Below are 111,218 nucleotides of genomic sequence, written 5' to 3'. Positions count from 1 at the left end.
GCTGCAAGAGGTGTGGACATAAGGACTCCCCCTTCCTGACTTTGTCCCTGTGTCCTGCCTGACCTGGGGAGTCCCCAGCACTCTAGTACCCTTAGGTAACACTATCCAGAATTCCCCCACCGAAGCAGTCCTTCCTTTGGCAGACACTTTTCTCCTCTGCCACCAGGTAGCCCCAGTGAGACAGAAGATGGGTGCTGTTGTGCCGATTTTACAGACAAGTAAACTGAGGTCTGGAGAGGAGCGATGACTTGTCCAAGTCCCCATGGAGAACCTATTTTTTAAAAAGATTTGATTTATTTATTTATGTATGAAAGAGAGAGAGAGCATGAGCAGGGGCAAGGGGAAAAGGGAGAGGAAGAAGCAGACTCTCCCTGCTGAGCAGGGAGCCCGATACAGGACTGGATCTCAGGACCCTGGGATCATGACCTGAGCCGAAGGCAGACGCTTCACTGATGGAGCCAGCCAGGCTCCCCTCCCCCACCCCTTTGTAGAATCTAGACAAAGAGAAGAGAGCAAAGGCTGAATCAAGTGTATAGACGCTCACATGGGTCAGTTCTCACCTTCCTCTGCTCCAGACCCTTCCCATGGCTCTCTATTGCCCTTCCATCTCAATCCATACCTCTCTGAGGGCCTTGTGTAGCCTGACCCTTTTGAGATCTGAGCCTCCCCGGCCCACTCCTCTTGACTCACTCTGTTCCAGGCTCATCCCCCTCCTTACTTTTCCTTGAACCAGCCAAGTTCACTCCCACCCCGTGCTCTTGCCCAAATATTCTTCTCCTGCCCACTCTTTGCGTTTCAGGTCACGGCTGGAGCATGACTCCTCCAGGAAGCCATCCCTGACTAGCTGGGTAAATATTCACAGAGCACCCTTCTCTCATGGGTACAATTTCACATTTCCTTGTCATGATTGTTTGATCGGGATCTGCCTTGCCCACCAGGCCCTCGAAGGCAGGACCTGCCTTTGCTCACAGCTGTGCCCTCAGAGTCTGGCAGGTGCTCAATACATGCTTGGAAGTAAATAGAGAGCTTCCTCCTCCTGCCCTTCAGCCACAGTGATCTGTGTTCAGCTCTTCATATACCTGATCCTCTTGAGTCTGAGGCTTTGAACATTTTGTTCGTTCTGCTTGGCGTATCCTTCCCTCCAGTCCTCCTGGCTAAATGTTCTTCATTCTTCAGTTTAAGCTTCATTGCCACCTCTTTCAACCCATCTTTTCTCAACCTCTCCTTGCCCAGTGCCGGATCAGAAGCCTCTTCTGGGCTCCCTTGGCACCCTGATCTCTCCCCATTGCGACACAGATCACACTGTGCTGTCTCCACCAGGTGTAAGTGTCTCCACCATGAGCCTGTCAGCACCTGTTTGCCCATTGCTGTGTCTGCAGTACAGGGCCTGGCACACAGTAGGTGCTTAATAAATGCTTGCTGAACAAGATGCTAGAATCCTCCCAGACCACATGATCTGCCTGGGGTAGTGGGGAGGACAGCCAGATCTGAGAACCAGGCTCCCACACAGAAAGTTCAAGACAAAATGTAGAAAATACGGATTCATGTTTGCATCTCACTGTCGACACTGAGGTTCGGAGAAGCATTGTGATTTTTTCGACACAACACAGTAGGTTGTCCTTAAATCCAGCTTCCCCGAGGGCTGAGCCCCTCCCCACACGCCAGCATATACACGCACCACACACGTGTGCGCACTCACAGGAACACAATCTCCTGCCTTCCAGAGCCACTTGGGGTCTCCCCCTAAGACAGGCGCAAACCTGTCTATTTGTTCTTTCTTGAAGATGGAAAATCATGAGTCACTGAGAGTGGGGGCAGGAGGAGCTGAGGGATGGGGGGGATGGGGGGGCAACAGTCCTGCTGGGTCACCTGGGAACAGCTCCAAACCCTCTGGGCCATAGGGCCCATCTGCTCCAGATGTATCCCAGAGCTGCTAGGGGACCAGGCTGGGAGTGTTAGACCAGGCTTGTTGATTAAGTAAGAAGTCAGTGGCCCCAGGAGGTCCATGGACCAAGGTGGTAGAAAATGAAAACCTAGATCCAGAGAGGAAAGGAACTCACCTGACGTCATCCAGCCTAGCCTCAAACCCTAGACTCTAGATCTGGCCTAGAGTCAGGTGGCTCCCCCTCCTATCCAAGGAGGGCCTGGGGCTCCAAGATCCTGCTCCTCAGTCCTCCAGTGCCTCAGCTTTCGAGCCCTGAGACTCCCACCTCTGGTCTCTCTAAGGCCCCTGTTTCCCCTCTCCGTGTTTCTTTTCTGTCTCTGTCTTATTCCCCTGCCTACCCTGCTTGCTTTACATGGAAAAGGAGGAGCAGCCCTCCCCCCTTACTCCCCCCTTCTCCGTTCCATCCCTTCTGATGTAGAAAAAAACATCCTGAGCTCAGGCTCCCCAAGAGGCTGCCACTCCTCCCCAAGTGACAGGGGGCCAGACAGACCACAGAGAAGGCTCTTCCCCAGTGCTGTGGACAGCCCGCACTGGTCCTCTCATACATCCTCCCCAAGGTGCCCTCAGATACTCAGGGTGGCCACAAACCCCACAAACATCCCAGGACATTCCAAGATCTGGAGGACCCTCAGACACCCAGCTGGGTCAGAGTGAAGTAATGCCCTGTCACACACCCATGGGCACCACAAGGAGAAACACATAGTCACGTATATACACTGGTGTACACACACCCAAACACAGCCCGTCACCCAGAGACACAGATGGCTGCGGACACTCACACAACAGGTCGGAGCACACACGGGTCACAGCTGCTCAGGCTCGTACACACACTCAGAGGCGATAGCATCTTAGCACGCCCAATCACAGGCCCATAAGCAATCATGACACCGCCACCCTCCAGCTCCACCCCACATAAACACAGCTTTTTTCCTCCAAAGAACCGGCTTCAAGCCAAGCACCAGAGACCCCCGCCCCAGGAGAAGCAAGGACCCTCCCCCACTCCCGCCAGGCCCCGCGCGCCCCTCCCCCATGCCTCGGGAGTGCCCTGCCCCCGCCCACCTACCGCCTGTAGGAGGAGGTGGGCCAGGAGCGCCGAGACTTCTCGAGCCCCGGCCGCGGGCTCCGGTCCCGCTCACAGCAGCCCGCGGACTTATCCGGGTCCGAGTAGAAGCGCTGCTGGATGCGGATGGGGCGCCGGGGCTGACGCCACAAGTGCTTCGGGGGTCTGGCTGTGCCTTGGCGGCTGCGAGCGCGACTCAACTCGCTGGATGCCTCCGCCCCTTCTTGGACCCCTGGGGTCTCCATGCGCCAGAAGAAGGGAGCAGGGAGAGCACGGAGCAAAGAGAGCAGGGCGCGGGGGCCGTCCCTGGGAACCAGGAGTGTCTGCGCCGGGGTCCGGCCAGGGCCGGGGGTGGAGGCGACAGCAAGGAGCTGTCCGCGCCGGAGGTGCTGAGGCGGGAGAAGGTAGAGACAGGGGCTCAAGGTGGGGCTGACACCGAGGAGCTGTCCGTGCCCGGATGGTGCTGAAGGGTAGCAAGGGAAGAAGAACTTGGGGTGGGGGTTGGAAACTGGGGCTGGGGACACCCCCAGAGCAGAGAATGGTTTGCTGTCCCCTCTAGTGCTGAATGAAGGAGGGTCAAGACATGAGCTTGGAGTGGAGAAGACAAATTGTCCTCCCTGTTGCTGCCAAATGGAGAGCAGGGAGATAGGGGCTCTGGAGACCCCCAGCGCTAAGGCTCTGTCCCTTCTCCTGGTGCTGAAAGGGAAGAAGGTAGTAGATTCAGGGGCTCCGGGAGGATGAGACGCGAGGAGCTAGCTGCAGGAAGCGCAGAGAGACAGGGTTTCGGGAGCACCTCCACACCAGAGCGTCGTCTGCCCAGGAGGTGCTGAAAGCTGAGCAGCGGCAGGTCCTCAACCCTCCCCAGTGACCGTAGCAAGGAGTCTGGAAGAAGAGCCAAGGGCTCTGGTCTTCAGAGGTAGGCACGGATGGTATTTCTCTGCAAGCTGAGGAAGGTAGGCTTAGCGGTTCAGCCCCAGATGGGGTCTCTTTGGAGCCCTAAAACCCCCACTCACACAGGGCAGGGATCCAGGAAGGGCAGAGAAATGGGGAGGGCTGTAACAGGGCCCTCCCATCCCTAGGGTGGGCACACAGAAGCTGCGTCGAGTCGGGGCTGCCAACAGTGGGGGTGGGTAGAGAGGGGCACCCTTTTATAGCCAGACCAATGCCCAGACCCTCAGTGAAAATGGTGGGATCTCATTCGTCCCACTATGCCTTGGGCCCCACCTCACAGCCACGATTCCTGCCCTCATATCTCAGGCCTGCCCCTCCCTTCCCCAGTTCCAGAAACTCAAGGCCCTGCCCACCAGACATCCTAATCTCAGGGGTAATTTCCTGGTAAGTGGCAAAGGGAGGGTGAGAACATTTTCTTTTTCTTTCTTTCTTTTTTTTTTAAAGATTTTATTTATTTATTTGACAGAGAGAGAGACAGCCAGTGAGAGAGGGAACACAAGCAGGGGGAGTGGGAGAGGAAGAAGCAGGCTCCCAGCGGAGGAGCCTGATGTGGGACTCGATCCCAGAATGTCGGGATCACGCCCTGAGCCGAAGGCAGACGCTTAACGACTGTGCCACACAGGCGCCCCTGAGAACATTTTCTATTATGGTTAACAGAAGTAGACATGCACAGGAGCAGGGCTGGGTGTGTGGGTGCGGGCTCTGGGCTGGGGCAGGGAGGCATTTGGGGCCATTTGGTGCAGTAGGTTTGGGGGCAGGAAGAGCCACGATCTCAGAAGGATATTTCAAGGCTATTTCTTGTGGAGACTGTCAATCCTCTAGTTGTGTCCCCAGGTTAGAGAAATGGGAAATGTTTGGGTCAGACAGACTGAGCTCAAGCCCCAGTACTGCCACATCTTGCTGGGTGATGGAAAACAAATGACTCTTCTCTGTTCTTTACTTTCATGGTTCAGTCACTGCTCTTCCTCTTAGCCCACTGCCCTCCAAAGATGACAGTGGGGGACAACTTTGTCCACTGGTAGGGAACAAGGGTTGGCTGTCACTTTCCCTTCTAAGCCTGTTTTCTATTCTGAAAAATGGGGATAATGATGGTGTCCCCGCATCTTGGCATTGTTGGAAGGATGAAAAGGGATGTCACAGCTAAAGGGTCAAAGACCAGGAGCTGTCCACACCAGTTCCCCCTCTCTTTTACCCCCTGCTGGTGTCCACCAATGCCTGGTGTGTCTACGTCATAAATAACTTCTAAATCTGCCTACTTCTCTCCAGCGCATGGCTCCACCTTGATCCATCCATGTACCACCATCTCCTGCCCAGAACCGCCCAAGCCTTGACAATTCTACTCACAGTAGTCACAGAGAATTTTTTTAAATGCCGATCTGATCACTCACTCTCTTGAAAACCTACCCATGGTCTCCCATTGCACCCCATGAGGTCTTGTGTGGTCCGGCCCCTGCCCAAATCCCCAGGCTCCCTTCCAGTCACACTGGTCTGGTTCAGCTCCTATAAACCTGATCTTCTTGAGTCCCAGGCTTTGTACAGTCTGTTCCTTCTAATTCACATAGGCTTCCCTGAGCTTCTGTGGCTGGCTCTTCTTCATCCTTCATGCTAACCTTAGCTGCCACCTCTTCCAAGTAGTCCTTTCTTCACCTCATACCCCCCAATGCTGGGCCAGAAGCCTCCTCTGGGTTCCCATGGCACCCTGATCTCTCCATTTGATATGAGTCTCTCTCCATCATCAGCCTGTGAGCACCTGCTGGCCCATGGCTGTGTCTCCAGTACAGGGTCTGGCACACAGTAGGTGCTTAATAAATGTTTTCTGAACAAGTTAGAGAAAGATTCAGCTAGATGAGGCACTCTCTCTCTCCTGAGCCTGGTCCCCTTGATCCCCATCTGCCTCCTCACCTTCCTGGGTCTGGATTGTGGCTTTGCCCTGTCCCTCGAGCCCCGATGGTGAACACCACACAGGCGCTGGGCTCAACCTCTCCAGGGTTTCCAAGGCGGCTTGACAGCGGTGGCAGCAGTGGGGTCCCTGAAAATCTTCTCTGGACGACACCACTGCCAAGTGGGCTCATGGGGATCAAGCAAGAATCCACTGATTCCCGGACCCGCTGGGGAGAGACAGTGGTGAGACATAAGCAGGTTCCCAGGCAGGGAGCCTCTCTGGGACCTGGGGGACCATGAGGAGTCTCCAAGATGCCCTCACCCAGATTCCTGGTCTGGACCAGAGAGCTGCACCTGAGTCTTTCTTTCTTCTTTCCTTCCTTCCTTCCTTCCTTCCTTCCTTCCTTCCTTCCTTCCTTCTTTCTTTCTTTCTTTCTTTCTTTCTTTCTTTCTTTCTTTCTTTCTTTCTTTCTTTCTTTCTTTCTTCTCCTTCCTTCCTTCCTTCCTTCCTTCCTTCCTTCCTTCCTTCCTTCTTTCCTTCCTTCTTTCCTTCCCTCCTTCCTTCCTTCCTTCCTTCCTTCCTTCCTTCCTTCCTTCCTTTCTTAGATTTTGTTTATTTGAGAGAGAGAGCACAAGCAGGGGTGGGGCAGAAGAATAACGAGAAGCAGACTTGCCGCTCAGCAGGGAGACCAACATGGGGCTCGATCCCAGGACCCTTGAGATCATGACCTGAGCTGAAGGCAGACACTTCACCGACTGAGCCACCCAGGCACCCCTGAGTCCTACTTTCTCCCTGAGTGAATTTACCTCTTTGAGCCCCAGCTTCCTCATCTATGAAATGGGAATGTGGATCTCAAACTTGCAGATATGAATAGTGCCTTCCCCACAGGAGGTATTGCAGAAGTATTTATTAATCAATTAGTACATAGGATATTCATTATTTATAACATTATATGATATATACTGCTATTTATTACAATAATATGCCCTCTAATGGTATTGTGTCATATTATATTTTCATTAAAATATAAAAATAAAATATGCAGTAAGTAAGCAAGTAAATAACAGTACCAACAGCTAACCTTTCTTGCACACTCATGCCGCATAGGTGCTGTTCTAAGGATCCCTCATAGATTAGGTCACAAGAGCACAATTATCCTCAAATTAAATAAAAAATTTTTTAAAGATTTTATTTTTAAAAGTAATGTCTACACCCAACGTGAGGCCAGAACTCACAACCCCAAGATCAAGAGTCACATGCTCTACCGACTGAGCCAGCAAGAGACTCACAATTATCCACATTTTATAAACAAGGAAACTGAGGCTCAGAGGTTAAGAAATTGCCCAAGTTTGCCGTTGGTAAATAAATCCTGAATTCTGAGCTTCAGTGCCTCATTTCTTGAAGGAAGAACTGAGCAGAAGAAATTAAATAAGATGGTGTTGGCGATCATGCCCTGAGTAAACACTTGAGACATTTGAAAATCAGACAGAATCAGGATGACTTGATGAGTCAGCAACGTGACCTCTCCAGCCCAACAGAACTGGGCTCACACCATGCCATGTGGTGTAGGAAAAGCATGCCTCAGTTTTCCCATCTGTGAAATGGGATGAAAATGGTACCAATTACTTGGGGTTGTTAATAATAAAAGGACAGACCCACATATTTCAGTTACAGGCTGCGAGCTGTCAGTGGTGCTGACCCCAGGACTCAGAATTCATAGCTTTGGGAGGGGGTGGTGTGTGCTGGGGGGGGGGGAGTCAAAGGAGCAAATGAGATGTGGGAGAGGTGGACCTCAGAGGGGCAGCCCCACCTTCTCTTACTCTGCCTCTGAGCCTCACAAATTAATCTATCCCAGCAATCAGACCAAACATTCAGATGTGAAAACCGAGGTCCAAGAAAATATGGCTAATTCGGGCCAGAGCTAGGACAAGGGGGTTCAGGGAAGAAAGTATGAGGAACAAGCATCAGTTGAGCCCCCACAGAACATATTTCTACAGAGCATTTCTTCACAGAAGAAGAGGAAATGACCAGCTGAGAGTCACACGGCTGGGGGCTGCTCAGTTCCCCCCAACCCCACTTAGCTCTTTGCATGGATCTGATCCTTCTAGAACCCAGAATACTTAACCGGTCCCCCCACACCCAACCGCATAGGAGCATAACCCCTTTCCAGGAGTAGCTGAGTTCTAATGCAGAAATCTAAGTGTTCAACACTAGGCCTCCCCTGGGAGGGTTCCTGGCAGCTGGGAGGATGTGCAAGAAAGCAGAAGGTGGTGTGTGTGTATGCAACGGGCCCCTCCCAGAACAGGAGGCCCACTGAGCTCTCACCTGCCCTCTGTCTTCTTGGGGAAGGTGAGTTCCAAATGGGGAAACCACTTGCCCACATTCATACTCACTCATTTATTCATTCCACAAATACAAAGAGATAGTTCTAGCACATAGTGCTAGAAAGAAAATTAAACTGCGTGAGAGCCTGGAGAGGAATGGGAGAGCCACTGATATTGTTGTCCAGGCAGAATTAGGGGCCTTTTTGAAGAGATAACTTTGAACCGTGACCTCAAAGAGAAGAAGGAGCTGGCCAGAAGAGAGCTAGAGAAAGCATACCAGGCAGAGGGAACAGCACGGGCAAAGGCCCTGACGTGGGACTGAGCTGGTGGGTTTGAGGAACAGCAGAAGGGTTGGACTGGAGTGTGGGGGACGAGTGGGTGGGGACTTGATACAGGGCCTCAGAGGTGGGGTGAGGAGTTGGGAGTTGATTATGGGAATGGACTGAGAACTTTTGAGGGATGTGATTTGTTTTATAATTTGAAGAAGCCTCCTGTGTCTGTCTCAGGGCAAGGGGCTGTTGGGGGCCGGGTGAAGGCTGGGGCAGCATTTGGGTAGACCATGGTGGGGCCCATGGGTGGATTTGGGATATGTTTTGGAGGCTGAGAGATGGGCCATAGCCGTGGATGTTCAAGGGGATTCAAGGATAAGTCATGCTTATGATGGGTGACTAGTTGTTTACCAGATAACTAGTAGCCTCATAGTTACCGGGGGGGGGGGGCACCTGGATGGGGAAGATTTGGCAGGGAAAAGTACCAAGATAATTAGGGCTCGGGGGCACCTGCGTGGCTCAGTCGGTTAAGTGTCTGCCTTCAGCGCAGGTCATGATCCTGGGGTTTTGGGATGGAACCCCGCATCGGTGCCCTGCTCAGCGGGGAGTCTGCTTCTTCCTCTCCCTCTGCCCCCTCCCTGTTTGTGCTCTCTCTCTCTCTCTCTCTCTCTAACAAATAAATAAATAGAATCTTTCTTAAAAATTAAGGTTTCATTTAAATATCATGTGACCCCTAGCGTAGCCAGTGGAGGCAGCTGGATGTTTGGGTCTGGGCTCGTGGGCGGCCAGGCTGGTTTTAGGGTGAAACAGACAAGACAGGCCCTGTGGGGAGCAGTTGACCCACCCTCCCCCATCTGGACCAGGGCTAGGGTAAGGATGGGGCACTCTCAGAGCTGCAGGCAGGAGAGGGGAGCGTCCTCCCGGCCTCTCAGCTGCATCATTAATCAATCTGCCACTCCAGACTAATTGCTTTCCCTGTTGAGAGGTTGGACTAGGGACAGAAAGCCCAGGGTGGGGGTGGAGGTGGGGGCGGGGGCAGGAGGGGAGGAGGGGGAAGGGCTTAGAGGGAGGTTGAGAAACTGCCTTTTGATTTGTCCATCTTGCCTGTCCCCAATATCTGTGCAAGCCCTGGCTGTCACCCCAAGTCCTGCCTCTAAGTTGACCCTAAATCTGTCCCTCGCCTGCTCCTAACTGTCCTGTGGCTCCCCTCCAGAACAAAATCCACACCCCTCGCGGCAGCCCCTGAGACCCTACATACAAGCCCCCATCCCCACCCACAGCTGCCTCTCACCTTCCTCCCTCTCCCCCAGCTCAATCGGCCCCAGCCCCACCTATTCCTGCCTCCGGGCCTTTACAGAGCTGCTCCCTTTGCAGGGGAAGCCCTTCCCCAGCCCCCCCCAAACCCCATCTAACACCCCCCCCCCCCCCGCCACGGGCTGGCTGCTTGTTTTCATCTACTCTTCAGCTTACATGTCACCTCCTCAGAGAAGCCCTTCCTGCCCAGCCTGGGCGGTCTCATTCCCAGTCACCCATCCCCAGATTTTATCCTTTTCCTTGGTTGAACATCTGTCTCCCCAGCCTATGAGCCTCCATGTCCCCCATGCCCAAACACAGTGGCCATTCCACGTGCAAGTAGAATGACTGATGCTGTAAATTGAGTGTTTGGGGGGAGCTCTAAGGGGTCCCCACTTTACAGAGGAAGAAGGTGTGGCTCAGAGAGGTTGCTGGCTGCCGGGGTTTACTGGGGCTGTCTGACCAGGGCCTCCCAACACACCATGTTAAGAAGGAAGAACAGGGAGGCGCCTGGGTGGCCCAGTCAGTTAAGCGTCTGCCTTTGGCTTGGGTCGTGATCTCAGGAGTCCTGGGATAGAGGCCCATGTCTGGCTGTCTGCTCAGTGGGGAGTCTGCTTCTCCCCATGGAGTCAAAACCTTGCATCCAGACCCCAAAGTGTCCCTGCTGCTCCCTCCTCCTCCATGGGTCCCCTGCTCCTAAAAGCAGTGGCTGCCGCCCTGGGCTGGACAGCGGGATTGCGTCCCAGACTCCTAGGAACCTCTCTGGGCCTCAGTTTCCCTGTCTGTAAGGTAGGTCCCCAGGCAGCTCTGGGTGTTTCCAGTAGGGAAGGTCCTGTGAGCCCCCTCCCCATGGGCTGGACAGCCCAGCCCGCCCCCCTACCCCACTCACCTCGCTAAGCAGGAAGGAGAGTGCCGTCCCACTGCGCCTCATGCTGCAAGCGTCTCTGAGCCCAGGAGACAGATGTGAGACCCTCAGGCCCTGAGAGCCAGGTTTCCCCTGTGAGACTCCGCCTAGACAGGGAGCTCATCCCACACTGAGCATCCAGGAGCCCACAGGTGCTCAATCAAGGTAGCCCGGGCCATACTGCAGGCAGCAGGGTGGGACACCCCCAGAGCTCTGCAGGGGCCTCCCCGCAGGGGCAGCAGACCCTGGCGCCCGCGCACCCTCCCCCAGCCTTCTGCCCCCTCCGTGCCAGGGTCCGCAGCCTTGGAGCATCAGGACTTTCAGGAAGAAATCCCGAGGCCCCAGGCCCCATGGGGGAGCCATTCAGTTCCCAGCCCAGCTCCAGTGGATTCCGGGACCCCAGTCCACGTCTGAGAACCACCCCCCCACAAACTCACACAAGCTCTGCTAGGCTCAGGCAGGCCTGGCACTCCCGGCCACTGCTGAGTCCTGTCTGAGTCCTGTGACCTCCCTGGGAGTGGAGGAGGGGAGGACTGGACCTTCCCAACTGGGTGGCACAGGGTCCCCCTCCCCCCCGCAGAGCCCCTTAACTCCTGAGTGCCAGGCTCAGACAGGACACACCCACATAGCACCCCTAGTTCGAGTCAGGAGGTGGCAGGCCGAGTGATGGGGGGGTGTGGGAGGGGGTCCCCCACATGGGTGTGAGCAAGCGGCCAGGAGTGTGACCGAGTGTGTGTGTGAACAGTGGGTGGGTGGGTGGGTTAGGCTCACGGTGGGCAGGTGTTAAGTTTAATGGTTGTAAGAGAGGGAAAGAGATGGAAACATGAAGAGCCAAAGAGAAAAAGGGAGAAAGAAAGGGAGAGACACAGAGAGACATGAAAAGAGAGAGAGGGAGGGACAGAGAGAGAGACGAAGGGAGGTGCAGCCTTGAGGTAAGAATGGAAAGATTTTCCCAGCTCAGGGTCTGGAACACACGTGCTTCATAGGACAGCCCATGAGGTGTGACCTCCGGAGTTCACGGGTGGCCCTCTGGGGTGGGTCACCGAGCTGTGCCACCCTAGACAAATAGATGACTCTCTCTGATCAATGCACTCGTCACCAACAGCGGGGACTGGAAGTACGGGGGTTTGGGGGCTTGTCTTGCGCCTGGAGGAAAGGGGCCGGCTGCCACCTCCTGAGCCACTGCAAGTTAATGTCTCACCAGCCTGGCTGCCTGCCCGGGAGGCCCCGCCGTCCCTCTGCCCCCAAAAATCATTAGAGCATGACCCTCCCACCCCCACCCTGTCAGGCTTCATCCTCATATGCTGTGTGACCTTGACCCCCCCACCTCTGTCCCCACCCACTTCACAGAAGGGTAAACCCAGCCTTGAAGCAGCAGCTCCAGGCTGGAGTCCTGGCCAAGGCACAGCCTGGAGCCTCCACGTCCCACTCCGCTAGAGAAGCCTGGAAGGTTCCAGGGGACAGGGTGGGTGGGAAGCAGGAAGAACCCATTAACCCAGCAAAGGCCCCTAGGCAGAGGCCTGCCCCTCCCTGCACTACTTTCCCTCCTATACAATGGGAGGGTAGAAGGTGGGTGGCCCAGGGCTCAGACCCTAAGGAAACAGGACAGAGACAATAAGGTGGGGGAGCCATTTTGACTCCCTGATCTCTGTGTGCTTCTCGTGCTTTCCCTGCCTCCTGGAACGACTTCTCCCCCTATTGATTTGCCCTCCTGAAGACTTGAAGGAAGATCTCCTAGATCATGGAATTGCTGGCTGGAAACTCCCCTGTGATGTCCGGGCTAAAACCCACACTCCTTCCCATAGCCAGTGCAGCTCCCCCTACTCTCCTCTCCCTCACCCTACTGATTCCACTCATTTCTTTGTTGTCTCCCAAAGAGCTCAAGTTTTTTCCTGCCACAGGGCCTTTGCATGTGCTGTGCCTGCTTCCTGGGACACCCTCCCAGCTTTCTCCAGGGTGGCTCCTTCCCACCTTTCAGGTCTTGGTTCAAATATCACCTTCCAAGAGAGACCTCCCTGCCCTCTCAGAAAACCTGGACACGTGCGCCCTTGGGATTCGGCCACAGCCCCAATCTGTGACTCCATGACCCTCTGTGCCATCTGAAATGATGTCATTTGATCCCCTGACTATTGTCCACCCCCACATTTGAGACTGTGGGCCCCATGAGGGTGGAGAAATGGTCCCCACTATGACCCCAGCACAGAGTAGGCACCCAGAAATGTTTGTCACAGGAGTCCATGACTTGGGAGGCCACAGAGGAACAGTAAGGGCTTTATTCTGACAAGCCTGGCCTCTCCTCAGGTGCTCCTGCCCCATCCAAGCCCCCTTCTCACTCAGCCCTGCGGAGATCACTCTGGTGGGAGATGGGCAACAGATGACCTTTGGTTCGCAGCTCCCTGGAGGACGAACACACACACGAGATGACATTCAGGCCTCAGCAGGGTTTACAGCAGCGACTGGGAAGGCAATCCCTCCAGCCCACCCCCCACCTCACCATGGACACGTCATCCAGCTTCTAGAACTCAGACACACCCTGGTGGCGGCACTTCACAGCTGTCAGCACAGACCAGATGAGCAGAACGGACACCAGCAGACACACCGCCACGACCACGCCAGGGTTCCTGTGCACCTCGAGGGCCCCCGTGTCACCTGGCGCTGAGGGGAGGAGGCCTGAGTCAGGCCTGGACCCCACCCCTCCCAATGCTGAAACACCCACCAGGGCCCAGAGCTTTTTGAGTCCCTTCCCAGGAAGCTGTGCTCGTGTCCCCCTCCTGCTGCTGCTTCGACTTCTTCAAAGCACAGTTTTGTCCTTTTCCTTCTGAATAGTATCCATCTGTAAGGAATTCATCCAGTTCTCTGTGTGTTTGCTGCCCCCATTGGCCACTCTCGGGGGTTCTTGCAAAGTGAGAAAAATCTAATCTAGAATTCTGGTCCCAAATGCAGCAGCGCTCTGAGGATGCCTGCAAAAGAGGACACTTGGCGACGATGGTTTACATCCTGTGACTTTAAGCAGGTCATTACCCTTTGTGTTTACACTGTTCTTTGAACATTTTTGGAGACGATGTATTATTTGGAATCGCAGATTTTTCTAAACTCCCTAACAATGCTTGGCTTCTCCTGAGCCCCTGGGGCCCTGTGTGGTCACGCTCTGCAACTACCCTACCCTCACTGCCCCCCACTAGTATTCCACTCACCCGGTTCCAGCCACCTCACTCTCCCTCAGATATACCAGGCACAGTCTTACCCCAGGACCTTTTGGTCGGCTGTGCCTGGACTGCTCTCCCGCTAGATACCTGTGTGACTCCCTCCATCACCTCCTTCAAACTGAGACATTTGCTGAACATTCTTTAAAAATTTCAATCCTAGGAATGTCTGGGTGGCTCAGTCAGTTAAACATCTGTCTTTGGCTCAGGTCATGATCCCAGGGTCCTGGGATCGAGTCCTGCATCGGGCTCCTTGCTCAGCAGGGAACCTGATTCTCGCTCTGCCTGTTGCTCCCCCTGCTTGTGCTGTCTCTCTGACAAATAAATAAAATCTTAAAAAAAATTTTTTTTCAAGCCTAGCATGCAGCTCTTGATCTCGGGGTTGTGAGTTCAAGCCCCACGTGCGGGTAAATAAAAGTTTAAAAAAATGTTTTTAATTCAATCCACTTGTATTGACATTCTGACCCCTTATCCTGTTTATTTTGTTCTTTTATAAACAAATATATAATTTACTTATAATCTGTCTCCCAACAAAGCTGTCTCTCACAGGACCTGAGGATACACACTAGGCGCTTAATAAATGTGTATAGACTGAAGAAGGTCTGAAGGGCTTTAGGTGAGACCAGGTAGAGTGGGGAGCAGCCCTTCTCCACATATTCTCAGGTCTGTGTCTCTCCCTGGTGGCCAATCCCAGAACTGCAGCCTGGTACCCCCAACCATTCCCCCAGCCCCAAAACCTCTCAGTACTCACCAGGATGGGTGGTCACAGAGGTCCCATCAGTGGTGGCTGAGGGCATGGAGGAGGGTTCTGTTCTGGAGCTGGGAGAAGTGGAGCTCCAATGCAGGGTTGAGGTGGAGGAATTTGGGGGGCTGGAATGGGAGGTAGGGGGAAGCTCTGAACCGGGGGAGCCAGAACTGGGGTGAGGAGGTTGTGAGAAGGTGGGCTGCAACTCTGGATTTGTGGAACTAGAGCTGGGCGGGGCGGTGGTGGCTGTCTCTGAATTTGAAGAGTTGTAGGGGGTCATGGAGTTTTCCGCTGAACTATGGGCTCTGGCCAGTTGAGTCTGTTAAAAAAGAAACAGGTCCAAAATGGAGTCACTTGTGCTAAGCCCCACATCAGCAAACCAAGGCTTAATACCTGATCTAATTACATTTGCCACCTCTCCCACAGAAGTGTGACCTCTACCCCGTCAATCTGGAATGACCTGGTCAGCGCTTGGGAGATGATCTGCCTGATAGACTCCCCCCCTCCGCTTTCCCCCCAAGGAAGGTGAACTTGCCTGTAACAATCCACCCTTTGCCAGAAACTTCCTTTCTCTTCCCCCTTCTGCCCATAAAAGGCTTCCATTTCATATAGCTCCTCAGAGCTCTTTTCTATCTGTTAAGATGGGCTACTGCCCAATTCATGAATCATTAAATAAAGTCATTTTTTTTAAGATTTTATTTATTTATTTGACAGAGAGAGATAGCCAGCGAAAGAGGGAACACAAGCAGGGGGAGTGGGAGAGGAAGAAGCAGGCTCCCAGCGGAGGAGCCCGACGTGGGGCTCGATCCCAGAACGCCGGGATCACGCCCTGAGCCGAAGGCAGACGCTTAACGACTGCGCCACCCAGGCGCCCTAAATAAAGTCATTTAGATCTTCAAATTTACTCCATTGAATTTTGTATTTTAACAAGCATGTCTCTAAACTCATGGCTCTGGGGTGGATGGTAGAGCCTGTCTCTGCACTCGGAGGGCTGAAGTGGTTGGTGGATGTTTCCACTGAACTGGGGGAGCTGTAGCTTGGAAGCTGGCTTCTCCATCCCACTCGCCAAGAGCACCAAAAAAATAACGCTATTGACCTTGAGGGGAGGGGATGGCTAGGAACGGAGGGTGTGCAGGGCCCAGCCCCAGCCCCCGCCCCTCTCTGGATGTTGATTTCTTTATTATCCCAGATAGTAAACACCTGCCTCTCACGAGACTTGGAGGATTTAGTGCACCACGTGAGCGCCCAGTGGGAAATCGAGGTGCCCTTGTCTGAAGTCCCACAGCCAGAGTTCCAGGCCAGGTCAGACCCTCCCAGCCCGCATTCTTGCTTTAGGCTTCTAGAGGCCCTCTGAACCCAGGCAGCATGCAGGGGAGCTCTTTCTCTTCCTCCTCCCTCCCTCCCTCCCTCCCTCCCTCCCTTCCTTCCTTCCTTCCTTCCTTCCCTCCTTTTTTTTTAATTAAGTAAACTCTACTCCCCATGTGGGGCTTGAACGCATGACCCTGAGATCAAGAGTCGCATGCTCCACCAACTGAGCCAGCCAGGCCCCCCTGGGGAACTCCTTTAAACCTTCTGGGATTCGGTTTGTCTGTAAAATGGACATCACGGCAAGTCTGAGCTTCTGAGCGCTCACACAGGTCTGGCACCTCGTGGGTACTCAGTGACACTCGGCTACATAGATCCACTCCGAGCTCCCAGGGAGAATCAGCCCTGAATCTTCACCAGGTACCTGGAAGTTCCCCAAGGCTACACTTAGAACTTAAATGAGGGCCTGGCTCCGAGGCCTGGGCTCTGGGAAGAATCAGTGGATAGTTCTCTGGGAATCTACGCTGCTTTGTTCCAGCCACTCCCTGGCTCCTACCCAATCCCAGGCACTCAGCCCAGGAGCTCAGGGTGGGTAAATGTTTTGTGGGCCACCTCCCACAGTTACTTCCCAGTTCTGGGCTCCTAGGCACCCTAGTGGTTTGCCAGTTCATTCATCAACCGCTCCCTGCCCCACCCCATCCACTCTGCCCTGGGAGAATCTGTATTCTCTCTTCCTCTCTTGCCTAACCCCAGGCAGCGAAAATGGCGGAAGTAACATCCCGTGCTGGCCCCAGGAGGAGGCTGGGTCTACCCACAGGCACCCCCCCACACACACACCCAGTTCTCTGTCCAGTCTCCCAGGCTCTGTGGGGATGACCCAGAAGTCTAGAAGAGGCACTGTGCCCTGGCCTGATGTCATTCCCATCTTACAGATGGGGAACTGAGGCTCAGAAGGGCAGGGAGTCTGGCCCCAGGTGACTGGGAAGGTGGGAAGAGGGCCCCTTAAGGACCTCCAAGGAGTCAAGGACGAAGAGGCCAGCCTCCCCAAACTGCTCCCTATCACTGAGGAATTTCTGCTGAAATCAGAAGACGACTCAGGGCCACAGTGGACCCCCAGCCAAACCAGGACCCCAGGGAGCCAAACTTTTAAAGCGAACTGAGGAATAGCAGCGGGCCTTGAAAGAAGGGGGGGGGGGACACAAGTTCTCCTGAGTGCCCGGCACAGGGTAGGCAGGTGCTTGTGAGCCACGGGAGACTCGACCAGAAGGTGAAGTGCGGCTCTTTCCATGCACTGTACCAGGAGTCTGCTTTGCCCAGAGATTCCTAGACCAGGAGGCTGGCAAGAGCCAAGTCCACTGGTTCAAACCTGGGCCTGGCACAGCTGGGAGACTTGTCTTGCCTGAGCCCGTTTCCCGAGCTCTGCAATGAGGGTAAATGCGGCGTCTTCGGAACGGAGCTCTTGCCTGCAGAGCTCTGGTCCCGTGCGCAGTGGCCTCCACTCATGACAGTCCGGGTTTGGGGCTGGGGCGTGGGGTCCAAGAGAGCAATGACTTGGTGGGAGACGGAGGGCCGGGGGAGGAGGGTCCATGTTCAACTCTTCTGCACCCTGGGAACCGGCTTACAGGGCAGCAGATGGAAATTGTCAGGTGCCAAGAATGTCTCCTGGGAGCCATAAATAGCATAAGTGGCCAGGAAGTGAGGCCTCGTGTCTCCCCCCCACCCCCCACCCCCCGAGCATGGCGCTGGGGTCCTCACTCCTCCTGTGGCGGCTGGCTACAAGACACCGAGGTTTGCAGTAGAACCTTGGCCTGGGTATGGAGGCCCCACTAGCCTCTGGCTGGCTCAGCTCCCGCTGGGATGGTGGGACTGGCAGTCTTGGGGCTGGGGCTGGGGGCTGCAGGCATGGTGGCGCCCCACCTTGCTTCTGAGAGGAACGGCCCTTCTTGTTTGGGGGGAGGCGGGAGGAGGGCAGGACGACCAGTGCGGCCTGAGGGAGGAGTCCAGAAGCCAGGTGTGTAGCTGGGCCATGGGGCCATGTGTCCCTGAGCCAGCTTCCTGGAAGCCGGGCCTCCTCCTTACCTGTTCTTACCTGCGCAGATGACAGTGAAGAGAAATTCCCCGACAATAGCATGAGCACCAGCAGCAGAAGTGGCCGTGGCAGCTGGGAGCCTGTCATTCCGGGGCAGGGGCGGCCAAAGGCGGGCTCCGCACAGGTGTGTGGCCAGGTGCCTGCTGTCCACACCTGCATGCCCAGGCGCACCCTGCTGGCGGCCTGCGGGACTGCGCACAGGCGGGGCCTCCAGACTCAGGGTCTCTGGGGGCTGCCACTTACTGTTCACCGGGGTGTCACTCCTGCCGCCCTCTCCACCTGGATCCCCCCACCTCTCCTAAAAACCGCACCTGGACCGTGACCCTGAAGCCCTCAAACTCTCCCTCTCCCCTCAAGACATTCCTGCCCCCCTGCAGTTCCCCTTCCCCTCCACTCTGTGGTCCCCTCCACAGCTGCCCCAAACCCATGCCACCACCCTCCTCTGCCCCTCCTCTGCCCAGGCTGCCCCCTCTGGGCTGGCCCCCTCCCTCCCTCCCTCCCTCTCTGCCCTGTTCCTGCCCCTGCAGGCTGGGTATAGCTCTATTGGGCTCTCTCTCACCCAAAGCCAGGGGTGAGAGACAAAGGTGGGGTACACTTCCCAAATCAGGAAGTGGCTGGAACTCCCTAGCATTTCCTGAACGAGGCACCCATGCATGCGCCCGTAGAATTTTCTAGGGCCAACAAACTCAGGGTGGCCATTTTAGGCCAGGTCCCCAGACACTGGCTTCTGGAATGTGCTGGGGACAGCTTCCATCCGGAACTGCCTGGACCCCACCCCATTAGCCGTGGATAAATACAGCAACATATGTGGGGCTACACGGTTGGCCTTGACCTCCAGAAAAGGCTCCCCATCCCAGCCACAGACCCCATGTACCAAGTGCATGGGTGGAGGCTTTAGGGCCCCTCCCATCCAGAATGTTCCAGAGCCTCCCAATTCCCTCCCCCCTCCCCCAACCATGCCCAAGACACCCCCATGAGCACAGGTGCACCAAGACCCAGGCTGTGGAGGGCTTTATTCGTTAGACCCAGAGAGCCACACTGCCCCTCCCCTGGTGTCCCCCCACCACCGGTGAGCCAACAGTCCTAGACCCCTGGCCACTGCATGTGCTGCGGGTTGTCCCACGCGGCTGGTCCCAAGAGCGCTTCCGTAGTGAGGGAGGCCCGGGTGTGATGGCCGCGCCAGGTGGCCTGAAGCATCCTGGCGGCCATCTGCTGCTGCTTCAGCCGACGGCGCACAGTGAAGCCCCTCCAGGCCGACTGGATGGCCGTGGCGGCCTTATTCTGGCGACGGGACTGCTGGGGGCTCCGGGAGGCCGTCAGGGTGCCGCAGCCCCACGGCATGCCAGCCTGGACTCTGGAGCCCCGGCCCATGCCGTGCACCACCCGAGTGGGCAGGGTGTGGCCACACATGTGGCACGTGCGGGGGCTGGACCCCACGAGCATCACCACACTGGGCGGGCTCCCCAGCCTGGGGCTCAGGGACTGGCAGAGGGGGCAGATGTGTGGCTGGCAGGACTGGAAGCAGCGGTGGTCCGACGCGGACTTGGTCCTGCTGTCCGTCTTGGTCCACATGCCTGGGAGCATCAGTGGCTGGGTTTGGTTCCGGCGAGTGCAGAAGCCTCGCCACGTGGCCTGGATGGTGGTGGCAGCTTGAGAGAGCCGGGCCAAGTCCCGCCGCACGCGGTAGCCGCGCCAGGCAGCCTGGATGATGACGGCCCACTGATGCCACACCCTGATGGTCCGGCGCACCAGGTAGCCGCGGGCACATGCCTGGATGGTGACCACAGCCCGGATGATGACCTTCTCCACAGCCTGCATGGACGCCACCAGCTCCCCCGACTGTCTGGGATCCACCGCTGCCTCTCTGCCCACAGTGTCCCATGGCACAGAAGCCCTGGCCAGGTCCCAGGCGCCACCAGGGGCCGCAGCGCCGTTCGTGGACCTGACCGCTCCACTGAGGACGGCAGAGTCCCATGCTGGGCCACCAGCTATGCCAGCGTCCACGGGGCCCTGGAGTACAGCGGGAGTCAGGGAGGCCCTGTGACTGTCCACAGGAGCCACGGCGCTATGGAAATCCCGGGACCCCTGCATCGACTCCGGAGTAAAAAGGGGCCTCCGGGAACCATCCGGGGAAGACTCATAGCCCAGAGACACCCTCCGAAACCCCGAGGGCAGCCTAGGGGTGCCCATGTTGTGCGTCACCTCAGCGGCGTGGATGATGGGTGTCACAGCCCGTGGTGCGCTCTTGGAATGTTCGGGACTCCCCTGGGAGGACCTGGAGGTGTGTTCCTGCACTTCATGCAAGGGCACGACCCTGGCTACATTACTGTCTAACATGTCTGAGACAAGACAACCATGCATGGACCTATAGGATTTTCTAGAGCCAAGAAATTTGTGGCTGCTTTGAGTCAGGTCCCCAGACACTGGCTTCTCGTGGGCCCTGGGGACTGCGTCTACCTGGAACCCACCAGATGCCACCCCACCAGCCGTGGGCGGATACAGCACATGCGAGGCCTTGTGGGTGGTCCCTGACCTCTGGGAAATGTTTGGGGTCCCCATCCCAGGTATAGACCCTGGGTGCACACCAAATTCCATAGTACTGGTGTGAGCCAGCTTGGGTGACCCCGAGACTACGGGAGAAGCCCCCATCTTGTGGGCATGGCCCTGGGGCACCATGTGAGTCACCGAGGGGGTCTGGGGCACCATGTGAGTCACCGAGGGGCTCTGGGGCACCATGTGAGCCACTGATGCCCGTCGAGCCAAGGGGGCCCCAACAGCCTTGACAGACTCCATGTGCACACTGGGAACCCTGCTAGCAGTCACAAAGTGGGAATTGGGGGTCCCCCAACTAGTTGCCGACCTCTGCTGCAGGGTTGGGGTGCTGCCACCAGCCACGGAGTGCTTGGCAAAATTCAGGGACTGGGGCGGGGCAGGAGCCATGCCACCAGTCAGTGACTTGGTCTGGCTGGGAACCAGCTCCTCCAACAATGGCCTTTGACCGTCGGGAAGGAACTCGTGGCTGTGGCTAGTGTCGGCTGACAGGGGACTATGGGACATCCATTGGGTTGCGTCAAGGACCACGGACTCCGCACTGGATACGGACACCTGGGACACAGCCTTGTTCAGGTCCTCTGGTTTCGTCATGGCCTGGTCATCTGTGGTCTCAAATGGCATCATCTCAAGACCGTGGCTCAACTGGGCGGCTCTTTGCAGAACCGTGGGCTGTGGGTGTACCCGCCTGGTTGTGCCGCTAGCTTCCAAGGCCTGGGGATGCAGTGGAGCCAGGCCAGTGGCATGGGATGCCTGGAAGGGGGCTGTAGACCGTTCCCCAGCCAGGGCTCCATGGTAAGGACGGGGAGTGATCCCGACCAGCAGGGACCCCTGGGGAAGGCTCTGGGCCACATTTCCAACTGTGGACAGCAGGCCAGCTCCATTATCCGTGGACCCTAGGATCAGGCCCTGGTTCAGTCCACCAGCATCTATGGCTGGAACTACACTAGAGGCCACAGACCCAGGAGAGACCCTTGGGTCCATCCCACTCTCCACTGAACCTGGGATCAGGCTTGGAGCAGTGAAACTAACTGACGGTCTTAGGAAACTTTGTCTCTTCCCACCAGCCCCAGATGTTGCCATCAGACTGGGGGGCGCCCCACTAGCCACAGAACCTGGAGGAAAGTTCTGGGCCACAGCACTGGCCACAGGATCTGGAGGAAGACCCTGGCCCACGCCGCTGATCACAGATCCTGGGGGAAGGCTATGGCCGATACCATAGATCACAGACCCTGCAGGAAGGGTCGGAGCCACACCATCAACCACGTAACTGGGCGGAAGGTGGGGAGGCACACAACTGATCACGGACCCTGGAGGCAGGCTCTGGCCCACGCCCCTGATCACAGACCCTGGGGGAAGGCTGGGGGCCACACCACTGGCCACGGTACCAGGGGCCATAGCTGTGGTCATCCTACTGGCTACAGAACTTGGCACCAGGCCACTAGCTGCGTCCATCATGGGCTCTGGGCTGAAAGCATTTGCTTGTTTGTAATCGGGTGCCACAATTGTGGACACAGAAGGATGCTGGTGGTTCAAAGATACTGGGAGATCAACATCGACCTGAGACATGTCGGGGCCTGCACTGGCCTGAGAAAACTTGAATGGACTCATACCCAGTCTGTTGGGCCCTGAAGTCTGAGAGAAACCAGGGCCCACCTCTGAGGCTTGCTCATGAATCAAAGGGGCACCTGCCACAGGGACCGGGGATGTAATGGGAGCCACGCCACTGGCCACCTGAAACTGGTTTGGGCCCATACCAGTCGCCATACTTCTCTGGCACATGCTCCCTGTCATGCCTGGAGATACAGGCCCTGGAGACATACTCAGGAACATACCAGCAGCCAGGGTCCCCCGAGACATATTCGGGAACATGCCAGCAGCCATAGCGCCCGGGGGGATGCTTGTAGCCATGCCCCGGAACAGAACCCCAGGATATATACTAGTTCCCTGGTCTAGACAAGAGTCCTCTCCACTAGCCCCAGATGCCTGGCAGAGATTCGGGGCTGAGAGAGTGACAGCAGAACGTTCAGGGATGTTTGGGTGCCCCCCACTGACACCGAGTGGCTGATGAAACGCCAGGGACACCTCGCTAAACTCAGAGACCTGGGGGTTTGAGGCCACCCCACCAACCATTACAGAATCTTGATGGGGGGCCATCCCAGTGGCTACAGGTGACTGGCTCAGATCTCGGCCCGTGCTGCCAATGGCAGCAGAATATGGGGTACTCAAGGGGACTTCGGTCACAAATGATGGATGACGCCAACTAGGGCCCACTGCATTCACCCTTGATGGTAGATTTGAACCCACCTTAGGGGCCCAACCTGCCTGGCTGGCTGCACAACTGGTACCACCAATTACAGATGCCTCGAAGAGGCTGAGGGGCCCCCGATTGGCCACAAATGGCTGGGCTAGGCTGGGGGCCACCCCACCGGTCATAGATGCCTGGGCTAGGTTGGAGACCATCACACAAGCCACTGATGGCTGGGTGAGGCTGGGGGCCACCACACAGGCCACTGATGGCTGGGCGAGGCTAGGGGCCACCACACAGGCCACTGGTGCTTGGGCTAGGCAGGGGGCCACGCCACCCGTCACTGATGGTTGCTCTCTGGTGGGAGCCATCCCATCAGTCATAGATGGCTTAGCTAAGGTGAGGGCCACCGCATCGGTCACAGATGGCTTAGCTAGGCTGGGGGTTACCCCACTCATCATAGACAGCTTAGTTATAGATGGCTTAGCTAGGCTGGTGGCCACCCCACCAGTCAGAGATGCCTGTTTTAGGTTTGGGGCCACCCCACTGGTCATAGATGCCTGAGCTAGGATGGGGGCCACCCCACCGGTCACAGATGGCCGGGCTAGGTTGGGGGCCACTCCACCGGACATAGATGCCTGGGCTAGGCTGGGGGCCACCCCACCGGTCACAGATGTCTGGGCTAGGCTGGGGGCCACCCCACCAGTCACAGATGCCTGGGCTGGGCTGGGGGCCACCCCACCGGTCACAGATGCCTGGGCTAGGCTGGGGGCCACCCCACCAGCCACAGATGGCCGGGCTAGGTTGGGGGCCACGCCACGGGTCACAGATGGCCGGGCTAGGTTGGGGGCCACCCCACCGGTCACAGATGGCCAGGCTAGGTTGGGGGCCACCCCACTGGTCACAGATGGCCGGGCTAGGTTGGGGGCCACCCCACCGGTCACAGATGGCCGGGCTAGGTTGGGGGCCACCCCACCGGTCATAGATGGCCGGGTTAGGTTGGGGGCCACCCCACCGGTCATAGATGCCTGAGCTAGGCTGGGGGCCACCCCACCGGTCACAGATGGCCGGGCTAGGTTGGGGGCCACCCCACCGGTCACAGATGTCTGGGCTAGGCTGGGGGCCACCCCACCGGTCACAGATGGCTGGGCTAGGTTGGGGGCCACCCCACCGGTCATAGATGCCTGGGCTAGGCTGGGGGCCACCCCACCGGTCACAGATGGCTGGGCTAGGTTGGGGGCCACCCCACCGGTCATAGATGCCTGGGCTAGGCTGGGGGCCACCCCACCGGTCACAGATGGCCGGGCTAGGTTGGGGGCCACCCCACCGGTCACTGATGGCCCGGCTAGGTTGGGAGCCACCCCACCGGTCACAGATGCCTGGGCTAGGCTGGGGGCCACCCCACCGGTCACAGATGGCCGGGCTAGGTTGGGGGCCACCCCACCGGTCACAGATGGCCGGGCTAGGTTGGGGGCCACCCCACCGGTCACAGATGGCCGGGCTAGGTTGGGGGCCACCCCACCGGTCACAGATGGCCGGGCTAGGTTGGGGGCCACCCCACCGGTCATAGATGCCTGAGCTAGGCTGGGGGCCACCCCACCGGTCACAGATGGCCGGGCTAGGTTGGGGGCCACCCCACCGGTCACAGATGGCCGGACTAGGTTGGGGGCCACCCCACCGGTCACAGATGGCCAGGCTAGGTTGGGGGCCACCCCACCGGTCACAGATGGCCGGGCTAGGTTGGGGGCCACCCCACCAGTCACAGATGGCCGGGCTAGGTTGGGGGCCACCCCACCGGTCACAGATGGCCGGGCTAGGTTGGGGGCCACCCCACCGGTCACAGATGGCCGGGCTAGGTTGGGGGCCACCCCACCGGTCATAGATGCCTGAGCTAGGCTGGGGGCCACCCCACCGGTCACAGATGGCCGGGCTAGGCTGGGGGTCACCCCACCGGTCACAGATGGCCGGGCTAGGTTGGGGGCCACCCCACCGGTCACAGATGGCCGGGCTAGGTTGGGGGCCACCCCACCGGTCATAGATGCCTGAGCTAGGCTGGGGGCCACCCCACCGGTCACAGATGGCTGGGCTAGGCTGGGGGCCACCCCACCGGTCACAGATGGCCCAGCTAGGTTGGGAGCCACCCCACCGGTCACAGATGCCTGGGCTAGGCTGGGGGCCACCCCACCGGTCACAGATGGCTGGGCTAGGCTGGGGGCTAACACACGAGTCACAGATGGCCGGGCTAGACTGGAGGTCACCCCACTAGTCTGAGATTTCTGGTCTAGGCTGAGGTTCACTGTACAAGGCATAGATGGCTCAGTTAGGCTGGGGATGACCTTACTAGCCATCGATAATTCAGATGGGCTGGGGGTGACCTTACTGACCATAAATGGCTGGCCTGGGTTTAGGGCCACCTTACCGACTACCGATGGCTGGGATAGGCTTGAAGTCAGCCTAGCAGCCGGGGATGGCTGTCGATAGATGGTAGGAACCACATTATCCAAAGACAGACTTCTGGTCAGTCCTGTCCTGTAGGATATCTGGGATAACTTTTCCTTCGGACCCATGGAGCTCTGGCCTGAGGACATATCCTTCTCATCCTGGTCATCTGAGCCCCAGCGGACACTCAAGGTCACGTGGCCGGACACTGAGCTGTGGTGCAGAATGGGGACCAGCTCTGAGCCTGCGGACGGCTGGTGGTACAGGTTTGGAGTCGTATGTCCCCAACCTACTCTCTTGGTTTCTTCCCTGTCTCTAGGCCTCCGGGGCCTCCCCACAGCCTCTCCGGAGAGGAGGGTATCTAGATGGCTGTCCCCATCCAAGCTGGCCTCCCAGGACTCCTCCTCCACCAGGTCGACAGCAGTCAGACTGGCCACAGACATGGTGGAGAGGCTGAGCGAACTGCAGCTAGGCAGTGAGCTCTGGGAGTTACTCACATTCGGGCCATAGTCCGTGGAGTCTTGGGAGAGGCTTCCAGCCATGTCATTGTCTGAACCCTGTGGCAAACTGGCCGCCAGTTCATGGAGGATATGGCCCGTCACTTGCTCCGGTGGGCAGCGCGCACTGGAAAGGGTGCCCTGGGTTCGGTTCCTCTCCTGCCTGGGGACGGCTGCACGGGAAAGGGTGCGCGCGAACCTGCTGCCTGGGGAGGCTAGGAACATGCTGGGATCCGCCTGCGTCTTGAGTGCCCAGCGGTGACCAGGAGCCATGGAGCCGGGCAGGAGACCTAGGGTTATGTCACTGGCCTTGGGGGTCTGGGGTTGGGTTAGGGACACTCTGCTCACATTGGCAGCCCTCAGCAGACCTGGGGTCGTCTTACTGATCCTCTCCCTAGTGCCCATGGAGGCCCGTTTGTGATTTGGGGACTGAGTTTTCTGCACGGTCTCCTCACGGACCACGGATGGCTGTCGCGGAGCTTTGGTAGCTGAGGGTCGGTGCATGCTGGAGGGCACCTTGTTGACCCCGGAGGACTGACACCAACAAGCAGGTCCCCCATAGGCAGCGGCACACTGGTGGGGGTGCGAAGCTCTCCCACCACCCGTGGTGCGGGGACGCGTCCCTGAGGCCACCCGGCCCTCCCCTGACAACACCCACGGCCGTGGGGCCACCCTGCTGACCGCATGTGGCTTATGGGAGCTCGGGGCTGTGCCACCAGCCACCACCGATTGCTGGCTGGTGCTCGGGCCCACACCATTGGCAATGAGTGGCTGCCACAGACTGGGGGGCAGCTGCTGGTGGGGCGGCTTGGGCAAACTGGGGCCTGTGTCACTCTCCATGGGGCTGAGATCCAGTGCCAGTTCACTGGCCCCTGGGGGAAGGCATACGTTTTCCTCACTGACCTCAGGGCTCAGAAACAGGTCTGAGGATGAGGCCCTGCTGGACTCCGTCTCCCATGATAAAGTGGGGTCCAGGGCAGCGATCAGGGGATACTGATGAATGGCGGTGATCACTCTACGAGCTAGGGAGGCACCCACAGAGACCACCGGTGAGCAGGGTGACCCCCTGAGCATGGCCCCATCCCCCATCTCTTCCAAGAACCCGGCAGGCCAGCCTGTGAAGAAGCCCTCCCAGGCCCCGTCCTGGGGAACCCTGACCTTGCTGGACTGTGGTCTCAAGGGCCCTAGGGCGGGCCCCCACGCGACCGATGGGCTCCCCCTGTAGTCCACCTCCACCGGGGCCGGGATCACAGTCATCTTGCTTCCTGCTGTTTTCGAGGTGGCCTTGGGGAGGACAACACCAGTCCTCAGGGCCGCCTGAGACAAAGACTGGCTCAGGACAGCGCCCAGCTCCCCCTGACACAGGGCTTGGCTCAGAGCGGCCCACTCTTCCTCCGTCAGGGCCTTGCTGAGCACGTCTGCCAGTTTACCCTGCTTGGCCTTGGTGAGTTCCGCCCGCAGCTCACCGGGGGACAGGGTGCGGGACAGCGCGAGGCCCAGCTCACCCCAGGATAGCACTTTCATCAGCGCCGTGCCCAGCATGCCCTGGGGCAGGGCCTTGGCCATCGTGGGGCCCAGCACTTTCTTGGACAGGGCCTGGTTCAGGGCTGCCCTCACTTGCCCCTGGGAGAGGGCTTTCGCCAATAGGGCACGGAGGTCCTCCTGGGAGCCCAGTTCGGCAGCCAGCTCAGCACATAGGGAGGCGAGCTGGGAGGCGGCCAGCTCTTCCGGGCAGGGTGTGGTAGGGCTGGTCATGGGTGACTGGGCCCGGGTAGCCCCGCTATCACCCCAGGACTCAATGTGACATGCGGGGTGTCCGGCAGATGCCAGCAGAGGCACCAGCATGCTCTGGGTCTCGGAGGCCCCCTGGCGTGGGCCCTGGGTGGCTTTGCTCTGTGCATAGCTGTGGGGCTGGATCTGGGTCAGTCTGTCCTCTGGCTTGGTTCGGGACAGAGTGCCAAGGGCACCAGCATGCTGGCAGGACTGGGTGGAGGCCTTGAACCCGGCCAGGAGTGGGTGTGACTGGGTCTTGTTGCTGAGCTCTGTAGTTTGGTGGGCCGTGTAGAGGCACTTGGCTGTTTCTGTGACCAGCTGGGCCTGGGACTGCACCTTGGTCAGCCCGGTGGGCAGATGTGCTTGAGATTGGACCTTTATCACTCCTGTGGCCAGATGTGCCTGGGACTGTGCCTTGGTCACACATGTGCCCAGATGTGCAAAGGACGGAGCCTTGGCCAGCTTGGCAGGTGGATGTCCCTGAGACAGGGCCTTGGACAGACATGGGCCCAGATGGGCCTGAGCCTGAGTTGTGGTCAGCCTGGCGGGTGAATGTGCCTGGGGCAGGGTCTTGGACAGACAGGTGCCCAGATGTGCCTGGGGCAAAGCCGCAGTCAGCTCGGCAAGCAGCTGTCCCTGGGACGAGGCTGTGGTCGAATAGGTGGCCAGCCGTTCCTGGGGCAAGGCCTTGGCCGGACATGTGGCCAGCTGTGCCCGGGGCAGGACCACGGCTGTTTCTACGGGCACATACACCTGGGACTGAACCTTGACATCTGCCCTCAGGTGTGTCTGTAATGAGGACTTGTTCCTGTCCTCGGCTACTTTCACCCAGGGTGAAGCCCGGGGCATTTCAATGGCCACGCTAGTACTGGACACTGTTTCCATCTTTACCTGCTTCTGGGAGAAGGCCTTCATTTTTTCGGCTTCCGAAGGAGGCCTGGCTGGAGCCTTGGGGGCCCCAGCAACCAGATGTGGTGGGGGAAAGTATTTGACCTTTCCATCAGCCAGGTACGACTGAGAGGAGATCCTGACCGTTCCTGCTGTCTGCTTTGCGTTCACCACAGCCTTGGCCTTCGGTCCGTTCAGACACGTGTGGGATGAGGCGTTGGGAATGCCGGCTGCCGTGGCTGCTGGAGATGAAGACTTCAGATTTCCAGCTGCTGAAGGTGGCAGGCATAGGGTCCTGAGGATGGCGGCCATTGAGCGAAATTGGGCTGGGGTTTTGGTGACCATGGCTGCCAGACGCGTCTGGGGAGGGGTCTTGGTCACTGAGGCCCCTGGGAGCGTCTGAGATGGGGTCTTGGCCATGGCCGTGGCCGGACACGTCTGCAGCGGGGTCTTGGTCATCGGGGCTGCCGGGCGCATCTGGGTTGGAGGCTTGGCCATGGCGGGCACTGGGCATGTCTGGGGTGGAGCCTTGGTCATCGGGGCCACAGGCCGTGTCTGGGCTGGGGGCTTGATCATCGAGGCCAAAAGGCATATCTGCGGTGAGATCTTGGCCATCATGGCTGCCGGCCGTGTCTGGGGTGACGTGATGGTCATTGAGGCTGTTGGTCGCATCTGGTTTGGGGTCTTGGACATCGGGGCTGCTGGGCACGGCTGGGGTGGGGTCTTGTTCACCATGGCCGCCAGGCATGACTGAAGTGGGGTCTTGGTCATGGTGGCTGGTTGGGATGTCTGCGGTGACGTCCTGGCCATCGCGGCCACCGGGCACGTCAGCGGTAGGCTCTTGGCCATCGGGGCTACCTGGTATGTCTGGGGTGGGGCCTTGGTTATTGTTACCGTGGGCGCCGAGCACGGCTGGGGTGGGGTCTTGTTCATCATGGCCGCCAGGCATGACTGGAATGGGGTCTTGGTCATCGCAACTGCAGGGTACGTCTGGGGTGGGGTCTTGGTCATCCGGGCCGCTGGGCATACCTGGGGTGGGGTCTTGGCTATTGTTACCGTGGGTACGAGGCATGGCTGGGGTGGGGTCTTAGACATCGCGGCCACCGGATACATCTGGGGTGGGGGCTTGTTTATCACAAGCGTTGGGCCTGTCTGGGGTGGGGCTTTGAGGACCTCCGTTTCCACGTGGGCCTGGGTCTGGGTCTTGAGCGATCCGTGAACCGCCTGGGCGTACCTCCCACATGGCGGCGGCCCTGGGGCTCCTGCCTTGCTGGCTCTGGCAGTTACTTGCTTGGTCTTCACCGTGTCCCCTTCTACGTGGACAAGGCAGGCATTGCGGATGGTTCCCGTCAGCGGGCACGGGTGGCACTTTGCATCTAGACTCGCCGGACATGGATGTCTGATGGCAACGGTCTGGTGTGGCAGGAAGGTGACGCTGGGGCCCCCAGGGGCGCAAGGAGCCTGCGTGCCAGGGTGTGGGGCACTCTGGGTCTGCAGCAGGGCCAGCTGGTGGGTGCAGGCGGCCAGGCTGTCAGAGGAAGGGAACTGGGTCTCCTTGCTCACCATGACAGGCTGGGCCAGAGGGGGCTTGCCCTCTCCTGGATGCTGGAACCGCACCTGCTGGGGGGCGTGGTAAGGGATGTCGCCCTCCTCCACGCTCACTTTTTTTTCCACTGACTTGCCAGACCGGAGGAGACGCCGGGTGTTGAAGCGCCGCCAGGCCTCCTGGATGGCCTTGGCTGCCATCATCTGGGAGATCAGCTTTTGCCGCAGCCGGTAGCCCCTCCAGTTGGCCTGGATGAGGGTGGCCGCGCGGGACAGCATCATGTCCATCTCATCCACCAGGACGTTCTTGAAGGCCTGGCTCTCGACCACAGCCCGCAGGCGTGGGATATGACGAGGCACCATCTTGTCCTTGTCATGCTGTTGCAGAAGGGTCTCCCTGGACGCAGGTGGCTTGTGCTGAGGCTGTGGACAAAGTGTCCCTGCTTTGTCTTGGAGATTGGAGACGGACTGGGGCTGGTAGAGGCTCTGCCCACCGGGTGACAACTGTAGCTGTGTTGCTTCCTGCATTGTCTTGGTTCCTGGGCGGGTCAGCTCTGCCTGTGGAGGGGGGCAGAGAGGCGGACAGGGAGTGGGATCACACAGACGAGAGGTCTCCTGGCTGGAGCAAGCACTCCAGGACCCACAGCTGCTCGTTCCTGACACCTTGCTACCTTCCTCGTCTCCTTTGCAGGCCCCCTCTCTCCCAGCCACCTGCCCAGGCAGCCTTTGGTACCCATGTCTCCCTCATGATCCTGTGGCCACTTCAACACTGGCAACAGTGCACGTTCTCAGCTGAATGCCCGACCAACTTCTTGCTTTTTGAATTTCCTGTCTATCTGGAGCATACTGTGAATTTAGCACTGATCACACTGTTTTGGAAATTTCCTGTTTGTCTCTGTGTGTGTGTGTGTGTGTGTGTGTGTGTGTGTGTGTGTGTGTTGTTATTTGCCTCTCCCCATTTACTGTGAATTCCTAGAGGGCAGGAACCCTCAGGTCTGAGTCATTTCTGTGTCCCTATCTCAGTCATAGGGCCTGGTGCCAGGCTGTGAACAGGTGAGTGCTGGGTGGGTGGCTAACTTCATAAACGAGTGGCTGAGTGGATTGGAAGTTGGGTAGATAGATGGATGCATGACAACATACTGAATGGATAAATCTGGATCAATGAATGGTGGATGGGTTGGAAAGATGGATAAAGGGTTGTGTGGAAGAATAAATAGGTAAGTGAAGTTAATGAATGAATTGATGAACAGATCAATAAATAAGGAGATGGACACATGGATGGATGGATGGATGGATGGATGGATGGATGGATGGATGATGGATGGATGATGGATGGATGGATGGATGGATGGATGGATGGATGGATGATGGATGGATGATGGATGAATGGATGATGGATGGATGATGGATGGATGATGGATGGATGGATGGATGGATGATGGATGGATGGATGGATGGATGATGGATGGATGATGGATGGATGAGTGGGTAAATGGATGAATGAGTGGATGGATGAATAGGTGGGAGGGGGAAAGGAGGGAGGAATGGATGGATAGCCAGACGAGTGAGTAGAGGATGGGTGAGATCTGAGTAGATAAAGGAGTGTGTGAATGGAGAGAGCTGAAGGAATGGGTGAAGAGATCAGTGAATAAGAGGTGGACTGATGAGTGGCTGGCTGGCTGGCTGGACTAGATAGATCATGAATAGATCACTGGCAGATGGATGGATAGAAGAATGAGGGGGTGACTGGGGCTTCCAGAAGCACCTTGGTTCAGAGGGAATTGGGATACTGCCAAGCAGCCCTGATATGTCACCTGGAGCATAACACGCTTGTTGGGCAGAAGCCCACCGCCCTCCCTTTCTGGCTGAAATAGCCGATTCCTTTCCCCACCGTCTTCATACCTTGGAGGGCCATAGAGTTGGAGGAGGGGCAGGAGGAGAAGGTGCAGTCTCAGAGGCCAGCTTGCAAGAGGAAGCAGCCTTCATTCAGCCCTTCATCCCATGCAACGTGCAGCAACACTGCCCTGGGCTGCCTCTGTCCTCAAGACCAATGTGAGAAAAGATGTTAAAAAAGAAACAAAAACAAAAACAAAAATCCCTAACATCTCAAAACAAAAACCAAAAACTTTTAAGTCCACAAAGACGAATGTACACAGAAGCTTATGCTAGTGTTCTTTTGTATGTAAAAGCAAAACAACTAGAAATAACCAAAAAGGTGATTGCTAAGGGGTCAGTTACAACCGTGTAAAGGAGGACGTTCAAGGATGTTCATCACAGTATTGTCTGCGAAGAGTAAAAACTGAAAACAACTCAAATGCTTATCAACAGGAGGCGGCGTAAATTAAACAGAACGTTCATACAGCGGTATGCCCTCCAGCCATTTAGCGATGGTGTCCAGCCCCACAAAAATGGCTAAAACTGAAAAGGTGGATACATCATGACCAATTGGGGACAATGGTCAGCGCCTTGAAGGCAACTTGTCAATTCCACCCTGACATTTACATTCAAGAGGTGCGCGTGCTCATACTCACCCCAAAGCAGAAACCATCCAAATGCCTATGGACGGAAGACTTAAATTCAACCATATCAGCAACTGACATGACAACAGACGAAAAACTTCAAGACAAAGATGATCAAAAGAGATTTGTTTTCAAAGACCCATGTGCTGCCTCCTTTCACAATAAGCATTCTAGCTTCGCCTGTGTGACGGCCTGAATGTCCTGCTCCTGCCCAATCTTCACCCCAACCCCAAAATTGGCTAGGCCCATTCAGAACAAGCATCAGTGTGAACTGAATCATAACAGCAAATGGGCCTGAGGCTCGTTCTCCTGGAGGTGGGCACTGTCATTGTTCCCATTTCACAGAGGAGGAAGCTGAGGCCCAGAGAAGCCAACATACCATATTTCTTACTTTAAGTTATTTCTGATTTGCCTCCCCCGTTGAACCATGAGCTGCCCATGGGTAGGGATGTCTTTCTCTTTTGTTTGCTGTTGGATCCCCAATGCCTAGAACAGTACACACAATAGGAGCTCAAAAAATGTACATGGATAGGTGGATGGATGGGAGGAGGGATGGATGGATGGATGGATGGATGGATGGATGGATGGATGGATGGAAGGATGGATGGATGAAGGAGTACCACCCAAGCTTCAGAACTGAGAGAGAACAGCTTCAGGATCTGAACTGGCCTACCCCAGAGTCTGCGATTTCACCAACCACATGGTTCAGCTCTTTCAACGACCTCAACCAGAATGAGCGAACGAACAGACAACAGAGTGAGAGTAATGTGATTACAAGGGACAGGAAAAAGGAATAGGGGCCCCCAGACATGTAAGCCGAGCGGCTGGCTTGGTAATTTTGAGTAAACCCCCCTACGTCTCAGTTTCCTTGTCACATAAGCTAAGACCACTTTCCCAGCCTCCCAAAGGAAACATGATAGGCTCTCCAGACTGGGACCCCAGGCAGACAAACGCACCATCAGGTTTTGGGGGGCCCCAAACACCTTGCTCTGAGAGGTTGAGAAGCTGACCCACTTCTTGAAGTGGCCTGGAGGGCCCAAGGGGCTCTGAGGATGCTGGGGGCCAGGACAGAACAACCCAGTCTCCGTGTACCCCCCACCAAACCCTCCACCAGCTCCACTCACCTGCCCCTGAAGCTGAACCCACCAGCCCGAATGGCCAGCCTTGGGGCCCTGGTGCCACAATGGCTTTGTGACTCACAGCCAAGTTCCAGCCAATCCCCATCAGCTCCTGGGGGAAGGAGGTTCTAGAAGGCCGACCCAGTGCGGCGGGCAGGACCTAGATCAGGGCTGAGGGTCATGATGGTTGGTACCTGTTACCTGCCTGTCCTGAACAGAAAATTAGGGCTCTGGGCAGAGAGGGGGCCCCAAATTCTTCCCCTACATGTGTCTCGAGGCAGACTCAGTCTCACATACCTTCGGCATTTGTTGATCACCTCACTTTGTGTTTGCTTTTGTTTTTTTAAAGATTTTACTTTTGGGGCGCCTGGGTGGCTCAGTCGTTGGGCGTCTGAATTCGGCTCAGGACGCGATCCCAGAGTCCTGGGATCGAGCCCCACATCAGGCTCCTCCGCTGGAAGCCTGCTTCTTCCTCTGCCACTCCCCCTGCTTGTGTTCCCTCTCTCGCTGGCTGTCTCTCTCTCTGTCAAATAAATAAATAAAATCTTAAAAAAAAAAAAGATTTTACTTTTAAGTCATCTCTACACCCAACGTGGTGCTCGAACTTACAACCCGGAGATCCAGAGTCACGTGTTCTACCGACTGCACCCGCCGGGTGCCTCTGAACACCTAACTTTGTAGTGGGACCTGATCCGGGCCTGGGGATACACACAGCTCAAATAATTTGGGGCTGTGAAATGGCTAGGAAGGAATCAAAGAGGGGGTGGATGGGCTGGGTCCCACAGGAGGAGAAGGAGTTGTTGTAGGAGAGCTGGGGGAAGGGCATCCCAGGTGAGGGACACAGCACGGGCAAAGCCCCAAGGTGAGAAGAAGCTGGGCATGATTAGGGAATGTGGAGGCTGATGTGGTTGGAGGCTAGGGAGAAGAAGGCCAGGAGGCCGAGTGCTCAATAGGTGGGACCTCGGAGAGGAGTATGAGAGTTTGGGTTTTATCAAGAAGGTCCCGGGGAGCCATGAGAGGGTCTAGAGCGAAGGAGGTACAGCTCATGTACTCTGATTCACACCCTAAAAGGCCATGCGGGTATCTGTGTCTGGCTCTGAGGATGGGGGCTCCTTAGGGTGGAGCTGGGCCCAAGGTCCCTTGGGATCCCCGTATGAGCCTGGCAAAAGTGGGTATTGACTCTGAGCCACAGTCCTGAAGGGGAAAGTGAGGCCACCGTCCCCCAACCTCCCGGGGCTGGGCTGATGCCTGGTGTGAATCACCGCTGGCCAGCCTGGGGCTGACACACATCTTGGCCTCAGCTCAGCAGGGTCCTGCCAAAGCCACACAGCCCGGCCTGGCAGCCTCGGCCTCGCTTCCCTGGGGAGCCACTGGGAGGCACCAGAGCAAGAGGCAAGCCGGGACACCCAGCCTCACTTGCCAGAGGGCCCCTCCTCTTCTCCATGCTATGGGTGTAGCTTTGGGCAAAACCAGGGACAGGACAGTCGGACAGGACTTATGTCCTTGGTTTCAGCCATGACCAGGACAGCTCCCATCCACGCCCTCCGTGAGCTCAATACAAATCCAGAGCAGACAGGGCAATAATGGTGGAAGCACAGAGCACTCTGGGAACCCAGTAAGGCCCTAGTCCAGCCTGGGGGTTGCGGGGACCAGGAGGACAACCGCACCTGAGTTTGAGTGAAGGTCAGCTGGGTAGCTGAGGGAAGAAATGTTATCAGCCATGCAAAGGCCCTGAGGCCAAAAGGGAAGGCAATAGAGTTTGGGTAGGGAGGGGCCTGGAGCGACATTGACCTTTCCAAGGCCAGATGCACTCGGGACTTTTTTCCATAAAGGTTTCAAAGTAGGGAGTCGGATATGTGGTTTCCAAAAAGCCCCCATGGCACATGCTAGTGAAGACAGGGCCTCCACTTAGACCCAAGGCTCCTGGGAGGCAAGCAAGAGTCCAGGGTTCCAGCCCCTGCTCTGCAATTTAGCAGGAATGGGATACAATAAGATACATTTGGTCTTGTCCCTGGGTCCTGGCATTCAGCTCCTAAAACTCCTGGAATCTGAGAGTGATTAGGTTTTTTTTTTTTTTAGGTTTATTTATTTGAGAGAGAGAATCTCAAGCAACTTCCAAGCTGAGTGCAGAGCCCAATGTGGGGTTCGATCTCACAACCCAGAGATCATGACCTGAGCTGAAACCCAGCTGGACGCCTAACCGACTGAGCCACCCAGGCGCCCCGATAAGTATCGTTTGTATGCTAATAAGATGAGTGGTGGCTGGGGACCAGCAGATAGTAGCTTCAGGATGGGGTCTAGTCCCCAGAAAGACTGAGGCATTAGAGGGTTGGAGGTTTCAGGAGCACCTCCCAGAGCTCGTAGAAGAGGAGAGGGGTCAGAGATTAAACTAATCACCAAAGGCCAATGACGTGACCAAGCCCGCCCGATGGAATGAAACCAGTGGGGGTCGGAGAGCTTCTTAGTTGGTGAAAACGTGGATGGACTGGGAGGGTGGTGCACGCACGCAGCGCGTGGAAGTTTCACGCCCCTCCTACTGTACCTCACCCTTGCACCTCCGCCCCCTGCTGTTCCTGAGTTGTAGCCTTTATAATAAACCAGTAATATGGGCGCCTGGGTGGCTCAGTCGGTTAAGCGTCAGCCTTCGGCTCAGGTCATGGTCCCGGGGTCGCGGGATCGAGTCCTGCATCAGGCTCTCTGCTCAGCCGGCAGTCTGCTTCACCCTCTCCCTCTGCTCCTCCCCACCACTCGTGCTCTCCCTCTCTCTGCCCCCTCCCCGTCTCAAATAAATAAAATCTTAAAAGTAAATAAATAAACAAGTAATAATAAATAAAGCACTTTCCTAGGCTCTGTGAGCTGTTCTAGCAAATTACGAAAGTGGGGTGGGGTTTGGGGAAACCCTTGGTTTAGGGCTTGCTGTTCAGAAGTCCAGATGGCAACTGGAGACTTCCAAACGGCATTTAAGTAGGGATGGTGTTGTGGGACGGAGCCCCTCGCCTGTAGGGTCTGTGCTAACTCCAGGTAGTGTCAGAACTGAATTGTAGGACACCTGGGTGGTGTCTAGAAAATTGGACTGGTTGGCATGGGGAAACCGCCCCCCCCAACACATCTGGTATCAGCATTATGAGTAAAACAGTTCAGGGGGCATTGTGCAGACCTCCCAACCTCCTGGGCCTTTCTCTATAGATTAGGGGTGCACAGGGAACACTTGAGTATCATTATTATTCATCCACCAAACTGATACGGGAGATGTTACCTGGACATGAATGTACCCATTTCACAGCACGGAAGGTAGAGGGGGCAGGGGGAGAGGACTCGGTTGAGGTTACACAGTGGCAAATTGGCACCCAAGCGGAGACTCAGTCTCCCGAAGAGTGAAGCTCTGCCCCCAAAACGTGGTTCCTGGTCTCCTGTGTGTCAAGACACCCCCACCTCAGCTTCAGCCTCTCACTGCTGGGCCCCCTCCTGAAGCGTCTGCCTGAGGGCTGTGCAAGGTGAGGGCATGTGGTTAAAAACCAAACCCCAAAGCAGCTCTTACAGCATTGAAAAGTAGGCAGCCAGGGTGATGAGAAGGAAGAGGAAACAAGTGGTGAGGCCCCACACTTTCAATGGCAGAGGGACTGTGGACGCGTGCTGTTCCTTCTTTGCACCTCTGTCCCCACCCCCCTCTGTAAAACAGGCACAATTCACCCGCCTTTCCTAGCAAGGCTGGGTGTACGTATGGCCGGTGCTCAACACATTCGCACCACCTTGACTTGCCCTGTGTCCTTGACCACCAATGCCTAGGTCCCTCCAGGCCCCAAGTGAGGCAGGAAGCCCAAGGCCCGGGTCTTTTGCCCACACAACAGCAAGGGTCAGAGCAGGGGATGAAGGCAGCGCGGCCATCAAGGCTCTGGAGGAAGAAGCCTAAGGTCCGAAGTCCCTGCAAGCTCCTAAAAAGTTCAGGCTGTGTGACCTCAGATCACGCAACCTCTCTGAACAGAACATTAGTTTCCTCAATATGGGAGACTAGGATGTTGGGAAGGGGGAGGTCTTCAGGGAGTACTTGGAAAATCCTGCTTCCGAGTCAGTGCCCTAAAAGGAAGGTCCCACAGAACGCAGCTACACCACCAGCCCTGGAGGCAGACTGCCCACATCAGATCCCACCTAGGCCACCTTCCTTCTCAGCATCCCCCGCCCCCCGCCCCAGACAATAATAAAAGCTTCACTGAGCACCAACTGTTAGGCCAAGCACTGCTCTGTAAACAAGCTGTTAATCCTCCAACTTTATGGGGCAAGCTTACAACAGTTCTGCCCATTTTACAAACAGGGTAGCAGAGGCCCAGAGGTTCAAGCTTCTGCCTTTTCCTACCTGCCTGGGACTGGGCTGTCCTCTTTCCATCTTGTAGTCTCTCTTTCCTAAAGGGGGACACCCGTGGGCTCGCTAATTCCAAACGCTGACTGGAGATCCCCAAGTCCCCCATCTAACCGGGACATCAGTCGGCCCCAAGCCCAGGAGCGCCTAGATGGCGCTCGCTCAGCGCCAGATGTGCAAGGCCCCTCCCGTACGCCGGCTCTCCTCCTCTGAGCAGAGGCGGAGGGAGGAGGGGGAAAGAGGCAAGGGAGGGGGGAGGGGAGCGTGCGAGCCAGGCCCTGCCCAGCCCATCAGGCCCCGGCGGGGGAAGAAGGAGGCAGAGAGCCGAGCTGGCGTAACGAGACTTTACTGAAAACAGAAAACCGGGCGAACCAAGGATTACAAACAGGAATGTGGACTCGTAGCAAAACAAAACAACAGAACAAAAAAGGCGGGAGGAGGGATTTTGGAAGGACGGAAGGAGGGGAGCAAGAGCGAGGAAAGGGAAGGGAGTTTTTTTTTTTTTCTTCTTCCCATTTCTTTAAAAAACCAACACAAGAAAACACACACACACACAACCAACGTTTGTTCCCAAGTAGAAACATAAATAGGGCAGAATCGAACACTCTGTTCTTCTCTCTTCCAAAGGCAAAAAAAAAAAAAAAAAAAAAAAAAGTAAAAGAAAGGCAGGGCTTGAGGCTGCGCCCCCTCGGAGCCCCCTTCGGCGGCGGTGTACAGAGGGGCGGCCGGGGCGCGCGGGTTTGTGCAACACTGGGTGGCCGCGCTCGGGAAACAGAGGCAGCGCGAGGGCGGGGGGGTCATGCGCTTGCCCCCCGGGAGCGGGGGGTCCAGCTTGTCGAGTCTGAGGCGCCCTCTCCGAGTCCTGGGCACCCTCGGGGGGGTCCTCACGGACCGCGCCCTCTCGGAATTCTGGCAGCCTCGGGGTTTGGGGGGGGTGTCCCCGGGGCCGCGCCCTCTCCGAGTCCGGGGCGCCCACGCCCCCCCCACGCGAGCCCGCCTCCCGGGGAGGGGGGCCGCGCATGCGCCCCGCGCGCGGGCTCAGTACGCGGACACCTGGTGCTGGGGCAGCAGCTGGCAGCCGCTGTTGACGTGGCTGAGGACCTTCTGCTTGAGCTGCGCCACCTGCTCCCGCAGCAGGCTCGCTGTGGACGCCAGCTCCGTGTTCTGGCTCTTGAGCGTCTTCACTTTCTCCTCGAGGCGCGAGATGCGCTCCAGCTTGCGCTTGCGGCACTTAGAGGCAGCGATGCGGTTGCGCAGCCGCTTGCGCTCCGCCTTAATGCGCTCCTGCGTGTCCATGTCGATGGGCGACAACGGCGGGCTCTCCCCGAAGCTTGGCACGTCGGGCACCGTCTGAGGCTCATCCTTGAGCGCGGTCAGGCGGGGCGGCCCCAGCGCGCCTGGGGGCGGCGGCGGAGGGAAGGGCACAGGCTCGGCGGCGAAGGCGACCGTCGCAGCACCCCCCGAACCCCCGGTGCCGCCCGCGTAGCTGCTCAGGTTCGCGTAGACGGGCGCCTCGGGCGTGGCTGCCGCCGGGGCCAATTCACCAGGAGGCGCGGCGCCCGCAGCCGTGCTCGAGGGTCCCCCGGCGGCCGCGGCAGCGGAGGCCGCGCCCGTGCCCAACTGGTTCTGCTTGTGCAAGTCCTCCAGGGCCTTGACGAAGCCCTCGGCAAACTCCTGCTCCTCGCTGGCCGCCACCTTGGGGTAGAGAAACTGAGTGCTTGTCGGCGTGGTGGTGACCAGCCCGTTGGACTGGATAATTAGGCGCTCGAGCTCGGGAGAGGCGAGCTTGAGCAGCCCCAGGTCGGGAGAGGCGAGCAGGCCGTCGGGGGGCGCCGTGCCTGGGGCGCCGTCGGTGCGCAGGGGGGCCGGGGGCGGCGCGGCCGCGGGCTTGAGCGCCGCCGCCACCTGCTCGCTCAGGCTCAGCGTCAGCGCGTCTTTCTTCATCATGCTGCCAGTCGCCGCCGTCGGGGGCGCCCCGGGGAACAGGCGACCCGGGGACGCGAAGCTACCACCGCCGCCACTGCCACTGACGCCGCCGCCCAGGCCGCTCAGCGCCTCATCGCCGTAGAAGGGTGTTTCCATCCTCCGCCTCCCCCGCCGCGCCGGCCCGGGGGGGGGGGGGAGTGGCCGCGGCCGCCCGGGGGGCCTGCGCCCCCCCGTCCGCTCGGCCCTGTGCCCGCCCCGGCCGAGGCCGCTGCGCCCGGCCCTCCGCTGGCGGCGGCTCCTGCGCCGCGCACTTCGCGCGCCCTCTTATAGCCTCGGCCCAGCGCGATGAGCTCACTGCCCCCGCTCGCTATTGGGCTTGGGTGACGTCGCTCATTTGCATGGTGGGGCGGAGCCAAGCCGCTGACGCCCCCCTGGCTGCCGTTACCCCGGTGACGCGCGGTAAACCGCACAACAGCGCGCTGCCTTGTGGGTTGACGTCATGGGGGAGGGCCGCGCGCCCGGACCCCGTTACCCCGCCCCGGGAGCGCTGTGCACGACCAATGCCCCGAGCGCTGCCTCCCGCCAAGGCACGTCCCGGGTGGCGTGATGAGCCCGGCCACCAGCCGCCTGCCCGTCCCCAAGCCCCGCCCCGTATCCGCGCGTGGGGCTCCCGCTGGGCGGGGGCGGGGGCGGTGTCGGCCTCCGGGGACCAGCGGGGGATGGGGCCCGGATGGATAAATAACTCCCTGGCACCTCCTGCTCCACTACGCCTACAAGTGCCTTCCCTAGCGCACCTCTCTCCGGGCTCTGTACGGGCTGGGCGCAGAAGGCCTTAGGGAGCTGTTTCCCGCGGCTCCCTGGGCGTTTTGGCCAGATCTGCCTCTGTCTCACCCTCACCCCCAAATCTCCGGTGGTGTGTTTGCCCCAGAAAGACGAGGGCGGGGAAAGGAGACCTGCCAGAAGTTGCTGGGAGTGCTTTGATCCTGATACTTTTCACGGAGGAGTCTAAAAGTACGGAGTCCGACTTCCTGACTTTACAGACGGAAAACTGAGGCTTATCAAGGTGTGACCAGGCCAGACCTCTTATTCACCTGGTAGAACCCTGGTCTCCTGCGCCTGGGCAGCCGCCTACATTTTCACTGTGCATCTGCCAGTGCCTGCTGTGGGTCCTGAGGTGAGGGTGGTTGACTACAGGCCCCCACAGTTTCCTCCTTAGCCTCCCTCCCCTTCCCAGTTGTCAAGGCAGGAATCCCAGCTGGTAATTGTTACCTATTTAATACTGTTTTGTTACTGTCAGTGTTCAATGGGCCTCCCTAAAGGCTGGCTGGAGATGGTATATAAGGGAAGAAGAAGGGAACAACCTGTACAACACGCCCTAGGGATTCTTGGGACATCTGGGTCTGGCTGACAGCCCCTTCATGCAACCCCTCCATGGCTCCCACCACACTCAGGATGGAGCCAATTTATCAGCCAGATGGTGGAGGCTAAGGACCCTTCTTCCACTGACCCCCCTCTAACCTTTCACCTTCTCTGAGCCTTGGCCTCTCAGCCCATTGCTGCCTCAAGGCCTTTGCATATGCTATGCCCTCTGTGCATTGCTCCCTTCCCCAGAGCAAATTTGTATCCTCAGAGAGGCCCCTCCCACTCACCTTATTTCCATTTACAGCCTTGGAAGCATTCAGAAAGACAGGTGGACCAAAAGTTCCTGGAGGGCAGGGACCTTGTCTATCCTGAACCTGCTGGGTCTCCAACGTCCTGTACAGCACCTGGCTCAGTGTTAAAGGAGAACGCTGCCTGGCCTGGTCGCTGTGGCAGTTTCTGGCCTCGGTTTGTCTGACTTGCCTGTGGCCATGAATGTTCCCAGTCCCCAACCCCCGGTCTTCTACCTCCCTGCCTCACCTGGCCCTGGCCCTGCCCCTGCCCCTTACTGCACTCTGGAGCAAAAAGGCTATGAAGGAAACTGTCACCATGAACAAGAGGCCTAGCCTGGTAGGCAATGACCCAGGGGTGCATGTGTCTATGTACACACAAATGTCTGTTTGTGCCTGTGTTCACGTATGGATCCCTGTGCCCAGGTGTGTTCACACATGGGGGTGGGTGTCTATGTGCCTGTGTGGGTCGATGCATATAGAGCCGTTCTGCCTGTATATATCTGTGTGCCCGTATGTATATACATCTGTGTATACTGGTGGGTATGTATATGTCCATTTGTGTGTTTCTAGGCACATAGGTCTCTGTGTCCTCCAGACCTGCCCTCTCAGGTCCCAACCTGGGCAAAGGGACCCCTGATGGGAGGGGATGCCGCCCCCAGCCTGTTGCTAGCCTTACCCTGAGACCCCTCACTGGGCCTATGTGATGGGACTAGATTGGAGGAAATGGGGCCATGCTTCTCCCCAAGGCAGGACATGAGTGGGTTGCCTAGGGAGCCTCCACCCTGACCTTGAGCCTTAACCTTGACAAGTGAGTGAATGATCTGGTGAAGTATGGGCAGAACCTGCCTGAGCTGAATGACTGACCAGCAAACAGGCCTTGCGAAATGGAGGCACAAGGATCCCAAGGCCTGTTACCTCTCTGAGTCGGCGTTTCCTCCTCATGAAAATGGAGTGAATAAGCTCACCCCCCTCATGGAGTCTTCTGATTTTTGTTTTATTTAATTTTATTTTTTTACTTAAGTAAACTCTACCCCCATCATGGGGCTAGAACTCAGGACCCTGAGATTCAAAAGTCACATGCTCTACTGGCTAAGCCAGCCAGACGCCCTGACTATTGTGATTTGTATTGGATTATGGAGAAATAGTAAGAACTCATAAATGTTTTCTATAAGTGTTTCACATTATTATTATTATTATTATTATTATTATGCCAAACTTAACTGTGTATGGTTGTTGGTCTGGAGTTCCCCCAGCCTGGAGTGCCCCTCCTTATCTTCCAGGCAAATTCTTACTCTTGCTTCAGAACCCAATGTCTCCAGGCACCTGGGTGGCTCAGTCATTAAGCATCTGCCTTCAGCTCAGGTCATGATGCCAGGGTCCTGGGTTAGGGGTAGTTGCTCAGCGGGAAGCCTGCTTCTCCCTCTTCCACTGGCCCTGCTTGTGTTCCCTCTCATGCTGTGTGTCTCTGTCAAATAAATAAAATCTTAAAAAAAAAAAAAAAAAAACTAAAAAAAAAAAAAAACAAAAAACCAATGTCTCCTCCTCCAAGAAGCCTTCTCTAACTTGAGGCCCAAGGAGTCCCCTAAGTAGACCCTCCCCCCACCATGTGGCTGAGCCTGCCCACCATGTTTGTTGGGCTATGTCTGCCCCAGATGGGGGAGGGGTGGGTCCTTGAGGGTGGGTAGAGAGGACCTCTCTTGGCCCCTAAGTATGGGGAGCTGCCCTGGGTGGACTCAGCCAGCTCCACTTTTCAAGGCCTGGTTCCTTCAGTCTCCACTGCAGAGCACTTGGCTGTTTCCTCTGACCCAACGCCTTTCCCTGTCCTTTTCTTCCTCCTAGCAAGAGAGCCCTCTGGGACACCCCAGTCCTGCTCTTCCATTTGGACCAACCCTATCCCCACCTAGTCAAGCAGGTCAAGGGGAGCCCTAAATCCACCAACCAATCATACACAGTGAACTAGGGATAACTCCCATTCTCTCATTCATTCATTCATTCCCTATACACCGTCTGAGGACCTACTGTGAGCCAAGTGATGGGGACACACGTGAATGACACAGATACCCTCACCCTCCCAGCACAGGATTTGAAGGAGGAAACTGTCAAACACAACTTCAAGGAGAATGGTGTTCCCTCCATGGATTGGGGGGGGGGGGGGCGGTATGTTTTAGAGTTGGGTAATTGGGGCTGTGCACCCCAGGAGATGATACTGAATGAAGAAGGAGCTGGAGATAATTTGAAGGCCAAACATCCCAGACAGTGGAACAGCAAATGCAAAAGCCCTGGGGTAGGCACCCTCTGGCCACTTTGATGGAGAGAGCTGGTGGGGCTGGATTGGGTGAGCCAGGGGAAGCCAGAGGGAGAGAAGGAAAGCAGGCTTCCAAGGGAGCCTGGGTGATGTTTGTCCTATGTAGTGGCAGTGGCCCTGGAAGATGGGGTTGAGGGAGAAGTCTGTAACAGGGCTCAGCCTAGACCCTGATTTTTCCGCCCTTACTCTCCCAGCAGCTCCACGAGTCTCAGGACATTATCTCACTTCGCAGAGCGGTGTCCAGGGAAGGCACGGAATCTGCCCAGGAGTCACACAGTCTAGGCCAAACGAAAACTCAGCCCGTCCCCAGCCCCTACCCTGGGTCCGGAACGGAAGCTGAAGCTAACCCCCCACGGCTCTCCCAGCCGGGGTTCGAATCCCACCGCTCTTGGGCCTCTCTCTAGAGCTTTGAGATTACTCTTCTTGTTTAAAACAACTTACAACTCGGTTTAATGTTTAGTCTTTATTTGAAGACCCAGGGAACTCAAATCTACTTGATAAAACGGAAAGCCCCAAAGACAGAGAAAAAAAGGAGTTAAGCAAGAAGCAGAAAGGGTGAGGCGGAGGGAACCTCTCAAGGGGGAGGTATGCGAGGGATGCGCTCAGGGCCCCGCGGGTCTGGGTAGGGCTTATGGGGAACGTCCTCCGGCGCTTAGGACCCATGGGCTGGTGGGGGTGGGGCTTGCGGGGACAGTCCCCGGGTGGCGGGACTCCGCGAGGGGGCCGGGGGAGGGGCGCCGGCTTGGGGCCGGGGGCGCGTCTGGCCTCGGCGCATTCCTAAGGATCAGGTTACGGGCCAAGGCGGTGGCCCCTCCCCTCCCCTCCTGCCCCGCTTCCGCCCTCGCCGGGAGCAGGAACCACAGTCACCTCCCCGTCCTGTGCAGGTGCTTGGCCGGCCGCGGGGAGGGGACCCACACCCAGTCCTCCGGGCTGGCACTGGCGCTTTCCAGTCTCACGAGACCATTTTACCGACGAGGAAACTGACGCGTCGTCAGCTCCCTTCACTGATGGAACCAGAGTGACAGAGCCTGCTTGAGGACCGGCGGTCCTGTTGACTGCGCCGGAGGCTGCAGTGTCCCCAGCCTCCCGCAGGCCGGAAGCGCCGCTCAGCCCGGTGTTCGCTGATTGACCGGCCAGAGTGAGCCCGGAAGGGCATCCGCGCAAACGAGAAAACAACGTCTCACACCACTTTCCCCCACCCCCAGGATGGGCAAGATTCCTGGGCTCATCCAGCGAACATTTAATGGGCATCTGTTGTATACCCAGGCCCACGTTAGGCCCTTTCCCAGGCAGACTTGGGGAAACCTGAAGGTTTGGAGGTCAGAGGGTGGTGAGTTCGACTTCGCTAAACCAACTTCAGAAGCTGATGTGCCTTGATTTTGTTTTTCTTTTGGCCAACCTCCAGCACCGTCATTCATCCATTCCACCACCCTCTACTGAGCACCTGCTGTGTGCCCTGCCCTGTGCGCTGGGCTAGGGTTTTCCACCATCCCTCATCACCTCCTGAGCTGATACTCCCGTACAAGACAGGAAATACCCACTATAAATGAAGAAGTACGCTTTAGGCTGATGTCACTATTTCTCCTTTAGGTCGACCCCCTTTTCTGTTTTTATTTCAGTAAATATATTTCAAAAGGGAAACTTCATGTCACCACCAAGAATGGAAAACCAGTTTCTCTTGCCATAAATAGAAAGAAACTGAAAAACGATGAAATGAGAGCAAAACCCAGGAATTCCTTCCTCAGGAACGCTCTGGGCTAGGCCCAGAGCGGGAATGCCAAAATATCCAGAAAGCATTAAAGGCAGGGAAGCCCCAAGACAAGCCAAGAAGGGTGCAGGAGGGGCCACAGGGATCCACTTGGTGTTTTTGTCCCTGACAGCCTCAGCACACAGTAGGTGCTCAATAATGTGCCAAGCCTTGGGAGTGAGCACCTACTACTAATGGGGTTTGCCTGCATCCGCCAGCATCCTTCCAGGGCCTTTGACTTTACTGACCCATTTTTGGGGACAAATGACGGTGGTGGTGGCAGGTAGCAGCCTCTTGGGGGTGGGACCCCACAGGGCCTCTCTGGGGAGACTTCAGGTTGGTTCAGGTAAGTAGAAGCTCACACTTCCTCCCCAAGACCTTGGGGCTGTCCCCACCCACAGTCCTGTGGCCCCTTCTGCAATGAGCTGTGGGCCTCTGACGTCCTGCCCAGGCTGCCCAGGGATTGGGGAGGGGGGGAATGTGTGAATCAGTAAGTGTGAATTAAATACGTAAATGAATTAATGAGTGAATGATGTAATGGACGATTTGGCGAAGTAATGAATGGATGAGTGAATTAATGGATGAGAGGATGGATCCATGCTGCCAAGATGGTAAACCCACTCCCCACATTTTTCCTTAATATCCCCCACGCCAGCAGTGCTAAGAGGGACATCGGTCTACATTTTTCAGAGGGACAAACTGAGGCTCTGAGCAAAGAATGGCTCCATGCCCCCCATTTTCAGAGGGCAGACTGGAATACAGCTGGCCCCGCTCACCGTGAGCTGCGGGACAGAGGGCCGAGAAAAGGAGCCGGGGCCCCAGTGGGGGAGCAGATTGAATGGGGGCGAGGCAGGCAGCAGGGAAGCGGTGGCGGCTGGGCCTCTGGAGCGGGAAGGAGCCTGCAGTCCCAGTTGATTAGGAAGGGGCTCCAAGTTAGGAGCAGGTTTGGGCGGGGGGCCTCCCGGCACGCGAGACACATAAACACCCGGCTTGCGTCTCCGGGGCGTGGGGAGGCAGAGACCACCCCCCAACACTCGGAACCTGAGGCCGCCACCGTGAACTCCCTCGCCCGCCCGCTTACCCCCTTCCTTCGCCACCGCCTCTCCTCGGGAGGAAGTGGTGAGGGTGCGGGGGAGGGCCCCCCCATTCTCACTTCCCCTGGGGCAGGGCGGGGCCTGCAGGGTCCCCTCCCCCGCCGCGAGGATGAGGGGGGGGCGACAGGAGTGGGGGCTGGGAGCCCCAAGAACTGGGGCTCGGCCAGGGCGGTGCGCCCCTCGTTGGGTGACCTAAGTTCTCTGGGTTCCGATGGTTCTCATCTGAAAAATGGGGGGAAGAAACTCGACCTTGAAACAATGGATTTCTGGGAGAGAGGACCCCGCCCCAGGCCCGAGGAGACCAAGCCCGACAAGGACACTCCCAGGCCCGGAGGGGTCAGGGCCGGGCCGGAGGGAGAGACGTCGCTGTAAACACGGACTTGGACCGGTGAGGGAGGCGCATTCCAGGCGGAGGGAACCGCGCAGGCAAAGACCTGGAGGCTGGTCTGGACCTCCCGCCTCGCAGGGCGGCTGGGCCTGCCCAGGACCTGCCCCTTGTCTTTACCCCCACCCCCCAGCCTGGCCCCTCCTCCGGCAGGGGGTAGGGGAAGGATCTGGAGGGCCTCCGCGCGGCCGGCAGCAGCCGCAGAGTTAACCCCGCGCTGCGGCCGGACCCAGTGGCGAGGGGGGCGTGTGGCGTCAGCGCCGACGTCAAGGCGAGGCGGGGCCGCGTAGACTCGGAGACTCGGGCGCCCGGCCGGTGACCCACGCCGCGCTGGAAGTCGTGGGTGTGGTGCTGGGCAGGGTCCGCCCTCCAGCTGTCCCGACGCTGCGCAGAGGGGAAACTGAGGCACGGAGAAGCGAGTGGCCTAGCTGAGACTGAAGCTGGGCGTCAGGACTCCAGGTTCCCGTCCCTCAGCCGCAGGCCGCTTATGTCCCACACCGTCGCCCTCTCCCAGTCGTTCGCTTGCGCTGGCCTACACCGTGACAGCCCCAGGGTCACTGGGCTGCAACTGCGACGAACTGGTGTTTTGTGTTGTGTTTTGTTTTCCAGCATGTAGACAAATCCCCACAAGACTGCCCAGTTAAGCGCCGGGCGCCCCAGAGCTGTGCCCTGGCAAGTCGCCCCACCTTCGTGGGCCTCAGTTTCCTCAAACGGACCAGTGAAGGAAAGCTGACATTTAACTGCGGACTCACTGCTCGGCCTTCCGGAAGGAGTGGGGTGCGAGGGGTTTCCCATGCCGAGGGGCGGGGAAGTCAACCCAGAAGGGAGAGGTACGAGTGGGGAGACACTAGCGAGACGGGATTCGAATCCACGGCTGACTCCGGGTCCCCCTTTTATCCTCCCTACTTCCGCCCCCTCTCGTCCCTCTCCCTCCATTTCTAACCTCTCCACTCTCCCCGATCCCCTCGCCTCCCTTCTCCCTCCCTTCCCCCCACTGGCCCAGCTCCGCGCCCCTGCGGGGCCGCTAATTAAATGCAGAGCCGGGGGGGGGCGGGGAGGGAGCGGCTCGCGGTTAACCCCTTCCTGCCGGGCCCTGGAGGGCTTCCCGGAGCTGAGAAGGGGAAGCGCCAAGGCCGGCTCAACTCCTCTCCGCCCCTGACTCGGGCCCTAGGACAAGCCCATTTGATGGACGGGTAGGTCGAGGCCAAGGGGCCAGCCCCGAGGTTCTAGGCAACACCCGATTAATCTCCAGATAGGAGGGCCAGAGCAAAGAAATAGCTGAGAGCAAAGGGAGATCCCGGGAGAAAGGCGGAGGGAGATGGAGGGAGAGAGAGCAGGGCGTGAGGGGGGGAAAGTCTGGTGGAGGAAGAAAGAAACAGCCAGAGACCCAGAGAGCATGAAACAAACTAGTTAAGAGACACCAGCTGGAAAAGGCAAGAGACCTCAGGGAGACAGGGAGAGAGGGAGACTTAAAAGTATTCTCAATGGGATTCTCAGTCCTTGGCTGGGGACTAGAACTAATTAGTCTTTGGTCTCCTTGGATGAAGAAAAAGGTGACCCTATACATATCTACAAGGAACCCAGAGTGACAATCTCCCAGGGCAGCACTGTTGGGACTGGTGGGGACAAGGTGGCCCTGAGAACCATGAGTACCTGTGGTGATAGGGGACTCACAGGCCACCTCAGGAGCTGGAGGCCCCCAGGGCAAGCTACCTGGCACCGACCCCTGGCCCTGGACTGGCTTGCCCACTGTTCACTGACCTCCAGCGGGGCCTTGTTGCCTGAACTGAGGGTCAACCCTGATCAGGGAGCTGTAGGTCACTCCAAGTCCCCACCGCGTCCTTATAGCTCTGGGTCAGGTGGAGAGGACCCAGACACAGCCATTCCCCTGCCTGGCTCCCCCTTCCCTCCACACACCGAGGATGACCACCGCCCTGGTGGGGCTGGGCCAACTGCAGATCTGAGAGGCGCCCAACATTTTTGGGGTGGGAACCACTGGAAAAATAGGTAATCTAATGTCAAGCCGTGGCAGGAGCTATGAAGGAATCTCAGGGGGGTGTGCAGAGGGCCAGTGACACCCGCAAAGGGGGCACCATGAGGGGGCAGCAGGGATGGGTAGATTCCTGAGAGCTGGAATAGCACAAGCCAAGGCCCCAAGGTAGGAACGCATGCTGTGTTGCCCGAGAATCCAGGAGGAGGCTGGAGTGGGGTGAGGAGAGGGGACCTGGGGGGAAGGTAAGAGTAGGAGGATTCCAGGGGCACCTGGGCCACCAGCAGCTGGGGGGGGGGGGTAGTTGGAGTCCTTGCCGGCCCAGGAGGAGCCTGTGAGGACCCTCCCTGCCTCAGTCTCCCCACCAGTGCCCATGTTCCAGAGGACGCAGCAGAGTCTGGGGGGCCTAAGGGCTGCCCAGAGTCACAGGGACCTGTCTTCTGCCTTCTGTGGGTGCCACGCTGGCCTCCCCTCACCCTCTGTGGCTCCCTGCTCTGGTCTGTGTTCCTGTTACCCCCCAGTTCTGCCCCTCCTATGGTCCAGACTCCCAACGCTTGCCCATGAAGTTCCTTCACCTATAGTACCCACCTCATGAGACATTCCCTGGCCCCCTCCCAGACAGAGCCCAGAGCCCCTCCCTCGGCTGGCTCTCCAACCCCACTGGGCCCCTCACTCAGCCCCCTCACCCCAGGTTTGGCTACAAGCTCTGCAAGGAGGGGATGGTTCAGGAGACAGGGCTGAGAGGAAGGGGGGAAGGTGGGCAGCGTGGTCCTTGAGCCTGGGTAAAAATCGCTGCCCCCTCTGCCCCTGCCGCCTTGGAGGAGGCATGACGGTGGCTGCAGTGACGGGGGATGTGCCAGGAGGAGCATCCGGCAGGGCCCGCATTGTCATGGCAACGCTGACTCAGAGGCAGAGGCAGGTAGCAGCATCTAGTACCCGCCAGCCCGCCCCTGTGCTCCTGGCACGCTGCCCAACCCCACACCCTTCAGCCTCCACGCTGGGGACCTCCTCAGAGACTGGAGAAGGGTGGGTGAGAACCCAGGGCAGCTGGATAAATGCCTCCACCCACCCCCACCCTGCTGGAAGGTGGGAGATGCTATTTTATCACACTAACCTGGGTGCCACGTCTCCCTCCTTCCTTCAGGACACCCATCTTCCCCTTGATCTGCTTATAGGTCCATCCATCCATCCACCCACCCACCCACCCACCCACTAATCTGTCCAGCCCTCTGTTTACCCATTCACCCATTATTCATGGAGCACCTACTGTGCGCCTACATTGCTCTCAGCACAGGAGATTTGTCCCTTGCTCCAGCAGTCAGGGTACCAGCGAAGGATCTGGACTGGGGGGATGCATGTGAGGACAAGGCTTCTGTGGCCCCTTGGGTCCAGGCCTTGAAAAGTTGAGGCCCCTTCTCTCCCTCCTGCTCCCAGTCTCTGTCCTCTACTAGTAACTATTTCAGTGTCTGTCTCCGTCTCAGAGCACAGCCCAGACCCTTCCTATCCCCACCCTAGCCCCAAAGCCACTATGTAGCCCCCTTCCTCTCTTCCCCTCACTTGTCTACTCCAGCCACATGAGCCTCTGTTTTTTCTCCAACATACCAGCTCATTCCCACCTCAGGGCCTTTGCACATGCTGTTCTCCCTGTCTGGAAAAACGTTACGGTTTTCACCTCCATTTATCTTATTTCTTGGTTTCCTTATTATCTGTTTCTACCCTCATCTCCAGAATACAAAGACCTCAGAGATGGCCTGTGGCTGCTTTGGTGGCCTGTCTGCCTATAGCTCTGCCTTCATTTCACCCACTGTGAAATGGACAAGTGGGAATGGTGTTCACAATAAGGCCTTACAGACGGGGGGTGGGGGGGCGGGGGGGTGGGGGGAGGAATTAAGCCCTCAGAACTGTGCCTAGTACAGAGTAAGCGCTCAACAAACACACCCTTAGAAATAGTCCAAATGAGCTGATGAAGGATAAACAAAATCCAGTCTGGCTATATAATGGAATATCACTCAGCCCTAAAAAGGATTGCAGCCCCGATACACTCACACCATGGCTGCTAATGGGGACAGGGTTTCTTTGTGGGGTGGTGAAAATGTTCTGGAACTAAGCAGAGGTGTTTCACAACACTGTAAGGGATAAAATGCCACTAAAATGTTCACTTTAAGATGGTTAATTTTGTGTCAGTGGACCTTACCTCAATAATCACTTTAAAAAGAACACTGGGGAAAACCTGAAGACAATCTGAATAAAATGTCCTCTTTAGTTAATAACGATCAGCTCTTACTGCATCTTCGAGATGCCCAGCATGCCCCTGCCCCCAGGCCTTCGCACCTGCTGTTCCATCCACCTGGAAGCTTCAGGTAACTGAGGAGCTGAATCAGACCCCGGGTGGGCTGAGCTGCAGTCTGACTCCATTTGCTCCTGCCTCCTCCGCCCCCACCTCCTCCAATCACAGGAAAGGTCAAGGTGTTTTGGTGGTTAGGGGTGATGCTGAGGACATCTGGGTGCCTTGGAGGGTCAGTCTGCACGGGGAGGGACAAGGACCTATAAGCTAGTGGGGTTTGGCAGCAAGGGGGCAGGAGAGGCAATGGATTCCGTCCAGCTGGGGGCCCTGTTCTGTTTCCAGCTGCCTCATGAACACAAACAGCAAGAGGCACTTTTTATAATTTTTAAGGAAAATTGCTGAGTAATGAAAATCTCCCTGGACAGCATCACTGTGCCCCAGTGACTGAGTTTTCTGGGGTTTTGGAAAAGACAGCCTTTCCAGAAGGTTCTGGGGAAACCGTGTCTGAGTCTCTCCATAGTGCGAGGGAGGGAGGGAGGCCACCTCGCCAGTCATCCACACGCACTTGGGCATTTGGGGACATCCCCCAGCTCTGCTTGCCAGGGACGCTCAACATGTTAGAGGGACACAGTGCAGAAGGGCAGGCCCTGGGGGTGCCTACAGGGACAGTTTTCAAAGGAACAGAGAAGGGAATGAGGGAGGGGAAGATGCAGGAGGACGCACTGAGTATTTTTAGGCGCTGAATGCAGCCCTAAAATATTTCCACGGCCACTCCCGAGGGTGAGCAGGGTGACTATTTCGATGCCTGGTTCCAGTGGAGGTGCGGCGGGCCAGGGTGAGTCACCGCTGGGTGGCTGGACCCAGACTTAGGGCAGGACTGGGGGCCTTCAAGGTGACCACTCACCAGCCAGGGCTAGGCATCCAGGGCTGGCCTCCGGGGCCTGGAGGACAGTGGCCTAGCCACTGAGGACAGGGCAGGCCAAGCATGTGGCACCACCGCCCGGGGGCTCCCAATGAGTGAGCAGCTCAGGCTGAGCTCCAGGCTGATAGAGATGGAGAGATGCCTGGGAGAGGTTTTAGACACTCTACAGGTGATCAATGAAGAATGAAGCAGCACTCTTAGATGTGTGCAGGTATATATGAAGCATTTGCTGTATACTAAGCCTCCAATCCCCCATGTAATCCTCCCAACAACCCTTGTGAAGTGGAGGTCACTACTGTCCCTTCTGACCAGCAAGGAAACTGAGGCACAATGGGGTAAAACTTGCCAGGCACTTTGTGTGTCTCGATCCCTGTCCCTTGGTTGAGGCTACAGTCAGGGGAATAGAATTTAAAGCCGGTGCCGACCTCACCTACCCCTACCCCAAATGACCCCTGTCTCAGCTGAACTAAGAGAAGGTAAATGGATCCTCCAAGTTCAAGGAGGCAACAGAGGGAGAAGCTCTGAGGAGGCTCTGGAGCTGTGTGACCTGGGGCAGGCGGCTCACCCTCTCTGTGCCCGAGTGTAGGAGCTGCCTGGCACACACTAGGCTGTTGCTAGGATCATGTTGGGTCTGATGACTCCTGACGTCATCTCTGCCCTCCCTGAGGAGACCACAGAAGCTCAGGGGCTTTTCACTTGTAGTTCCCTCCACCTGTTCCCTGCTCTCTTCCCATGGACAGTGGCTTCTCGACCTTAGGAGTTGGTCTGAACATGCCCCCCTCAGCGAGGCCTCCCCTTTCACTCTGGAAAGCTCCCATCCCCAGCATCGTGGGCTTCCTGCAGAAAGATGAGCCCATCTGCCCAGACCCTCAAGGTACCCCTGCCTCTTCTCTTGCCACCTCTGCGACCTCTACCCGGGGCTGAGCCCCCAGCCCCACCTCCTCCTGGTCTCCCGGCTTCCACCCTTGTCTCAGTCTATTCCAGAACCTTCTGTGCTTCCCATCCGGCTCCGGGCCCGCACCTGCCCCATTTCCTACCCCCTTGCTCTATTCCTGTCAGCACTCCGTGTAGGGCCCTGGCACTTGCACAGGTTGCTCCCTTCGTCTGAAATGCTCTTCTCCTAGATGGCAGGCTCCCTGGCCTTCCTCAAGCCCTTTCTTTGAATGTCAGTCACCCTCTGGCCTGCCCTGACCACCTCTTTCTCCCACTCTTGCTTTCTCTTTCTCCACATTGATGCATTCGGCTTGTTTGTTGCTAGCTTACCCTGTGTAAGGTAAGGGCCACTGAGTCTCGGCACCTGGGATGGGGTTGTGGCCCCAGTTCCTCCGCCTCCAGGCCAGCCCTCTGCTCCACTGAGGTGGGCGGCTTCTTCCACAGAAGTTGTCTGAGCGGACATCAAGCCATCTCCTATACCCCTCACTGGCCAAGTGGCCCTTTGTCCTCAGAGGGACAATGGAGGACACCAGGGCATGCACGGAGCCACAGGAGATACACACACTGCTGATACAGGGAGAGGCTGGGCCCCGGAGTCCAGACGGATGGGTGGGGAGGATGCCTGTCATCATGCCCAAGTGGTCTCAGTGGGCCCCGCTGCTCTTGGAGCAGCAGGTGAGGCCCTGCAGAGGGATCCGAGGAGACAGATGTACGCAGGAAGGGATGACGCAGGAGAGCAAGACAGATGCCCTCCCACTGCCACCAAGCGGGGGCTGCTCCTGGTTGCCGGCTACATCCATGTCCCCAAAATGGGCTCTTGGCCCCAGGTCAGGCAAGAGGGGCTAGGGTCGTCAAGACTGGCCCTGCAGAACTTGGGCAACCCGGGCAACCCAGGCTAAGTCACACCTCTGCTCAGGGCGGGGAGCTGGAGCAAACCCCAGGGGTAGGAGGTCCCTGGTGTCTGGTTCCTGGGAACCACCTACGTTTAAGACCTCCTGCGTGCCCCGAGTCATGCGCCAGTCAGCTGATGAGGGCTCGGGCCCCAGTCGACAACCATTGGCAGGACGGAAAGATCGAGGCCCAGTGTCTGGGAACTAGACGCGCGCTTTTGGTTTCTTTTCTTGTTGAGGGGGCTGAGGCTCGTTTCTTGAAACCACCCAGGAAGAAGACAGAAAAACGGGGCTGTCCCGACAGCCAGCTCAGAAGGACAGAACCTCCCGGAAGCCCACCGCACCTAAGCGGGCCGGGCTGGCGAGGCGGCTCACGTCACCGGCGGGCGAGGAGGGGACTGGGCCGCCAGCCCGGGCTGCCTGGCTGGAAAGGTCAGGGGCGGCTGGCGTGTCTGGCGACACACGCGGGAAGCCGCGATTACGCACGCAGGCTCACGCAGGCTCCGGGGCCGCCTGAGCTGAACCCCACCGCAGAGACATTGCGGGGGGCGGGGGGGAGCCGCGGGGACCCAAGACCATGAACGGCGAACCGGCGGTAGAACGAAGGTGTTCTCCTGGCAGAGCTGAGTTAGGGAGGAAAAGCCGAACCGCCAGAAGCAGGAAGGGGCGGGGCCTCCAAAAGGCTGGCCCTTCGCCGCCGAGCTGGACACCTGACCCCGGCTTTTATCAAAGCCTCGCCAGACCAGGGCCCCAGAGGCTTTTATGCGCCGCTGAGTCCAGGGCCGTGGGGGAGGGGAGCTGGGAACCCAGCCATCTCCCTCCCCGCCAGTCCCTCCCTTCTCGCTCCTGCCCCTTGTGTGTCCACTCGCGATCCCCCAACTCCCGCCCCCCCCCCAGCAGCCCACATCTGAGAGGGGATTTCTCCAGGCCTGGGGCTTATCAGACGCCCCCAGGTCCCACTCAAACCCCCTGCCCTGTCCCCAGCCTGTGCCAGAGTGCCGTTTTGACGCTAGGCAAGCATTCCAGCTGCGGCAGGTCACACAAGCGGTGCCTGAGGGAAAAGCAAAGTTGGGGTGGGGGCAGGGGCAGAGCACATTCTTGAGGCTGGCTGAGTCTTAAATGTGGGTATCCGTAAGACCACTTGGCCAGCACTCAGCAGCTCCAACAAGTGCAGTTCTCAGGCAACACCTTGTATTCTGATTGCTCCTCGGAACAGGTCTCAACACAGTGACCATTAGAATCCGCTCCCACGGGAACCAGCTGGCACCGGGTCTTGCCTCCCAGCGCCGGGCCATCCTGCAGTTCCCCTCACTTGTAATAAAAAAGGAAAATCAGTCCATGGACAACATCACGGAAACATTTTTGCAAAGTGCTGGCTCAACATCCCAGGCAAATCACCACGGTGTGGACAGACGGTGCCCCGACTTGGAGAGGAGGTGAGAGCCTTCCCAGCACATTCCGAGGCAGCCGCTTGTCACAGCTTCTCAGTGAACTCTGGTGTGAATGATGCTTACAAAGCAGGGATGGCGGGCAGGACACTGGTCCCAAGGATGGGCTGCATGGGTATCACACTGGCTCCTGCCTGGGACTTCTCTCCCCGCTCCCCTCCCCGTAACAACTCTCTCTACAAAGGGGCAGGGGTTACAGGCAAACCTAGTGCAGGAGGGCCACTCCCACTGCCCAGACAACAGCCTCATCGTTCTTAAAAAGGACATCAAGGGACACGGAAACAGTGTTCTGTTGAAATACTTCCCCTTGGCGAGACAGGCAGCAACCCTCGAAAGGAAACTTCTCGTAGCAGGCTGTGATTTCCTGAGGACACCACACTCTCGATGTGCCCAGTGACTCAAAAGGAATTATGAATTTGCAGTCTGTAGTTGTATTTGTTTTTATTTTTGTAACACAAACAGGGAGAGAGGAGGCAAAGGGGCAGGGCCCAGCAGTGTCCCAGGAACAGCTTCTGTGGCATACGTTCATACGTATTTGTTTTCAAAAGGCAATCCTGAGGTCCATGTTTCAGGAAACTCCCAAGGCTGTCAATCTCAGTGCAAACAGCTTAAAATAAAAACCTCCGGTCTGTTCACCACACGAGGATCCAACTCAAAATGCAAAACAAGCCTGTTTGGAAAATGCCCGCCCTCAAAACAAGAGCGAGGGCTTTAAAGACACATTAAACACAGAATCTTCCAGGAATCAAGTCAGCTGCGGCTTCAGAAAACCAAAAACACTGAATAACATATCCAACTCTAGAACTGCTGGCTTTAAAAAAAGGGGGGGGGGGAGGGTACTTTATGCAAAAAGGATCACAAAATGACAGGCGGGGAGGGGGGCTCTTCCCCAACACCTGCCTCTTTTTGTTCTGAACACACTTGTGAACTGAGAGTAGAAACACAGCCTCGGGGAGTGGGAGCAGATGCTCAGTGGCGGCTCAGTCTCTGGGGGGACGGAGGGGCGGCTCACTGCTTGCCCGCCTGTCTGCCCGGCTTCTTTTCCGGCTGACCTCTGCCTGTGCCTGGGATCCCACCTCGGCCCCGGCCACCAAACACACCTGTGAGACAGAGGAGGGGGCTGCAGCAGAGCCGGGTTTGGAGGCCCAGCTGAGAACGTGGGGTGGTGCTCCAGAAAGTTCTCAGTGCTGACAAGGGACAAGACCAGCTCCCAGGGGGTATGAGGGATGCCAGGGAGATCAGAGGTCAGCTCTAAGTCACACTGAGATTTGGAGCAGGCTTCCTGGGAGAGGGCCTGGGGCCAGGGTAGGGGGTAGTCATCAGAAGGACAAAGCCAGATGGTTTGGAGGAGGAGGGGAGCAAGAGCCAGAATAGAGGCAGGACTCAGCCCAAGGGCCTGGACACAGGCCCCCAGCTCTGATGACCCAGGCTTCCCTCTTTCTCTAGCACTGTCCACATCCACTGGCCCAGGAGAGAAACAACTGGGAGATTCTGTGTGCCCGGCCTGAGGGTGGGGACAGGGGAGCTCCCTGCCCTCTAACCTCTGCCAGCCGGTGATGGAACCGTGCTTCTAAGATATTTTATGTAGAGCCCAAGGTAGGAGCTGTGTAGGAGGCTCAGTAGTCAGGGACAGAACACACCCCCACCCAGGGAGGTCCCGGAAGGACCAGGGCGGCATGGGGACACAGAAAAGGCACACCCAGTCCCCCTTCCACCACAAACATGATGTGGGCCCTGTAAGGATGGAGGCCCATCCCTGCAGGGGCTGCCTGACCTCACCTCCCACCGGGCAAGACCAGCTTTGCCAAGGGCAGCTCTGCCACACAGGTGACATTGCCACCTGCTGCCAAGGGCCCCAAGGTCTCTCTTCAGAGTGGCCCAAGCAATCACGCCTCCCTCCCTCCCTGCTCCTCTGGGCAGCTCACTCAACAGTGGTGGGCCCCCACACGAAGAGCCTGGCCCTCAGGTATGGAAAAGGCCCTAGGCCTTGGCGACCTCCCCACCTGGAGTGCCCTCCCGACCTCCTCCCTCTGGCTCACTCCTGACTTGTCATGCGAGCCTTAGCTCAGGGCCCTAAGGCCGGCTCTTGTATCCTTCCTGGCTCTGCCTGTGACCCCCCGGGGGGAGCCTGAGCCTGGCACATGGAAGGCCCCTCCAGATGGAAGAGACAAAGCCGGGGCCCTCCAAAAGGAGGGGGGTGTGTGGGGGGAGGGAGAGTCTGCAGATGGCCTCTAGGCTCAGGTCCCAGCTGACTGCACAACAAACTGAAGTTTATGCCAGTTTTATAATCTTGGCGGCTGGGGGTGGGGAAGTAGGGGGCTGGGTAGGGCGAGGGGAGTCTATCAAAAAGGCATGAACTTCGCCTTGTGAAAAGGAGTGACAGCAGGGAAGGGGCTCATGCCAGGCCCTGAGCGGGGATCGCTGCCAGCAGCCTTGGTGAGGCGGGGACCACCAGACTGTCTGCAGAGGGGAAGCGAGCCAGGGAGGTGGCACACCACGCCCGGAGCACCTGCCAGGGCCACAGGCGGGCATCGGACGAGGGCTCAAGCCCCAGGTCTGCACGGGCACTGCATCGGTCTGCTGGGCTGCAGCGAGCACCGAGGACTGCTGCTGGGCAGAAGGGCCCGGGCAGGGGTAGGGGAGTCAGCACTGCCCGCCAGGACGACACCAGGCTTCCCAGTTGGGGCTGTGGGGCCGGGGCAGGCAGCAAACGGCAGCATCGGCCGCACCAGAGGAGCCCTGTGAGTCATAACCCCCAGCTCTACGGAGGGGGCTCAGAGCCAGGCCTGGGGCACCATGACGGCACCACCCAAGAATGTCAACACTGGGACAGGATGGCTGCCACGTGCTGCAGTCACCCTTCGGCAAGGCCTGAGCAGACTCTGCGGCCTAGCCTGCCGGGGGGGGGGGGGGGGGGGGAGGGAGAGAAGGGCCTACCTCGCCCAGCACCCCCCATGCCTCGGCCCTTCTGCTGCTTCTGCTGCTGCAGGCCACCGCGTCCACGGCCCTTGGCCACCACCTCCTCCTTGACCATGTCGATGATCTCGTCGGGGATGCGCAGGTACTTGATGGTGCTGCCGCGGATGTAGCACTCGGGCATCCTCCAGAACTTGTCCCCATCCTGCGCGCAAGAGAGAGTACTCTCGGATCTGGGGGCGGGGGCTTGCAGAGTGGGTGCGGAGGGACATGGCGCATCTGTCCCCTCATGCCCCCATTCCCACCTGGGCCACCATCCTAGCCCGCCTGCCCCTGGCATCACCCCTGCAACGTTCTCAGTCCCAGACTGGACATGGCGGTGGGGGAGCTGCCTTCTAGTGGACTCTCTCCAGACTCTTGGTCCCCCTTTACCCAGGAAGGGCCAGGGAATCACATAAGCGACCTTCCTCATCCTCAGCCTGTCCCGCAGTGTGGGATGGGGTTTGTTACCTGCAGCCCAAAGCCGAGAGAAGGCTGGGGACCTTCACACCAGGCACTGCCACAGCCCGGCAACAGCCCAACTCCTCTACCCTCCTGCCCCCAGCCTTTTAGAACCTACCTTCTGGAACCCTTTCTATGTGCCCTGACTCATCCATTCATCCACTTATCTCCTGACAGGCTCTGAGGCGGGTGTGGGACACAGGTAAGTGGGATAGACTGTGTGTGACCAGTGAAGAGGGCGGGAGGAGGGTGGGGAGGTAAGCCAGGGGCAGCGACCAATGATGCCGGTTTTCAGGGGAGCTAATTAAGGCCGGAGAGATTAGGAGGCTTGCAAAGTCACAGATTCCAGACCAATGCCAACCCTGCAGGTCCTAAGATGTCAACTGCCTCCCCCCTACCCTCCCACCCCCTTGTACCCTGTGACCAGCACAAGGCCTTCCTCCACACCCCCTCCTGCTGCCCTTGGGCAGGAGCCCGGGGCTTCTTCCTTCAGATTAGTTCTGTAGCCCCACCCTTGGTGCCCTGAGCCAGAAGTCTTGGGAGCCCTCTCCTTTCCCCATATCCCTAGAAATCAGACCAAGACACTTCCCTGCTTAGAATCCAATCAGGGACCTCTTGGCCCAAGGACAAGGTCCAAACTCCTCAGTGTGGCTCCCGACAGTCTGAGATCCAGCCCTGCCCTGGCTGCCCTCGCTCGGCTCTCTATGACGTGCCTTCCAGATGGAAATTTCTAGAACACACACGGTGTGCTTCTCGCCCCCAGCACTTTGCACATGCTGTTCCCACTTTCCTGTGTCTGGCCAACTCTGACCCCCAACAGGCCTTGCTCCCCAGCCTCCCTGAAAGGCCCAGTCCTCATGCATGACACTTGTCAGCAGTGCCTGGGTCAGGCTGGTCTGGCTCAGCAGAGACACTCAAAAAGATAAAGGGAAAGTTCAAAGGCCAACTCTCCCCAGGAATGTGCACAAGCCCCCAACCCACACAGGAACCCCTTCTCAGGGCACTCCCTTCCCAGGAAGGGTTGGCAACGGGCCAAGTCCGTGGGGATGCAAAGTTACTGCCTGACAGAGACAGAATGATTCCATGGAAGCCCTGGGCTGGGGCAGCTGCTCAGGGCTTGGCTCTCCCTTAGCCAAGGACAGGCTGGGCCCAGCACACTCCCTGCAGGAACCAGAGCTTACTCTGCGTTTCTTCCATGGCAAGAGCCGAGCGGCCTGAGCTAACCACTCTCCAAACAACCCTGGCTCTCCAGTGCTTTCCCAGCTCCTGGGGGGTCTGCGTCCTGCCCAGGCTGCCTGCTGCCCAAGGGAGGTGCCGCTCCCACCTGTTTACAGGTGAGGATGCTGGAGAGCCCAAGTGACACTAAACCTCACACCAGCCTCTCCTTCCAACCAGCAGGTCACAGAGAGGGGGACGACGCAGCAGGAGCCACGCTGTCCAATCTCCGCTGGCTATGGAGGTCGACTGACCTTGCTCTGCGACCGGTGGTCACTTCCAGGTTCCAGAGGTGGACACAGACCTACGGCCACATGCCTGGCTATGCGCTGCGGAAACGGCTGCTACAGCCACACTGGCACCGCCCGGACCCCTGCCGCCACAAGTGCGGCATGCAAACCAGGAGGAAGTTTCTAGTGGAAGACCTTCCACAATTTACCATCACAAGAAGCAGGGCACAGAGCCACACAGGTGAGGGGAGACGGTCACACTTACTAGTCTGCCTGTTGGGATGTGAACTATCCAGGAGGATGGACCAGGGGTGAGATGGGCTGCCTAGGGCTCTGCTGTACTCTGGTACGGCAAGCCTCAGGGGCACCTGCTCATGGGCTCAAGACAGCCCCATCTTGGCGGGGCCCCCCTGCACCTTCCTCCCCTGTAACATATAGGGGGCTGTCGCAACAGGGGGATGGAGACTGGAATCAAGGCAGAAGGCAAGCTCTAGCAGACCCCAGTACAGGTTCAGAGGAGGAAGTCCTGCCTTCGCCACTGTCGTTGTCCTCATTGCTCTGTGGCTCATCCTGAGGGTTGGGAAGGCCTGTGACCCTAGAGAACTGTCCCCCAGCCCTAGCCCACCCAGTGGTGCTCCTGGCCCTGCACTTCCTGGTTTCAGGCCTCAGGAGGTAAACAAGTCTCCTAGTCCCCAGGGCCACAGGGCCGCCCTCGCCCCCTGGTGGCCTGGATATTCCACGGCCACACCACCCTGGCCTGCTTGGCGGGTGATGTCCACAGCCAGGACCAAGGCAGCAGAGGCCGACAAGGAAGGTCAGGCCTGTCTTGGAGGCTACTACCCCCTACCTGTACACTAGGGGTCTGGAGCCAGAAGTCCCCCCCAGGTGTAAGTCCTTGGTTAGGACTGGCACCAGCACTGGGGAGATGGGGCAGCATCCCCATAGGTGCAAAGTCCAGGGCAGTAGAGGGACTCACAGCCCTGCCCTTCTGCCCCCTCCACACCCCTCTGAGTCCCTCAGGCCCCGCCCCTCCTAAGCCCCACCTCTTCCATAAGCCTCACCCTGGTAGGCTGACTGGCTGAGCTAGGCCCTGCCCCACTCCTCCCACCAGGGCAGGGAGGGGCCTTCATTCCACTGAGGATCCTGAGGCTTGGTAAGCCCCAGGTCCATGCGGGCACTTGGCGGCCATGCCACCCCCAGTCCCTATACCAGCCTGGCCCTGCCTGTCCGGGGGTGCCAGAGGGCGCCCAGGCAGTGGGCACAGACTCCGGCGCAGGGCACTCACCCTGGATGTGCAGATCACCTCTCGAAGGTTAATGTTCATCCAGTTATCACAGCTCACCAGGTGCCCATTGTATGTCTCCCCATTTTTGAGTTCCACCAACTGGAGAGAAATGGCCCGAAGTCAGCCATGGGCCCCAAAGGAAAGGCAGTCCTACCCCTAAGAGCTGGGTGACTACTGCCTGGGCCTCATTCAGACATGGGACATCATGGGACCCAGTGGCCACGGCACATGGTGCCTAGTACCGTTCCCCCCTCCTCCACTGCCCCCAGGGGCCCATCCCGCAGGCGACATGTCCGGCACCCTCTGTACGTTTTGCTGGGCATTGCAGTCTTCTATGATGAAACCAGTTTTTTATGCAAACAAACAAAAAGCAAAAAAAAAACACCAAAAAAATCCTCTACAAATCTTTAAAGGAAAGAGCGAGGCCAGGGTAACAGTGGCCACTGACTCAGAATAGCCAGGAGGGCGCATCTCAGCTGGTCGAGGCAGGTGTTCTCGGACAGAACATGTGTGAGTTCTGGGGGTCTGGAAACACTTTCTCAGTCCAACAATTACTTATCTATTTTACTGTGTTCTGGGAAAACACACAAGCAGCCCATCACCCTGAATATATGCTGAGATTTAAAAAAGAATCAACTCAGGTATCTGCCCAAGAGAAAGAAAGGCAAACATCCATGCAAAAATGTGTGCACAAGGGTGCCTGGGTGGCCCAGTCGGTTAAGCAACTGCCTTGGACTCAGGTCATGATCCTAGGATCCAGGGATCGAGCCCCATGTCAGGCTCCCTGCTTAGCAGGGAGTCTGCTTCTCCCTCTCCCTTTGCCCCTCCCCCTGCTTGTGTGTGTTCTCTCTCTCAAATAAATGAAAAATAAAATTAAAAAAAAAATGTGTGCACAAACGTTCATTGCCACCAAAATGTTCACAGACGAGCAGCAGAAACAACCCAAATGTCGATCAGCAGCAGCAGACAAATGGATAACGCAAAATGTGGTATGTCCATACAACGTGGTATCGCATGGCCAGGGCCATCAGGAATGAAGCCCTGATGCACGCTACAATGTGGCTAAGCCTCAAAAAACATCACGCAGAGTTAAAGAAGCCACACACAAAAGGCCACACGGCATATGACCCCATTTACAGGAAATGTTTAGGACAAGCAAATCCATAGGGACAAAAAGCAGATTAGTACTTGCCAGGGACTGGGGAAAGGGGATGGGGACTGCTAATGGGGATGGGGTTTCCTTCCGGGGTGATGGAATGTTCTGGAACTACACCGAGGTGGTGGTTTACAACACCGTAAACGTACTAAACACCCGAGCTGTACGCATTAAAAGACTGAACTGTAAAGGCACTTGGCTGGCTCAGTCAGGAAGGCACGTGACTCTTAATCTCGGGATCAAGAATTCAAGCTCCATGTTGGGTGTAGAGATTACTTAAATAAGAATAAATAAGAACTTCAAAAGCAAAAAAAAGGTTGAACTGTATGGTATGTGAATTATATCTGAATAAAAAAGAGAAAGAGAACAGAACGAAACATACTGACACTGTATCATTAAGGGCAAAAGTTCCTTAGGGAATAATGCGTGTTATGTGATCCCATCTATGTTTTAAACAATCACATTGGTGTTTCTACACATTAAGCCTGGATGTGCAAAGCGCCTGGCTAGCTCAGTCTGTGGAGCATCCAACTCTTGATCTTAGCTCTGTGAGTTCAAGCCCCATGCTGGGCATGGAGCTTACTTAAAAAAAAAAAAAAAAAAAAAAAAAAAAGTCTGAACGGGTATCTATCAAAGATCTAGTTCATTTGCTGGCAAGAGTAATGAAGAGGAGCTTCTGGTTTCTATGTACCTCTAGCGTTCGACATTTTTAATAAGCATGTATTACTTTTATAAGCAGCAGAACTAAGAGCAGGTCCTGACACGCGTAGGAGGGAGAAGAGGACAAGCTGCTGTCTTGTGGGCAGGCAGGAAGCAGGTTTGGCGGGAGACACCTCACCCTTTGCCCAGTGTCCCTGTCCCTGTTCTGAGGCTGGTCCCCACGGAAACTCGCTGCCCTCGACAGGCGCGTACTCACCATGGGATGATTCTGAGCCGTCTTCAGCAGCGACAAGGGAAGCTGTAAGGCAGACAAAGGCACATAACTTGTCTGATCAGCACCGAGGGATCCCAGCCCCCAGGGAGGGCTGGACTCCCATCTCACCAATCTGCTACCTCATCACAGTGCTGGGGGTACAGGAGCACATGTCCCGGACCCCCATGCTCCTAACTCTGCCCAACCCCAGGACACACATCTGCCTCCCAGTTAGTCAATAGAGCCTGGAACACTCCCTCGCGCCCAATCTCAGAGGCAGCAGTCATCTGGTCTTGGTGCTGACCATTCTGCACATTTCTTTACAAAGCATGTTGCCTATATTCACACCCGACAGGAAAGGGCCTAGCCTTCCATGCTTCTCATTATTGCCACAGAACACAGGTCCTTCTGCTGCTTGCCTTTTTGGCTCAACTGATGTCTCTGAGATGCACCCACATTAGTACAGGTAGCTCTTTCAGAGCGCCTGGGTGGCTGAGTCGGTTAAGCGTCCGTTCCTTTGGCTCAGGTGGTGACCTCGGCATTCTGGGATTGAGCCCAGTATCAGGCTCTGGGCTCAGTGGGGATTCTGCTTGTCCCTCTCCCTTTGCCCCTCCCCCCCACCTCATGCGTGGGCCCCTACTCTGTTCTCTCTCTCATACAAATAAATAAAATCTTAAAAAAAAAAAATAGATGCAGGGACGCCTGCTGAGCATCTTGGTCGGCTAAGCATCTGCCTTTGGCTCAGGTCATGATCCCAGGGTCCTGGGACTGAGTCCTGCATGGGGCTCCTTGCTTAGTGGGGAGCCTGCTTCTCCCTCTGCCTGCCACTCCCCCTGCTTGTGCTGACAAATAAATACATAAAATCTCAAAAAACAAATAGACGCAGCTCTTTCATTTTCATCCTTGTATACAGTTATTGTCATACCCACTTTACTTGTCTGGAAGTCAGCTCATGCTGAGCCCGCGCCTCAGAGGGTAGCCCCAACTGGACCAAGAGTGATTCTGCCAGGCAGTGTGCTATCAACCTTGATCTAGGCTGGCTACATCTGAGCTGGGTTTTCAGAGAGAAAATTCATCAGGTAAGGGGAAAAAACATTCCAGAAAAAAAAAATCTGTCGTTACTACAAGTGATGGTATATAAAAGATGCAATCTTTTAAAACTCACCCACATGAAGTCAGCTTTCAAGATACTAAAAAATCAGCTCTTTTCATTTTAGGAACACAAATCACGACCCATACACTGGGACCTGCCTCTCGGTTTCCAGGAGGGTGACTCGGGTGGTAGTGCTTGGGTCCAGGATCCAATGACAGCCCATCCAGGAAGGTCAAATGGAGGTTCTGGTCTGAGGGTCCCACAGATGAGACACTGCCTCAGGGAGTACGGGAGCTTCACTGTGCCTTGCCCTGGCTTTGGAATTCTCAGTCAGCCTGACCCCCAGAAATGGCTCTCAGCCCCCACAGGACGGCTCCCATGGAAAGACCTGAGGGGGATTCCCACATCCCACGGCCTTTCCTGAGAAGAGCCGCCTAGGGGAGGCCCAGTGCCGGCAGGAAGCCAGGCCCAAGCCCACTTCCTGCACTGGCTTCCTGGTAAAAAGGAAGAAGGGGCCACGTGGAGAAGGGGTGGCTGCTTACAGGAGGACAGGCAGGCAGGCTGGGGCACCGACCTGGCCCACCTGCAGCTCCCGCCCTCTCATCTGGAGTTCATCTGTGCGATGGTACCAGGTGCAGAGAGCCATGGAAAACCATAAGGCTCCAACTCAAACGGGGGCTGTGAGCCTCAGTTGCCTTTTATGTTGGCTAAGCCTCAAGCTTTCCTGAGCAAGCCTGTTTTCTTGTGTTCAAGATGGGTATGTGGACCAGGGCGATGACACACTCAGGTTTTCCTCTCAGATCTCCTGAGAGGGGACAGAGCAAGGTTGGGCCTGGGAGGTGAGAATGAAGACCAGCACCGAAAGGCAGAGAGGTATCGCCAAGGCCGCTCTACATGAGGGACCAGTGGCCAGAGCGGGAGGGACCTTCCCAGGGACACCATGGCAAAATCCTGAGAAAGCCCATGAAAGTAAGCTGAAGCCTGCCAGCAGGGGCCCCACCACAGGAGTCCATTTTATGGCATGTGCAGCTTCTGTGCCCGTGTTGGCCTCTCCCTTGTCCCAGCTACTGGCAGCACAGCCCTGGAGAACCCACAGCTTCCTTGCCTGTCACTGGCAGCACCCTATCCACAAAGCAGCTGAGGACGTCTAAGACACAGAAGTGACCAACCCTGCTCCCAACACTCCCTTGCACACCTACTCCCCAAACGAGTCACAAGGTCAAGCCAGCTCCAAACAAAGTGGCCCATTCTGTTTCTCACTAGCCACACCCAATCCTTTCTGACCTTTGTTCCTGCAGTTCCCTCTGCCTGGGCTGTCCTTCCCCAGGCTGGTGGGGGCTCACAAGTCCCCTCTTACCTCGCTTGGCCAGGCCCTCATAATAACCTCATCAAGGCATTGAGATTTCCACCTGGGCCACCCCCTGCTGCTTCCATTCTAGGACATAGCCAGTCTCTAATTATCTTGTTTATTATGTCTCCCTGGCCAGACTGGAAAACTCAAAGGGTGTGGACTTTGTCCGGTGCCGAGCTTGGGGCCAGGCACTCGACAGGGACTCAGTAAATATTTGCTTAACAAATACACAAGAAAATGCACACACCAGCCAAGGAGGCACATGGCGTGGGTGGGATACCTGCCTGACCACACAGATAAGAAAAGGAGAGGCCCAGGGACACCTGGGTGCCTCAGTCAGTTGGGCGTCTGCCTTCGACTCAGGTCACGATCCCAAGGTCTTGGAACGAGCCCCATGTAGGGATCCTTGCTCAGCGGGGAGCCTGCTTCTCCCTCTCCCTTTGCCTACCGCTCCCCCTGCTTGTGCTCTGTTAAATGAATAAATAAAATAAAACAAAAAAGGAGAGGCTCAGATGGGGAGAGGAGGTATTGGGAGGGCCAGTCCTCCAAGGCTGCAACGGCCTGGAGCAGTGTCCACATCTTGCCATTTTCCAGATCCCTATTCCCAAACTGCTCGAGACAGAGAAGAGAGAAAGGGGAAGATCCCCGAGAACTTAAAAACTTGGTGGGGAATAAATTCATGAAGGTGCCGAGGGAGATGGGATGGGCTAGGACACCGTTCAGGGGAAGACAGGGCCATCTGGAGTTGGGAAAGTCAAAAGCTTCAGGAAAGAGCATCCTTTCCATTGGCCTTTTCCAGAATGTCTGGGGTCTGTCTGTCAGGTCTAAGACTACACCGGATGGCTTCCTGAGGCTCCCAATTCAGGAAGCTGTTAGGTAGACGCCCCCCCCCAACACACACCCTCAGACCCCTGCTTCCTGCCCCATCATGACCTTGGAGAACTCAGAGTGTGTCCCTTCCTGGGTATTCTTCAGGCTGAAAAAAGAGTCTGTTCTCTGCACAAGCACTGTTCTAGGCTCTAGGAATGTATCAGGGATAAAATAAAAGATCTTGTCTCCAAAGAGCTTGAGGAGGAAGGAACCTTCCAGTTCCGCCCATCCTCTCAGGCCAACTCTGTCCTCCAGCAGAGAGGAACCCACTCCCTCTCTCATTTCCTGGGTCAGCCAGTAATATTTAGTACAAACCTCCATTAACCTTCAGCTCTGAGAAACATGCAATGACCCTCAGAGTGACTCTGGTGCTGATGGGCCAGGCACTCTCCTAGGAGGCTTGGCTCTGAATTTCTGTGTGTTCTTGCTTCCCTGTCTATATATCTTTTTTAAGTAAGCTCTAAGCCCAACGTGGGCTTGACCCAAGGTCAAGAGTTGCAGGCTCTACCGACTGAGGCAGCCAGAGGCACCTCCCTGTCTAAACATTGAGGGCAGGGGCACCCTCTGACCTAAATTCAGAACTTTGAGGATTTGAGAGCAGCATGGTCCTGGAGAGGCTTCCCTTCAGGGCCTCAATTTCTCCTTCAGTGAACTGGGAGGATGCAGGAAGTCCACTCCTGGCTCAAAATGCTCCCCCTTCTGAAACGACATCCAGTGTGATCCAGGGAGAAGAGAAACCCCCTCTCTGTCTGCTTTTTCAGCCTTAAAACGACCGGCACAGAAGATTGTGCTAACATTCTAAGGGCCTTGCAAGTCTTGAAATTCTCAAAACTGGTTTGAGAACTCATATAGGCTGTCTGTCGCTCCACCCTTCCGATATATTAAGTGAGACTGGGTCGGACGCACTCGGAGCCACTCCCCTGCCCGAACTCACTCTAGGGCATTCACCAGACCCTTTGGCAACTCCCCTCTCTCAGGCCTCAGTTTCCCCATCTGCATAGTTGAAAGACTGCAGCTAGGCTGACACATGACTGCACGTTCGTCCAATTCTAAGTTCCCCGAGACTGACAGGCTGGATGCTATGGGAGACCTTCCTGCCCTCTCCGGCCTCAGTGTCCCCGTCTGGAGACGCGGGGTAGAACCAAGGCCCTGACTTCATGCTAGCTCCGCGTCGCTCCTGCCTCAGCGCCCGCCCCGAGGCCTTCGGCGGCCCCGTTCCCCGACTCCCGGAGAGACCTCGCTGCCGCCCTGCCCTCACCATGGTGTCGGCGGGGAGCGGGCTCGCCGAGCACTTCCTCCGCCGCCGCCGCCTCTCACGCGCCCGCGGGTAGCCGCCCCGCCGCGCGCCACTAGGCTGAAATGAAGTGGCAACGACACGAGCCAGTCAGCGCAGGGCTCAAGGGAAGAGCAACCAATCCACGCGAAGTAGGGAGGGATCGGCTGGACACGACGGGCAAGGTTGGCTGTGTTCTCGCTGGAGGAATAAGAGAAAGGGCCGTAAAGTGTCGACGTAAGTGCTGAAAAGGCGGGGCGGAGCCAGTGGGCGAGCCCAAAAGGCCTTGTGGGTAAAGGCGCATGCGCAAGTGAAACTCTCGCAGATCTCCTGGGCTCCACGCTGTGGGCAAAGCCGGATATTGCTACAATTTGCAAAGGAAGAAATTGAGGCTCCGTGGTTATTGGGTTGTGTCTAATGCCTCCGTTAGGGCTCCTACACTTCTGATTTTCATTATTGTACTTGATCCTTATCCAGGGCATGACTTTTGGTAGGTTGGAATCCCGACTGTGCCCCTCTGAACCTCAGTTTGGCCCTCTGTAAAATTGGTTTAATAATAGTGTCTGTCCTAGGTTGTAGTGAGAATGAGATGAGCGAAGCCAGGTAAAAGCACTTAGAACAGCAACTAGCACAAACGGAGCGCTTAGTACCCAGGCATGCGATAAATTGTCATTGGGCACTTGCTATGTGCCTGTTCCTGGATACACACAGTGAACAAACCAGACAAAACTGGCCCTTCTGGGATTTAGGAGCCCATTGGGGAGGCAGATGGTAAGCAAAATAAATAGGCAAATGTATTAGCTTCCCTGGGCTGCCATAACAAATTACCACAAACGAGGTGGCTTAAAACAATAGAACTTGATTCGTAAGTCTGAAATCAAGGTATCAGCAGGGTTGGCTCCTTCTGAAGGCTCTGAGGGACAATTTGTCCCCTACGTCTCTCCCAGCTTCTGGTAGTTGTCAGCAATCCTCATAGTTCCTTGGCCCCCAGAAACATCAATCTCTGCCACTGTCTTCACATAACTTTCTCTCTTTCTTTCTCTCTCTCTTTCTTTTTAAGACTTTATTTATTTGACAGAGAGAGCAAGAGAGGGAACACAAGCAGGGGTAGTGAGTGGGAGAAGCAGGACCCTGGGATCATGACCTGAGCTGAAGGCAGACGCTTAACGACTGAGCCACCCAGGCGCCCCATTCACATAGCTTTCTTTGTGCGTCTCCCTATCTCGAGTCTTCCTCTCCTTTTCTTATAAGGACATTGTCTTATTATGCCCACCCTGAATCCAGGATAAAATCATCTTGAGATCCTTAATTACATTTGCAAAGACTTTATTTCAAAAAAGGTCCTATTCACAAGTATGGGGGTTAGAACTTACCTATGTTATGTTAGAACATATCTTTTTAGGGGACACTACTCGACCCACTACATCAAGCAATTACTAATTGGATGACCATCAAGGGTTCCTTCCTCTGCCTTGACCTTCACGGCTGTAAATGAGCAATAGGTGCCCTCCTCCAGTGACTATCCTTCTCCAGGTCTCCTGAGTGTCAGCATTGGCTTGAGAGCCTTTCTTACCAAGACCAGGGCCATGTTCCTCCAGCTGAAAAAAAAAGTGCCAAGCACCTGGTAGCCCTGAACCAACAGTTGTCCTTCATGTCTTAGTTTGGGGTCCTCCTACCCCCAGAAACCAACCCTGAGATGAAGACTCAAGGGCACAGAGTGTATTCAGAGGATGACCCCAAGAAGACCCCACTGGAGGTGGAGACCTGAGAAAGGGAGGGAAGGATCCCTGTAGGAGGCACCAATGAGTACGCAACACAGTAGGCAACTGGAGATCAGTCCAGCTGGAGACCTCTTGAAGACAGCATAAAAGCTGATGTCTTGTAGTGGTCCCACCAAGGGTCAGGGCAGCTGGGGTATTTATTCAAGTTCCATCTATCATTGGCTTAGGGCTGCTCTTAGGGGTGCTGGTGAGCTCTGGGATGTGTGCAGGACACTGGTAGGTGGCTAAATAGTGATCTTCCAACCGGGTTAGAAGGACTGGAGGGAAGTAGGAAGAAAATCATGTGCTGGTACACTCCTTTCTGACTTCTTGATTTCTCTATGTGCAGTCTTTCTCCTTCTGCCCAACTAGCAAACTCCTATTCATCCTTGAAAACTCTGCTTGGGTGACCCCATGTGGCAGATTGCGGTCACTGCAGTTTTTGTCAGCCCTTTCAACATAGGGATGGCCAATCAGAAGTCTCCATCCCCCTGGCCATAGTGATTGGTTAAAGGAGGAGCACGTGACCAACCAAGGCCAATTAGATCTCCTTTGGGAGGGATACTGAGGCGGCAGAAGAGCGCTTTACGAGGGGGTTGTTAAAGAGTTAGATAGTGAAAACCTAGGGTTGATTTATTGGATGAAGCTTTCTGCAGGATGAATCCAGCGTACGTAACAGCTACTATGTGGAAAAGGAGGCATGGTGTGTGCCCCTGGATCCAGCTATACCTGAAGGTGTAATGCGTGCCTTTCCACAGATGAACCCAAAAAGTTGTCCTTTATTGCTTAATTTTCTTGGAGTTTGGACTCTGTCCCTGGCAATTGGCATAATGTGCACTAATGCATAGCTGCTCGGAGAACGCTTCAACGACTGCCCCCAAAATCTCATCATTCCTTCTCTTAAACTTTGAACTTTGGTAGCTTGCACTGACTTTCATCACTACCTGGTTTGTGCCACATTGTCATTGCTCGCTCGCGCACTTAAGCCTTCTCAACTCTGACTCGTAGAAACAAAAATATGAGAGTTTGTGTGGGCCAGTTTGCGGCTGTCAGCCCGGTTCCTGACCCCCTCTCATCAGGCTCAACCAGTCAGAGAGCTTCCCTGGGGCAGTTCTGAAACGGCAAAGCTGGAGTCGTGTGAGTCAGGTAGACACTGCCGTCTCTTCAGAATCTTGGCCCTGTTTAATCTTGGATCCAGCTATACCTGATACTTCATAAATCCACATCTTTCCTTATCCCTTGAACCAAATAATGCTATTTTTTTTCAGCCCATTTTAAATTGTATTTCTGACCGCAGAAACCTCAAAAGTGCAGGTCAATGTTCCTATCAAATTAACAAAAACACCCTACCCTCCACTAAAAAAGGGAGGGGGTTGTAAGACCCAATGCTGTCAAGATTGTGGTGAAACTGGTATATATATATATATATATATATATATATATATATATATATATATATATATATATATATATATATATCCTTTTGAGTGGGGAAGGCATTGGCATTATCTGCCAATTATGTCCCAAAGCCCATAAACGTGTCATGCCCTTCAACTCTGATATTGTATACTAAGGAGGTCTTGCAAATGAAGGGAAACACTCCATGCCAAGGCCTTGCAGCAATGCTGCCAATTGTAAAAGCACAGAAAGAACAGCAGCGGACTTGTTGAGTAAGTCATGGTTCACCCACTAGACAGAATATTTTCCATTCATTAAAAATATATATATAACCTCACCACCATCACCAAGGGTGGGCTGGGCTCGGTGACTCACTTTCAAAGAATAGAGTAGAGAAAGGGGGAAATAGTGACTTGATAGTGAAGACCTGTGACCGTTACCACACCCAGTGGGCTGAATGGCAGGTCCCCTAAAGACGTGTCCAAGTCCTAACTCCACAACCTGTGAATGTGACCTTATTTGGAAGAAGAGTCTTTTCTGGTTGAAGTGAAGGATCCTGAGATGAGATTGTCTGGGATTCAGGCAGGAACCGAAACCCAATGACCGATGTCCTTCTATGAGAAAGGCGGAGGGAGACTTGAGACCCAGAGAAAACAGAGACAAGAGGTTGGAGCCATGCAATCATAAGCCAAAGCATCCGCAGGAGCCGGGGCCCCCCAGAACCTGGAAGATACAAAGAAGGATCCTCCCTTGGGGCGTCCAGAGAGAATGTGGCCCTGATGACACCTTGATGTTGTACTTCTGGCCTCCTGAACTCTGAGAGAATAAATTTGCATTGTTTTAAGCCCCCTGCACCGAGTGATCCAGATTACGCCACTGTGATACATTGTGGGGATGTTAAGAACCCCTGATATGATGAGATGAAAGGGGCATCTCATTTCTGTGGTCTTCCCCAAACACCCACAGCCCATTCTAATCACAACAAGGACATCAAACAGACCCAGATCGGGGGCATCCCGCAGGACACCTGCCCAGGCTTCCTCAAGATTGCTAAGGGCATGGGGCTCCTGGGTGGCTCAGTCAGTTAAGCATCCGACTCTTGATCTCAGCTCAGGCTTGATCTCAGGGTTGTGAGTTCAAGCCTCCAAGCCCAGCATGGAGCCTAGTTTAAAAAGGTGTGTGTGTGTGCGCCTGGTGGCTCAGTCAGTTAAACAGCTGCCTTTGGCTCAGGTCATGATCTTCAGGTTCCTGGGTTCGAGCCCTGTGTCAGGCTCCCTGCTCTGTGGGGAGTCTCCTTCTCCCTCTCCCCCTGCTTGGGCGCTCTTTCTCCCTCTCTCTCAAATAAATAAAATCTTAAAAAAACAACAAAACAAGACTGCTAAGGTTATGTTTTTTTTTTTTTATTAATAATGATTTTTTATTATATTATGTTAGTCACCATACAGTACATCCCCGGTTTTCGATGTAAGGCTCGATGATTCATTAGTTGTGTATAACACCCAGTGCACCATGCAATATGTGCCCTCCTTACTACCCATCACCGAAGACTGCTAAGGTTATGAACAGCAAGGAAAGACATACATCCCATTCTATTAAAAAAAAAAAAAAAGATGCTCCATTCTGTATGACCACATTGCTATCCATGCTGATACTCTTATTTTAGACTTTACTTTCCCTCCCAGTACTATCTGCTCCCGCCCCAGCACTCTGTAATCCCCATTTTACAGATAAGGAAACTGAGGCTTGGAATGGGAAAGTAACTCATCTGAGGGCATGCATTTGAACTCAAGCCAGCTGGCTCTAACCACCACACTCGCTGGCCTCCATTCTCTCCCTAAGAAAATCACATAAACATTCTATTTATTTTTTTAAAGACTTTATTTATTTATTTGAGAAAAAGCAAGAGAGAGAGAGCATGAATGGGGGGAGGGGTAGAGGGAGAGGGAGAAGCAGGCTCCCTGCTTAGGAGCTCAACCCCAGGACCCTGGGATCACCATCTGAGCTAAAGGCCACATTTAACTAACTGACTGAGTCACCCAGGCACCCCTTGCATAAACATTTTAGAAGAAACAATTCTTTACAAATGAAACTTTTCTTTTTCTTCCAAGGACTCTGGGAAATTAGGTGTGGTTCCTGAGTCCGTTACATTGTACCAATGTCAATTTCTGGTTTGACAATAGGTTAGTAAGATAGACCATTTCAGGAGGGAAGCTGAGTTAAGGGTCCATGGAAATGTTATTTTTGCAACTTATTAAAAATAATTTTTTAAAAGATTTTATTTATTTATTTGCCAGAGATAGAGCAAGAGAGACCAAGAGCGAGAGAGCGAGAGCAAGTGCACAAACAGGGGAAGGAGCAGGCAGAGGAAGAAGCAGACTCCCTGCTTAGCAAGGAACCTGATTCAGGACTCGATCCCAACACCCTGGGATCATGACCTGAGCCCAAGGCAGATGCCTAACCAACTGAGCCACCCAGGCGTCCCTATTTTTGAAACTTTTTATTAGTCTTATTAAGCTGTTTCCAAATAAGTTATAAAAGCTGAGTGACCAAAAGAATTGAAAGTAGGGTCTCGAAGAGATATTTGTACACCCATGTTCATAGAAGCTCTATTCATAATGGCCAAAAGGGGGAAGCAACCCAAGTGTCCAAGAGTGGATGTGTGGATAAACTAAATGTGGTATATTCATACAATGGTTTATTATCTGCCTTAAACAGGAAGGAAATTCTGACACATGCCACAACGTGGATGAACCTTGAGGACAAAGTGCTAACTGAAATAACCCAGTCACAAAAAGACAAAGCTGTATGATTCTACTTTTTTTAAAGTATTTTAGTTACTTGAGCAGAGAGAGCACAGAAGGAGAGGGAGAAGACCCCCACTGAGCAAGGAGCTGGATGTGGGGCTTGATCCCAGGATGCCGGGATCATAACCTGAGCCAAAGGCAAACCTTTTTTTTTTTTTTAATTAAAGGTTTTATTTATTTATTTGACAGAGAGAGAGACAGCCAGTGAGAGAGGGAACACAAGCAGGGGGAGTGGGAGAGGAAGAAGCAGGCTCCCAGCAGAGGAGCCTGATGTGGGGCTCGATCCCAGAACGCTGGGATCACACCCTGAGCTGAAGGCAGGCGCTTAACCGACTGAGCCACCCAGGCACCGCATGAGCCACCCAGGCGCCCCCAAAGGCAGACTCTTAACCAACTGAGCCACATAGGTGCCCCTCTATGATTTTACTTATATGAGGTCCCTAAGGTAGTCATATTCATAGAGATAGAAAGTAGAATGGTGGGTGCCTGGGCTGGGGGAGAGAGATGGGGAATTAGTGTTTAATGGGGACAGAGTTTTCGTTTTACAAGATGAAAAGAGTTCTGAAGATTAGTTGCACGACAACGTGAATGTACTTTTAACACTACTGAACATAGACTTAAAAATGGCAAATTTTATGTTATGTGTATTTTAAATGAAAGAATTAAAGAAATTAAAGAAAAAACACTGGGGCACCTGGGTGGCTTAGGCAGTTAAGCATCTGACTCTTGATTTCGGCTCAGGTCATGATGCCAGGGTGGTGAAATCGAGCCTGGCATCAGGCTCCACGCTGGGCACGGAGCCTGTTTAAGCTTCCCTCTTTCCCTCCTCCCCACCCCACCCACCAAACAACAACAACAACAAAACTAAAACTCTAGTGGCATTTTTTTAAAGGCGAAAGTTTCCGTATTGTGTTTACTTCTGAGCATAGGTATGCCCAACTTTTCAAAAGTTCACATTATGCCACTTGCTTTTACAAAATACCTCCACATTAGTACCTATTTTCCCTAACTGAAAGAAATCAGAAAGGACTTTTGTTCTAAGGAAAAGAGTGAAAAGCGAAGACAGCCTTCTCTGAGAATTGCACTCAGCCTCCCAGCATCAAGCCGCCAGAGCACTGAACTGTGACTGTGGGCGTCTGTGTTTTATTTTGACTTACTTTGGACATCCATTAACAGGATGTGTCCTCAGGTACCAGAAAAGCCTGACAGAGGTTATTCTGGGGGGGTCTGGGAATGCTCAAAAATTTTCCCATATAAACGAAAGGTGATTGCTTCTTTGCCATCTCAGCTTACTACAGGTTTCCCAGAAATGCTCTACTTCCAGATAGCAGCGGAAACGTTGGCAGTGTTCCCCCTCCACCTCCACTTTCGCACACCCCTCCACCCTGGTTCTCTCCCCAAAGGTGTTATCAATTTCTTGCTTTTCCTTCCTGAGATATTGTCTGCATTTGCAAACACATTTGTGTTGGTCTTTCTAACTTTTACATTTGCTTTTCATTCCGTAAATGTGTCCACGCTGGTTTTTTTCTTTTTTAATATTTTATTTATTTATTTATTTTTAAAGTAAAACTACACCAAACCTGGGGCTCGAATTTAAGACCCCGAGATCAAGAGTTGCATGCTCTACAGACTGAGCCAGCCAGGAGTCCCTCTCCCCTCCCCTTCCCTCCCTCTCTCCCCCTTTCTTTCTCTTTTTCCTTTTTTTTTTTTTCTTTTTTCTTCCTTCCTTTCCTTTTTTCTTTTTCTTTTCTTTTCTTTCTTTCTTTTATTCCTGATTAAATGCATATAACATAAAACTTACCCCTTAAGCCATTTTAAAGTGTACAATTCATTGGCATTAAATACATTCACCATGTTGTGCAACCATCACCTCTATCTAGTTCCAGAACTATTTCATCACCCAAAAGCAAACACCATCCCTATGAGCAGTCACTCCCCACCCTCCTCCTCCCAGCCCCTGGCAACCATTAATCTCCTTTCTGTTTCTATGGACTTCCCGGTTCTGGAGGTTTCATATAAGTGGAATCCTACACCCTGTGTCCTTTTGTAACTGGCTTCCTTCACTAGGCATGATGTTTTCAAGGTTCATCCATGCATGTATCACAACTCCCTTCCTTTTTATAGCTGAGTAATATTCCATCCGGGATGGACCAATTTTGTTTCCCCATTCATCCATCAATGGGCATTTGTTTGTTTGTACTGACCTTTTGGCAATTGAATGGTGTTGTCACGAACATTCGCATACAAGTATTTGTTTGAGCGCCCATTTGCAATTATTTGGGTTTATACCTAGGAGTCGAATTGCTGGTCCTCTGGTAACTACGTTGAACTTCTCGAGGAACTGCCAAGCTTTTCCATGTGATAGTGGCACTTTATTGCACTTGGCTTTCCAACGTAACCATCTTGCTTTTTTTTTTTTTTTTAAGATTTATTTATTTGAGAAAGAAAGAGGGAGCGTGTGCGTGGGGGCGAGTGAGCAGGGGAAGGGGCAAAGGGAGAGGGAGACAAAGAATCTGCAAGCAGACTCCCTGCTGAGCACGGAGGCCCTAAGTGGGGCTTGATCCCAGGCCCATGAGATCGTGACCTGAGCCAAAATCAAAAGCTGACCGCTTAACCAACTGACCTACCCAGGCGCCCCCCATCTTGCTTTTTTTTTTTTTTTAAGGCACCCTCTATTTCACCCTGATCCTTCATCTATCCTGCCACTGTTGCAAAGTAGATCCTTGAGCACCAACCTTGGAAGAACCAGCCAGGATATTTTGGGGGTTGCTTGTCCTCCCTAAGGACAGGACTATGTACTCCAGCTCCAAATCCCTGTCCCTCCCAAATGTGACCCTGGGACAAGCAACTGAGCTGCTCTGGGCCTGTTTCCGTACTTGAAAAATGGGATAAGAACAGTCCTCCCTTGAAGGGTTTTGTGAGATTAAGAAAGAAAACACCAGGGACATGCTCAGACAGGGCCCGAGTGTGAGTTGGGTTACCCATGTATCTGAGCCTTTCTCCCATGCAGTCTCAGCAGTAGTGTGTGACTTGGTTTCTCCCCATCAGCACTGACTCTGGATGTTGTGTGTTTCCTCCCATTTGTACGGTGGGATGAGGGAAAATGGTGCCTTCCCTCCCTCCACAACCCTGGCTTCTAGCAACATGCACAGACACTTACTACATGTTCAAGTTATGAAACGTGATCCTTGGTGAGATTTTTGTTCTGTTCTCTTCTCCCACTTGGCTTGGGTCTTGCTCCCACAGCTGGTGCAGGCCGGCTCTCAGATTTTCTGAATTCTACCTGAAGCTGCCAGAGACCAAAATAGCCACTGAGTATGTGACCTCTGGTCTGTGCTCGCAAACCAGGGCTCCAGGCCAGTCCAATGAGCACTGCCCTGGGTATTCCGAGGCCAGGGCCGGAGACAGATAGCTCTTGAGTCGGCACCGTAGCTCATCCCGGGCCAAGGCTGCTTGGAATGAGATGTCAGTGACCCAAGTCCAAGGTCTAGCCGTTTTCTGATGATGTGGCGAGAAACGCAGCTTTATTTTTCTGGCTGTTTTTTGGAGAAATTCTGGTCTCTGATCAACATTAGTGGGTGACCTACTGTATGCCAGGCACATATTGGGAGCATGGACATGGTTGTAATGGAGACACATCCTTGCCCTGGAAGTCCTAATTCCTGTGTCAGAAGAAATGGGAAACAAACCAGAAAAGCAGTGTCTATAACGGAGCGTGATCACTGCTACGAAGAGCATGAAGCAAGGAAAGGAGATGGACCTACTCACAGAGGATGGGGGGATGGGGGGGTCTCAGCCAGGTAGGGTAAGTAGAACCCCTAAGAAGAGGTGAGGTTCAGCTGACTCCTGAAGGAAGAGAAACAGCTAGGTTTGCAGATAACCTGCAGGGCATTCTCCAGGCAGCAGCAACAGCAAATGCAAAGGCCCTGGGGTGGGACTTCGCTAGGCCCTTGTTGGACTGTTGGGGATAGAAGTGGATTGAGTGTTGGGGAGATGGAAAGAGGGGAGGCTGAGGTCTGTGGAGCCACACTGGCCTCCTTCTTTGCAACATGGGAGCCTGTGAAGACCTTCGGCAACATCTTACTGTGATGCTGGGTTTTCACTTTTTTCCGTTCCCCCTCTCAACCTCCTGGCCCACATGCATGCCGCTTCTCTGACTCCAGGAGGCTCTAGTCAAGTGGCCCTACGAACCATGCTTCAGGTTCTTCCTCTGCAGAACAGAGTGAATAACGGAGCCCTCCAGGGAGGTGGCGGGGGAGGGAGCCAGATGATTCCCAGCAGTGGGCAGACAGCGGGCGCTCAGTGAACACGCGGAATAAATGACCGGCGCGTCGCAGCGCCTGACTCAGTGAGTTCAAGCGGCCACATCGTACGGAACGAACTGTCCCCATCTTACAGGTGGGACACTGAGTTTGGGGAAGGCTAGGAGTTGGGCGCTCCTGGGTGTGAGTCGGGGTCGGGGCGCGCACGCTACGTCTCGGGCCCGGGGGCGCGCACGCCAAGCGGCCCTGCCGGGGGCGGGGCCGGGGGCGGGGCCGGAGGAGGGGCGGTGCGGGGTCCCGGCAGCGGCGGCGGCAGCGGCGGCGGCGGCGGCGGCGGTGGCCGACTCGCCAGTCCCGGCAGGAGCGGGTCAGAGGCGCAGCCCGAGCCCGCCATGGAGCAGCCCAGGAAGGCGGTGGTGGTGACGGGTACGCTGATGGCGGCCGCGGTGACAGCGACCGCGGGCAGGGGCGGGTGGGGCGGCTCCAGAGCCGGCGGGGTAGTCAGGGGCGCGGTGGCCCGGGAGGGGCAGGTGCTAGAAGTCGTCCCAGGTTTGGAAGATGTCATCGCCCAGTTCAGTCCGCGCAACACGTAGAAAGTGGAGAAGGGGCGCCCCTATAGTCCTACTGTCAGGGGTCGGGGCAAACAGGGCTGTCGGGGGTCCGGTCAAGTGCCCAGCGCAGGACAGGCCCCTCTGGCGTCCTTCCTTCCCCGGGTGAAGACAGTGGTCCTCTGGGCACCTGTCTGTTCTGTTTAACCGGCCGGTGGGCAGGACTGGACTTCTCCCTGCCCCTCCCGAGATCGGGCCTGTCCCCACCCACGGCCCCAGGGGACAAAGGCCGATTTGCGGGCAGGAAGTGCCCCAGTGACAAATGAACCTTCTGCCAGCCACTGCACCCCCAGCCCTGTGCTAAGGGGGGCTGTTCTCCCGAGGCAAGAGCAGGTGGAGGTCGGGGAACCTCGGGTGGCCGGCCGGTCTCCTGTTGTCCCTAGGACAGTGTGGGTCAAAAATCTCCCCCCCCCACCCCCGCCCCGGGGCTGTTTATGGGTGAGCCCGTCCCCACTGTCACCAACTCCCTGAAACTAACTGTTCCTCATCGACAAGACTCCGCCTCAGGGCCACGTGGGCATCAACTTCCGCCGGGCCTCTGGTTGGGGGGTCATTTTGACCCGCTGTCTGGAGGGGTCAGAGTGGGAGATCCAGCTAAGGTTCACACAAGTGTTTTGTAGCCTCGGGAGTGTGAGGCTGATCCTGGAATTCCCAGGAAGGTGGAAGAAGGCACTCACTTAACAGGTGTGTGTAATTGGGGGGAGAGTTGCTGCCGTCCCCCCACCCCCCAGCCCTCCTGTATCTGGTTATTTGTTCCCCCAGTGCTGGACTCCTCAGGCAGCCACTGGACTGGCCATTTTCCTTGCATGAATTCATTACCTCTGTGCCATCTCCATTTAGCACAGAGGAAACTGAGGCTTACAGAGGTCACCCTGTTTGTAGGTGGCGGAGCTGGGACTCAGTCTATGCAGGAAAAGAGAAGGGGTGGAGAGGTCCTCCCCGCACTGGCCCTCCCAGGGCCATGCCACCACGTGGGACTCTCTGTCCAGCTGGAGTGACCCACACTTCCAGGGCAGCCTCTCTTGGAGATGTTCATGTCTTGGCAGGATGACAGGGTGATTAGAATAGAAGAGCTGTGGACTCTCATGGGTCTGGTTTCAAATCCCAGCTCTTCAGCCTTCTCGCTGTGTGACCCTGGGCAGCAGTTTTCACCTGTTTGTGCCTTAGTCCTGCTCCTGTAAAAGGGGTCCAGGAGACAGCCTTGCCTGAAGGGGGTTCAGTGAGGCTGAAGGCCAGAGTGCATGCAGAACACTTAGCACATCCTCAGACACTCTCTTGGTTTGTAAGTGGGGCCTGGAATTCGAGCAAGTGGGGAGGAGGGTGGCAGGATGGTATCTGGACAGCCTGGCCCGGGAGGCACCCACATGTATCCCTTAAGGGCCATTTCTCACTTTGTGGAGATTCACGGAGCACAGAGACCCTGCACAAAGACAGTGATAAAATAATTATAGACGGGGTCAGGGATAGTGGAGAAAATTGAGAGGGGGGAAAAGGCCGGCCCTTTCTGGGGCAAAAGGAGGCCACTGGCCCCTTGCCAGGCACGAGGGTCAGGTGAAGGTGAAGACAAGAAAGGACAGTTAAAAGCAGTTAAGAGCAGAGAAGTGGGGGGGGCAGAGGGGCTCTGCACCCTAAAACGCGGGACCAGGCCCCCGACATTGTCCCCCATGGCAGCTGCTCCCAAGTTCCCTGTTCTGTTCTGCCAGGCGGAGGCAGCAGCCCAACCCTGGGCAGGCTGGAAAAGGTCACTGGGTGGTGATATGCTGCTTTTACTGTTTGCTTTTTCAGGATTTGGCCCTTTTGGAGAACACACCGTGAATGCCAGCTGGATTGCAGTCCAGGTAACTCAGATGTGGAGGGTAGGAATCAGACTCAGGGCTGGGCTCCCCCTGGAAATAGATGGCACCAAAGAGAGGAAGGAATCTACGAAGAGAACGGCTCCCTTGAAGCTTCCCGCAAAACATTTAAGTCTGATACCCCCATCTTTCCAAACGGTGACCGGTGCAACTTACACTCGTTGGCTTGCTCTGCACCAAACACTCCGGATTTCTCTCACGACCTTTGCCTGGTTGGATATATTCATTCTTGTGCCCATGTTACTGACTAGGCAACTGAGGCCCAGAGAGAGTTATCTGAGGTCATACAGCCAGGAAACGGGAGTGGCAGTGACTCAAAAGTGCCCCGTGCCCCCGCCAGGTTTGGGGGGACCAGGCAGGGATGTTGGGGGATGTATTAACCTGTAGAGAGGGTATAGTGACCCTCACTCTTGCTTCCCAGCAGATGGGGGAGGAGAAAGCTGCATATTGGGGGTGGGGGTGTCTTTCCCACTGTCCTGGGCAGGTTGTCAGCCTGCAAGCCTTCCACTTTCTTTGTCAGATGGGGCATTTGGAGAGACAGACGGGAACAATGGGGAGAGAGAAAGAGAGAAACGTTTTCTCCTTATATAAATCAGATCTGTAGAGACTGGAGCCAAACTCATGTTAACCCTAGCCCATTAGCTGCTTGATTTAAAGCTTTTCACTCCAGAGCCCTGAATTTGGAGAAAAATCCAAGTTGAAACCTCAGTGTGTCCACTCCTAGTTTTGGGGGACCCCCGCCTTTTATATCAGCCCTAGGAGAGACCTCAACATCTTGGCTACTTTCCTTTTTTTAATAAAGTATTTTGCCCCACTTTTTGAGTAGGACAGAGTGATGGGGACCCCAGGACCCTGCAGATGGGAGCGTGTCCGAGGCTCTGCTCGTTGCACCCGCTCCCTGGAGCCCCAGACAAAAAGGAAACAGCGTGTTTCTGAAGACGTTGTGTGTCTGGCTTTGTGCGAGTTTCAGACAGGAGCCTTCACGGGGCTGAGTGGACACAAAGCCGTGTGTCTGAATTCCTGGGCCCCAGACACTACGATCTGCATCTAAATAGGAGAAAAATCAATTAAACAATCTTTGGAAATCCCTCTGAGCTTTGGGATGCGGATGGTGGAGGATGGCAGCTTTTTCATCCTGCTGCTGGAGGGGAAATGCCCCTTGCATTTGGGTCGCCCATCTTGCCAGACCTTGCCTCTGTTAGACTTTCCATTTCCTTCCTCAAGCTTATGAAACAAGAAGAGAGGATTCTCTACCATTCCATGGGTCGAAAAAGACACCAACCTTCCCAGATGTGATTGTTCCCCCTTTAAAACCAAAACCAAAACACTGGAATTGCGCATACATACTCTGAGTGAGTGCCCATCAGTGTAGCTCCACGAAATTTTACACCTGTGCACCTACACGCCACCTGTGTCTGGATCAAGATCTAGAACATTCCCAACCCCTTTCTCATCACAGAAGCTCCTTGTGTCCCTTCATAGCTATTTTGCCCCAGGTGTAAACATCTCTGCTGACTTTTTCTTTTTTTTTTCTGCCACTGTGGGTGTCGCCTGTTCTAGAACTTGGCGTCAGTGGAGTTGCGCCTGGGTCCGGTGCCTTTGGTGCAGCGCAGTGTCTGAGGGATCCGTCTATGGGGTTGCTGGGAGCTGTCCTTGGTGTGTTTTAGTTGACCTGGATAAGACAGACTTGGCAATGAAAAGGTGCCCCGTTGCATGCGTCCAATCTATCCCGCACGAAAATATGGCTCAGAGTGTTCTTGGTGTGATCCAGACATGAGTTTATTTTTTCATTTTTTATTTTTTAGATTTTGTTTATTTATTTGACAGAGAGAGAGAGAGACAGCCAGCAAGAGAGGGAACACAAGCAGAGGGAGTGGGAGAAGAAGAAGCAGGCTCCCAGTGGAGCAGGGAGCCCGATGTGGGGCTTGATCCCAGGACCCTGGGATCACACCCTGAGCCAAAGGCAGACGCTTAACGACTGAGCCACCCAGGCGCCCCCAGACATGAGTTTAGGTGACAGTTCATGTTGATCACCTCAAGCTGAAGATGGGAGTTTCGTTACCCATAGTGAGCAGCAGTTAGCTTCCTGTCCCCATGGGTTTTTCAGAATCCCGAACTGTCACCTGTAGAAGGAACCCCTCTTCTCTCAGGGACCAGCTAACTTCACTTGTCTCTCCCCTTCTCTGTCTCCTCGTCTCTGTCTCTGTCAGCCTCCCTCTGGTCTCTCCCTCTCTCCCCTTATGTCTCCATATCTCTCTCCGTCTCTCTGTCTCTCTCTTTCAGTTTCGTTTGGCCTTTCTGTGGATCTCTCTCCGTCTCCTTCTTTTCCTGTCTCTCTCCCCTTATGTCTCCATCTCTGTCTCCATCTATCTGTCTGTGTCTCTGTCTTTCACTCTCTCCTCTCTCCCCCTGCTGCCCCCCCCCCCCCCGCACCTCCTCTGTCCCTCTCTCATCTGACCTTCCTTCTTCATGCCTTGGGTGAACTTGTGCTCTAGTGGAGAATGAACTGTTTCCCACCAGCCACATGGGGGAGGTGGGAGTGCGGGGGACAGAGGGCACCCCCTTTTCATCATTCCCCAGCATGACACTACCCCTAAGCACCTCCCAAAGGACGGACTGCATTTTTGGAGTGTCCTGTCTCCCCCAGGTCTAGGGTGGTGGACGTGGGACACTGCCTGCAGGTCTCTCTCTTCCTAGGAGGCTCAGGTGGGTGTCAAGGGCCGGGACCCCCTTGGCTTGGGGCCGTCTGGAGTGTTCCCTGCCCAAGCGCAGCGAGGAGGAGCTGGGTCACAGGTCCTCGTGACATCACGGGACAATTACTGCCACAGTGAGTCTAGACAGACCTGCTAAGGATATTAACCAGGGAACAAAGGGGGTCTTTGTTGTGGGGTCAAGGGAATCGGTCAGATGTGGCCTCGCGGCGGGGTCTTGTCAGGTAGACTGGGGTGTAGACAATGCGCCCGTCTGGGGCGCGTGAGCCCTGTTTCTTTCACGGTGTGTGCTTGGCGGCTGCGCTCGCTGCAGTGTCGTGGGACTTGGGGGATGCTGCCACTCCCCTCCTCCCCCAGGAGAACTGCCCAGCTCTGTTGGAACAGAAAGTGTCCAGAGGCAAGAGTTTAGCCAGATTACAGGCCACCCACTTCTGATAACTTCAGCTGAACTTTATAGCTTGCTCCTTCCCCTCCCTTGCCTTGTTTAAAATTGGGATGTAATTTGCATAAAGTGACACGTACAGATCTTCAGTACCCCTATCATTTCAGTGAAGAGTATTTAAACCCATGTCACCGCTGCTTCCATTAAGATAGTGCACATTTCCGTGAACCTGGAATGTTCCCTCCTGCCCCCATCCCTTCCCCAGCATTCCCCACCCTGCCCCGGAGGCAGCTGCTGTCCAGATCTCGGTCATCTTAGGTGAGTTTGGACTCATCTTAAGCTGCAAATAAACAGGATGGCACAGCCTCTGTGTCCCCCACGTGCCGGCTGCTGCTTGCTTAGCCTGAATTGGTGGTGGGAGGGGCAACTGGCTCTTTTCCCTACTTGCCCCCTCCTCCCGCTCACATGGGCATTGGGGGGCTTCTATAATGAAACAACAGGGATGCCCCTCTCAGGGTCTTTGGTGAACAGGTGGATGCCGCACTGTGGGGATGCTGTGGGCCGGGAGTGGGGTCGGGTAGGTGGTGGTGGTATATTTTTGGTGGCTTTTTTTGTTTTTTAATTTTTAAAAAGATTTTATTTATTTATTAGAGAGAGCGAGAGTGCGAGAGAGAACACAAGTGGGGAGGAGAGGGAGAAGCAGGCTCCCCACTGAGCAGGGCTCAAGGCTCAATCCCAGGACCCTGGGATCATGACCTGAGCCCAAGGGAGACGCTTAGCCAACTGAGCCACCCAAGTGCCCTGGCAATCACATGTCATAGTGACCATGGGGGTGGGGGGTTACTGTGCCCCAGAGAAGGTTTCTTGGCCTGGTCAGGAGTTGAGTTAGCATCCTTCGTCCCCCTGCGCACAGAGGTGGTTTCGTGGAGTGCCGTGCCTGGGCTTGTGGGTGGGCTGGCCCGTAGCCAGCAGACTCAGCGGGGGCACAACTCCCCAGCTGGACCCAAACAAGTAAAGGTGATCCTTTTAGGTCCTCAGTTTAAACCTGGGGGGTGGAGTCTTTTCATTCCTGGCCTTTTAACATCTTTTCTCTTGCCAGAAAGATCTGCCAGGTCCACAGGAAAATAAAAGGGGGAGGGGTGGAATTCAAGTCCTTGGGGGGGAGGGATCAAAAAGAGTGGAGTCTTGGTGACAGCTGTAAGGGTGGAGGAGATTCCTTACCTCATGCCGAGATAAAGCCTTTGCTGGAGACTTCTCCCAGCCCTGAGGGGAGAAGAAGCGACTGTCTTTATTCTCATTCCAATTACATAAAAATTGTGGCAAGTCATAAGAATAGGGCAGAGAAGTCCTTTCCCACCCAGATTTCTCCAAATGTTAACATTGTATTACGCTCTTTCTCTAAGGATAAATTAGGTAGATAGATAAGTATAATGGAAAAAAAAATTTTTTTTGACTTCTAAATCATTTTTTTGTGGTAAAATATATATAAAATTTACCATTTTGATCATTTTTAAGTGTACAGTTCACGCACGTTCACATTGTCGTGCAACCGTCACCACCATCTGTCTCCAGAACTTTCCCATCTTCCCACACTGAAACTCGGTCCCCATGAAACACTAACTGCCCGTTCCCCCTTCCCGCAGCCCCAGCCCCTCCATTCCGTTTTCGGTCGGTAATGAATTTGTCAACTCTAGGGACTCCTATCAGTGGAACCAGACAGTACTTGTCCTTTTGTGCCAGGCTGATTTCAGTCAGCCTCTTGTCCTCAAGGTTCATCTATGCGGTAGCCTGGGTCAGAATTTCTTTCCTTTGTTAAGACTGAATAATATTCCGCCATATGGATTATGCAGACATCCATTGAGAGACACGTGGGTGGTTTGCACATCTTAGCTGTAGTGATTAACACTGCTGCAAACGCGGGCATACAAATATTTAAGAGCCTGCTTTCAATTCTTGTGAATATACACCCAGAAATGGAATTGCTGGATCATATAATAACTTGTTGTTTAATTCTTTGAGGAACTGCCCTGTTCCAAGTCTTTTATTTATTTATTTTGCAAGGCTTATTTAGGTAAGCAATGTCAACACCCAACGTGGGGCTTGAACTCACGACCCTGAGATCAAGAGTCACATGCTCCACCCACTGAGCCACCCAGGCGCCCCTGTTCTGAGTCATTTAAAGGTCAATTGCAGACATGATACCCCTTGGCCCCTAAATAATTCGTGGCGTATTTCCTAAAACACAGCCTTAGCCCAATGACTAAAATCAGACTCATTTAACATAGATACAATTCTACAGTCTGCAGCCCTTATTCGGATTTTACTGATCGCCTTATTAATATGTATTTATTAACAAGTTAGTTAATTGCTGTTTATTATTAATAATTAAATCATTGTTTAGTTGGTTAATAATTTATTAATAAATTATTGTTTGATCATTGCTTTATTAATGATAAAGAAAATTCTATCATATGTTGTGTTCAATGGTTCCATCTCTTTAGTCCCCTGGAATCTGGAAAGTTCCTCAGTCTTTGTGTCAAACATGATGACATTTCCCGGGAACTGCTCACTCCTCCGTAGTGTCTTCCAGTGTGGTTGGTTGGGTGTTTCCTCATGAATGCACTGAGACCGTTGGTTTTGGCAGGAATCCCACAGAAGTGATGGTGTGTCCTTCTCGGTGCATTGTATCAGGAGGCACCAGATTTTGAAGCGTCGCGTCTGGGGTTGTTGACCTTGATCACTTGCTAAAGCTGAGATCTGGTGGATTTCTCTCCTACAATATCACTATCTTGCCTTTTGTGATTGAAAAGTATCCTGTAGTAGGATACTCTGTACCATATAAATACTTCTTTAGACTTCCACGCACTCCTTTTAGCATCTCCTGCTGAGTCTTGCCGGAATCAGTTATCTTTTAGTTGGTGGTCACCAAATGGTGGTTTTCTAATTCCATCTTTCCTTTGACACTTTTCATGGCCTTCTGCTTTGAGGAGTCTCTTTGTATCCATGTGGACTCATGGATACTTAGCGTCCTCAATATGTGACAATCGCTTACTCTCTTCCTTTATTTTGATGTTCACATTGTCCCAAACCTGGCTCATGGCGGCCCCTTCAGGCGGGCTCCTGTGTGCTTTTGCTGTGTCCCCATCGTCCTCTGAGCACATCTTTCTTTTTTTTGGTTCCAGGCTCATTTTCTGTAAATCAACTTTATTTCAGAATAATTTTAGAAATTAATTTAGGAATTTAGGAAGATTACAAAGAGAATACAAAGAGTTCTTATATATGCCGCACTTGATTTCCCCTGGTGTTAACATCTTACGTAACTACGACATTTCTCAAAATGAAGACCCCAACACTGCTCCATTACTTTAACTAAACTCTGGACTTTATTCAGGTTTCATGGATTTTCCCCACTAATGTCCTTCTTCTGTTCCACGATCCCATCCAGGCTCCTTCACTACATTTATCAGGCATTGCTTTCTTTTTTCTTTTCTGATTTCTACCTGACTAGAATTTCTGGATGTCAGGTGCTTCATGTCCTTGTTTGTTCTTGTTTTTTTTTTTTTTTTAAGATTTTATTTATTTATTTGACAGAGAGAGAGACAGCCCGTGAGAGAGGGAACACAAGCAGGGGGAGTGGGAGAGGAAGAAGCAGGCTCATAGCGGAGGAGCCTGATGTGGGGCTCGATCCCATAACGCCGGGATCACGCCCTGAGCCGAAGGCAGACGCTCAACTGCTGTGCCACCCAGGCGCCCCTTGTTCTTGTTTTTTTAAACCAAGATATAATCTTATTGAAAGATAATCCCATACCATAAAATTCACCCTTTTGAAATATATTATTTTGTGATTTTTTTTTAGTTTATTTACAGAATTGTACAACCATCACCACTAATCTAATTCCAGAACATTTTCATCACTCCAGAAAGAAACCCCATGTCATAACTGTCACTCCCCATTCCTCCTTTGGTGCCTGATAATGACGAATTTACTCTCTGTCTCTATGGATTTGTCCGTTCTGGACATTTTCCATGGAATCACACAACATGCAGCCTTTTAGGTCTGGCTTCTGGCACTCAGCATGTTTTCAAGTTTCATCCACCCTGTAGTGTGTATGTCAGAGTTTCATTCCTTTCTATGGCTGAGTAATATTCCGTTGTATGGACGTACCACATTTTGACCAGCCGTTCACTTGTTGATGGGTATTTGGGTTCTTTCCACCTTCTGGTTGTTGTGAACAATGCTGCTATGGACGTTCACATATAAGTTTCTGTGTGGACGTCGGTTTTCATTTCTCTTAGGTATCCATACCTTGGAGGGAAACTGATGGGTCCTCTGGGAATTCCAGGTTCATGCACATTCTTTCCCTGCTCCAGCCTTGAAATGAGCAATTTTGACAAAAAGCCTTCATTCTTGTCTTCAATAATAACATTTAAAAACTGGGAGCTGGGAGCTGGGTGTGCTCACTGCTACTGGGGTGTCATTACTTCTGAGCTCTTTCAGTGGGCAGAGGTGGAAAACACTCACACACACACACACACACACACACACTCACACACCCTTACCTTTACCCATTTCCATGTCAAAACCCTGGAGTTTACACAGATACCTCCAATTCTTCCCCCCCCAAGATTATTTATTTGTTTATTTATTCACAAGAGACAGAGACAGAGAGAGAGAGAGGGAAGCAGAGGCAGAGGGAGAAGCAGGCTCCACAGAGCAGGGAGCCTGACATGGGACTCAATCCCAGGACCCCAGGACCCTAGGATCATGACCTGAGCCAAAGGCAGACACTTAATCGACTGAGCCACCCAGGTGCCCCCAGATACCTCCAATTCTGATCCAACAAGACCTGGTTTGCTTTTGTGTTTTTCATTTCCAGCCTCAGGGCTTCCTCCTCTGACAGTTGGGGGGGGGGGGCTGCTCCCATGATTCTCAGCTCACTCTCTTCTTTGCTCAATCTGAGAATAAACAGAAGGGAATTACAGAATTGCTAACCTGTGCTTCTGCAAAAAGAGAGCTTACTCATTTAAATTAAGCATTTTCTTTTTTTTCTTATCTTCAGCTTTATTTTTTTTTAAGATTTTTATTTATTTATTTGACAGAGAGAGAGAGAGCACAAGCAGGCAGAGCAGCAGCAGAAGGAAAGGGAGAAGCAGGCTCCCCACCAGGCAGAGAGCCGGACATGGGGCTCGATCCTCAAACCCCGGGATCATGACCTGAGCCGAAGGCGTACTAACCGACTGAGCCACCCAGGCGCCCCTAAGCATTTTCTTATAGTTCTTGTTATTTTTAGCCTGAGCGCAAAAAGTCCAAACACTGTGTCGAGAAACATTACTTGAGTTAGTTTCAAAAGGAATAACTTAAAAACACTCTTTTGGAGGAAGAGAGAAGTACCATAAATTGTTTTTCAAGTATTTCATACATGAAAAGAACACACACACACATACACACTGTGTGTAGGGCACACATGGTAATGTTATGGTGCTTATGTATTTAGCACAAAGTGTCTTAGAAGAAACACCTGTAAGTAGCATCTCAATCCCATAACTTCGAGGATATTGTCACTTGGGATGAGGCTAAATTTATGTAAGGGGGAAAAAGTAAGTGAATGAGTTTGAGGAAAATATTAAGTAAATGTTAGCACCGCCACGGGGGAAGCAGAGCTCAATGTGACAGGGCATCCAGCCCCGGGCCTGGGGAACGGTGTTGGGGGGGGGGGAGGAAAACTGAAAACTTTGAAGTGAAAACTAAAAAGTTTGTTCCCTCTCATGTCCCCCACATGTTCAAGATCTCAACAGAGAGATAGGATTCATCATTCCAGGGAACAGAGAAGGGCCCCAGACTGGGTGCCTTCACACACCTGGGCCCTTCCTCCTGGCCAGGCTGTTGTGAGTTTGAAATTCCGGTAGCTCGTATGTATGTGGAGGGCATCAAAGTGGGCGTTTACTCTGCAGGTTTTAGATTTCCCAGCAGGATGGAGAGAAAAGGCAGGGAGAGGAATTCCAGAAAGTTCTGCAGGATTTAAAATTGGAATCTGGGTAGTTCCCAGCTTTCAACGAGTGTAGACGTACAGTTGGCAAGGAGCCAAACTCTGAATCTCCAAGGCCGGGGGGGGGGGCTTGGGGTGTGGGGAACAGTGTACTCAGACCCCAGACTCAGGGACAGAAGCCGAAGAGCAGCCATTTATCCTCCTGAGAGCCTGATGTTGGCACAATGGGCGCCTTTAGCATCTGTGCTCAGGGAGCTAGCCAGAGGCAAGGCAGTTAATACAGACCATGGCTTTCTGCTTTTCTTTCTTTCTTTCTTTCTTTCTTTCTTTCTTTCTTTCTTTCTTTCTTTCTTTCTTTCTATATTTTATCTATCTATCTATCTATTATCTATCTATCTATCTATCTATCTATCTATCTATCTATCTATCTATCAATCAGAGAGAGAGAGAGCGTTCGCACAAGCAGGGGGAGCAGCAGGCAGAGGCAGGAGCAGACTCCCGGCTGAGCCGGGAGCCTGATGCAGGGACTCCATCCCAGGATGCTGGGATCATGACCCAAGCCGAAGGCAGATGCTTAACCAACTGAGCCATCCAGGCGCCCCTGTTTTTCTTTTTAAAACTGTGAGAAAATAGGGGCACCTGGGTGGCTCAGTCGTTAAACGTCTGCCTTTGGCTCAGGTCATGATCTCAGTGTTCTGGGATCAAGCCCTGCATCGGGCTCCCTGCTCAACGGGAAGCCTGCTTCTCCCTCTCCCACTCCCCCTGCTGGTGTTCCCTCTCTCGCTGTGTCTCTCTCTGTCCAATAAATAAATAAAATCTTAAAACAAACAAAAAGAAACATTAAAAAAAAAAAACTGAGAAAATAAACATAACAAAATCTACTGCCTTAACCATGTCTAAGTGTCCCATTCAGTGGCATCAAGGACATCCACATTGTTGTGCAACTGTCACCACCGGCCCTCTCCAGAACTTCTCATCTTCCCAGACTGAAACTCTGTCCCCATTAAACACTAACCTCCCGTTCCCCTCCCCCAGCCCCTGACACCCACTGTTCTACTTTCTGCCTCCATGATTGTGCCTCCTCTAGGGAGGCCTATAAGTGCAAAGGGGTCCTATGGGGGAGTCCTCTAGGGGGTCCTATAAGTGCAGTCACATAGTATTTGTCTTTCTGGGGCTGGCTGCTTTCGCTCAGCAGAATGTCCTCAGGGTTCATTCACGTTGGAGGCTAGATCAGAATTTCCTTCCTTTTTAAGGCTGAATATCATTCTCTTGTATGGAGAGACCAAATTTTGTTCATCCATTCATTAGTTGATGGACATCTGGGTTGTTTCCACCTTTGGCTATGGTGAGGAAATGCTGCTATGAGCACAGGTGTGCAAACGTGCGTTCAAGACCTGGCTTTCAATTCTTTTGTATATGGACCTCGAAGTGGAGTTGCTGGATCGTACGGTAATTCTGTAAGTGTTTGACGAACAGTCGTTTATTTCCCACAGCAATTGCACCATTTTGCATTCCTACCGGCAGCACACGGGCTCCACCTTCTCCACGTCCTCGCCAGCACGTGTTAATTCTTGTCTTTCTGATCCTAGCCATTCTGACAGGTGTGGGGTGACACCTTGCTGGAGTCCTGATTTGCATTTCCTGGATGACTAGTAACATTGAGCATCCTTTCATATACGTATTGGCAATTTGTGTATCTTCTTTGGGGAGATATCTATTCATGTCCTTTGCCTATTTTTAAATTGGGTTGTTAATTTTTTTTTTTTTTTTTGCGGTTGAATGGCAGGCATTCTTTACGTATTCAAGATATTGATCCCTTGTCAGATATGTGATTTGCACATATTTTCCCTCATTTCACGGGCTGTCTTTTCACCCTGTTGATGGTGTTCTTTGATAAGCAACCGTTTTTCACTTTTATCAAATCTAATTTCTCTGTTTTTCTCTTACTGTCTTTGCTTTTGGGGTCATTGGATTTTTTTAAAAGATATATTTATTTATTTTAGAGAGAGAGTGTGTGCCACCGGGGGAGGGGGGGGAGGAGCAGAGGGAGAGAGAGAGAGAGCATCCTCAAGGAGACTCCTCAACGAGCTTGGAGCCTGATGTGGGGCTCTATCCCAGGACCCTGAGATTATGACCCGAGCTGAAGGCAGATGCTTAACCGACTGAGCCACCCAGGCACCCCAGCAAGGCCACTTCTTATTAGCATTTATGCCTCACACATGGGTGCAAGAAATGTACACAAGGGGGGCGCCTGGGTGGCACAGTCATTAAGTGTCTGCCTTCGGCTCAGGGCATGATCCTGGCATTCTGGGATTGAGCCCCACATCAGGCTTCTCCACTAGGAGCCTGCTTCTTCCTCTCCCACTTCCCCTGCTTGTGTTCCCTCTCTCGCTGGCTGGCTGTCTCTGTCTAATAAATAAATAAAATCTTAAAAAAAAACATGTACGCAAGGATGTTCACAGTGACATGGCTTGTAGCTGAGGAAACTTGGAACTTACATATTCTAGTGTAGCGAAATAGTTAAATCCATGGCAGCTAGTGTCTGAGATGGAATATTGTGCCCCAGGGAAAAGGGAAGGAATAAGATCTACATGTAACCATCTAGCTAGACCTCTGAGATGGAAGACTGAGTGGAGAAAACAGTAACCGAAGGATACGGTTGATGTAAAAATGAATATTATGAGTTTTCTCAGGTGTGTATAATAGATGGAGATAGGTGTGCATGAGTGTGTGTGCTGCTAACAGTACTGACCTGTGAAGTCTGGGGATGAGACCTGGGCTGGGGGGTGGGGGGCGGCACAACTTCAGACTTGATCTGTATGGATTTTTTAAATATGCTGGTTTTTTTTTTTTTAAGATTTTATTTATTTATTTGACCGAGAGAGAAGCATTGAGAGAAGGAACACAAGTGGAGGGAATGGGAGAGGAAGAAGCAGGCTTCCCGCTGAGCAGGGAGTCTCATGAGACGCGGGGCTGATCTCAGAACTCTGGGATTATGACCTGAGCCGAAGGCAGATGCTTAACGACTGAGCCACCCAGGCTCCCCAAAATATGCTGATTTAAAGTTCTTTATCTGTTCATTAATTCTACCATCTCTGTTGTTTCTGGGCTTGTTTCTAGTCATTGATTTTTCTCCTCATGGGTTGTAATTTTCTGCTGCTTTGCTTGTCTGGTGAGTTTCAGTTTAATGCCGGACCTGGTGAATTTTACCTTGTGGCCCGCTGGATACTTTTTAATTTCCTCTACATGTTCTTGAGCTTTGTTCTGGGGTACAATTAAGTTGCTGGAAATAGTTTGATCCTTTCCAGCCTTGCTGTTAAGTTTTGCGAGGCAGGACCAGAACAGTCCTTTATTCTCGGGCTAATTTTTCTCCACTTCCTTATGAAGTTTTTCCATTCTGACTGGTAGGAACACCAAGTATTTACACCCTGTGTGAATTCTGAGTGTTGTTTCCTCTGCTCCTTTCAAGAGGCTCCGTCCCTGGTCTCAGCACCTATATGTGCCCATTAGTTCTCAGACCCTCGAAAGATCTCTGCATTGATCGAGCTCTCCCCTTCCCCTCCCCCCAGCTATTTTCTTTCCAGGACTCCGCTCTACAAACCGTAGCCTTCTTACCCTTTCTAGAACCCCAGCTTTGACTCCTCAATGTCTGAAAAGTGTTTTTACATATTTTGTCTATTTTTTTCCCAGTTGTTCCAGACCGGGGGTGAGGGGGTTGTAAATCTGATTCCCGAGGCTCCATTTTAGCCAAAAGAGATTGCTTTGAATTTTTTTAAAGAAAGCACATACATGTTTTAAAATATAGTTTGAGTTAACATCTTTTGAGCCATTTTAAGACACTATGCCTTTTATGTATATTGTTTTATTTTTCCTCCCTATGACATGGGTACTACTGTTAACCCTGTTTACAGATGAGAAAACTGAGGCACAGAGCAGGTGAATGACTTGCCCAAGGTCACCCAGCCAGTGAGTGGTAGGAAGAAGGAACAAACGTGGTCACCTGGCTCTGGAGGCTATGCCCCTGACTCCTACCCTCCACCACCCATGCAGTTAAGAGCTACTTTTTTCTCTCTTTTCTCTGTTTACCAAAATGAAATTTACATACCGTAAGAGTAACTGTTTTAAAATGAACAATTCAGTGGCATTTAGTACGTTCACGATGTTGTGCAATCACCACCTCTATCTACTTCCAAAACATTTCTATCACCCAAAGGAAATCCCATCCCCGTTAGCAGCCACTCCCTAGCCTCCCTTCTCCAGCCCCTGACAACCATTAGTTTACTTTCTGTGTCTATGGATTTGGCTGTTCTGGACATTTCATATACATGAAATCATACACTGTGTGGCCTTTTGCATCTGGCTTCTTGCGCTCAGCACGCTGTTTTCGTGGTTCATCCACATGGTAGCATGAATCAGGGCTTCGTTCCTTTTCATGGCTGAATAATATTCCATTGTGTGGCTAGACCACATTTTATTTGCTTATACTTTTATCTACTGATGGACGCTTGGGCTGTCTCTACCTCTTCATTATTGTGAATAGTGAGGAGTTACTTTTATTTATTTATTTTAAAAGGTTTATTTAAGTCATCTCTCCACCCAACGTGGGGCTCAAACTCATGACCTTGAGATCGAGAGTCGCATGCTCTTCTGACTGAGCCAGCCAGGTGCCCCCGGGAGCTACTTAAATGTAGGGACAGATGAAAGGAGAAGAGAGGGTCCCATCTGGCAGCTCGTCCAAACCCGCGTTTATAGTTGAGGAAAGCAGACCGTTGGGTCTACATTTGTTCCCAGTCCACTCTTGAGCCACTCAGTTGTTCAGCCAATATCCACCAGCACCTACTGTGTGCATGTCCTGTGCTGGGGCAAGGACACCATCTTGTGGGGCTAGAAGTGCTTCTCAGGAGGCGGAGACATGAAGGCTAAGGAGAGAGTCCACTGACCAGAAAGTAAGGGGAAGAGTGTTCCATGCAGCAAGAACAGCCAGTGCAAAGGTCCTGAGGCAGGCATGAGTCTGGTGTGTGGGAGGCCACATGGGGAGGCTGGAGGAAGTGAGCCAAGGAGGGCAGGGAAGGGAGAAGAGGGCAAGGAAGTTGGCAGTGTCCCGCTCCCACAGGGCCTCATGGACCATGGTAGGGAGTTGGGATTTTTATTCTGAGTGTGGCAGGAGGCACAGAAGAGTGGGAGCAGGGGAAGGGTGTGATGCGATTTTAAATTCTGCCTTGGGAGGCGAGAGGTTGGGTCAGTGTGGGGTGGGAGACCATGGGGCTTGAGTCTTCAAATCAATTTGCCAAACAAAACTTGGGGTACCCCATAAGTCCCACCCATGGAATGCTCTAACATCCACGGGGGTAGTAGCATTTTCAAACCATTGAGTGAGATCTGGGAATACTATGAAACAGTCCTACTGATAATTATTATTCGGAGTATTCACTTTACTATGAAGAATGCTCGAGGGGAAGGCGGTCGGTCCCTGTCGGTGTGGCCCTTTGAAACAATCACTCTGGGTGCGTGGCATGCAGCAAGCCAGTGAGTGTTTATGAACCAGTGGGAATGGAAACAGGGATCCCAGATATACAGCCTTCTTGGGGGTTTCAGTGGCGAGCCCTGTGCCTGCTTCATCTCCAGATCCCCTCACCCTGTAAAGAACATTCACCCATTCCATTGCACAGTCCAGGAAGTTGAAGCTTAGATGAGAAGGGAACGTGAAGAGTAAAAATACTGATGACTGAGAGAAATAATTGTAAGAGAAACAAAATCATTTACAACGTTTCTCTTGTGTGTTTTAAATGTCTTGAAATTGACTTCACAGCAAATGTCACTCCCCTCGCCTACCAGCCACCTGCCACAGCAGTAGTCTGCAGCCCACCTGTGCACCAGTGTTTGGGGGGGCAGGTCTGCCCCCTGCCCTCGTCTGTCTGGCCATGGGATTTCCTGGGCAGGGGGCTCTTTCTGATCCTGCACGTCATTGGGCTTGGTGACAGGGATGGGGTCCCGGTTCCCTGTGTTGGCGTTTGAGACTCCCCCCACACATACACCATGTCCCACCAACCCTGCAGGTGTCCTTGTCTCCAGGTGACCTGGACGTACCCTCTTGGGGGAGCAATTTGGAATTATTTGTCCTTGAGGAGGAACCTCCCTTTCCAAGTGTTGGATACTCTCCAGCAATGGCAGTCAAATGAGCGTGGAGTTGGGACAGCATGGATAGCAAGGTCAAGGCAATCAAATAAAGGAATCCTGAAGCCACTTCAGGAGATGCAGGAACTCACCTGCAGTGAATTAATTCAGTGAGGCCACGGGCATGCAGAAAAGGCTCTGCCTGGGACCCATCCATAGAACCCCGTGACGTCCACCAGCAGTAGCATTTTCAAGTGCATGAGACTGGGGAATGACAGGAGACCATCCTGCCAATAATCATTATTCAGAGTATTAATTTTACTCTGAAAAATACTTAGTGTTTCGTGTTGAGCCAAAACCTCCATCACCAAACATCTCTCCCTGCCCCTGGCTGCCGGGGCCGGAAGGGTCACTGTTGCACCAGCAAATTTGGTCCTGGGCCTACTGTGCCTTGAGCCATCTGGGGAAGGTGACCTGGTCCTGGGCTCTACCTGCAGGGAGTTAAGAGGTGGACACTTGGTGGGCCACAATGAGAATCCAAGGAAAGAAAGCAATGATATTTCCCCTAGAAAAGGGCACATGCAGCGAGCGATCTGTAGCCCAATTTTGTGCACAATTCATGATGTTTCTAAGCCGCCTCACGCTCAAGGTGGTTAGGGGATCCCTAAGGAGTTGGGTCCATCTGTAAACATATACTGAGACCCTGCTATGTAGCAGACACCAAATCTATAAATAATTCTGAGCAGGTGTAATGAAGGGGAGAGTGTAATAACAACAGCAAAAACAATAGTAGTAATGGTAGCCGGCATTATTTGAGCACTTATGTGCCAAGAGTGGCTTGGAACTCTTCCTGTGAACTTGTTCGTTTAATTTGAATAGCGACCTTGTGAATTTAGTACTTTTTTATCCTGATTTTATGGATGAGAAAGCGGAGGCTCAGAGAGGTTACGTAACTTGCCCAAGGTCACACAGCGTTCAGACTGGGCTGCTTAGCTCCAAAGGCCGTGGCATTATGCTGCTGCCAGTGGAGATGTGGAGAGAGTCCGAGATGGGTGGGTGGGAAGGGGATGAGGGGAGAGCTTTGGGGTAGACCAGTACATGCGCCTTCCACTCTGCACCCTGAGTCAGGAGCCCTACCTGGTTTCTGAGGATGTGTTTGAGCATTCACCCTGCAGCCCTCGCCTAAAGCCACAATGCTCTGTCTCCTCTCCCTTCCAGGAGCTGGAGAAGCTCGGGCTTGGTGACAGCGTGGACCTGCACGTGTATGAGATTCCAGTCGAGTACAAGACAGTCCAGAGGCTCATCCCTGCCCTGTGGGAGAAGCACAGCCCACAGGTGAGTGGGGCGAAGGCAGGTGCTCCCTCATCAGGACCTGCAGGTGGGCACCCCATGCGTGGATGATTTGTGTGGCTTTGTTCCTGCTTCAGTCACATGGCTGATGCCATGGCCTTGTCCCCCAAAAGAGTCACACTTTCCTAGGTTAGCCGTGGGTGTGAGGCAGGAGAGCAAACATCTGGGACCTCTCAGAGCCTGGCTCTGTCCCACTGGACGGTCAGTGTCAGTCGTGACATGTTTAGTTACATGTGACAGTCAGAACACGCCTTAACTCAGCTTAAGCACAAATGTTGTGTGCTTCAGGTAAAGCTTGATCCAGGCACTCCCCCAGCATTATTCAGCTTTGCTTTGCACTTCGCTTTTTCTTTGGCAAAGATAGATGGCAGCTGGCTGATACCCTCCCCACTCAGCCCCTCAGCCAAAAGAGAACAACTTTCCTTTTGATAATTCCCCAGAGTCCATGGCTGATTCTCACTGGCGCACTTGGGTCCCATGCCAGTCCCTGAGCCAAGCACTAGGGCTGGGGGTTGAAGGAAGAAAGAGATGCTCTGATTTGCGAGGCCTGGATCACATGCCTACTCTGGTGGTCAGGGAGAGGCATCACCTCTCTCCAAACGTCCTGGAAGTCTCCTGGGGGGACTTGGGGGTTCCACAACGGGAAAATGAGAATGGGAGGGAACCGGCTATTACCAGATATGGTGGAATGGAGGCCAGAGAAGCAGGAGCCACACTCTCCCACCAGAGAGATGAGTGGCCCCACCAAGACTGTGGGCTCAGAGAGCTCCAGGGTGTCAGGAGTGAAAGCTGCCTGGGCAGTCCCCGGGGCTGGCGTCTCTGATGGGTGAGGTACGGGTCGCCTGGGGGGGCCCCACCCAGCTTCCCACACTAGCCTGCCCTTGCGGATTTTCCAGGGCCGACACGTGGAAACTTCCTTCCTCATGAGCCCTTCTGTCGAGTCTCAAGTGGCGTTCGTCCCTTTGTAGAGGGGGACCTGGAGGCTTAGTGAGATGGGACTGCAGGCTGTGTCAGTGGGCATTTTCGTCGGCTTTGTGTGTACCCTTTGGCCTTTTTCTACAAAAAATACCCTTAAAGCATGAACACGTTTTTAAAAATTTCCACACCATAGAGAATCACCCCCAGTTCATTACCTGGCACCATGGTTATGGCTGCCGTTCACACACATATCGCCATACATGCGTGTGCACGGGCACGCGTGTGCCCACATGTGTGCTGTTGAAGCAGTCGGCGTGGACGTGGCTCCTGTGGCTGCTGTAGCAGATGCTGTACACTTAGAACAGAAGAAATGGGGGCGCCCGGGTGGCTCAGTCGTTAAGCGTCTGCCTTCAGCTCAGGTCATGATCCCAGCGTCCTGGGATTGAGCCCCTAGTGAGGCTCCCTGCTCAGCGGGAAGCCAGCTTCTCCCTCTCCAGCTCCCCCTGCTTGTGCTCCGTCTCTCGCTGTCTCTCTCTGTCAAATAAATAGATAAAATCTTACAAAAATAAAAAAATAAAAGAACAGCAGAAATGTATTCGCACATTCCTGGAGGCCAGAAATCCCAATCCGGGTGTCAGCAGCGGCACTGACTCCTTCCAGGGCAAGGGCTTTGCTTGTCTCCTCCAGCTTGGGGGGTGGGCTCCACGCCTTGCGGCCGGGTCACTCCTGTGGCTGCCTCTGTGGTCACATGGACATCTCCTCCTGTCTCTGTCTTTCCTTCATGTGTCTCTTTTAAGGACACGTGTCATTGGATTTGCCCCCCCCTCCCCCCAGATAATGCAGGAGGATCTCACCACATAATCCTTTACTTAATTTCATCTGTAAAAGACCCTTTTTCCAAATAAGGTCTCAGTCACGGTTTCCAGGCAATGGGACAGGGACAGGGTTTTTTTGTTTTTTTGTTTTTTTTTAATTTATTTGACAGAGATAGAGAGACAGCCAGCGAGAGAGGGAACACAAGCAGGGGGAGTGGGAGAGGAAGAAGCAGGCTCATAGCAGAGGAGCCTGATGTGGGGCTCGATCCCAGGACCCCGGGATCACGCCCTGAGCCGAAGGCAGACGCATAACCGCTGTGCCAGCCAGGCGCCCCTGTTTGTTTGTTTTTGGGTATGACGGGAGTATCACCATTTAGCTCATTATTACTGCAGCTGCTGCTTTGTTTTCACATTCCCCAATATTCAGTTTATGGAATGCCAGATGTGGGACATCCAGTTAGTGAATGAACGAACTTCGTAACTCCAAAGAGTTCGATTCTCCAGCAGTGTGGCCCCCCAGACGTTAGCATGCCATTTCGTAGGACCCTTTAAATGTTCCACTAGCCACGTTTTTAAAATGTCAAAATAAATGGGTGAAATAAATTTTAATAATAGTTTCAGTGTAACCCTGTGTATCTAAAATATCATCTCCGGGCGCCTGAGTGGCTCAGTCGGGTTAAGCGTTTGCCTTCAGCTCAGGTCATGATCCCAGGGTCCCGGGATGGAGCCCCGTGTCAGGCTCCCTGGTCAGCGGGGGGTCTGCTTCTCCCTCTTACTCTGCTCCTCCCCCCAACTTGTGTGCTTGCTCTCTCTCGCGCGCGCGTTCACTCGCTCTCAAATAAATTAATAAAATCTTTAAACAAATATTATCATCTCGACATGTAATCAACCTTGGTAAAGTTATTAATGAGACATTTTGTATTCTTATTTTTGCGCCCAGCCTCCAAAATCTGGGGTGTGTTCCGCACGGACTGCGAATCTCATATTGTACCAGCCACATTTTAAGCGCTCATAGCCAAGTGCCCCCATAGGCAACCCCCCACCACCACTGCTGCCCTACAGGACAGCATGCTTCTCAGCCCATATTTTAAATGTTTACATATGTAAATGTTTGCATTTGCACTGCCCTTTCTGTGTGTAAGCACATACACAAAGAATTAATAGTTGAAATTCAACCATTTTCGGTGTGGTGCCCTGGCTTTTATAAATATTTTATCATGAGCATTTTATTAACTATGTCATTAACAATTCTCTGTTATGTTATTTTTTTCATTTTTTATTTTTTATTTTTTTTTTTAAGATTTTATTTATTTATTCGACAGAGATAGAGACAGCCAGCGAGAGAGGGAACACAAACGGGGAGTGGGAGAGGAAGAAGCAGGCTCATAGCGGAGGAGCCTGATGTGGGGCTCGATCCCATAACGCCGGGATCACGCCCTGAGCCGAAGGCAGACGCTTAACCGCTGTGCCACCCAGGCGCCCCTATTTTTTTCATTTTTTAAAAGTTAAATTCAATTAGCCAACTTATAGTACTTCATTAGTTTCATATATAGTGTTCGATAATTTCTCTCCCTCACGTGTTTTAACTGCTGGGCAATTTTTAGGAATGAATATAACTCTTTTCCTATTATTGAGCCTGCCAGCGGTTTCATGGTTGTTGTTGTTTTTTTTCTCTCATTTTTAGAAAACACACTGAAGTGACCATTGACAGATTATGACCTCTTTGATCATAGTTTCGATTCCTGGAAGTTATACCTTGTTTTTTGTCTTTTGCATTTGGCAGTATGTCTTGAAGATCCTTCCTTATAGAACTGCTTTTGAGGGGCGCCTGGGTGGCTCAGTCAGTTAAGCGTCTGCCTTCGGCTCAGGTCATGATCCCAGGGCCCCAGTCCGGCTCCTTGCTCAGTGGGGAGTCTGCTTCTCCCTCTCCCTCTGCCCCTCCCCTCTCTGTCTCAAATAAATAAATAAAATCTTAAAAAGAAACAAAAGAGCTGCTTTTGGCACGATAACAGCTACGTAATAGCTCCTGATTTATTTAGCCAACGCCCTGCTAATGGCTAATGAGGTGGTTTCTGGTATTTGCTTACGATAACGCAGCTGCAATGAGCATCCTTGTACGTTGCACATCCTGGCATGTTTCCTGGGCAGACCTTTCAGTGGGGTGACTGTATGGTCTATTCCAGCAGCAAGGGGCCAGAAACGATGTGACCCCAGGCAGAGCGCGGGGGAAGGATGCCGTCCTCTCCTTGGCCCGGTGTGGGGGGGACCCGCAGTCTCCTGGCCAAACCCGGTTAAGCCCTGCCCGTCTGTCTGCAGCTCGTGGTGCATGTGGGGGTGTCGGGCATGGCGACCACGGTCACGCTGGAGAAGTGCGGGCATAACAAGGGCTACAAGGGGCTGGACAACTGCCGCTTCTGCCCCGGCTCCCAGTGCTGCGTGGAGGACGGCCCGGAAAGCATTGACTCCATCATCGACATGGACGCTGTCTGTAAGAGGGTCACTACGCTGGGCCTGGACGTGTCCGTGACCATCTCACAAGATGCTGGCAGGTAGGGAACCTGGGGGTGAGTGTGAGCGGTGGCTTTCCCCACCTACCGGCCCCGGGCTAGCGTCGGGCAAGCCAAGTGTGTTGGCTTTGGCCTCTGGGGGCTGAGCACTCACCATTCATGAGGCCCGGAGCTACGTATATGCTCGGAGCAGATCCCACTGATTCTGCTTCTAGAACTCATGATGTATGGCTCTGTCCACTTGTCCCCACCCAGGCCCTGGCGTCTGCCACCTGGACGCTGCCCAGCCACCTCCCTGGTGGTCCTCCTGCCACCTTTGCCCCGGCCTTGACAGTCCTCCCCCATTAAGCCACTGGTTTCTGCGTTAGTTTTCTGTGGCTGTTTTAACGAAAACCATCAACTTGGTTGCTTAGGACAACAAAAAGTCATGCTCTCCTAGTTCTGGAGGCTAGAAGTCCAAAACCAGGTGTTGGCGACATTCGCTCCTTCTGGAGGCTCTCAGGAAGAATCTGTTCTCTGCCTCTCTCCCGGCTTCTGGGGGCTGCTGGTAACCCTTGGGGTTCCTTGGCTTATGGCTGCATCACCCTGATCTCTGCCTCCATCTCCCTGTGGCCTTCCTCCCTGCCCATGTGTGTTCCCATGGGCTCCTTACGAGGACCCCAGTCGTTAGCTTTAGGACCCACCCTAGTCCAGTATGGTTTCATCTTAAGCAATTATATCTGCAAAACCCCCATATCCAGCTAAGGTCACATTTTGAGGTTCCGGGTAAACATCAGTTTGGGGAAGAAACTCCAGCCTATTACAAGGTCTTTTATACGTTTAAGTCAGATGGTATCCTTTCCTTGCTTAATCCCTCCTGCAGCTCCCACAGCACCTAGAATAAAATCCCAACCTATCTCCACCATCCACAGGTGGTGTGTGGTCTTGTCCCTGACACCTCTCCCCCCTCATCTGCCTTCGCTCTTCCTGCCCCTACTGCATGCCAGGCCCACCAACCAGCCTCCTCTGGTTGCTTCAACACCCCATGCTCACTTGAGCCTCAGGGCCTTCGCGCATGCTGTGGCCTCTGCTCAGAACTCACCTCCCTCTGATAAGGCGTCTTTCAGGCCTTAGCTCCAACGTGTTGCCTCCTTGGGGGTTCTCTTTGGGGGGCCTCTGCAACCGCCCCCAGACCAAGTTTGTCCTCTCTGTTCTACGTCCTGTCACCACCAGTGTCGCCGTTCCTCAGCACTCTGTGCACTTCTCCAGCCCAAAGGCGGCAGGTGGCAGATGCAGTAGACTGAATGAAGTAACCGAATTCGCTGGCATTCTGTTTTTAAAACTAATTCCAGGGGCACCTGGGTGGCTCAGTCGGTTAAGCATCTGCCTTCGGTCATGGTCCCAGGGTCCTGGGATCGAGCCCCACGTCGGGCTCCCTGGTCAGTGGGGAGTCTGCTTCTCCTTCTCCCCCTGCTCATGCTCACTTTCTCTCTCTCTTGCGATCTCTCTCTCTCTGTCAAACAAATAAATAAAATCTTAAAAAAAAAACCCAAGTAATTCTAAATTGCACAGATAATTCTAGAATATCTTCTCATGTGTTCCCATCGTGAAAAATTATCTTGCCCTCTCTCCTTCTCCCTAGAGATCCCTTGGTTAAATCTGAGACTTAATTGTAAAACCTTCTACACCTTTCCATAGACAGTTAACCCTTGAACAACATGGGGGGCGAGGGTGCTGACCACCCCCCTGCGTAATTGAAAATTGTGTAACATTTGACTCCCTCCCCCCCCCCCATTTAACTACTAATAGCCTGCTGTTGACTGGAAACCTTACTGACGACATAAACAATTGATTAACACACATTTTGTATATTTTATGTATTATATACTATATTCTTACAAGAAAGTCAGCTAGAGAAAAGAAAATGTTATTAAGAAAATCATAAGGAGGGGAGCCTGGGTGGCTCAGTCAGTGGAGTGTGTGACTCTTGATCTCAGGGCTCTGGGTTTGAGCCCCACATTGGGCGCAGAGCTTACGTTAAAAAAAAAATCATAAGGAAATGAAAGCAGCCCACGTATCCATCAGCTGATGAATGGATAAGATGTGAGATACAGATACACACGTGTACACACACACACACACACAGGCATATGACTCAGCTATCAAAAAGAATGAAATCTTGTCATTCGCAACAGTGTGGACGGAGCTAGAGAGTATTATGCTAAGTGAAATAAGCCAGAGAAAGACAAATACCATGTGATCACACTCATGTGTGTAATTTAAGAAACAGAACAAACGAGCAAAGGAAAAAGAGAGAGAGAGAGAAACTAAGAAACAGATTATTTATTTGACAGAAAGAGAGAGAGAGCGAGCGAGCGAGCACAAGTAGGCAGAGCAGCAGGCAGAGGGAGAGGGAGAAGCAGGCTCCCTGCTGAGCAACGTGGGGCTCGATCCCAGGACCCTGAGATCATGACCTGAGCCGAAGCCAGACGCTTCACCAACTGAGCCACCCAGGCGCCCCAAGAAACAGATTCTTAACAGTAGAGAACAAACCGCGGGTTACCAGGGGGCAGTGAGTGATGGGGAAAAGGTGACGGCGATCAAGGGGGCCCTTCTCAAGCTGAGCAGCGGTGATGGAGGGACCTGTTGAATCACTGTGTCGTACACCTGAAACTAATAGAGCCCTGGAGGGGCACCTGGATGGCTCGGTCACTTAAGCATCTGCCTTCGGCTCAGGTCATGATCCCAGGGTCCTGGGATCGAGTCCCCCATCGGGCTCCCTGCTCGGCGGGGAGCCTGCTTCTGCCTCTCTCCCCTGCTTGTGCTCTTTCTCTCTCTCTCTCTCTCTCTCTCAAATAAATAAATAAAATCTTTTTAAAAATAATAGAACGCTGTATATGAACTGGAAGTAAAATAAACACTTGAAGAAAATCACAAGGAAGAGAACATATATTCACAGGACTGTGTTATATTTAGTGACAGCAGTCCTTGCCTAAGTGGACCCTGGCCATTCAAACCCATGTTGTTCAAGGGTCAGCCGCCTATAGGACGCTTGGTGCGCTGGTTTAGGGTTTTGTCCTACTTTGCTTTCACACGGATGGGGTGACAAGAGGTGCCCTTTCCTGAGAGTCCCCTTCCTTGGTTTCACCTGCGGGCGCACAACGCGGGTCTTGGTGAATTCTCCAGTTCCCTGTGGGTCTGCTGCTTGCCTTGCAAACGGCTGCATTGTATTCATTCCATCGCGTGGCTGTTCCCACGTATGAAGCCACTCCTCTGTCAGGGGCCAGTCATGTGGTGTCCTCGCCCCTTCGTTCTGCTGTAACAAAACACCCCCAGCCGGGCAGCTTCTAAGCAGCAGAAAATGCTTGCTCACCATTTCGGAGGCCAGGACGTTCCAGATGAGGGCGCCAGCCTGGTCCCGATCCGAGGAAGGCGTCCCTCCGGGCTGCAGACTGCCAACCCCTCACGGCGTCCTCACGTGGCGGGAGGAGGAAGAGAGCTCTCTGGGGTCTCCTTTCTAAGGGGTACTCACCCCGTTCGTGAGGCCTCTCGCTTCCCAAAGGCCTTGCCTCTTAACACTATCACCTTGGGAGTCAGGGCTTCAGCATTGAATTTGAGGAGGGACATGCAGGCCCTAGCCGGCTGCTTCTCATTCTACTTTTATACTTAACGAACCCCTTCTTCATCTTTCTTGTGCCCTCACGCAGAGGGCTTCTGAAGGTCGATTCTCAAAACGGGCAAGCACATGGCATCGAGTCTAGGTGTTTGTAACATTACTAGCCCTGCGGCCGTTGGCATTCCCGCGAGCCGCGCCTCACTGCCTCCTTCCTCACATACACACCAGCACTTGGAGTTACCAGGTTTTCTCGTTTTTGTCAACGTGGCGGGGGGTGCGGGGAGAAGCAGTGTTCCATCTTGTCGATTGCTGGTGGGGTTGGGGGTCTTACAGCAGATCTGGATGGAGGCTGTCCCGTTAGGCTGGGTATTGACGCTCTGACCCCGTTTTGGTCTCCCTCCTGTCCCCGACACCCTGAAACTTAGGTACCTCTGTGACTTCACCTATTACACTTCGCTGTACCAGAGTCACGGCCGCTCAGCCTTTGTTCACGTGCCTCCACTGGGCAAGCCCTACAACGCAGACCAGCTGGGCAGGGCGCTGCGGGCCATCATCGAGGAAATGCTGGACGTCCTGGAGCAGTCAGAAGGCAAAATCAACTGTCGCCACAAACACTGAGGGCCTCTCGGGCCTCCCAAGACCTCGTCCCACTAGGGACCCCGGGAGGGATGTCCGCCCTCCAGGGGCCTGGCCGAGAAGGATAAGCCTGTCAGCTGGGGATCTGATTTGAATCAATATTCCGACTTACACACTTCCTCTCCCTTCTTCTCCGCAAAAGGGCTGGTCGCTTTGAAGGAGGTGGCTGAAGATTTTTTTCTCTATTTCCCTTTGCCTCTGGGGATACAGCCACAATGGCTGGGAAGCTGGTAGGTCCCAATCTCCACAGGGAATCCTGGTCTAATGGATCTCTGCTCTTGATCCCACAGCTGGGGCCACCTGCTCACCTGCTTTTCTAAGTCTCTGGTGAAGGGATTCCATCCAGGACTGGTTTTTCCCAAACTTAAAAACTCCTTGAAAAGTCTTTGCCCTGATCCGTGTCCCAACAGCCAGGACAACCCCACAAAGGGCTGCCTTGGGATGTGACGGGGGCTTTTTTCCCCCCTCTCTTTCTTATTCTCTTTTTTAAAAACAATAGTGCTAGTTTGGGCACAGAGGAATTTATATTCCCTTTGGTTAAAATGCGGGCTTTTGCTGACAACAAAGTGTCTTTTCTTTTTCCTGGGATGTAGCCCCTTCTGCCTCTTCCTCTGAAAACTAGACCCGCATCTTTGTGTCGGAGCTGACATCAAGTTCCCTTTCCTCAGGGCGGGCAGGCCCTTGGCCAGGCCATGGTGGGGTGGGAGCCGCTGCCCCAGGTGGTTAAAAAGGTGGGCTGACCCTTTCGGCGCCAGAGCTGTGAGCTGTACCCATGGGGACTCTGGAGCAGGGGTGGGAAAACAGCCCTTGTCATTTCGACTTGCACATGACTTTTTTTTTTTTTTTTGATATGTAAAAATCTGTAGCAGCTGCAAACCCACCCCACATCTGGCCTGGATTTTTGCAGTCTTGGTGCTGGGGACCAGCTCCTTGTTCTCCTTAAGTGGGGCGGGGGTGCCCAGAATTGGGCCCGGGGGCTGGAGTTTGCTGATCTCCATGTGTGCTGGTGTGTTTGACCAGGAGGGTGGTACAGCAGCCAACAGGGCTTTTGTGTAGATGATTCTGGAGACGGGCCCAGGACTCAGGAGTAAATTTTGATCTCACTCCCTGGCAACTTTGAACTTAGCAGCCAGGGGTGAGAGTAACGTCCCCGGGAGGCCAGTGAATTCAGCTGGACCTTCATACCCATCAGAGGAAACGAATGACAGCAGCAACCGTGAAGCCAACTGAGGAAAACCCACATTTCGGAAGTGTTCTCCTATCTGGGGGAGAAGACAGGGGTTTTATCATTTCCCTAAGCGCGAGGTGTGCTGGAGTCTGATGCCGGGTTGGATCATGGCGGTGTGACCCAGCATGCAGTTCTCTCTAAAACAGATGAGATTTCTGTTTTGTTTCGTTTTTTTTTTTTTTTTTTAAAGATTTTATTTATTTATTTGACAGAGATAGAGACAGCCAGCGAGAGAGGGAACACAAGCAGGGGGAGTGGGAGAGGAAGAAGCAGGCTCCCAGCAGAGGAGCCTGATGTGGGGCTCGATCCCATAACGCCGGGATCACGCCCTGAGCTGAAGGCAGACGCTTAACCGCTGTGCCACCCAGGCGCCCCTTGTTTCGTTTTCTTGAACATTTGCCTTCTTTGCCTCTTGTTCTGATGACCAGGGAGTTCCTGCCTCTGCTGAGCTGCTGTGTTGCTTGGGAACCAGGTTGATGGGTTTCTGAGTTAAATGCGTTTTCTGGGTCCTGGGTTTTCTCTGGAGGGCAAAGTGGCTCCAGGGGCGTGACGGGGCGGGCACTTGGCAGTGGGCGTGGCCTGTGGCTGGCAGGTTGAACTGATTGGGGGCTGTGCTCCTCTCCCCTTGCCAGCCTGCCTCCTGCTCCTCTCATGTCCCCAGGCCGAGATTGTTGTTTCCTGAGAAATCTGCCATGTGGGATTCCGTGAGCAGAAATCGTGGCTCTTCTGAATGTCGGGAGCTCAAGGCTCGGGGGTCCCCCGGAGGTCTTATTCAGAGCATCAGGCTTCATCTAGCTCTGTTCCCCAAAGGTCTGATCTGCAGGGATGTGAGGAGGAAATGAATCCACGCAAGATGGGGAGGGAAAAGGGGGGAACCTGGAGATAAGCCAGGTCTGCACTTAGCTGGGTACCCACTGGAACCCGGACGCGCCATCCCCAGACTCCACATTTTCATCTTTGTCTTCATCTTGCCTCTGTTTAAAGCACCGTGTGATTCAGAAGTTTGGAGGTGTAATTTATTGTCTGATCATTGCCGAGTGTGTGTATATCATTTTTGTGTTCCTGCAGTGGTTTTAGATTTCTTATCAAGTCAAGCCGGAATCCTATCCTCGTCCACGACGCAGAGCATTTCGCTCGTTTTTATTTAATCAGACAGCCATTAAACATTCACCCACTTCCCGCCAGCTTTTTTTACTTTTATTTATTTATTTTTTTACTGTTTTTCTTTTGGGCAAACTCATCTGTTCTCTCCGTGGAGTGTCTGTCTGCGTTTGTTGGCTCTCGGACTGAAATGTCCTCCTGTAAGAAGGGAGAACCAGGGCCCATTCTTGCTCCCTTGTCATTTGCAGAATCTCAGGTGGAGGGGGGCACACAGAACGGGGCCGGGGGATGGGTCTGTGAAGTGGGTGTAGCCTGGCAGGGTGTGGAGGGGAGAGGCACTAACGGGTGGGTGGGCAGGTGGTCATGGTAGAAGGATGGGCAGAGGGATGTGGTGCGAAGGCTGCTGGGGGAATCTTGTAAGAAAGCAGAGTGGGGGCCTCTTCTGGAGTGCCGGGGTGGGGGAGAGGGGCAGCAACAGTCATCTGGGTGTCTGGTGATGGCCTCTCCTTTATGGTGCTGGAGTCCCTGCACCTGATACCTTTCTTCTTCTCCCAGCCCCTTCGGCTCCCCCTTGCTCACCGAAAAGAAGGCCAGTGGCGTGGACGTGAGGTTGTGGCTTGAAAAAGAAGGAGGAAGGAGTGGTTAGTAAGAAGGAAAGAAAGGTGGGAAAAAGCAGGAATTTGAGTTGGTGGACTGGGTTTGTGCCACCTGGTCCAATCAAGGAACAGCCAAGGTCCCTTGGCCACGGGGAGAGACAGGGACAGGTGGGGGACAGAAATCATGGCTTCCCAAGCAGCGCCAGACCTTTGCGGAAATGTCAGATGGCAGTCGTTTCGGCTGCCTTCACTTTGCTGGCACTGTGACTTGTAGAACAGAGAGGGCCTGCTCAGGGCAATGGCTGGAAAAGAAGATTCAGGATGCCTTTTTGTTTTCTTAGAAGTTTCTGCCAGGAAACCAGGCCAGCTGGTGTGTGTGTCTACCCACGTGCCTGTGTGCCCCGGGGGGGGGGGGGGCGGGGGGCAACTGGGCCAGGGAGGGGAGCCACTCCTGGAAATCCGCCCTCCTCGCCGTCCTCTTTTCTCCTGCCACTGTCTAGACTGTTGACCTTTGACCTCTCCACCCCTTGGCGTGTTTAAACCCAAAAGTCCCCTTTGGGGATAGCGGGACAAAGCCCCATTCTTCTCTGTGGCCCCAGCCCCCACCCTGTCAGCGCAGGAGCCTGCAGCCAGTGTGGGGCGCTGGTGGTCACGCGGGCAGAGGCCACCGCATTCCCGGGTGGCTCCCCGTGGACACGAATCCCACTGTATGCACCGGACTCTCTTGGGGAGCTGAAGAGGGCTTTTGTTTTTATATCCCAGATTACATTTCCCTTCCCCAGGCACAAGTGCCTCATAACGGCCTGGGGCTGCTGACCAGCAGGGAGAACATCTCTCTTTTTGCTGTGGGGAAGCACGTTCCAGCCCTGAGCTGCTCTTCTCGCCAAATCCATTGCTCCCCCGCCCCCTCCTCACCAGGCGTTGCTTTCAGCTGCCCGGAGACCCACAGAAGTGCCTGCCTCTCCAATAAGCATGGGGCACAGAGCAAGGGGGGATGGGCAAGAGAGAAGCAAACCCCAGGCTCTGGGAAGTGGCCCTGGCTCCCCAGGGCCCAGCCCAGGGTCACCTGAGCCATTTGCAGAGCTGGGGTCTGGGGTGAGTGGCTTCTGGGGCCCATACACTTTGTCTCTAGGAGATCCCAGAGAAAGCCAGTTGGGAATTGGATACTGTCTGCTCCCAAGGCCTGTGGCATCCCCGGGTACCAAGGAAGCCACATCTGAATCTTGGGAAGCAGAGTTGGCTTTCTGCCCACTGGGGTTCCCTGGCGTGTTTCTGGGGCTCCCTCAACATCTCAGGTTTCTAGCTCATCCTAAATCTCTCTTTAGGAAAAAAAACCTTTCCTACTTAAGGTAACTGTGTGTTCTGTCCCCCAAGGTGGGCCTGTCCCCTGCACCTCGGGGTGGCCTCTCCCTGACCCCCAGAGTTCCTGTGAGTGCCTTGTCTGAAACCTTCCTGTCTGGGAGCCCAGGCTGGGGAAGGGTCTGTCGTGACTTTGCTGGGGCCTGGGCTCCGGAAGATCCCGAACTTGACACCCCAGAAAGCAAATAAAACAGTTGAACTATGTGATTTCTTGTGTGTCTTTGTGAGAGGTTAGTGTTTACTGCGGTCACCCTCAGCCTGAGGGCCTGCGTGGGCAGAGGGGGGCCCTCGTTCACTGCGATTTCTGTCCCTGGTGTGTGACCTGGTGCTCAGTCTGGGACAGCGGCTGTCGTGAGTGCGCCAAGGGAAGAATGGTAAGATTTCTGTACTGAACGATGAGAGGATTTCTGTAGGGAACAGTCTCCCTTCTTCACAACCCAGTGCACTCGTTCTGATCCACAGAGACTGAGTAACTTGCCTGTGTTCACACAGCAAGGGGGTGTGGCGCTGGGATTTGAATCACAAACGTTTAGACCCCTAGCTTGTGCCACGTTCCCACTCACAACCCTGTGGTTGGGGGGGTGGGTTGCCATTAGCACCTTCTACAGACTGGGAAACTGAGGCTCTGCCAGGCGAAGCCTCTTGTCCCTCGTGTCGTGGCCAGGGAGCGGAGGGGCAGGAAAGCTGGCTCCAGGCCGGCTTCTCTGGAGCTAAGTGGTTTGAACCAGAAACAGGATTTGGTCCGTCCCCTACGTATGTCCTCAGAAGAAATGAAGACATTTTAAGGGTCAGTGGCTTTCAAAGAATAGATCTTTGAAACCAAAAGGACTTGTCTTGGAGAATGTGGCTCCCAGGGGAGGGGGAACCTCCTCCAAGCCCCTGAGGACACAGGGTCTTTGCACCCTCAGAGGAAGTGCCCTTTGCACCCAGCACAGCTCCAGGCGTGTAATTGGT

At 54.3% G+C, this 111,218-nt stretch overlaps 5 protein-coding genes across 6 annotated transcripts; 1 reads left to right on the top strand and 4 right to left on the bottom strand.

The window, feature by feature from the left end:
• Positions 1-12,904: 12,904 nt before the first annotated feature.
• Positions 12,905-18,100, bottom strand: CIST1 (colon, intestine and stomach enriched 1). Its single transcript, XM_087867162.1, has 4 exons — positions 17,971-18,100; positions 14,583-14,895; positions 13,123-13,283; positions 12,905-13,024 (listed from the first exon to the last, which is right to left on the bottom strand). Exons 1-3 carry the CDS (start codon positions 18,055-18,057, stop codon positions 13,144-13,146), a joined length of 540 nt encoding a protein of 179 aa, XP_087723288.1. The 5' UTR covers positions 18,058-18,100; the 3' UTR covers positions 12,905-13,024; positions 13,123-13,143.
• A 951-nt stretch (positions 18,101-19,051) lies between these two features.
• Positions 19,052-30,444, bottom strand: IQCN (IQ motif containing N). The gene has a single exon (XM_087867157.1). It carries the CDS (start codon positions 30,436-30,438, stop codon positions 19,054-19,056), a length of 11,385 nt encoding a protein of 3,794 aa, XP_087723283.1. The 5' UTR covers positions 30,439-30,444; the 3' UTR covers positions 19,052-19,053.
• A 7,787-nt stretch (positions 30,445-38,231) lies between these two features.
• JUND (JunD proto-oncogene, AP-1 transcription factor subunit) lies at positions 38,232-40,132 on the bottom strand. Its single transcript, XM_045778697.2, has one exon. The coding sequence runs from the start codon at positions 39,981-39,983 to the stop codon at positions 38,940-38,942; it is 1,044 nt and encodes a 347-aa protein (XP_045634653.1). The 5' UTR covers positions 39,984-40,132; the 3' UTR covers positions 38,232-38,939.
• Positions 40,133-55,901: 15,769 nt separating this feature from the next.
• Positions 55,902-78,898, bottom strand: LSM4 (LSM4 homolog, U6 small nuclear RNA and mRNA degradation associated). The gene is given in 7 exon segments (XM_087867717.1): positions 55,902-56,577; positions 58,415-58,598; positions 61,625-61,723; positions 63,697-63,738; positions 68,266-68,369; positions 68,372-68,565; positions 78,717-78,898. Coding segments are annotated over 7 exon segments (897 nt in total). The 3' UTR covers positions 55,902-56,485.
• On the top strand, positions 78,788-110,471 carry PGPEP1 (pyroglutamyl-peptidase I). 2 transcript variants are annotated; one of them, XM_045778523.2, is made up of 5 exons: positions 78,788-78,930; positions 80,898-80,950; positions 97,378-97,494; positions 101,559-101,791; positions 105,770-110,471. In XM_045778523.2, exons 1-5 carry the CDS (start codon positions 78,897-78,899, stop codon positions 105,960-105,962), a joined length of 630 nt encoding a protein of 209 aa, XP_045634479.1. In that variant the 5' UTR covers positions 78,788-78,896; the 3' UTR covers positions 105,963-110,471. The 2 variants fall into 2 exon arrangements, with proteins under 2 accessions (XP_045634479.1, XP_045634480.1); XM_045778524.2 differs by lacking the exons at positions 78,788-78,930; positions 80,898-80,950 and having other exon boundaries at positions 97,402-97,537.
• Positions 110,472-111,218: the final 747 nt, after the last annotated feature.

Source organism: Ursus americanus, chromosome 14 (genome assembly GCF_024610735.1).
Source record: "Ursus americanus isolate L20-20 chromosome 14, mUrsAme1.1.p, whole genome shotgun sequence".
Lineage (NCBI taxonomy): Eukaryota > Metazoa > Chordata > Mammalia > Carnivora > Ursidae > Ursus > Ursus americanus.
Note: the sequence above shows the minus strand (reverse complement) of the source record. Positions and strands in the feature narration are given on the sequence as shown.

What these genes read in the sequence shown, in the direction of transcription:
- CIST1 (XM_087867162.1), bottom strand. Translation starts at nt 18,057, where the DNA reads ATGACAGGCTCCCAGCTGCCACGGCCACTTCTGCTGCTGGTGCTCATG. An exon ending in CTTCACTGTCATCTGCGCAG is followed by an intron (nt 14,896 to 17,970) that starts GTAAGAACAGGT and finishes CTTTTTTAACAG; the next exon opens with ACTCAACTGGCCAGAGCCCA. An exon ending in CTCTGTGACCACCCATCCTG is followed by an intron (nt 13,284 to 14,582) that starts GTGAGTACTGAG and finishes TCCTCCCCTCAG; the next exon opens with CGCCAGGTGACACGGGGGCC.
- PGPEP1 (XM_045778523.2), top strand. Translation starts at nt 78,897, where the DNA reads ATGGAGCAGCCCAGGAAGGCGGTGGTGGTGACGG. An exon ending in GAAGGCGGTGGTGGTGACGG is followed by an intron (nt 78,931 to 80,897) that starts GTACGCTGATGG and finishes TTGCTTTTTCAG; the next exon opens with GATTTGGCCCTTTTGGAGAA. An exon ending in GGGAGAAGCACAGCCCACAG is followed by an intron (nt 97,495 to 101,558) that starts GTGAGTGGGGCG and finishes GTCTGTCTGCAG; the next exon opens with CTCGTGGTGCATGTGGGGGT.
- IQCN (XM_087867157.1), bottom strand. Translation starts at nt 30,438, where the DNA reads ATGCAGGAAGCAACACAGCTACAGTTGTCACCCGGTGGGCAGAGCCTC.
- JUND (XM_045778697.2), bottom strand. Translation starts at nt 39,983, where the DNA reads ATGGAAACACCCTTCTACGGCGATGAGGCGCTGAGCGGCCTGGGCGGC.